The sequence below is a fragment of the Echiichthys vipera genome (assembly GCF_963691815.1).
Source record: "Echiichthys vipera genome assembly, chromosome: 3".
NCBI classification, from domain to species: Eukaryota; Metazoa; Chordata; class Actinopteri; order Perciformes; family Trachinidae; genus Echiichthys; species Echiichthys vipera.
The window spans coordinates 16,566,363-16,710,541 of NC_139828.1; the positions used below are offsets into that span (position 1 = coordinate 16,566,363).

At 40.0% G+C, this 144,179-nt stretch overlaps 4 protein-coding genes across 5 annotated transcripts in view; 2 read left to right on the top strand and 2 right to left on the bottom strand.

Moving 5' to 3' along the window:
* Window positions 1-38,728: 38,728 nt before the first annotated feature.
* LOC310945171 (uncharacterized protein C2orf72 homolog) lies at window positions 38,729-40,703 on the top strand (the record flags this gene model as incomplete). Its single annotated transcript, XM_083911189.1, has 3 exons — window positions 38,729-39,494; window positions 40,024-40,128; window positions 40,550-40,703. 3 exons carry the CDS (start codon window positions 38,729-38,731, stop codon window positions 40,633-40,635), a joined length of 957 nt encoding a protein of 318 aa, XP_083767315.1. The 3' UTR covers window positions 40,636-40,703.
* Window positions 40,704-42,785: 2,082 nt separating this feature from the next.
* On the top strand, window positions 42,786-86,531 carry psmd1 (proteasome 26S subunit, non-ATPase 1). Its single transcript, XM_083939184.1, has 25 exons — window positions 42,786-42,940; window positions 44,533-44,576; window positions 45,115-45,188; window positions 45,618-45,787; window positions 46,077-46,285; window positions 46,580-46,723; window positions 47,671-47,897; window positions 48,800-48,860; window positions 48,995-49,123; window positions 49,260-49,348; window positions 49,459-49,537; window positions 49,636-49,809; window positions 50,120-50,231; window positions 50,353-50,549; window positions 51,009-51,104; window positions 51,730-51,794; window positions 65,550-65,664; window positions 68,540-68,656; window positions 71,813-71,915; window positions 75,702-75,871; window positions 78,424-78,516; window positions 78,863-78,949; window positions 81,517-81,726; window positions 83,514-83,679; window positions 86,331-86,531. Exons 1-24 carry the CDS (start codon window positions 42,925-42,927, stop codon window positions 83,658-83,660), a joined length of 2,928 nt encoding a protein of 975 aa, XP_083795310.1. The 5' UTR covers window positions 42,786-42,924; the 3' UTR covers window positions 83,661-83,679; window positions 86,331-86,531.
* On the bottom strand, window positions 53,952-61,268 carry htr2b (5-hydroxytryptamine (serotonin) receptor 2B, G protein-coupled; the record flags this gene model as incomplete). Its single annotated transcript, XM_083939529.1, has 4 exons — window positions 61,183-61,268; window positions 60,111-60,726; window positions 56,093-56,293; window positions 53,952-54,910 (listed from the first exon to the last, which is right to left on the bottom strand). Exons 2-4 carry the CDS (start codon window positions 60,370-60,372, stop codon window positions 53,952-53,954), a joined length of 1,422 nt encoding a protein of 473 aa, XP_083795655.1. The 5' UTR covers window positions 60,373-60,726; window positions 61,183-61,268.
* Window positions 86,532-98,569: 12,038 nt separating the features above from the next.
* LOC310945334 (arf-GAP with coiled-coil, ANK repeat and PH domain-containing protein 2-like) overlaps window positions 98,570-144,179 on the bottom strand; it is a 53,409-nt gene continuing 7,799 nt past the window's right edge. Inside the window, exons 1-23 of one of the 2 annotated variants that reach the window (XM_083911396.1) lie at window positions 139,003-139,111; window positions 138,442-138,499; window positions 136,261-136,380; window positions 135,542-135,595; window positions 132,791-132,849; window positions 131,421-131,604; window positions 127,097-127,141; window positions 126,920-127,015; window positions 121,995-122,069; window positions 112,914-113,026; window positions 112,362-112,413; window positions 111,629-111,729; window positions 111,348-111,453; window positions 110,893-111,101; window positions 109,938-110,007; window positions 109,721-109,815; window positions 109,293-109,480; window positions 107,076-107,168; window positions 106,017-106,249; window positions 105,608-105,717; window positions 105,373-105,483; window positions 104,844-104,905; window positions 98,570-100,497 (exon numbers count right to left, since the gene is read on the bottom strand). In XM_083911396.1, the coding sequence (XP_083767522.1) occupies window positions 100,394-100,497; window positions 104,844-104,905; window positions 105,373-105,483; window positions 105,608-105,717; window positions 106,017-106,249; window positions 107,076-107,168; window positions 109,293-109,480; window positions 109,721-109,815; window positions 109,938-110,007; window positions 110,893-111,101; window positions 111,348-111,453; window positions 111,629-111,729; window positions 112,362-112,413; window positions 112,914-113,026; window positions 121,995-122,069; window positions 126,920-127,015; window positions 127,097-127,141; window positions 131,421-131,604; window positions 132,791-132,849; window positions 135,542-135,595; window positions 136,261-136,359 (2,259 nt within the window). In that variant the 5' untranslated portion in view covers window positions 136,360-136,380; window positions 138,442-138,499; window positions 139,003-139,111 and the 3' untranslated portion in view covers window positions 98,570-100,393. Of the gene's footprint in view, window positions 100,498-104,843; window positions 104,906-105,372; window positions 105,484-105,607; window positions 105,718-106,016; window positions 106,250-107,075; window positions 107,169-109,292; window positions 109,481-109,720; window positions 109,816-109,937; window positions 110,008-110,892; window positions 111,102-111,347; window positions 111,454-111,628; window positions 111,730-112,361; window positions 112,414-112,913; window positions 113,027-121,994; window positions 122,070-126,919; window positions 127,016-127,096; window positions 127,142-131,420; window positions 131,605-132,790; window positions 132,850-135,541; window positions 135,596-136,260; window positions 136,381-138,441; window positions 138,500-139,002; window positions 139,112-144,179 lie in introns of those variants that run through there. The other variant, XM_083911395.1, reaches the window with a different exon arrangement.

The following is a 144,179-nucleotide window of genomic DNA, read 5'->3' on the forward strand; positions in this document are numbered from 1 at the left end:
GATATGAGGAGCGCTAAAGACCAACAGGAGCCTCCCCTTCCCAGCCCAGGCATTGAGGAGCAGCAAAAAGGACACCAAACAAAGGGCGGCCCCTCTGTGTCTCAATGACTCCTCTCTTTGTTGCCTTCTTGGGCCCCATAAAGGAAGAGGGACGCTCTTGTTTGCCCAGGAGGTGGTTTAATGGCCCCGGGTAGAACAATAACGCCACATTCAAGCCATCCAGAGGGGCTCATTATATGGGACCGTCCCAAAGCGCGGGGTCCCTGGACGTTCCCACCGGAGCTCTGGGTGAATGGTGGCGATGGGCGGGGTGGGCCAGGGAGGGCATACAGGGGCAGGGGGGTTTGGGGGGAAAATAGAGACCATTGAGGTGACAAGCAGGTTCCATCTGCCCCCAGTGCCTCCTCACCTTGCATCACGACAGCTAGGGGCCTCTCCGTGCACAAAGGGCAAATTTAGTGTGTCGGGGTGGCTTAAAACGCTCACTTTAGAGGAGACCATTGAGGGAAATATCAACACTGTAGACCACGGAACAGTGCATTCAGCCTCTCCTGCCCCTTTCCCATTGACAGAGTTCCTTTTCCTTTCAATCCTTTTCTCCTTTTGGCTTCATTCAAGTCCCACTTCTCTCATCTCCCAAACTCTTCAGTCCAGGCCATTTTTCCCATACCTTGCAAAGGGGCGGATGACAAGAATTAAGTTAGTTCTGGCCCAGCCCAAAGGTTTTGTCCTCTCTGAGTTGTGGCAGGTAACTGTGGCCATGATGAGATGGATCATCAATCACCAGCCAATCCTCTCTGGTGATGTGACACAGGCAACAAGGACCCCAGAGGTCAACAGACGTCAGTAATATATGTTTAGTATTAAGTATAGATAGTATATGGTTGATTGGTGACTAACTGCTTCTGGTTCTCAAAAACACTGATTTTCAACCATGAGACCACAGTTTGTGTCCCATGTGAAAACGAAAGTTAGTGTTGTTATTTAACATATAGCATACTTCATCATATTTTGTAACAAACATGCTTATGTTAACCCAAACATAACCATGCATTTGTGTAGCAATTCACAAAGTTTATGAGTTGTTAAAAACAGTGGCTGTTATTCGAGCAGGAAAACATTTCTCTGAAAATGTAATTGAGATTGGTTGTATTGTTGTTTGGTTGTATGGGAACATGCTTTTAGTAGGACACTGGGTTGTTAACTCAAACTGATGTCAGTATCTGCTTCTTATAATGGAGACCGCTTACATCAAGAGGTCACATCATGTGACATAAATAAACTGGCCTTTGATTTTCATCAGGCCAAACCTGCCTTGTGATTAACGTGATGTTTTTCAAACACTGTTTGAAGCAGTTGTATTAATTCAGCTTCCTCTAACAACTTTCACAGATAATTATTTTCAGACCACACAAAATAAATAGGGGTGCTAAATACACATGCCGTGAGCAAATATCTCCCATAAACTAGTCTATAGAGTTTACATATTACAAGAAGTTTGATTTTACACATAAAAAGTTTCTTCTTTACACACATTCATATGTGGAAGCTGCCCAGTAAAATAGCTGTCTTTTTAATAAATCCGCAGCAACTGGGGGTAAGCTACCAAGGCACTTTGCTGAGGATGCCCTGTTGGCAGTTAATGAGGAAGAGTATAGTATAAAGTAAAGCTTACAACCTTCTGGTCACACCTCCACATCTTTTACAGCTGACAATTGCTACTTCTACTGAAAATGACTGAAGACTACTCGAGCATTTGATTTGAATTATCACCTTGAAAGATTCAGGTCAAAGAGACAACTTATTTATAGAGGACCTATACATAAGTATAGGTCCAAAAATATGACTAATTTGTTGAAATTATTCATGTTTATTGCAGATGCCAAACACATAGGTTTTTTGTATGTAAATGTGAATGTCATGTGGCATATCTCCTGGAAGAATCCAACTCGTACAACACTTGCAGCTCACATATTCTCTTAACTTTTTTAAAAACAAAATAATGAGAATTGTCTGATTGCATTTATTGTGAAGATGATGATATTTTAGGTGCCAAAAAATGCCAAAATATAAAACATTTCAAATGAGGTTGACCCTTGCTCCTCATGTTTTTTTGTTGCTGTGAATTGATGAAAAGGATCTAAACTCTCATCAAAGATGACACATCTGTCCAGCAGCAGACACTTTTAAAGTATATTGAATGTTGATTTTTTTATTTTTTTTATGGGCCTTTATTGATGAAAACGATGATTAAGCACTCTGAAATAATTTCTCAGGCCCATTCAGGTTAAGGCCATGGGAATAGGGATTGCAAAGGACTGGACACAATCGTCCATGTCTAAGAGCATATGCCTGGGTCTGAGAAATGTTCTGTCTATACGAACTTTCTGACGGATGAGGCCTCCATGGTCAACACACCACTCCTAGACCAATAGTCTCCCGGACCGCATCTCCAAGACACCCCGCTGTGCAGCTAGCAGCTAGCCCTGGGGCTCCCACTGGGCAAGCCCAGCAGGGGCCATGGGCAGCGGGTGGGCTCCCTGGGGGCCAGATTGCACCCATTTTGAGGCAGGCTTTTGTGTTTACATCTGCATATGTGTGTGCGTTCTAAAACGTACATTTCTGCACACAGTATATATGTGTGTTTGTGGGTATCTGTGTATTTTATTTGGCCCAATGAGTCTGAGTGGGAGGAAGAAGTTTTCCACCAGATGCCTTTTCTCCCAGAACTCTTAGCGGGGTGCCAGTGAAGTCCCGCTGGGCCGCCACAGTAGGAACATACATCTCGCCACAGGGGAAGGCCATCGGCCCTAATGATGAGACACATCAGTCTTCCTCTCAGCCTGGCCTGACATGCCCGAGTGTCTTGTTCATGGTGGCATATCCATATCGAAAGAATGCATATGGTAGGGGTGCTTTATGAAGCCCTGTGGGAACCTGTGTTCACTCTCAGCGGTCGGGAACATTTAAAGGCTGTTCAGCGCTGTTGGTGCAGTTTACTTGGTGGGAGGTTGTGATCTTTTTTCCTTGCGCACGGTTCCTCTCCTGTGTGTGCAATTGTATAATTAAGTACTGTAAATGTCTTATTTACTTCTTAATCATTGTACTCAAATACATTGATTTTGAATTTTATTAATAGGATTTGTGGTTGCTTGCGAAGTATAAATCATTTGTTGTACCTCCGGTGGTTTGAGCAGAACCGAATTTGAGGGTTTTGTAACTTAACCAAAAATACAGATTTACGAAGGCAAAGAGGGATAAAACAGCCTGGAGTATCAGTGTTGAGTTTTGGATTCAGAGAGCCTCGTGAAAAAAACCTCGTGCAAAACAGGGTAGCAGGTGCACTTTGAAATCGCCTACGATTGTGACGCAGTCTTCAGGCCCAGAACAAAACGGCTGTTATTGGTATATTTCAGCAGTGATACCAGCAAGACTCTGCTTCCTTCCAAAAAACAGAGCAGGACATCAGAGGTTTCTCGGTTCTGCCTCGCTAGCACACATCTCCCCCACTTTGCTTTCAACATCTCCATCACTGGGAGCTATCTGCTGCTGCAGATTATATAATGACAGCATTTTACTTCTGGAGCTAAAGCACATCAGAAAAATGAAACAAACGGAGGGGAGAGATGGAGGAGCAGAGGATAGAGCACCGAATAAAAAGGCAGGAGCCCATGCATGGCCATGGAAGACTCCAGAGGTTGTTGTTTTTTCATGAGAAACTGCTTTTCTCTTTCTTTCTTTGTCTCCATCTCACTTTCTCTTTCTTGCTGGCTGTGTGGAGAGCAAGTGGTGCTTCGCTTGCCTGCAGCCAGGAGGTAAAACTGAACTGTGGAGCCTGGCTGCCAAATGATGAAAGACTCTGGCATCCAGGGATGGACCAAGAGCTCAGAGCGAGAGAAAATGCTCGCTTTTCAACTTAACATTTTTTGCTACTACATTTCTTCTCTCCCTTTTTTTTTGGTGTCGGTTTTTCCATCATCAGGGCGAGCAATTTCTTTTATTTTTTTATGAGCGCTTGCACCGCAGCCTTGGAGCAAGGGCTCCTCGTGGGAGACGGGTGGATGGATGGAAGTAGTGAAGAGTAGGAGGAGGGCAAAAAGGATGGGTAGAATTGAGTGTGTGTGTGTGTGGTGTGTGTGTGTTTGTGTGTGTGCAGTCTAAACGTGGGTGTTTAGTTTTTATCTTTTATTGCCGTCAATGTAACGGTTCCATGCCCCTCCACCCCAATTCCATCTTCGAACACAGTGATTTAAATCTGTTTTCACAACTGAAATTAAAGTCTTTGGTTTTCCCCATAATTTTACTACTACATCCTCCCATTCATAATGATAGCTTGTGAATTTATTTTTCCAAAAACACACAAGAAGTACCACGGTTAAATAATGTTTCCTTTCTCTTCTTATTATTATTCTCCTCTTCTCTCCAAAAGGTTTATTTACAGGATTCTGACAAAATGATGTTATTCAGAAGCCCCAACACACTCAATATAACACCATATCTCAGTTGTAATTTTATGTTTTTTGAGAATGTTCCAATGTTGTCTCCCATATGCGCCCACCTGCCTTTCAAAACAGATGATTTCACCCCTGTGGAGCTCTGCTAGATGCCTTGTGTTGCTTTGAAACCTCACATATCACTCTTCAAGACAAATGCCTATATTGTAGCCTAATATGACACATGTTTACAACAATTGACAATAGAATTAAAGTCTTTGAAGTCTAGCTTTGAGTATACAAGTTTTGACATGCATCCCTGTGTTGCCAGGGTCCTCTGTAAGAGATTGCTAAAGGATATTTCAAATGGCAAAAGAACAAAGAGATATGTATGTTTCACATGCAGTTTAAATGGTAAAAATCTGTTCAGACACTGTGTAAATGTCAATGTTTCAATCCAAGAGAACTGTCTTTGAGATTTGAAAACATACATTGAACATTTGCCCTAAAAACTCTTTTTAAAGTCATATTGTGTCATATTAAGAAGATGTTAATTTGGGCAACATAGAACCCTTGGAATAAAGATACACTCCCCTTTAAAGCATGGTTTATTGTCTGTCTTCTCCTTTGCTTTCCCCAACATGGCATGGCATGTCAGTTTTGCTATATGGGGTGGTGAGAATGTTTAGACGTTTCCCCCAATCATGTAAGAGTACTATACATTTACCCCATCTACAGCATAAAAAGCCTTTAATTTTTAGAAAATATTTCACACTTTGTGGAGCCTTTTTCCTGCTCCCCTCCATCTGGTGTGAGCTATTGAGTGACCAGACAAGCAGCAGCAGATAGACTAGCATGTGTTGGTTTGAGAGGTTGAATTCAACCACAAACACAGAAGAATCCTCTGATTCTCAGGTCAGGCTACGAGCACCATGCCAATAATCTGGTTCCCTACCATAATCCTGTCTCAAACAGAGGGGAAATGTGATGCAAGGTGTCTGCAACACCATCAAGATTGTATTTTTCTGTCTTTACAGTAAAGCTACTCCCTTTCTAAAATTTCAGCCAGGGGTGTAATCCTCCATCTTCGTCATTCCCTCTATTCATCACACTTCATTTTTCCTCCCAGTGTGAAGAAGGGAAGGTGAGGAAACTGGAGGAAAGACTTGACTGTGTTTGTATGAAACAAAGGCAATGTCGCCAGCAACACAAACAGAGAGGGACTTAGAGCAGAAAACAGACTCTGTGTGTGTGTGTGTGTGTGTGTCTGTGTCTGTGTGTGTGTCTACATCTGCCAATAGACACACACACACACACAGTCTGTACAGTCTGTGAGTAAGCCTGTCTTCAGATTCATCACTTTACTGTACACTACTGTAAGTAAGCAGAAGTGTGTGTGTGTGTGTGTGTGTGTGTGTGTGTGTGTGTGTGTGCGTGCGTGTGTGCGTGTGTGTGTGTGTGTGGTGTGTTTGTGTGTGTTTCTGATGCAAGCAGAGCAGTGGCCAGAGTCCAGATCTGAAACAAAATCAGTTTAATATGTGGAGGCTGTGTGTGTGTGTGTGTGTGTGTGTGTGGGGGGGGGGGGGGCTGTAACCCATGCCTCTTTATGTACCACACTATGTCGGTGGGGAGGCCTTAAATTGGAGCCATGCTGTAGAGGATTAGGCCTGCACTACAAGAATATCCATTTTAACAGGACTTTAATTCAGGTAACCAGTCTGGAGAACTAATTTAATTATAAGCAAGTCTGTCACTATGAGTGAGCACAGTGTAGCTTCCGATATAGATTAAGTAGTTTCAGAAGTTCACCACAATGTAAGGAATGATTAATTAGTCATGAATTAACTCCTTAAGCAAGTATTTTGCAGTTGAGAAAGTTGAAATCACAGCAGATAAAATCTTAATATACTGAACGTTGTAGACCAGGGCAGGTTCCGATGTGAACTCCTTTTCCTGGATAGAGAATGCTAAGTTAATTATTTCTGGGACAACATGAATGTGATCAGACATTTTTCATTGTATTAATAAAGGGTCATTTAAAGGATATAGGATCATGCTGACGTGCGGTGCAACCCATGTAACCGCAACAACAAAGCTACTTTATGTCACAGGATGTTTTTTTCCATAACTTTCCTTCTGCTCTCAACTTAAACATAAAAAATGCCCTCAAAATGATACGTATTATTTTCAGTGGGTGAGGTCTTGGATGGTTGGGGTCTAGGGGACGTAAGTAGTGGTGTATGGGTCAAATAATGTGTTTGTAGGATTGGGAAACCTTGCCTAGCCAGTCACCCAGCAGAGGCCAAGAAGGATCTGTGCAGTCCTCCATGTGTGGCGGATGTTTTCCACAAGCCGAACAGCCAGCTTGGCCGCAGCTGTCCAAACCGCGGACCCTGGGAGAAGATGAGGAACAGGAGGAGGGAGGACTGGGGAAGGAGGAAGGAGGCTCAGGGGGGGCGGTCGGGAGGGTGGCGGGCTTGGCAAAGGTCAGACAGGCTGAGGCGGCCGAGAGTGTGGGAACTGTCCGGGAAGGCATGTGCGAAATGCTCCGAGACGAGGTATCATTTTACAGCCAGACCGCCTGAGGGAGAGTGCTGTGTGCTGTGTGCCTGCGTGTGTGTGTGTGTGTTTATACTTTCTGCATGCCTCTGTGTGTGTGTACATTTGGGAGGCTAACGTGCCTCTTGGGGAGAAAAAAGGGTAAGCATTTCGATATGAAAAGATAGGGAGTGAGTGAAGGAAAATGGACTGAAGCATGGAGAGGGGAGGAAATAACTCTGAACCCCCCATTGTACACACACACACACACACACACACACACACACACAACTGTGAACATTCTTGCTGTTGAATAGGGTTGTCTTTGAATAAGTCATGAAGTCATGTCAGCACTAAAGACTATGTACATAGGTATGTAGCACATCTGTGTAACATGATTTCATGTCAGGGGAGCACTGACAATCTTAACTGCCCCATCACTGAGAAATTAGCCTGCTGCACCATTAATATTGTTGTGGTTTGGTGGAGTATTGTTGCCGTGTGCTGCCAAACCGTGTGTACGTTATAAATTGCTGTGGAGAGTCTCAGTGAGCTCCTCAAAGCCGCTTCAGTCAGATTCCTCACGTTTTAGGGGAAACCAGTTTCGTAATGATCCGTGTTTGTCTGCAAGCTGAGATACACTGATGGTTTTAATGAAATGCAGACATCCTCAGCTGAACTTTAGTTGCACTCAAAGATGGGATGAGAAGTTTCCATGCACAAATGCACGTGTACACACACCCTGGCAGTGTTTGTCTGGCAAGCGTGGCTTGGCTGAGCATCAGACTCACACAACGAGCAGGTGAGGGGAAGTCTGATCCTGCTGTGTAGATGCCTCAACATGCAATCCTCACACTGTCTCCGTCTTCTTCTTCATGTGCTTGATCCATCTTAGGAAACTCAAAAACAGCCATCAAACCCACACCTCAGCTGGATAAAGTTTCATACACCATCTCAACTTTCTGTGTGTGTGTGTGTGTGTGTGTGTGTGTGTGTGTGTGGGTGCATGTGTGCGTTTGTGTGCGTGTGCATGTGCATGTGTGTCACTAACTCCCACCTTTGTCTGCTCCTCCTGCTCCCATCTTTCACAGGGCCATTCCTTTGAGGAAGCTAATCCGGGTTATTTGCTTTCCCATGCTTGTGTCAGGTCCTGCTCTGAATTGACTGTGGAAAATACACTCTAGTCTGCCGGCCGCTCCCTCTGTCCCTGATTTATCCGAATAGGATGTGGCCGATGGGCGTACATAAAGCAGGCTGAATGGTGGGTAAATATGATCTCACGGCCACTCTTTTTATTCACAAGGCAACACTCTCACTGTTGCTCAAAAACCTTTATGTAGCCTGACATCCATTCAAGGCTTGTTGCATTCAGCCTGGCTCAATGAGAGGTCCCCAAAGAGCGCCGTGCTCACAATGGAGCCCAGTTCATTACAGTAAATAACAGTGGCAGCCGTCGCATTGTTTCTGTAATGCAAGTTGATTTAGCACACTTAAATGGGTAATTGTTTTAAGCCCAGCGGAGCTTCCTCTCTGGGTAGGAAACTAAACACGGACCACAGTGTGCCCCCCACCCCCTACCACCCTTCACCCCCGAGGGAGGAGGAGGAGTAAGGAACAAGCGTGCAGCTTGAGAGGAGGAGGCTTTTACAGGGAGAAAGGTGCGGCCTGATGTTGACTGCTAGGAGAGCAAAAGAGAAAGTTGTGTTGATTACATATGTATATATGTGACCTGTTTGAGAAAGTGTGTGTGTGTGTGTGTGTGGGGGGGGGGGGGGGTGGTAGGGGGGGTCTGTATGTGTTGAATATATCCAAATATATCCAGTGTGCAGATGCAACACGTGGCAGTAAGATGACAACATGCAGATTTACAGTGTACACCACCAGTGTCCTATATTACTGTACAACACATCTCTTTCATGTGTGTGCATGTTTCTAGATGTTCCTCAGACAGCTAATCTCTCCCAGTGTATCTCCCCGGCGTTACACGCGAGTCATCCCTTTCCCACAGTCACGCGATGACCGTCCGTGGGCGCCTGCCAAGGCCTTTGCGGCACTCGCAAAGCTGTGCAGCATTTTCTGTTCCCAGGGGCCCTCCGAGCTCCAGACTGGCCTGTGCACCGTGTTTATGTCCTGTGTAATTGCAGACCTCAGTCTGAGCAGGAGGCCAGCGTCTGTCAAAATAGCCATGTGTTCCCTTCAAGCAAGGCCTAAATCACATCAACTCCCGCAGTCAGACCGCGTTTCCCACAACCCCCTGCCTGACTATACTGGAGGCCCCCAGGCCTGCTGATTGGATAAAAGGGAAATTAAATGGAAATTCCTCTGTGAACCAGACAACTACCTCTCATGCACACCAAACCTATAGCTATAGCAGTCTAATAAGAACACTCTTACTTACACACGCACACACACACACACACACACACACACACACACACACACACACACACACGTTACATGCAAACATCCAAACACATTATTTCTGTTTCACAGCCCCCAACCAGTCATGGGCCCCCGTGGTTGGTCCCACACCTTGAGCAGGCAGCCGTGAAATGGGGCCCTGTCTGGGAACTGTTGGCAGACCTGGTGGAAACAGCAAAAGCGTGGTCCTCGTTAGCTGTGATGACGCGAGCTAGCTCGTCGTCTCTGGGGAGCATGCTTGGCTGCTGCTGCTGCTACTGCCAGGAGGCTGGGAAAGGAGAGGTGAAACATAACCAGCTCTGGGGGCCAAGGACTGAATCAGAGACAGCTCTAAGCCAATTATATCTTCATAAACCATTTATTGAATAGCTAGTTAATAAGTTGATCTGACCCCAGACAGCAACTCATTCTCTTTTTACAGTATCAGCAGCTATGACAACATCCACTAACCTCGAGGTCACCCAACCCACTGACCTATGCTGACCAGGGAGGCCTGACCACATACTTCTCTTGACCTCCAGTGCGTCTTTTCCCTCCCACCCTCTTTCTCTTCCCCCATGTTGGGAAACAGGGGCAGATCAATGGGTGGGTGGGGTGATGGGTGGGATGGTGACAGGAGAGTATAAGAAGAGGGGAAAATTCCTCAGTGCTTAAATCCCCTCACATCCACCCTGGAATCAGAGGATCCAGCTCACATTCTGCCCACACAAACCCAGCCCCTGTGACACTCCTGGAATGCTCAAGCTTTTTTTTTTCTTTTTCACCAATTTAGGTAATTACCACAGCGGTCACGGTGCTGAGAACAGAGACCGTGACCCTGGGCGGTGCACAGTGACAGCCCGTGTAGCTGAGGAGGCGCTCTGCTTTGTGCCGGCGAAAAACAAACCTGCCGACAAATTCATCACTGACTTCTCTGCAACAGCCCATATTTGGTGGCTATAATCCCTGCCAACTGGTGTATTGTGTAGCATCAGGGATACCCAACATTCCCATGGTGTGTGTTTGAATGCATTGTATAATGATGCCGCAACATTGATTGTGTTTCATGTGAAATATTTAAGTTCTTCATTTGTAGTTGCTCACCTTATGTTTCAATTAAAAGCAGGGACATGTCACAGGAAAGTTAGAATTAGTTTATCCCTGTTTTGCAATTCTGGAAGGATTCTTATTTAGGGTGTTGGCTATCAAAGATGTTTTCCACTTAATATCCATTTATGTAAATAGTTCACAGATAAAATAGAGAGCCTACCAAGCTTCTTGTTGACTCTATCAGGACTGCTTTAATTATTTTAAACCTGTCTGATATTTGTACAAAAGTTATCAGACCCGCAGTAGCTAATGAGTGACAAACACACTGAAATGACGACCGTGAAGCCGGTGTAGCAGGTTTTATGAAAATGTGTCCAAAACTGCTGAGGCTTTAACTGTAAAAATTAAGCTGAGTCGGAAAAAACTCACAATATCATGTAGCTGATGATGCAGTATTCATTATATTCCAATGTGTGTTATTACATGTACGATTGTAGCAAAGACTGTGAAATGTTTTTTCATGTGTGTGACGCAAACTAAATTCAAACCCATGTCAGTATTTTAAAATTTGAGTTTCATCCTTGTAGGACTTACTTTTGTGCACAAAGTCATTCAAAAGCAAACACTGTCAGTAGGTGTTTGCAGACCTTGTCTAATCTATACCTATACTGCTAAAGCCTCTGTGGCTGTGCATACTTGTTTTTGCCTCCAGGTATGAACCGCCAGCAGTTCTCTATCGCTCACATCTTTGCTGTGTCATCAAGTACTAAATAAGTAAAGCTTATTTTTGTTTGTGCTTTTGCAGACAGCTGAGGTCTTGTTTATATACCCAGTAAGACCAGTTCATATTCAGATAGAATAAACATAATTTATATCAAATGAATAAGGGAATTTAGCGCATAAATGCAGCATTGACATTACTACATGAAGACAAAATAATTTTAAAAGTTCCATTTTGTAAAAAGTTTGATTTCCACATATTTTTTTAATAAGAAAGCAGGTCAAGGTGCTGTATATAAATACTACGCTTAATCTACAGAGAAATACACACAGCCCATATTCATAAACTGTCTTAAAACAAGCCATCAGGACTTCTGTGATGTCACAACTATACTAAATAGGAGTAGAAAGTGAAAGTGTGGATACAGTCAGTCAATGATACAATGATGGTGCAGAGCCGCCGAGAGTGCAGATGTGGAACACACGGAAACGCTGACCAATCAGAGCAGACTGGGCTTTTTCTGGAGGGGAACATAAAGGGACAGGCGCTAAAATGGAGCGTTTCTGACAGGGTGAATGCAGGTAGATTCGAACAGATAGTATGAGAAGAATAATGTGTTTTTTGAGCATTAAAGCATATAAACATGTTCTTGCAGAAACTCAAAATACATGCATTAGTATGAACTTGAAAACGAGCCGAATATGGGACCTTTAACAGTTTATTGTTTACAACACCAAGACTAGAAAATTAAAGAAATCAGCACATAGATTGGCATGGACCTTACTACACAAAGATTAGATGTAAACCCAGATATTCTGTATTCATAAGCCAGGGTGTACTACAGGGGCAGAGTCAGAGGTTTCATTGCACTCTGATATCACCCGTATATCCAGTGTCACTGATGTAAACCTTATATTAGCCCTGACAACAGCCACCTATAATAATCCTCAAAGGCACTGGTGGTGGTATGTCTGGAGCCTGACACACGCTCATGCCCCCGACCCTGTGGCGTGTCCCACAACCCTCCATCTGTGTGCGGTTCAGGTTGCACCGTGTCCAGTAAAGATCTCATTTCACTGCAGGTGTTCCATCAAAGTGTTGGCTGGTGCACTGCTGGACTCAGACCCTGGCTCTGTTAAACGCCTGACTGGCTGCAAAGAGCCAGCCAGTGATTAGACTGCACGCGTGTGCTGCAGCCCGATGATGGGGCCCACCGCTGAGCCTTGTGGCCAGAGGTGTCATCCAGGGGATTCACACAAACTCCTTGAGGGTCCTGCTCCTTCCTCCTTCCTCTCCCCCTCTTTCTTTTTGTTCCCCAGTGCTTGTAATTGAAAATGTATTTATTGCAGGACCAGAGGCTGGACTGGAAAGAGGGAGGCGCTGCAGCTTATGAAGATGTGGCTGAGGTGAAGGCCGCAGGGTTTGGCTCTTCTTCAGCACCACCAACTCACCCACACAGTCAATTTTTTTTTCTCTCTCTCTCTCTTTTTTTTGGCTGCTCTCTTTGTTTACTGCTCCCTTACGTACTTCTCTTTTCTAACTACTCTCTGTTTGCTCGTCTTCTTCTTTCAGCGTCTTGCCTTTCATTTTTGCCCTTTTATCCTTTGTCTCTCTTTATCGTCCGTGATTGGGCGTGTACAAGGTCCATTTCAAATGCAAATTGATAGAAGTTATGCGCTGCCAACAGCAATTTGTTCAAAGGAAAGTTTTGTCAGTTTTAAATCCAGTTTTGCTTTTTTTTCAGACTTGTTGAGAGTTTCTGAAGTTTGAAATACGTGAACTCTACCCAAACGCAGACAGAATATTGTTTTGTCATCCTTTGCATGATCAACTATAACATTTACTTGTTTCATTTTGGTTATTATTGTTTGTAATTATAAATGACTTAATGTTTGTTCATTACAACAGGAAAGATTTTGTTTGAAAAATGATTGTTATACAAAAGCTATGTCTTTACCTATGGATACCTATCCATTCCAAGAATCCTTCAGTCAAAAAACTTTCTATAATATATACACGTAACAACCCAACAAAGAACCCTTAATAAAGAAGATAAGGTTACTTTCATCAAGGGGTGTAGGAAAAATAGCCCTGCGAGTTGGTGAAAATCTACTCTGTTAATTATTTACAGCTTTTCTAATGTTCAAAAAATTCTGGGGAAGAAGTTTACTCTTTTGGAAATGTTTGGGGGACAGAGTTTTGTCATATTCCTAAAGCCTTCATTAACTTCTATTCAATATTTTTCTGCAAGCAGTAGTTTTGGTTGATGATACTTTTCAAACGTGTTTTTGAAAAACCAACAGGCAGACTGACAGCATGAAAAAAAAGCAAATATTAAGGTTGTTTATGGGGAATAACTTGTTTCTGGTCTCCCCTGTGTAACTCGACTGTGATCTCTGGTAGCTTGAGCACTCTACTCTTCTGCTCCCCATTACACTGGAGGGAAACTGCAAGACAAAAATGGCCTTTCCCTCGGCAGACCTCTTGAGGGGCCCTCGTAAAGCGTGATTATCTTTTACGAGTTCCCCTCTTATTCCCAGGTCTGGCTCATTGGGGAGTACAGTGCAGCCACTGGGCCTCCCCGCTTTATCAGACCTGTGGACAAGGGGGAGGGATGGGAGCGAGAGGTGAGGAGAGGTGAATGAGGTGCTGGGAACTTTCTCCCCCCCCAAATCCTCTTTGTGTTTGTGCAGGCACTAGGTAGAAATACATAACCTGAAACAGATGCCATTTGGGTTTTTTGTTCAGTGTGCATCTTGTAGATTATGCCCACAGCACAGTTTCCTTCCTGCGTTGGATTTTTGCCAGGATGTTAAAGTTTCTCAAACAGTATTTGACATGAGCAGCCTCCTCCTCCTTTTCAAGGTCACGTTACTCTGATTCATAACGTTCCTTCTCTTTTGTAAAATGATTATTAGGATGGTTGAGTTTACTGTTAAGCCTTCTGGAGTTTGCCTGGGCCAAATGAAATAAAGCAACTGTGATAAAAGGTGTCCTCTAAACGCACTAATGCCTTTGTTCTTTTAGCAAAGTGTCTCCTGATGTTACAGTAGAGTTGCAGATATTTCGAATGTTTTTGAAAAGACAATTTGAAAAGTTATCCTCCAGGATTTGCACTTGTGTGTGGTCGGAACCAGGAAAGACCGCAGGGCATCTTTATTATGCACTATTACCTCTCCTCCCTACATCTGTCTGTGCTTTGACCCAATCTTTTAGTAAACCAGTGAAAATCATCAGTGGGTTTGCTTAAGATGGCGCCAAAGTATGTTTTTTTGGCTTTTCTTTAACAAAAGTGTGGAATTGTCTGAGGGAAAGGTTGCAAAATGTGTCCCTTTTGTGGAGAGGCTCTAGGAGGGCGGATGTGCGGGATGGCGTGAGCGTGCCTTGAAATCACCCACAAAAGGATTGAAGCACAGCAGTAGCCTTTGGCTGGGGATGGTTATCACTTACATCCGCTGCCACTGCCTCCAAGACACGCTGGATGAAACACCAGCACTCCTGGAATCTGTCAAACTGTCAGCTGCAACAGGAAAACAAATAGGAGGGAGCGATGGAGTAATAATAAAGAACCTTGAAAGCACAATGGCTAACTGAAAAAAAACATCCTTGCAAATGGCTGATTGGTAGCTGGGCAAGGGTACACATTTTGGCAGGCAGCAGCATGACAATGGCGTTTCTGAAATAAGATAGAGAGCCTGAGCTACGATGAAATGTTGGCCGCTCCCATTGTCTTGGTAGCGATTCTTTGACTTCCCTATGACAAATCCCAGTAACACAGACACTTGGCAGACCAAAGTGGGCCACTTTGTGCAATAGAGGGCCCCTGCACATGAGAAGCCAAAAAGACCGAAGCAAGATGTAATGCAGCTTTTTTATGCTCATTCTGGGCCTGTGATAGCTGCAGTGGCATGGATTTGTATCCCAGCTACACTGAAAGGGCTGCTGAATTGGATGGAGCTTTAAAGTGAAGCAAGAAAGCTCTGGAAAATTGGCCCTCAAAGGCACATTTCAACTGGAAAGCGTTTCTTTAAAGCCGTCAGTCCTTGGTAGTTGACAATCCTATTATGGCACCAACTTAATTTAATTAAGAGGGAAAAGAGATATATGGGCAAAAACACATTCACCGGACCATCGAAGATACAAAGAACTTTGTTGTTGTACTGTGTTTGGGAGCAAACACGGTGCAGAGCAGCCAGATCACCTTTTTGCATTGACATGTGAGTGATGTAAACGGTATCCAGAAGCCAATTTTTCTTTCTCTCTCTCCGTCCCTCCATCCTTTCACTTACGGGCACTATTTTAAAGAGACGTAATGGAAAATAGGTTTTATGGCTTTTCTTCTCTCCCGTTTTTTTAGAGGTCAGAAATGGAGCCTTCAAAAGAAAATCCTGAGGAGGTAATGATCCCTCACCTCATCAACTCTTCTGCTAAAGTCTAAGTACGCTTTGCACTGAAATTGCGCCCAAAGCCCCAATATAAAGTGTCTGGGAAAGGATTGTGAGTGGCGAGTCCTTGCTGCTATTTATTTGCCTGATAATAAGAGGATTGTGTCTCTTTCTTCTTCAACCTTTCTCCACAATGGGCAGCTTTTGAAGGCAGGAAGAGATGATAGAGTGGCATCAGCTACAATATAGTAACTGAGAGATGTCCAAAAAATTTAGGACCGATGACAGTGATGCAAAGCCCCATGTGCATTGTGGGTAAATGGTGTGCACATGTGGTTATTTGGCAAGTGGCTGACTCTTTCGGGGCAGGGAAGCCTGACCTTTGAACTCTCTTTTACTGACATGCTTACACATAGCAATTATTGTGACCATAAGATTCAAAAAAATCATATGAATCAAACCTTTAAATGGAGAAATTGTGCTCGATAATCCTTCTCTGCGTTTTTATTTAACACATACATATAGGGACAGTAAGGTAAGAGGTTAAATGTATCTCCGCATCTGATACTCCCCTTTACCTCTTTGATCTCCATTGTCTGCTCCTTCTCTGTGGACCTGTCTTGTGTTACAAATGAAGGTGCTGAGAGGGTCAAAATATCAAGGGCTAGACTGCCGACATACAAATACGTAAAGATACACCTTTGGTGCTTCTCCACGCCTCCAGCAGCTTTGTTTTAGTGCCGTCACTCATCCTCCGAGAGCTCGTCTATACACAGAATCTGCAGCTGTGTCACAAATCCCCTCAACATCATAATTATTCAGTGGAGAATTGTCCGTGTTATCTTTATTCCGGGGCTTTCACATGTGTTTAAATAACTTCTTGTTTTGTTTTGTTTTTGACAATGACAAACATGTTGGATCTGGTGATTATTCTACTTTTGAATATGTGAAATAATGTTAGTAGACAAAAAGCAACTTGCAGTTTTAATATGTGAAGGAATTTATAAATTGCATCTATGGGGCTGATGTTGCCTTATCCTTTCGGCATTGAGCTACCCTGACTCCTAGAGATAATGTTTCTTTACTAATTTGATTTGCCAGTTAGGTTTTGACAGGTAATCACTTCCATGGATTATGTTTAGTGATAATGCAGGCATTGTGGGAGACATTATATCACAAAAGACTAACTTATCAACAAGCATACCTTGAATCAGTTAGTGAGCAAAGCATGACATTAAGAAAGCTGAAACTAGCAGAATATAAATTCAAAGTAATTTATTGATTCTCAAATGCTCAGCATAAATTCAGCAAATCTTTTTAGTTCTTCTTCTGAGATGACCAAAGGCGTGTTCAGTCGAGGGGCAACAATTACATTTTTAATATGCAAGGCAAAAAAGTCTAGGGTAAATTTCCAAAAGAGGATGGGTTTCCCCCTATCCTGCGTTGGAGGGAGTTTAAGTTACATAGTGAGGCAATTATATATGATTCAGAGAGTCTGTAAGTGATTAGTACGTTTAAAGGCTTATCGGATGCTAAAACACTGAAGAGCGGTTTATAATACTCGCGGGCAGGATTTTCCAACTCTGGAAAGGTATCGCAGGTTTAACTATCTTTTCTTTCATCCTGACAATAGCGAGGTAAACAGAAATATGTTGTTCACATTACAGACTAATCCACCGGGAATGTGCGCCTGCCGGGTGACGTTGCGTTGTACCAAAAGTTGAGCATGGTTCAACTTTTATGCGAGACGACCCCCCTTTGTTTTCCCTGCTTTGGCATCGTGCTGCGCCAACGGACTGACTTCATTTCAAAGGTTGACAATGACAATGAATGGACTGCTGTCGGTCTGAATGTCTACCACATACAAATGTGACCAGCTGATCTGATCTTTTCCTCCTGATGACCTGCAGTATTAGGTTATCAGTAATAGCTTGTAAGGCATACACTGAGACACATACTCTAAACACTTGTCACAGCCCAACCATCTCTGGTCTTATACCCTAACCAACCCTATCAGCCTATAACCCTCAAGTGTCTCAAGTGCGCTGTTGTCTGGAGGCCCAGAATTTCTAGCAGCGCCCCTGCACGTGCACATACGTTAACCCTTAAAAATCAGATTTCTCACCATTAGGCTAGCTGGCTCGGCTCCCCCTCTATGCCTGTGAGTTCGTCCTCACTGATTTGCATTGTGTGTGAAAGAGGGCGGCTGGCTGTGTCTTAATGCAGAGTACCGTGAGGGAGGGAGAAATGGCCCGTAATGAATCGGTGTTAATGAGCTGTTAACTCTGCTCCAGCCCAAAGCACCACAGTAACCCCCCCAAGGCAACACAAATACGTACACTCTCACACCCACACACACCTACACACAGCTGAATGCATACATTTGCTGAGAAAGACATTTTTCAGCGCAAACACCAGTCGTCCAAGTGCACACACAGACGTCACGTCACCCGCAGAATCTCTCACACATACGCTCACTCGTACACATGTTCACTGTCACGGGCGTACATGTACGCGCACACATACTTCCACAAGCACCCACGCACACACACTCTCCATCCCAACACATACTCAGTCAATCAGCCTCGCACTCCCAGGCTAAACGGGCCCCTGGCTCAGAGGCAGTAAATCTTCCTCATGCTGACATGTACTTGTGGATGGCGTACACCCAGCCGAGCTGCTGAGCAGATCAGAGTCAAATAACATTTGCGAATGATTCTCAGTGTTTTTTTTCCCTAATGGAGCGCCAGGTGGACGGGGTTAACCACATTTCACACAAGGTCAAGTGTCAGACACCAGTAGAAAAGCATTTTGACTGTATTTTTAAGTCAATTTCTGTGACTCATAGATATGTTAACGCATGTCTTCCGCTAAACCTGACTCCGCCAGATAGATAGATTCGCATTTGCTCAGCATATCCATCTGGGAACTCTCAGTTGGAAATCTTTTGGAAAGGGGCGAAAATACTGGCTGCTGATTGGATAAACCATCTCTCTATCACCAACATACACCAAATCAAGCGTTCGTATCAACAAAGCGTATCCTGTGCTAACAGCGTCGAGGCAAAGCTCAGAAAGTAAACAACATCTCGGTAAAGGATATTTGCGTTTTTCCGTTTGTCGCTTCTCGTTGCGTCACACTTCGAGCTGCCTCAAAACCAACGCTGATAGGTTTGGTCGCTTGGGCAACCTTCTCCAAATTTTCTTGCCCGCAAGTTACCAGACTGATCTGTGAGTAAAATACGATGGAGCTCACGAGATCTGGATGGTCTCGCGAGGCTATAGATATACTAAAATGCAACAGAATTTGATTTGATTATACTTTGTTTATTGTAGAACAATCACTCTCTCAACTTCTTTATGTGCTGATCATCAGATAACAATAATTGTTGACCTGAAGTTTTTTCAGCTCAGCGTGAGTTTTCATCATCAGGATGACTACTTACACCACATTTTTATTAATTATGTCCTTTAAGGTCCCAAACCTGTCTCCTAAAAAATTCCCATACAACGAATGCATTCTCAAAGACATTTCAAGGGAAGCATACTTATCAGGCTATTGGGCTAAGTTAAGTTACTTCAACCCTTTCTGCCAGAAAGCCCAGACTGATCGGTGCAGTTGCTGTTTTAAAGACTTTATGAACTGAAACAAACCTACTTGGCTAGGTCTAGAAAAAGATTATGGTTTTGGTTAAAATAAGTATATTTGTTACCTAATTTAAGTCACATATGTGAGTTCACTTCTGTATGTTATGTACATGACGTGGGTTAAGAATATTATATGTAAACAGGCCAACTTTGACTTTTGGTTTCATTGGGGACACAAACAATGATCTCCTGGGTGAAAGTCCTGTGTTCGTTTAAACCATCCATCAACCCCAACCTCCTCCATGGACATACTTTCGCATACTTTAATTATATTGTAACAAAATACATTTCCCTCGAAACGCAATTGAGAATGCAGTTTCGTTGTATGCCAATGTAATTTTCGAGTAGACAGGGCTGATCCAAGTCCACTTACATTGTGCTTTTTGGCTTTTTGGTCAGCTGCCTGAGCAGGATAAAACTATACCTTATGCTCTTCTAAAAAACAAAATTTTTTCTTGGTCTGCCTCCAAAAACATCTATGAATAGTTCTCAGAATGGTTTGTTTTTCTGCCCTCCATCAACGTCAATTGTGGTGCTAGTAGCAGTGTGAAAAGGACGTAATGGTGTAATTGAATTCTCTTACCTAGTCAATCTTTGTTGGCCTGGACAAGTGCTTATGAAATTCATAAAGATACCTTATGATGACATGCCATCTCATAAAAACCCGAAACACTTTGGTTCTGCAATCAAGAGCAAACTAATAAAACATTAATCAGCCAGTTTTACTTAGTATATAAATGACTGTGATCCCAGCCTACTGTCTACCAGGAGGACAAAGGCACTCTCTCTGCACATTCACAACACTGTCTAAGAGCAAACCGTCCCAGAGCTGATGCTGAGCTAGATAAGCCTGCTCTACACTTCCTCACACTGTGTGTGTGTGTGTGTGTGTGTGTATGTGTGTGTGTGTGTTTGTGTGTGTGTGTGTGTGTGTGTGTGTGTGTGTGTGTGTGTGTCTCTCTCTCTCTCTCTCTCTCTCTCTCTCTCTCTCACACACACACACACACACACACACACACACACACACACACACACATATACACACATTCTCCCCTGACGCCTTAACTGCTGTGGGAAACCAAATATGGAAAAAAAGATCTCTGTTTGCAGTGTTTGACTCACCTAAGGGTGTATGTGTTTGTGGTTTAATGTGTGTGTGAGAGCATTCAGCTCTTCTGAATGTTCACTTCTAGGTATAAATGTATGCCCCCGCTTTAATCCTGTCTGAGGTAAGAGGCCAATTAACGGAGGATGCTGTTAATTTTGGATGCATCGCTGGGGATTTAGGGGAAGTAAGAAGGATGGCCGCCCGCAAGGTACTTTGATAGTCCCTGACAGCGCTGGTGCTTTATAGTTAACAGCTGGTCCAGGTGTTAGCCTCTGCCTGAGCACACGTACACACATGCACATACACACCGCCTGCCTCATTAAGGTCGGCCCTAACAGGAGGGCTCTTTGCGGTTCAGAACTGAATCAGACGCAGTGTGTATTTTCAGGTCGTGTGAACACGTTAAACTCCTAGCTGCTTGCCTGGAAGGGGAGGAAGAGAGGAAAGGAAGAGGAGATTGGGTTGGTTGTCATGCTCAGGCATTCAAATTGCCATTTGTTGTGGCATATAAAATACCCCCAGAAACAACAGGCACATTTATAGTTTCTCTTCCCAACGCGAGGCAGAGTTTTACAATCTGATGTTTGCAGTCATCACGACCACCAAATTTGTGTTTTTGAGTAAGTGACCTTTTACGGTGCTGTCTTTTTTCTTCTTTCTTCCCAAACCAGGGTGTATTACATTATCATGAGCACTGACCATGATTTTAGACAAGTTTTAACTTATCATTAGGAAGTAAATGTTGATTGTACAATGTAATGGCTTTAGAATGACATCTTCAGCATTTGGATTGGTTCCCTATAAGCCACTTTCACTGTTTGATTTTGGCTGCCACCAGGTACAATCTCCCAGATAAATGAAGGCTCACTTTATGGCACAAAGGGAGCAGAAAGTGCTTGAGTTGCACCTATACAGTACTTATAAAGGGATTAAAATACTAAAACGGAGTCTCCATAGTCTGAACAAGACAGCAAACTCCTCTCAAATGTTGTCAACAGCAGCGCATTACAGCTTCACTACTTCAGTTCTTACCTTTCACAATAAAAGCCCAGTAAAATTATACTGCATCACTACTTACCAGATAGCATCTCAACAAAAAAGCTTACAGAAGCTATCTTCAGTTTGCTAAAAATGGCGGGAGGTGGAAGAACTGGAGTAACTGTGGTTCAAATGTTGCCAGACAAAAAATAGCCCTGTGAGCGGACGATGAAAGCGAGCAATAAAAACGTTGTTTCTACTTTTTACTTCTCTTTACCTTTATCGTAGCACTGTCAAGATCAGTTTCTTGTTTTACTTTGGATTATTACGGTTGTTTCTTGCTTTGGACAGCAGGCTGCTAGCGGTAGTCATTGGCCTACGATATATGAACAAGTAATTGATTACCAGACTGGATCAATCTTCTTATTTATATTGAAATCAACAGATAGCAAATATGTTATTACTGTCTCCGTTTGTTTGGAAACAAGTGCAGTGTGTCCTGTGTTGTAATATTAGCTCTGAGGAAAATGGGAAACCGATCTGGTTGTTCTTAACAGCGGCACCAAGAATAATACCACTTGGAAACACAACGGGGAGGGGGTGTTGTGTCATGCACAATTCTCTGAACTAGACAACAATGAAAAAATCCCAGTGAGACACTTTAATGAAACACTGTTGAAGAAGTTCAATGAATCACTGATTAGATTTGTAAACTCTTTCCCTATGATGGTCGGAAGTGTGTGTACGTGCGTGTGTGTGTGTGTATGTACGTGTGTGTGTGTGTGTGTGTGTGTGTGTGTGCGCGCGTGTGTGTGTGTGTGTGTGCTCGGGGGAGATCTCCACATGCAATAATTGTAATTTGGCAATAAGTAGCTTAACCAACAAGGGGAAGGGGGGGCTGGAAATAAGGAGCACCATGGGGGAAGGAATACAAGAGATTATAAGTTTTGAGGGTGCTGCTTTGCCTCCTTTCCTCGCCCCCCGCTATGGCGCTCTCTTTCCCTCAGCGAGGCCAACATTCACTTCAGGTCAGCCATATCTAATGTTACTGGACCTCTCCTGGCACAGGGTTATAGAACAAAGGTGTATCCTCCATTCATGTCCTCCGTTCTCTCCCCAGGTCTGCTAATGAACATTACAGACCGGTTCACTGAGAAGCTAAAGATGCTCGCCACTGGCATTCACTCCCCCCGTGGTTTCCCAGGAGGACAACCATCCTCAAAGAAAGTGTTTCTTCTACAGGCCTTTCCCTTTTTGGAGTGTCCACCTTCTTATTGCCCATGTAACAGGAAATGGGGGTGCCCCCCCCTTAATGCTACTGTGTGTGTGTGTGTGTGTGTGTGCGTGCATGTGTGCTAGTGTGTGTGTGTTTCTTCTCCCATGTGATCTGATGTTTTTTCAGTGAGAATGCTGATACGTGAATCGTTATAACTAGTACTTGTTGCAAAATCTGATACTAGTAGCAACTTCATTTACTCACCTGAGACTAATGTTACAGTTTGACTCCTTACTTTCTCTCCTCAAACCACACGGTTTTCTTAATGAAGATAACAGTAAGAAGAGGGGACAAGGAAAGAACAATGCTCTTTTTTTCCTATTTTTTGTTATGTTATGTGCTGATGAAGTGAACCACAATTTGTTCAATAGATACACACATTTTTCCTGTTTTTTTATATTTGAAGTTTCCATTATGGTTTTTGAATGAAGCTTCGAATGTCTGATGTCATATTTTATGATGCTATTTGACAGAAACTAAATAAAACAAAACAGTCTTGATTAGTCTTTCCACTGCTCTCTAATAATCACCTGCTCTGGTTTGGTTTAAAAAAAACGTAATTTGTAGGGTTAGATGTGAACATCTGGCTTTCCTCGCTGTAGCCTGGTTCTCAGAGTGAAAGCCACCGCTCAGCTTGTTCTTCAGAGGCCAACCGTTAAAATCAACCGGTGATGCAGTGATCCCAAATGTATTTATCAAGCATCATATATTTGAACTGACATTTACAAGGGTTGTGACACAGATTCTATTTTGAGTGGCATCACCTTACAACAAATTCCTCTGTGTAGCAGGATAATCATTGTCACCGCTTTTATGCACCTTTTCTTGATTTATTGTCTTGTGTGAAGTCAAATAATGAAAGATACACAAACCTCTCTGAAATCTGTCATATGTGTATCATTTAGACTGCGAAAAGTCGTCCGGCACCCCTAAGATGCTGACTGTATGAACCAAACATAAGATCTCTCTGTCTGCCCAGACACCCACAAAACGTTTGCTTTGATCTCAGCATGCATGTGTCTATTTGTGTCACTTCTAAAACTTTTGAAAGGAAGTCTGACCAGGGTTATACATTTGTTGAGGCGGTAAGTTTTCGGGATGTGGTTTTTCTGGAGGATTTAGATCTCAGATGATAGAGTAAGCCACAGACTGTCTTTGTTTGTCATTAGCCCTTTTCCTTTCATGGTTTTTGAATGCTATGTGTTTTTGCATTTAGATGTGAAACTGTATACGTATCCTAGACAAGTTGAAAGTAGTTAATGATATCACAATATTATGATAATCTGAACAAAAACATATGCCATGGAGAGACAGCAGAAGTATGAGACAGTGACATTATGACTTTAGTAGTCCAGATATATTTCAGTTTATATGCTACTGTACATTTTGGCAGGACAAAAGACATTCTGCAGAAGCGTCAACACCGGCATGTCTCCCTATATGTAACTGCATGTGTGGGCGTGTGTGTGTGGATGTAGTGTATAGAGAGGAAGCATGGTTTGGCGAAACCCTCACAGACATGCAGGAACATGACACAGTTCCTCCAGCGTATCCTCACAAACCACAATGAAGCAGCATTAATGATAAGCACCTGGAATCCCACAAGCTCCCAGTTAGGACCAATTGGTGGTAACTGATAAATTGGAACGAGTGGGATTTAGACTGTATGGCCCAGTGAATGAACCCTTTTCACATCAGGATGCAAAAGAGAGCCAAAAGCGAGAGATGAAGAGATCCTTTATACTTGCAGCGTGTTCACATGAGAGGAGACCACACGCTTGAGAGAGAACGAGATAGAAAAAGAAAGAGAGGGACAGTGTCTTTCCCAGACAGCCCATGAGAATCCAATACACTCCCACGCGTCTGAGCTTGTGTGTGGCCACCGCATACACACACACACGCTACACGCCACATGTGTCCATGTTCATCCCCTCCTCACAACATCAACCCTTCGCTCTCTCAATCCGGGCCACACTCCCCGCCGACTTTGATGCATTTTTTACCCGATGTTGTACAACAATAATCTTTTTCACCCCTCCAAAAGAGCGGGCCATGCGAAGAAAGGCCCTGCTCTCGAGGCTTTGCTTCATCTTTTGCCCCGGCTCTCCAGCGAGACAAAATCGCTTCACCAGCACCGCGGTGCGGTTCAACTGCAACTGAAAAGAGACGGGGACCAAATCCCTCTCATACACAACAAAACAACACTGTAGCCTTTTCAGTGTGACTGCCCATAAGGAAAGAGCCCTTTCTGTCTATGGCGGACACAGTGTCTATCTATCTATCCACTCCCCACAGATGTTGACACTGTTTGTTGCGGGTTAAGATGCCCTCTAAAGACCATTGTTCAGCCTTGTATCTTCTCTGTTATTGAGTTTTTCCTCTCTTTCTAGATGAGGGCCGGAGGTAGGGTGGGGAGAAAGCGGTGAAAGACCTCCGGAGGGCAGTCAGCGCTCCAGGGGGCCTTTCTGCCCAGAGAGACCCCGGCAAAGGGCTTCATTGTGGGTAGCAGCAGGCAGCCACCAAGGGCTGTATGCTGGAAGTATTGTGTTGCTGGATAGACTCGAGTCCCTCTCCAGAACAGGGTCAAAGGTGAGCCCCCCAGTGGGCTGCTCCATACCTGCCCTGCCCTTTCTCCCCCTTCCACTCTCATAGGCCCACAGAGACACAGCTACATTAAAAGGGAAACCAGTCAACACACTACTAAGGAGACTCTTAAGATTGAGAGGTAGCAGAGCGGAGAGACTAATTCAGTGCGCTCTCCACTTTTCGATGAATAGCTAATTCGATTAATGGGCTCGTGAGAGGGAATAACGAGCAGGGCAGGCCACTGGCTCTTCTCTGCAGTTTACGAGGCCACGTCTCAGCACTTCAGCACGATAAAAATCTTATCCCAGACTCAAAACAAAAACCTTTTGATGACATCTCAGCTATCTGCATTGTTGATGCGGGTGTGAGTCATTAGGTGGTGTATGTGTGTGTGTGTGTGTGTGCAGGTGACTGTGGCTTTGCATGTGTGGATATGTAAGTAAGTGTTAGAGACAACGGGATGGTGAAAGAGCATGTCAAACATTTGGATCTATGCTGAGCCAGATCCCACCCCTATCACCTTATCTTGATACCCCTGTGCGTCCAGGGAATGCTTGCTCTCATGCCTCCATGCACTGTCAGCATTTCAAACATAAACATACAGCTCTGCTTATTGAACTATCTATGAAGTATGAAACTGAGCGTGTGAAAATGAAGTCTCGATATTGTTTGGGACCTTATGCCTTTTTTTAGGGTATCAGAACAAATAAAGTTAAGTTTCCTAACTTTTAAAAAGACAAGATCCACGGGCTCGGAAGTTCAAACAAGCAATGCTTGTACATGTTAAAATAGAGCTGGGTTACAACTGACACATAGCAGCACAAACAGTCTTCTTCAAGATAAAGAAAGTGTCTATGCTGAAACAATCATCTGAACACAGGCCTTTTAACCTTTTGCAAGAAGAGTGCCTTGGACCTTTCTTCCTTCTTGAAAGTGGCGTTTATGTTTTTTGTTTAGTTTTGTCCCCCATCCACCCTTTGTGCCAGTCTGCAACATCATTGTCAATACAAAACCATTCCTCAGCAATGCAACCCCAACAGCTATTCACTTGCCATGTATTTGTTTAGGCTGTTATTTATGCTCATATACTAATGTACCTGTTAATATACCTATTTGTCAGCCCCCCCAAGGGCCCCCGCCAAAGAATAAGCGGCTTTAGCTAATAGTTAGATATAACTATTTAACTCCTTTAACCCTAGCTGTGAAATTCCTATTCATGAAAATACAACAAAACCCTTCTCGCCCATTTAATGTGGGACCGTATTAAACTTTTATGACAGGTTATATTGCTGCTAGAATTATGAAACGCTGTATAACACCTTAATTAGTCCCCTGGTGATCACTTTCATTCAAGGTTTTCTTTTACCCATTTCTTCACAGCAGTTCAATTCTTTTTTGTTTACAGTTTTATCAGTTAACACACTTGAGTGGCTCCGCCGGATGAGAAGAGCTGCAGACAGAGAAAGGGCTTTTTTTCTGGACACTGAGAGTCATTTAGCTATAGTGCAATGTTTATGACAGAGAAGTCATGCCGGTAGTCATCCCTGATTGGTGCTGTCAGTGGTGATGTATGAGTGTGAAGGGGCATCTCTGACCTCAGATTAACAGTACATTAACCCTCTCCCTAGGCAAGGCCACCGTGCCTCTTAAACCCTGACCCCCTGTCCCCTCTCACCACCACAGGGGGTCCGCAGCTACCGCTCTCCCCTCCAAACTCTGCAAGATGCCACATTGTGTTCCTCCTGGACTATTGTGTGCAGCGCTAAATTATGTGCTTTCTAGGTCCCCCAGTTCTCATGCCTACTTCCAGGGAATGTCAATGGCTGCAGGGCTGGACTTGTAGTGTCCAGTTTGAGTGTCATCCCACAGGGGAGCTTAACCACAAGCTGCAGGTAGCTTTCATGGCTGCCTGGCGGGCTGGCTCCTTCCCCCAGTGTCCTGCTGCTAAAAATTTGTTGTCCCCCTCTGGGTGTCTTTTTTGGAGTGTCAACCACGGGGCCCCTGATGGGAGATTTGTTGATATGATAACTCGATTAGGCTCCAGGATGGATGACATTTTGGCAGAGGGCCAGTCAGAAGCACCCAGGGAGGCACTGACTCGTCTCCTTAACCTCTCCTCAGGAGGCAACAATTAGTGGTAGTAATTGTTGAATTAGCAGTGTTGCTACATGCATTCTCTACTTAACTTCCCTCTCTCTCTCTTTGGGATGTGAGTGACTAGAAGCAGAGCAGCTGAAGACGTGTGCAATCAGCACCTTCTGTACTCAATAGTTCTCCCTCAGTACAATCATGTCTTTCTCCCACTGTGCACCTCTGAAAACACAAAGTGACTGTCCAAATATTTTGTTGCCAAAGGGAAGGTTGGCCACGGGGACTGCCTTTTCTTATTTCTTACTGACGCCATTCTTTATGTGTCTCCCGGCCTGCAATTCAGAAGAGATAATTCAATTAATGCAGCCAAGGCCTGCATTTCAAAACCTGGCCTTTTTGTCTGAGAGATTTGCATCATAAAACTCTGCCACACAGCCGAAGGACCTCTTAGGTTTTTATGCTTTCAAAATGTTAAGATGGCAAAATGAAATATTTGTTCACTTTCAAACGAGGCCGTTACCTCGACAACAAGACGTCTTCATTGTTATTTCATGGAAACCCCATAACTGCACAATGTCAGTTCATTAGAAAATACAAAAGCAGAGTCTGTTGAGATTTTTAGAAGTGAATAAAGTTTTTTGCCTTGAAATTACAGTGAATGATGCCTTTTACTTTTAAGGTCTGATAGAAACATAAATAATGTCTCCCAGTCATGCAGCTGATAGAATTTCACCTTTGGCTAAAGAAAAGCTGCCAAATTGAACATGAACATTCAACATTCAACAAAAAACGTGAAAGTCGCTTTGGCAATGTTTTTTTGTGTGCCATTCCCAGATTGCAATCAGAAATAACTAACTGCAATATTTAATTTAAATGTTTTGCTTCATTCAGGAAAACCCTCAGCTTAGTTACTCCAGAGTCAAGACTCTTATCTTGATTGTAATACAATGATTAAACTACAATAGATATGAAATTCTGACATTTTGCGTGGGACCTGGTAGATCATTTAATTTCTTTTTTATTACATTAACTTTTACAGATCTGTGAGGATGCAGAGAAGTAAATACTTCTAAATCCTCAAACAAGAGTACAGACACAAGTGTAGTAACTGAAATCTAGTATGTACAATTATACTAAAATTTGTGATTAGTTGTTCCTCATCCTTGATGAAAGATCTTACAGGCCCGTTCCAATTTAATTACCTCGCCTCATCATCTTCCACTCAGCTGTGGAGTTTGTCGACTCCAGTGACCTCTGACCTGTCATGCACTGTGGGTTTAGCCTGACGTATTCAAGGTGTTACCATCTGTGCCGTCCCCCCCTATCCATCGTCTCTCTCTGAGGACAAGTCCTCTGTGTCCAGGCTCACTGGGCTGGAAAAGTTGCTTACAGTGGACTGTTTGTTTGGCTTTGTAAACGTCTCAGCCCTGGAGAAAGGATGAAATAGAGGAGTAACAGGGCTCCTGGAGGACGCTAGTGCTGTGTTTTCCCTCTTTTATTTCTTCTTTTTTGTTAACAGTGCTCCAGAGGGCTGTGATTCTCTGCACCTACGAGTTAACTTGTAACCCAGTGACCTCTGACTCTGTGTAGCTAAATAGAACAATATCTCTGTATATATAATAAATATATCTGTTTCCAAACTATACATGTGTGCACATGCTTCTGTGTGAACTGCCTGAAGCCACCAATATATTTCACAAATGAAAACATATTATGAATTCATAAAAATCTAAAAACTCAGGTTTTTGTGCTTTAGTCATATTTTTTTACCACATAAGAAAACCCATATGCCAGATCAGTAGTTCATGCAGCTTCAGCTTCAGTTCAGCTTACTCTTTATCCATCTAACTCTTTGTAAACTGTTAATGTGCAGATACAGGAGCATGAACATGGATAAGCAGAGTGATAAAACACAAGCAGGATAATGAAAATCATTTTAAATTATTCAATGTAAAAACAAGTTAAATCAAAAAAGGAAATCTATATGATTTCCTTTTTTGTTTTCATGTATTTATTACATCTAATAAAGTTTTTCCAAGATAAGAAAAGAGAGAAAAACAAACTTTCTTGGAAAAACTTTAAGACAAATGAATGATGACGCATATGTTGCATTACAGCCTTGTATTAAGTACGTAAAAAACTTTGCTTTGCTTTTTTGAGGTAATAATGGTATTAAAACATGTTTCAGAAAGCCAAGTGAGGTAGAATTTTCTAAACCCGTAGAGAAGTGTAAAACTTCTGACTGACAATGACATTTCTTTTTTAGAGTAAAGTATGGAAATCATTAACATTTGATGGCAACATCTTGTAACGAAAAAGTTACAAGAGGTTGCAACACATATTCGCAATGATGAGGACAGCTCTGTCTGCACAATGAGTGTTTAGCTCATTTTAGCACCTGCAGATCTTATTCTTGAAGGGGAACTACACCCCAAAAACTAAGAGTGCTAAAACTCTAATTGTGATATCATCAAATATAAAGTGTGGAACTGCTCCGTAGACATGAAGTGGGAGAGATGTTAGCTACATTTTCTGTTTCAGAACATGAGAACACTACAATAGAATAAAGCTAATTTGTAAAGAAAAAAAGAAAACAAACAAAATGAGTCCCCCATTCATTATGCATGGAACTGCTCCAGACTTTATACTTCCTCATAAGTCTGAGACTTGAGTAAAAGTAGCAATACCACACCATAAAAATATTCCATTGCATGTAAAAGTCCTGAAATGTACTGTAAAGTATCAAAAGTAAAATATACTCGTAAAGCAGAGGCATTCTAAACAAATATTAAATATTTAGCATGATATTATCGCATTAATATTAGAATAGATTAGAATTCCTTTATTGATGCAACATTGTACAACAAAATGAAGTAGCAATGTTGTTGGTACATTCAAACATATCAAACTGTAATAAAAAAGAGTGCTGGTCACAGATGTATTAATGTGTAAACAGCATATTGATGTAATGTTGTAGCTTGTTGGAGAGGTGCAATTTTGAAGTTTTGAAGTAGTACTTGAATAAATGTACTTACTCACTTTCTACCACTGGGCGGCAGCCTCTACATAGCTCATTCTCCAAGTTAGCAGGGGCTGTAAGCACAGGGCCCTCAGGTGACTGTACTGGGCTAACTGCGCCTGATGATAAGTTAATCTTGTCCAAAGGTCGCAGCATTTAGAGCAGCACCACCAGCAACTGTACAAGTGCAAATCCACCACTGCCATTCATTTCGCCAGCTATTTTCATGCCTGAAGTTTCTTCAAGCAACCGCAGCATTCACTGTCAGCCTGCTGATGTGTGACTGACGCCCCGGGTCGACTGTTAAATTGAGAACCATCTTTTACAGGAATTTCCATGACCTCTGTGTGGTTTGAATCATTTCTGACGCTCAGTGTACAAATCAACAGCTTAACCAGCTAAACCATGTCCCAAAGCTTTAACAGATGGCCCTGTGGTGTCCACAGACACCCAGGACGTTCTCTGTGAGTGATGTGTCATCCTGCAGTAATGACACCACAAGTTGGCCCAGACACTGAGCGTGCATCCAACGTACTCATGTTCATCGTATTCATCCTTCCTTCTCCCAGAGGAACTTGTTGTGTTTTGACATGTTGATAGTGAGTGAATATTTTGTTCCTCTCTGGCATCCACTGAGTCCTACAGTGCACTGTATTGTCAATGTATTTCACAACATGCAGTGCATGATGCTTCTTGGGTGGCAGTACCAGGGACTTGGCAAGGTTTGATTTAGAGTAAAAGAGGAGAGTTAAGCATACCACTCTCAGTAGGAAGACACTGCCACCTAGAGGACAAAAGTCTGAACAAGCTTTCACTGCTGACAAGTAATTATTATACAGGAATTATGATAAAAACCCTGCCATCTTAAGGTTATTTAACTACTCTTGGCATTGATGAGAGAGAATGGGTAACAGCTGTTTGGCTGTATAATATTTGATTAGAGATATTTATATGTAAATGTAATATTTATAGAAGCCATTAATATGATAATGTGTAATCAGGGTAATGAAAAAAAATCTCCCTTTACATAAACAATTGTAGATATATGTATGTTGCATAAATGTATACAGAAACCATGTTTTTAAATGGGAAAACCAGATGGGTGTTGTAGGTTATTAAAGTGAATGGATGAAGTACATTACACACAAAAGATCTTAATCTTGTAAAATTATCGACCACAGTGAGTTGTGGTTTTGACTGAGCTTGCAAAGTAAAATAAAACATTACTTAATGCCATTACTTTTTGAGTAATACAATTTATCTGTGTAGGCTACACACACATACTGTAGTCAACACGGGCGCAGGGGCAAACTTCTTCTACTTTAACTGTGTTACCTCTCCAACAAAATGGCAAATGCACACAAGCCTTAAACGCTACACCAAAGTTTGGAGAGACAGTGATTTAAATTCAGTGTGATTTGTAATAAATGTTCTAAAGCATGAAAATATTTTGTGTTGTAACGTCTTAGATATTTCATGATAGGATTGCAGTAACATGAACCTTTGAGGTTTTTACTGGAAGCAACTGTGAAACTGTAAACACTGTACTGGACAACACATTAAATGATAGTTAGCATTCAACTGCTACTTGTTGCTTTAGGAACACACTAGCAGACGATAACAGTCACTGTCAAAAGGTCATCAAAGGTACGGACTCTCCATAATTAATCTTATTCTGAAGTGCCATCTTGTAGAAGAGCTCAATAACTGCATTCATGTGCAATCATCCACTCATACGTTAAGTGGTTCTCAACCTTTTTTGTGTTAGGGACCCCCAGACTGACACACATTAGCTGACACCGGACCCCCATTCGATACGATTTATTTTCAGGGTCCTCCATCTGAATATATTTTGGTAGTTAGATTACAATGAGCTCTAGTGATGATGAGACGAGTCACTCTTATGACTCTTACTCACGTTGGGCTCACAAATAAATGATTCTTCATTTTTCTGGGGACCCACCTAGAACTCCCTCAAGGATCTATGGGTGAGAACCACTGCTTTGGCTATAAATTGAGGTATGATGCAGTGCATATTACTCAAGGCAGTAATAATTATCATCTTAAACAATATATCCACTACATGGATTTTTTTCATGTTGCCTGCTGATAATGACTGCATTCCTTCAAATTGATAAAATAGAAGAGAGGCAATTTTTTTAAAAGTCCATATCAGTGCACACTTTGTCTTTATTTAGGTGCGGCAGATGTTTGCTCTTTTGATCATCGTGCATTGTTGACGTGTAAATACAAATGTACAAACATACTAACAACATAACAGAAATACTTTTATATGCAGGATCAAAGAATTGCCGCGATTATATCAAGGAATTTGATATAAACAGAGGGGTTTTTTGAGATATTTTCCTTATCTGAAATGAGGGTGAAAGGACAGAGGGTGTCGTATGTTGTACTGATGTAAATTCCCTTGGGATAAGTGTTTGATTACTGATTTGGCTACATAGATAAAGCTAACTATGTCGTAATTTTTGTGGTTTTGTTAGACTCATCAAGCTTAGCTAATAGTCACGTCAGCATGATGAAAAAAATTGAAACCCAGACACGCTGATCCGTACGCGCTGGTGTTCTCATTTTCAGGGATTTCCCAGTTTTAGTCATGACACTCCAGAAACCTGATCTGTTGCCTCACTTTGGCAAATGCATACTTCATGCTTCAGCTGTCCCAGTGAACTCAACTCAGCTCACCTCCACTGCATATATCCATCTAATAAAATTACTACATTTTATTTTGTGTCTAGTTTTTATATGTGTAATGCATTAAGTCCCTATTATCCTTCATATCAGAGACATGAATCTTAGCTGGTGTAGATTTTTGTTTATTTTCAATGTTGTTGCTCGTTTTCACTTTATCTTGATCTATGTTTTTCATTTCCATGCCAATTTATATGTTACAAGTACGTTTTAGTATTTTTCCCCACTTTTGAGCACCACTCCCACAATGCCACAGCCTTTGTGAAGAGACGAAACCAATACTACTGAAATGCAATACCCATTATCCCAGGTCAGATCTCTTGTGTGTTGTTTAAAACTGGGGCATTATAATGTTTCTTCCCAGAGACACCTTTTCCAGTGCTACATGTGCCTTTATACTCACTATGACAAAGAGGATAGCTCGTTTTGGGGCTCTGCAGTCAAAAAGGTGGACCGTAGGTGGTTTTGGGCGCTTGTTTTGCTTACTGCTTCTTGGAACTGTACTTGTTGGTAAGTAATTTACATTTCGATAAAAAATAGTTTTGTGATAACACCAATGCCGGTATTGTTCTTGTAAGAATATCTATTACATAAATGTTATTTGCACTGTTATTCATGATGTTCGACGATAATGAGAAAATCCACTCAACAATACATAACAGCCATTTATAATTTGTATATATAATTTCTATGTAAAAAAAAAAGAAAAGTTGTGTCTTGTGAAAGCGAGCATAGTGGTAGTTATCATCACATCCCATTTACTGTCGCTATCTTTGGCCAAACCCAGCTTTGACTGATATGGAACGAGTTAACGTCTCTCTTCTTTGAGAAGGTTCTTGGAAAAGGAAATTAAAAAATTGTTGAAGCACACAAGTTAGGATATAGAAAAGTGGGACAAGTAAATACTGCATTTGAATAATAATAATAATAATAATAATAATAATAATAGTAATAATAATAATATAAACATAGCACTTTTTTTTTATAAAAATACACATAAATACAAGTACAAGTCTGTAATTTCCCAGCTTGGGATCAATAAAGTATATCTATCTATCTATCTATCTATCTATCTATCTATCTATCTATCTATCTATCTATCTATCTATCTTAGTATACATACACATGAACATGTGCGTGATCCATAACACACGACCAAATGAAACCAAACTAAACTTTAAAAGAGGCTAACCTATCAAAGTGAGTTTTAAAAGTATGTTTCCTTGTTTTTTTATCTGTAGTATTTCTTGATTGGAAATTGTATGCTCCACTTTCTTTAAGATATTTCAAAAAATATCTATGTTCATTTGTAAATTGCCGGCAAGCATGCAGGTGTCTGTAATTGTAATGTTCAGGGTTATTCTCATCCCACCTGTGCATTTACTTAAGGTATGTATATTGTGTCTTTCTTTATTTTTTTTATTTTTTTATATACCCGATTAAAGAACTAAAGAAGCCGCTGAACATCATGATGTCCAAGAGTGTATCTGTATGACAGGCTTTGTTCTTTCACGAAGCTTCTATCTGTCATAGAAAAATAGATTATAACATCAAATACCTTCACTGTTATATTCTTTTTCAGTTTGTAGCCTTTTTCTCACCTGAAGTTTCAAAATTCGAATGTCTAATGTTTCAAGCATGCCAGTTTACAATGAACAATGAAAATCCATACAATCAGGATTAGGGGTACTATTTTGCAGTGGTGCTCTATTGGTTTAAACTTCACCAAACAAATGTCTCAGGTTCTTCGGGGGAGTCTCCGTCGGGGAGAGGAACTGCCTCCAGCTCATCGGAGGATCAACCACTCCTACAGCATTCCTTCACTACAGGTTATCTTTCTTTGCATTTCCCTAAAGAAAGATGGCTGGGTTAATATTAATGTGTTCCATCCGCACAAACATTATACCAGAAAACCAGGAAATCCTATTTAAATGTCCTGTCTTTCTCTTAATGTGTCTACAGTCTTGCCAAAGCCACTGCAGACTCCACATGACACCAATATGACAGAAAACAATGTCAGCAGAAGAAGAAGAAGAAGAAGCTCTTCCTCCGCTGACACTGAAGACACAGTTTTGCCTCCAAACTTTATAAAAGTCTCTCATCTTTCTTTTCTCAGAGATCTGGTGTCAGACAAGAAAATCACAGGTTGTGACATTTTACCACTCTCTCAACTCAACACAGCGTGATGAAATCAATAAATGTTATTTGTCAACTGAAGATAAGGTGACCTGGACCAAGTACTATTTGCAAATACCTTTTTCACGTTTTGTTTCACTAGTGTCAGAGCCCTTTTTGGCATTTGAAAAAAGGTCAAACTGCACTAGTCCTTTAGTTATTTAAAAATGTTTTGTCAGTTGAGAAGGGCAATCTGAGTCGTATCAGCTTAGTTATTGAATAACTTGTCTGCTGCACTTGTTGGGAAAACTCACTGAATCAAAGGCATTGTATAGGTCCAGTCACTGCTCTATAACTTTTGGTGGCGGGGACAGACAGACAAAATATTTAACCACAAGATGGCACCAAACGAATGTATTTCAATGTGTGTGCTACTTTTTAAACCTGATTATTTCTATGCCAAAACTACTAAAAGTGTTCAGTTACACATAAGATTATACTGCCTGTGGCACTGTGTCAGCAAAGGAGTAAAGAAAAAAAATTGTGTTTGAGTGATTAAACAAGAAACAATCAGGTTGAGAGAAAAATAAAAATGTGGCCTTAAGCAGTGTTTGTAGTCAGCCATTGGGATGTTTACCACAGCCACTCATCCCTCCACCGTGGGTTAAAAACCATTGAAATGATCATGTGTGTTTCTTTTTTTAGATATATTCTAAAGATTTAGTCTTTAAGGAAAGGACATTGTGCTGCTGTGAGTTATGAACTTGTCTGACTTGACTCCATTAGGCAGAGTGAAGAACTCTGGGATAGGCTAACAGTAGGCAACGTCTATTGCCAAGTTGAAAGATTCATTTAGTTATAAAGATATTACTGGCGTACAGTATATGTATAATACTGAACATCCTCCGGCATACTGTGCCCGAAGACAAAATGAAAGGTTGATACCTGATATTTAATAAAAGACCAAAATCCCCAAGTCCAATATGTAAGCACTTATAACAGCAACCCTTACTGAAACCATTACAGGTAATGTTACTGATCAAAGATAATAATGCACCCAGGGCTTGTTTTTACATTATCACTATAATGCAATTCAAATGAGAACTTCACCTTTTTTTGCAGTTCGCTTAGGTCTCCGTGTCTCTCTCACTGGTCCGGGTGAGCTTCTTGACTCCCAGTTCCTCCTTTCCCTGAACAAAGAGGTCAGTAAGTTATCCAACACATATAATAACTTTAAAGCCTTAGAAGTGTGTCGTGTACGGAAGCCCTGAGAGGCAAATAAGAAAAAGAAATCTTGTGGTTAAGTTTCTAAGTCTGATATAAGTTGTGTTTATGAATTAAGGACATTTTTTTGTTTTGGCAGGATAATTTTTCTAAGTCACTTTTTTCCATCTACGGGGGATTTTTGTTTGTCAAGAGTTTGCTGTAATACTCTTTTCAGCCACAAGAGGCCGAGGTGCACCACTACCTTTAATTCCTCCATGCTCTCTAAACACAAGGTATTGTGAGTTAACAAGTTATGTAACATTAGTGCCATGTCTTTCTTTTGACTCAAAATTAATCGGTGCTAGAATGTGGGGTAATGGTACACTTCACTTAAGCCTCTTCTGGCAAACACTTAAAAAAAGGATCCTGGCAAAAAAATGTACTTGCCAATACTTTTTTTTCACCTGTTTTCACCGTCAAAACCTTTTTTTACTTGTTTTAAGTGATAAACACGGATGTATATCAGACTTATAAATTGGATGATAAAAGAAATAAATTCTCAGCTGCCTCTTGTAGCTTCAACTGTTAAGAATGTAAAAAGTATTATGATTTCAGTGAGAGCTGCTACAGTGTTACCATGTGATGAAGTTGCTGCATGTAGTTTGTAGGGATTATAGATGATAATAGACTCCAAAATTATTGGTTGAAAAAAAAGATTCAGGGGCAGTCGTGGCTTAGTGGTTAGAGCAGTCACCCCATGTAAAGAGGCTGAAGGTCCTTGAGGCAGCAGTCGCGGGTTTGACTCCCACTTGCAGCCCTTTGCTGCATGCAGGCCCCTCCCCCTCACCCTATTTCCTGTCTGTCCTATATAATAAAGGCTTCAAAAAAAAATCTTTCAAAAAGAAAAAAAAAGATTTCAATGAATATCACATTCAGTCAGGGGATGATGACGACCCAGAGGAAACCGCTTGTTCAAAACAACAATGTCGACTCCTATAGAGGTTATCTTAGATGCTGCAATGGCATCAGTTTTATCATAACTGGACAGTTTGGACATAACTGGACAGAGAACAGCATTGAAGGCTTGTTGGAAATGTGTTTTTTCTCTTCTCTTGATTGACTTTGGCGAGAGTTTGATAGACGGATGGTTCATCCAATCACCTGCCAGGTATGCTGTGAAGGAGCCTACCCTTTCGCAATCAGTTTCTAATGAGGCCTTTTCAGATGGTTTTATGTAAAGAGTCAGGTTATTTAAAAATGGTCATGCTTGTTTTTCCCTCACCAAAACTTTGCAGCGTCGTTTAGCTCACTCCTGACTAGCTAGCATGACAAGCTAGTGTGTCATGGTATGTACCAATGGATTCTTTAGATTTTCTAGTTTCCGATGATACCATAGCTTCCAAATTGAGTCCATTAGTTTCCTTAAACATGCATAAGACATGTTAGTCATGACATACCCAGAGAAGCAGTTACTCAGTAGCATGATGAAGCAAGTGCATGGAGATTTTGTTTGAAGAAAAGCCAAACAACAAACACAAAGCCTGGCTAATCAAAGTTCAGCCAGTCCGAAGGTCAAAGGGTGAAACCTCTGTGTTGGCTTTGATCAGACTTTACAGTTTAACATTTATTCATCAGTAAACAATGAGCCAAACCCACGCAGACTAAGTACCTGAAGGTATTTCATTTTGAAGTTATTACATTTCAATTCATGAACTCGGTGGCATTTCAGAATAGCAGCACCTTTTTAATTAAAGAACAGGCATAGGTGGATTAAAGGATTAGAGTCTCAAGAACTCAACAGAGTGCTGATGTAGTGCGGGGTTTAAGGGTGAAAGGCATTTTTGATCTTACAAAGAAGTCAAGCACAGCTGAAACCATTTAACAATTATGTCGAAAAAAAAAGCATGTTGGTCAAGTGAAGCTCTTGTGTTGAAGTTGGTGCTTATGAATGTCCTTTCTTTGTCTCTTCTTTTCTTTGAGAAGACAGGAATCTACAACATTGGAGGGAAGGCAGGACTCTTTTCAATGAGAGTAGTGGGAATAAAGAGAGTGACCTCCGCACCCTGATTTCATCATCCACAGATGGACTGTGACTGTGGATCCCTCAATCTCTTGGATTATTTATGGGAAATTAATTTAAAAATAACTATTCATGTTACTCTTGCTATGTGATCATGTTTAGTGTCAGTTTAAATCAAATCAAATCACTTGTTTCAATTTTGTGTTCAGTCATCCATTAAACTTTAACTTCACTATCTTGAAACAAGCGTGTGTGCGTGTTGCATGCGGTCATGACAGTTGGCGCCGCCCACTAAGATGATCCGCCAATAGAAATCGGCCTCTTAGACTTTATCCCACCCTCCTCACTGGTGTTCGTGATGACCGTGAGTAAGTTTTTCAGGGAGATTGTATGACGGGTCATTGTAAATAAAACGAATCCGCGCAAACGTAATTTGCGGAAGTATGGCAGACTCCCTGGAGGACACACTGTCTGGGGAGGAGAGGGAGTTTCAGAAGATGATAGCTTCGATCGGAGGTAAAGAGAGGATTCATTTGGTAAGTGATGCTTGTAAAAGTAAAGAGGTGGACGGGATTGACGCTGGGATTCTGCAGGAGTTCATCGGTGACATGTTTCACAACAGCAGCCCGGCGAACAGCAACGGGCAGCCCCAAACCTCTCCGCCAGACAGCCGTGGCCATGCTGCAAAGGCAAGCCCCGTTTGCGGAAAGACTGTCAAAAGCAATGACATACCTCTAATAGCGAGGCCCGAGGTTTTGGATTTGAGCGCTTGTCCGGTCGGAGAGTATGGAGAGATGGAGAAGGGGCCAACACGCAATGGAAAGGTTCAAAGAATAGCAACGAGGAGGGCAAACATTTACAGCCTAAAGCGAACCATAGACTCTCCTATCATCATATTCATCTTCAGACAGACGTTCCTCAGCAAAACTTCCAACGAACTGTGCTTAAAAGAGACGTTGAAAGACGTGAAGGCGCGCACGAAACGTGCCAGAACCGCCCGACCAGCTCTGATTGGATTAATACGCACCAAACAGGAGAACGCCGATACGCATCAGTGTGCGCAACTCCTGGAGCGCCTGATCCGCTCAGTGTTCCACAAACAGGCACCAGAGACAATATGGGTCGGCTGTTTCATCCCGAAGACAGAAGACAACATGCTCAGCATCAAGAAAAACGCATGCAGGGTTATATACTCATCTCAAACAGCAGGTGTAATAACATACATTGTCCATGTTCTTTTAGTAGATCTACACGTTTCAATCGTATCGATCTGTTTTTTCTCGTTTGCTCAAATATACATACATTTGATGATGAATAAAATATCAAAATGCCAAATGAAGCATGCAGATACACTTTAAAAACACGTTAAATATCACGGCAACCTACAACTCTTACATTATTATTATTGCTGATAGGGAAACAGTGATATACTTGGAAATTAAACTAATAGGCCTAAAATATCATCATTATTATCGTAATATATCAAGGTTAATAGACTACCTTTACCTATAAGATCATTGTCAACTAATTAATGAGGAATGGGACAGTATATGTTCCTGTATTTGGAAAACACAGTGATTTGAGTTCCCTATGTAGGTCAACCCACAATAATCACAAGACCACACATTTTCCTTCCCAGGCATGGCTGCAAAGGCCCTGGAACAATAGGAGCATTCATAAAACAATCGGGCCCTTAGATAAGCTGCCAAATTGTTAAACGCTTATTATTGCCTTTCAGATAATACCAGGGATAGAGGGAACCCGCTTCTCTGGCCATTCCAATGTTTGTTCTGGGCTCAGAGACGAGGCCAGGCCAACAACTCTACAACCGGCAGGCAAAGAGGTAGCAGCATCGTCCCAAATTTACGTTTGACCGAGCTGTACATTTCTACTCCCACAATATTCTTTCAACTCTTTTTTTTCTTTTCTTCATCCATCCACACTTCATAAACTTGTCTTTAGGTCAGACTTTACAGCAAATGTCAGAAAAAGTAAAAACAGAAGAAGCTAAAGAGACCAGTTTAGCCTCGGAATACAAGAATATAATGTGGCCACAAAGTATTTTGCATTTTGATAAAATAGTGACTTTTTTTTCAGAAATTTAAGAAATAATTTTGCTCTTACTACTAAGTGGTAATGTACATTTTTTTTTAAAAAACAAACAGAAAAGTTAATTCACGAAATCATTGACTAAGAGGAGCGGATAAAGCAGGTTGAAAGAAAATGGATGCAACAAAAATGAGATTTTGTGTTTTCTTTTTCAGGTGTCACTGGAAGTAAAGAGGAAGGCATCCCTCTGAAAACCTACTCCTTGTCTGCTGGACCACGCGTGGATCAGGGAGACAGCTGATGTCATGACACATGACCTGTGGCTGCAGGCATATCACTGCAGATAATTGTGTTTTTACTGTGAAGGAAATCTGGCCTTGTGGTGCTACAGAGCTTTGGTACATGTTACATTGTTTCTTCATAGTGTTCAGTATCCCCACTGCTGAGCCAACATAATTATTGTCACTCAATAGTTGAATCAGATGCCATCTTGCTGATTTACACATTGTATTAGATTTACAGTGATTCATAAAGGGATTTTCCTTGTTTGTTTGGCAGAGATTCAACTAAATCAATTAGTTGTATGAACTAATGGCAACAACTTTTTTTGAAATTGATCCAGCATTGAGCATGAGCACTGCAGCCTGGCTGCTGTGAAGCGGGCTACAATGTAATCAAATGGGGCACGTGTGCACAGACAATATGTCAACTAAAAGTATTTAGTTTTGCCACTGACAGGCTCAGATAAGTGTCTGACTACATTATGGAAAGATGGAGAAGTTGCCGTCATACTGCCATGCTTCTGTGTGTAGCTACTGATGCAGGTCAACATAGTAACATTAGCTAATAGCATCTGCCTACCTCTGCTCTGTCTGTAGTGTCTTTACTCAGAACAGAATTTTTCTTCTGGAAAATGTACTTTGGTAGGATGTCTTCTCCTCTTTGGCAGGCAGTAGTGTTCCGGTCAAACTGCAGACCTGATGGTCTGCAAGATGCAGTGTACCCGGTTTTATTAGGAGCCATTTGTAGCACAACTAGCCACAATGTCTGCATGTCTGCATCCTGAGTGAACATTAAGTCTATGAAAGCTGCGTGAAGTGTAGATTTGGAAATGTGAAAAAAATGAACCATTGTTTTTATTAAAAAATCTTTAAAATAAATCACAGTACTCCCCCTCTCTGAATTTGGTGTCTTCCGGCAACATCCTGTGAGATTTTCACAACAAGACCATCTTTCCATAATACGCTCTGACACTTATGATAACAATCTGAGCCTCATTGGCGAAAACAAATACACTTAGTTGACATGCATTTCTTTAGGCCTATATAAAGACATGTCTATTAAAGTACACGTTGAAACTGTAGTATGGCTAGGCTAAAGGCTCTGAAACAGATGTAATAGCAGCCTTAACTAGGGTCCTGCTTCATTAATAGAGGCCCAACAGCTTCATCTTTTTTCCCCTGAGACATCCCAGCAGGTTATTCTGGCTATGGTCAAGCAATGTGCATCTTTTTTTATTTCACCTTCATTTATTAGAAGTGCCTTAGATGAGTGCTATAGGCAATAGCATTGTCTGCAACAGAAACTGATGAAACAGCTATTCACTTTATGTCTGTACATTCTTAAGAATATGTAAATAAACACATTTAAACTTGTGTCATTGTGACATTCACTTCTACTCTTTCAGACTAATAGTAGAATATTGGGACATTTGGCGGGAAAATAAGTACACATGCCTTAATAAACAATGAATTGTCATATTTATTTATATTACTGGCAAGACAGCCACATTGGACCAAACTGTGAGATACACTCCACACACAGTCATACTCCCCCCATGCCCACAACTTACATTTGCATATACCACGTATATATAAGTGGTATATGCAAATGTATATAACGTGGATGTAGCAGTGAACTTTCAACATACATTTTTTTATCATATTTGCACTAGGTATCAATCTACCTCACTGACCATTTGCGCCTGTTTAACATGTATTGCTGTCTTTTTGTTTGTTATTCTGTTAGGTTCATAACTTATTTATCTATTTATTCTTAGTCACTCTTTTCTTCCTTGTTGTCATTGTGCAATGTCTACTCTACGTGCCTTACCTTTAATTACGCCCTGGTAAAAGAAGATATATAAATAAAGTTCTTGAATCTTGGACAGAAAGGCAAAATAACTGATTCATAATAGAGACCTCTAGAAACAGCCTGTACATAAATCGGGTACTTTTGACTTTTTTTAACAACTATATCCCCATAATTGCTTTCAAGTGCTATGCGCGTTTGTAGTAGAGTATTTGATATCCTTGAGTTACTACGAATTTATTGGAACGAGGGTACAATATGATATGTTGTTGTTTATTAATCAGGCATAAATAAGGCAGCTAACACCGAGGTCCTTCAGAAGGGGACTTGCGGCTTTGACAAAAAAAAAAGACGATAGCAGCGGCTGCGATTGTTCCCACTGTTGTGCATTTTCACATACTACAAATATTTTGCTCTCTTTACCTCCCTTAAAAATCGCACCGGAATCCCACCGTCAAAACCAGGATCGTGGGGCCGAGGAGGGAATAAAGAGCCAATCATGATAACATCAGCCGGTAAGTCGTAAAGCGTGTTTTTATGAAGCTGCCATTGATTTAGCTGAGTCACATAGCTAATGTTAATGTAGCAGTTATCAGTCAGCCGTTAATCGGCCATAACTCGTAATTCCAAAAAGAATGTTGTGAACGGTCGAACGCTTTGTATCTACGCAACGATTTTAATCATCGCGAGGCTGTAATATGTAGGAATTCATAATTGGTTGATGTAACGTCAATGCTAACAGTCAAGTCATCATCAGTGGTCTTACAGTGCCTATAGAAAGCCATGATGCCCTTTTGAAATAGTCGCTTTTTTGTTTTACAGCCTGAGATGATAATGCATAAAACATATATTTTTCCTTCAGCGTGATTTACACATTTTGCCTTACAACATTTCAGTGAATTTTTTTTCAAAATTTCCGAAAAGTAATACAAAGTGTAATGGCAGGGTATGTCTCTACCAGCTTTGTGCACCTAGATTGGGGACTGAGAATGTTTATAATGGTTATTCTAAAGGGACTCCTCTTTCTTCCAACACTGCCACTTTAGTTTTTCATTTTTTTGTTTTTTATGTATTATCATTTCAGGCTGTAAAACAAAAAAAGTGACCATTTTAAAGGGTATCATGGCTTTCTATAGGCACTGTATAGAGGAATGGTTTTTTTTATCTTTGAAATAATTCCCAAAGATACACATTACAAATTACAAATACAAATTATTACATCCTATATAATAGTTTGTCCCTTTTTTTTAAACCGGTGTGAGTGTATCTGTGTAAAACAGCCTCAGATTTCACAAGGACCCTATCAGCTGTTGATGATTTTAAAAAGACTCACTTGTTTAAAATGGCTTTTGTCTCATGTTTGTAATTCTAGGTTTTTAAGTATTTTAAATTTGATTTCCAGTGGTTTATTGGTTTATTTATTTTTGTTTGCTCATTTTACGATTTTGGTCTTATTTTAACAATTTTATCATGTGTAACACTTTGTGAATTTTTCTGTAAAAGGAGCTAAATTAAATACACCTATTATTATTGTTATTATTATTATTATTATTATTATATAATCTGCTGTAACATGAAATATAGTTGGTGTCCTATTGTTTTTAATATTTCCTCTTTAATATTTAAAAAAAACTTATTTTCGTATTGATCAACTTTTAATTAAGCACCTAACATCTTGTGTTCTTTAAGAATTAATTGTTATAAACAAATACTGTGATATTTGAACGTGTGATACCAAAAGTACTTAACATTCATAATGTATGTGTAACATGCTAATCTTTTGTAATTCCCATATGGCTGATAGGGTGGCTTGTTTTGTCTATATTTTTTCTTTTTATTTAGTAGGGACTATGGATGCAAATTAGCAGCTTGGCTATGATCTGGCATGTTTACAGAGATATGGAAATAATTAATTAATGTGAATATGGATTAATGTGCACTGTCCCTATCCAATAATAATAATAATTATTATTATTATTATTAATAATACTAATAATAACATTAATACAAAAATCACATATACTGTAAATTCTGTGCTTGGGTGAAGGTTTAGAAACTCTTGTAATTGAAGCAACCACTCAGTCAGTTTTGTTTCTTTATATTTCAGCTGGAATTATTTCACTCCTTGATGAGGAGGAGCCACAGCTCAAGGTAAGGACTGGTTGCCTGAAGATGTCAATCAAACTCTATTATAGAGATGTTGTAATGTCATATCATCTCTTGTCAAATGCTATTTAGAAGGACAGAGATGACATGAGTGTGTTTTTTTTAAACTTTTTTTTAAAAAAGCGCACACACTTATTAATGCACTGTATGTCAGATTGAGAAGTTGCTCCTGGAGGTTTCCTTAGAGGGTGGTATGATGCTCCGTGTTCGTGGCTAGTAAAGGTGTTTTCTCGATCAGCCTGTCCTCCATGTGAATTCATTGGTTTGACTTCCAATGCATGATGGGCCCTGTTTACAAGAGGCCATAACCTCAGACTTTATAATCCTAATTGCGTTGTGAAGAATATTTCGACAATGTAAGACTTGAGTAATGATGATCACACCAAGTTGAAGCTCAATACTGACTGCACCTTGAAATTTGAAAGATACTGAATAAAGGGAGCTGGATTGCATATAATGACAAAAGTTAACACAGAAATGGTATGTAAATGATGTGTCTGCAACATCTCTGTTTCACTTGCAGGAGTTTGCTCTGCAGAAGCTTGATGCTATTGTCAATGACTTCTGGGCTGAGATTTCAGGATCAGTAGATAAAATGTAAGTACTTTACTTTTTGTTTCTATTTGTATTTTTGTTCTGTTTTTTTGTCTGTCTGCAATGGTGCAATTATTTTGCTTTTTGTTGTTGTTATACCGTAATTTTTTTTCTTTTTAATTGTTTTATTTTTAGTTTACATGTTCAAAATAAACATTTCAATCATTCAAAAAGTTATATTAAGTCATAATATTGACATACTAGATACAAATGAAATAAAGCAGGGCAGTCGAATAATCTGCCTCGTAATCATGTACTGAATATTCTTCCAGTGTGTATGATCTCTGCATCCTTATTTTTTTCAGAGTTTGCTGCTCAAAAAACATTCTGTGGGTTTCTGAGCCAGAAAATTTTAGAGAGAAAAAAATTAGATGTTATGTATTTGAGGTCAAATGTTTCAGTCTTATCTAAACATCTGTTGTCTACTCACAGCGAGGTCCTGTATGAGGATGAGACGTTTCGGAGCAGAGCATTTGCTGCCCTGGTGGCCTCTAAGGTTTTCTACCACCTTGGCGCCTTCGAGGAATCTCTGAACTATGCCCTCGGTGCCGGAGATCTCTTCAATGTCTCTGATGACTCAGAATATGTGGAGACCATCATTGGTGAGTAGTATTGGTGAACACTCACCCTCCTCTTTAGTTATAATGTGACATTTCTGTTGTTTGTATACAGCTGTCACTGTGATACTCTTGGCAGTGTGAAGTAAATGACTTACCGGAAATGGAAAAAACATATGTCTTACTTCTAGCTTGCAAACCTGCCAGGGCTTTCTGGTAGTAAAAGCCAATAGATGGCATGGAATAAGTAAGATTTTGATTTGAACTCAATGATTGAATTTGCAAGTAAAATAGAGCCCCTCTTTTCATTCTTTTTTTTTGTGTTTTTTGCTAGCCAAATGCATCGATCACTACACCAAGCTGCGGGTGGAGAATGCTGAGCTGCCAGAGGACGAGGAGAAGAAAAGCATCGACCCCCGCCTTGAGGGCATTGTCAACAAGATGTTCCTGCGTTGCCTGGACGATCACAAGTACAAACAGGCCATTGGCATCGCCCTGGAGACCAGGCGGCTTGACATGTTTGAAACAACCATCTTGGAATCGGTTAGGCACTATTTTCATTTACAGCTGATTTCAGATTAGTTTGGAATATCAACTGCTTTCTTTAATATTTACCAGAATCGCCCCAAGTCTTGTACAAGAGTCTAGCATACTGTGCAGATAATGGCCCAACATTTGAACAGATTATAAGAATCACTTCATTCAAATACAGTAAAAGTTTGTCTTGGTGACAATGACTATGTCTTGGACAAAGTCCAGATTTTGATTATTAACTTTTCTTCCTTATCATAATACATATTATCAATTGTTCCTTTTTTTGTTTCTTCTCTTGTGCAGAATGATGTGAGTGGCCTCCTTGCCTACAGCCTGAAGGTGTGCATGTCCCTGATGCAGAACAAAAAGTTCCGTAACGAGGTGCTGCGGGTGCTGGTCAAGCTCTACATGAACTTAGACAAGCCTGATTTCATCAACGTCTGTCAGGTAACAATCCGATCCTCAAAACCTCTTTATGCGGCATCTCCCTCTCAAACCCTCAGTGTAATAAATGTATTGTTTTTGAAACCAATTGGTTCTTATAAGTTCTGTTCAGTCACTATTTAGTAAATTATTTTTGATTGGCTGAGTTTAAATTTTCTCCTAACACAAACACTTAATTGAATGGATACTTTTAGGACACAGCTTCATGTGTTTTAGAATTAGTAGTTATGAATATTTTGATGTTTTGTTCTTTCCACTTAATGAGGTTCACCTAGCTAAAACTAATGCAGTGTAATAAAAGAGCTATGCAATAATTCCTAATAAATTGGCAGCTGAGTGTAGTTTAGTTGGTTTAGCATGAGTTCATCAGCTTTATACTTAAGATGATGTCTCATCAGGAATCTTGGTGATTGGAAAACACTGGAATTTTAATGTGGGGTTTTCAAGGTTTGAAGTGCTTGGATTTTGAATAAAGTGTTTGAAATTGCTTGAAATTGAAATTTATGTTATATAGGATACCAAGTCTACTTAAAAACAGGTTTGACACATTTAAATTAAACATTCAATTCAAAACATTCAAATTAAACATTCAATTTAATTTAATTTGTTGCTCTTCTGTAGAGTGCTGTCACGGAACATAATTTTGGTTTATAGTACAATTACATCAAATTGAATGTGATGAAGTGCAATAACCAGTATATATAATGCATTGTATATAGATATATAATTTACCACAACTGTAAGCTTGAAAATGCACCTTGAAATGTTGGAAGTGCTTGAATTTGACCTTGGATAAGGTTTAGTAAGCTTACAGTATAATCTCTGAGCCACACATACAACTATTGGTGTGCTCCATGTACTACAGAACAGCAATGTCACATACTGTGAAATGTGATTTCTCTTCTTAAAATCAGTCTCTAATATCTAATTTTTTCTCCTCACCACACTAGTGCCTGATATTCCTGGATGACCCACAGGCTGTGAGTGACATCCTGGAGAAGCTAGTGAAGGAAGACAACCTGCTGATGGCCTATCAGATCTGCTTTGATCTGTATGAGAGTGCCAGTCAGCAGTTCCTGTCCTCTGTCATCCAGAACTTGCGCACTGTTGGAACACCTATCCCTGCGGTCCCTGGCTCTACAAACACAGGCACTGTGCCCACACCAGACAAAGACAGGTGGGCAGGGAAGAACACACTAAAACCTACGCTGAGGCACTGTGTCTTGGCTCATATTCACTCATTGATCTGTAACCCTGTGTCTTGACCGCGGACATCACGTTAGCAACACACTCGAGAGCCGACAGTGTTTAATCGACACTAAAGCAAGTGTCTTAACCGGTTCCGACTTTCGCAAATTTCAAAGCGTCCAGCAGCAGAGCAGACGATGAAACAGTAAAATTGTTAGTAAAGGTAGTGTAGGTTACATTTTGCCGGTAAGCAAACACTGCAGCTCCTCAGTGTCTTGCCTCCCACTTGGGGGGCAAAGGTGAAGGGAGAGACTGTGATTAGTCTGTGAGTGTGCGGCGGTTGCTGGAGCCATAGACTAGCACCCTCTGCTCTGGTTTAATCACACAGACTCTCCCATGTTTCAAAATGTAAATAAATATATTTATTTGGTAATATTTACCGCTTAGTCACGAGCCTGGCGGAGCTGATGCAGGCAGCTGGATAGATACAAATGAGAGTGTATCTGTGGAGTGAGAAAGACAAATGGGGAAAAGAGCTTGTTGGTAGCCTGTGGCCTAGACAACCGGTAATTCCTCAGGCACTATGCAGGCCATTGAACTTAACAGTAGGAGGGTTTAGTACACAAGTTCAGAGCCAGAATGTTATCGAGCTTTGTTCGTTGATGTGTATGTTTTTAAACAATTGCTTATACCTGCTGAAAATAATCTGATTAAAGAAGTTCACATAAGAGCTTGAATAAGCTTTCCATATAGATAATATGGCCCTTCAGGCCAAGTACAGTGAATATGAGACGTGAGGCGACCAACAGAAACTATACATAGGCTCATTTGAGTTACTTTTGATGAAATAATTAAACGTTGATGAAACTGATATTTTTTTGTGTTTTACAGTGATGCAATGGAGACAGATGACAAGGCGGGCAGCTCTCCTGCTGGAAAGCTGTCAGAAACAGTATGCTCTTTGTATTTTTTTTTGTTCTATAGCACTTTATTTCTTACCATGTGCTTGTAATTTTTTCGTTGCCCCTATAGTGCAACTTTGATTTGATTGACAGATAACCGTATTGCTTCTCTGTGTTTTTGTAGAAAGATGAGCCCAAAGACCAGAATTCCAAGATGATCAAAATCCTTAGCGGGGAAATGGCCATTGAGTTGCACTTGCAGTTCCTAATCCGAAATAACAACACAGATCTAATGATCCTCAAAAACACAAAGGTACAACAAGATGAATGACTTAGAGAACACAAGTGGATTAACTAGTGTTTATGTCAGATGCAGGTTGTGCAAAATTACCCAATTTGCTGTGAAAGCTTCCTCCTTCGAGCATTTTAGTTTTTCTCTGTTACCACAGGATGCAGTCCGAAATTCGGTGTGCCACACAGCCACAGTAATAGCCAACTCTTTTATGCACACGGGAACCACAAGCGACCAGTTCCTCAGGTAATTGTGCTGGCAGAACAGAAACGTATTTTTCATAAATTGCACAGAGATATAGAGAAACATACCTACTTTAAGTGACTTTTGACTCAAGTTTTTGTCCGACTTTGTAGAGAAAACTTGGAATGGCTTGCAAGAGCCACCAACTGGGCAAAGTTCACAGCCACAGCAAGTTTGGGTGTCATCCACAAGGTACATTTATGTCACTATGATGATAATACAAAGCAAAAAATGCATAATAAATTTGATTCCAGATTTAATTCTGAACGTAAGATACTTTTGTTTTTTAGGGTCACGAGAAGGAGGCTCTCCAGTTAATGGCCACCTACTTGCCCAAAGACACCTCCCCTGGCTCGGCTTACCAGGAGGGAGGAGGCTTGTATGCTCTGGGACTCATTCATGCCAATCATGGCGGTGACATCATTGACTACCTGCTCAGTCAACTCAAGAATGCCAGCAATGATGTAAGTTTGTTTGGCATTTACTTTGAATGCTGGTTCTTTTTCAGTTATATACTAACGTGACTCACAAAAATGATTGCTGAAAGAAGTGCATCATCTGTTTTGAACTAAGTCATCAAATTAGACAATTTGTCTGTGAAAAGTGTTGAGCTTTAGGTATTGGGCCGAGGCTTTTAGTTAAAAGCTTTTTATGCACACTTCAGGCTTTTAGTTAAAAGTTTTAGCAAGAAGTTTGTAGCCAAGACCAGCAGCTAGTTTAAGTCACTTTGTTAGTTTTACAGTTGCATCTCTGTTTTCTTCTTCTGTTTCACAGATTGTCCGTCATGGTGGCGCCCTTGGGCTTGGCTTGGCAGCATTGGGCACAGCCAGACAGGACGTTTACGACCTCCTCAAGTCCAACCTGTACCAGGATGATGCTGTTACTGGTGTGTAGGCCTTGGACAAAATAAGTTTCTGAATTTCAGTGTGGTGAACAAGTTTTTGACCACAATGTCTCTTCTTACTTCTTACAACAAGCAATGCTAACCATATCATGTTTCCCCTTAGGTGAAGCTGCGGGCCTGGCCCTGGGTCTGGTCATGCTGGGCTCCAAGTCAGCCCAGGCCATCGAGGACATGGTAGGCTATGCTCAGGAGACGCAGCACGAGAAGATATTGCGTGGTCTGGCAGTGGGAATTGCGCTTGTCATGTATGGACGCATGGAAGAGGCTGACACCCTCATTGAAAGCCTCTGCAGAGACAAGGTAAGTCTAAAAAGCCACCAGTAAGCAATGCATGTAAACCATGAGGGCAGAGTTGTTTCATTTTCTTACAACAATAAAAGTTGCAGTTCTTTGTTTCTGAGGGATTGATGTAGTTCATGCATAAAGTTAACAAAACGCATATGGAATAACATGAGCTTGAGAGAAGGAAGTTGGGAGATTATAAACAAATCTCTGCATTTTACAACCAGGTCATTGCTCTCCATAAACTTGCTCTAGCCTGCAGTTCCAATGTTTGATGTATTGGGTCCTGTGTGTACTCTTACAACCCCTGGGTTATGGGTCTATTTCATGTCAAACACAAGGCTCTTCTTTTTTACTTTGTGCCAAGAATCCTTCACTAAGAGCAAGATGTGGAAAATGACTCAAACTATTCTGATTGAAGTAGTGCTTTCAGACACAAAGTCTCAAAGCTCTGCTTTCCTTCACTGTCTATGATAGGACCCCATCCTGCGGCGCTCTGGTATGTACACAGTGGGCATGGCCTACTGCGGATCTGGGAACAACAAGGCCATCCGACGTCTGCTACATGTCGCTGTAAGTGGTTTCTGTTTGGCCTTCTTCACAACACATTATTTCACTCAAGGGAAGACAGTTTTATCATTCTGGCAGTGAAGAGATGCCAGCAATCGGTGCTGCACAACTGTGGCTGGCATCATTATTAGTTTAATGCTGCGATTACAGTTGTTTAAAGAAATCTAGGGCTGTCCTGAATACTGTTTTTTTTTTTAGCTTCGGATATACAGTACTAATCAACAATGAATATTTAGATATTTGTTGCTCGTGAGTCGAAGCATGTATCGGGAAGGAGCCATGCTTAAACCATAAGATGCAGCTTTAACGTAGATCAGATCAGTGCGTGCGTGCGTGCGTGCGTGCGTGCGTGCGTGCGTGCGTGCGTGCGTGCGTGCGTGCGTGCGTGCGTGCGTGCGTGTGTGTGTGTGATTCAGATTCATTGTGCTTTTAGTGTAAATGCAACATACTTCAAAGGTGTGAACAACTTGTTGTCCTGTAGGTGGCACCTTTTACAAGCTAAAATTATTAGATGGTGTGATAGTAGAGCATATTCCTCACTCCTACTACATCTTTTAAAGTCAATTGCGGGATTTGATTTGTCTCAATATCAGCTTTGGTTATTTTGTGCTTTGTTCTCTTGATTAAGGTGAGTGACGTGAATGATGACGTCAGAAGGGCTGCTGTCGAGTCCATTGGCTTCATCTTGTTCAGGTAAGGACCAGACTAAATTACTTGAGCTCTGAACACTTTGTTTAGTTTCCTGACAACATGCATGAGGTCTTTCTCTGGAGCCTCACAGTCTTGGCCAAAATTCCAGTTATTTATCTCACCGCACTCTACAAACTTCTTCTGTGCTCAAAAATTAAAATAGATATGCAACATGCAGTTGTGAGGGTCATTTTATTGAATATGAAATAAACAGTTCTGTAGAAAATATATTTCATATATTTGAAGCTCAGGTGTACTGACACCAGCATTGAAAAACTTAGCCATCCCTACAGAGAACTGTTATTTGACATTACCTCTGAAATAGACTCCAATGTTCGATATTCACTGTAATCTCCTACTTTGTCTCATGTGTTTATTGCAAACATGACTCTAAATATTGTACAAATAATATTTGTTAAAGACAATCAAAAATGACTGAATTTTTGAAAACAATTGGTAATGATACATAATGTTCTGCACAATGTGAACACGGCACGTTTTTTGTGAACCATTGCAATTCCCTTGTTATTTTCTAAAAATGAATCCTTTGCTCTTATTCTTGCTTCTGTTGCTCTGGGTCACCTTAGGGTTTAGTTAGTTTGGTACTGCTGACGAGTTGTAGTTGACATTTAACACCTTCTCTATGGTGTGAGATCAAATTTAGATGCACTGTTATCTGGAATTTAAAATTACTTCCTGGTCTACGTGGAATGTATTCCTGTGTCAGAGGAAGCTTGACATACTTCTCGCTGTCACTCATAGGTTTTATTCCCCGGCTTTCTATGAGGATTAATCACTCTTAGACCGACATGACTTTACTCATCAGAGACCAGAGCAGTCTTGAACAGAGCCTCTAGCCAGTACACTCATATCAAGGTGTACATTTTAAGCCCAAAAAAGGCTATGTGATATTCTGCGTGATCAATTGGCCGCTAGATAAACTTTCTGTTAATCTTCACTGTGTCTAGAAAGAATTCTGAACCAGAACAATTCAGTAGCCTTCTATTCTCCAACTTCTTAATGGCTCAAGGATAACTCTGTAGCCCAGCATGTACAAAGGACCGTTTTTAAGTTCAGATGTCCTAAGTATCTGCTATTCTTAAAAAATCTATGTTAACATTGAGACAGGGTCGTTCTCGTTTGACAGTGCTGTTGTGCTTTGGTCAATGTTGGTTCATGAAAAAAACATTTTTACTTGGTGATGAAATAATGTAGTACAGTGTTAACCGTAAAAGAACATGGATGCTCAGAATTTGTGCAGTTTTCTTTCAGTTCAGCAACACAGAAAATAATTTATTGAACACATGTAGGTTTCTATTTAATCTGGATTTTGTTCTTTATTATATACAGTCTTTTATGAGGAAGCCTCCATGCATGCCAAAAAATCAGGCTGCAATACACATACGAGTGCTTCTCAAAGTTCCAGCAAATACAGTTTGTATCATTTCAGGAGTGCAATGTATTTTATGTCTGTTGCAGAAAAGATTTGAAAGGTAGAGTTGTTTTTCTTAATAAAATATAAGCATGTGATCTGAGATGGTTTATAGCGTATTCAGATAGACCAAGTTGAAAAGATCAGCATAGGAATTTATTGTATACTTCATTCAGAGTTTCCAGGTTAACATTTTGTCTTCATTCCTTGCATTTTTGTCTGGTGGCTTTAACAATGTTGGACCTTTCATTGAGGACATCCCCCTGTTTTTGTAGTTTACCTGTTACAGGTCATCTCAAGGTTTTATCACGTTTGAAAACTCAAACTCTCTTTTGGTATGCGATGACCTGCCTTGCTGTTTTTAAGCTTTCACAATATGAATCTGTCTTAAAGGCCCAGTGACAAATATGACAGAGGGGTTTAACTTATAGATGAAATGTGTTTTTGTAGTGATCATAATTAAAAATATTGCCCTTTTAGTTGCTTTTGTTAAAACATTACTGATGTAATCAAACATCAGCAAACATAGATTTTGTTGTGTAATGTTCAACAAGCACTTGTCAAAAATTATTTTGACAATCAAATTGAGAGTAACAGCAGATTCAGAATCATGCATTTTAGAAATCTTTTTTGTGCGGTTAGCCTTTATCTTTAAGAGACAAAAAGCACCATAAATTTGATCCATTTCAAGTGCTCCCTTTTGTAATTTGATTATTTATCTGGTATCTCTATACACAGCTAACATGTTCCTCCTGCTTACCGCCTTCATTTTCAGTCAGAAGCATTGTGTCTAACACAACACCACTAGATGACTGCACAGGTGCTTGCCTGCACCTCAGTGGACTTTGATAGCCAACTGCTCCAATGCCATTCTTCATTCCCCGCTTCATGAACAGTTTAGAGTTTTCTGCCATGGAAGATCTGAATGAAATCCTTGTAAGAGTCCGATCTGCATTTGATGCCCTTGGGTGCCTTCCAGGCCCATGATTAGCAGGGTTTTTGTAATTACAGGTAATGTAACGTGCAAACGCTTGTCTGAAAGTTTTGTTGAATAGGGTGTAAACCAACGGGTTGATGCCTGATGATACATAACCCACCCAGACAAAGATCTCCATGAGTCGGGCGATTACATGGACATCACAGCTGGTGCATAGCACAGAGGTGATATTAGTGATGAAGAAAGGGCACCACATGACTACAAACAGGAGGAAGACGATGCCTAGCACCTTTGATGCGCGCTGCTCATTGCTCAGAGTCTGCATTGACTTCTTGCCCATTGTTGACATTCTCCGAAAGGAAATTTCATCTCTTGTCGGAGAGTTTGTCGTGACTGCATATGTTTTTTCTTGCATCCTAGGAATTCTGATGTCCAGCATGTTAACTTGCTCAGTTTGAGGTGGAGTCACAGTCGGTTCTCTTTGAAAAACTGTGGAGACTGTTGGGTAGCTAAAGCGCTGAGACACCCTTGACCTGAGCAAATACACTTTTTTGCGCAACACCTGGACAGTTAGTAGGTAGATGACCATCATTATGGTCAGAGGGATAAAGAATGCTGCCAAGGAGCCAAACATGATAAACTCCCGGAAGGTGTCTGTTTTCAGCAGGCATGTGTGGTTACTGTTGAAGGTGATGTTGTTGGGAAGATGGTAGTTCTTAAGCCCCTTAATTGGAATCGGGATTGCGATACCTGGAAAATGACAAGAACAGATATTGTAACATTAGCAATTATCTCGTTTTTTTTTTTTGCAATATTGATAACTTATTTTGCTGTTTTCAACACCAACACATTCCTGTGTTTTAAGTTTTCATTTCATGTGTAACAAGCCAAAGGATTTGTGTTTTATTTAAAGATGTCAGGGCACATTCTGATTGGTGGATTCCATGGCTTGCCATTATCCCTCTTAACACTGTTAACAGCAGAATAGTTTCTACCCTGACTGTATACTAGTGCTCAGTTTAAGTGCTGCTCTCTTCATTCCATCTGATCTTCTGGCTTTGGTCATGAAATGAAGCCCAAATCAAATCCAACCCATCAGCCAAACCGAGTGCTTTTAGTGGTCTGAGTACAGGGCATCGAGCATTGAGAAGTAATGCCTCGGTGAATTTGGCCACATTTTTACCCTCAAGTGTTTTAAACGGCTTCCTTTTAGTTTATTACTGTAAAGCTGAAATTATTAGCAGATCTTGAACAAGGAGCCTCAAAACTCCTACAAGATCTGTTGGAGGAGAAATGCAGAAAGATGATTCTTAAAACTGCAGTGGTGACAACATGGTTATAATCCTTTCATCAAAAAGACTAGCAAGCAGCTAAACCAACATCTCTGCCTCTTTTTATTTCTAAAACATACATTACTGAAACAGTAAAGCACCTAGGGACCCATTTCATTAGCTGTTCAAATTGCATATAATTAGCCACAGCTATAATTCACGAAGCACAGGCCACATTGCCCTTTGGACAACCTCCAGTTTCTCATAAATATTGACTGGGTTTTCCCCTTGGGACATTGTAGGTAACATTGTTAAGATTCACTGTAGCTGAGTAAGTGTGATACTACTGTTCAAGCCCCTCAACCACCCATCTGGTTCCCATATACACTGCAGCTGACAGGATGCTGCTTATATGATCTGTAAGTAAGTAAAATGTATTTGTATAGCACTTTTGACAGACATTAGGCACAAACTGATTTACAAGGGCATCATTGAAGGAACAAAACAAAACAAAAAAAACAGTACCTGCTGTTATTGTATCCTGCAAATATTTCTGGCATGGATATTATGTCAAGAGATGAGACTGAGAAATATCATATCTAATATCAAAAGATGACTGCAGAGTTGGAAAAGTCAAGGAAATCTGAATTGATATGCTTACAAATGGATATGATCCACACCAGTGCAATCTTGACCATCGCTTTGGCTCTGGATTTGTACTGGCTGTGTTGGATTGGCTTCTTGATGGCAATGTAGCGATCCAGTGAAATGGCGCATAGGTGCATGATGGATGCGGTAGAAAACAGAACATCAAGGAATAGCCAAATTGGGCAGAGGGCCTCTGGAAGAGGCCAGTCAGAATCTAAAGAGAAGATGAGAAGGAAATTAATTAGGTCAGTGAGATAATAAGCTGTTGTTGTTTTATTATTTGTACATCACTTATCTGTGGTAGTGGCAATCAGTAATTTCCAGCAATTTACTTGTGTGGTATAACCCATTTTCATTCCAAAAATAATTTGGTCCTGTGCACCACCAGTTATGGGAGATATACCACAATGGCAAGGGATTAGAAGTAGCACTCATGCAAAAGATTGGTGTTTGTTTATCTCTGTGAGGAATGACTTTACTGGAAAAAAGGAGGGTTCACTGACTGTTTATGGAGCTAAAAGCTCTTTATGTAGATGTGCTGGAGACCATGCTCAACAGTAGTGTTTATTTTCGGTTCCAGGCATAAAATTGGCAAGTAATTGTTCTGGCTTTTGTCCTGTCACCCATTAACATTGCAAAGACTGTTGTTGGAAATATGCCTTACATAATTTTCTTTTGTTATGCCACCCATTTTCCTTGCACCACTTTCTTGTCACACTTCTTGGAATTTTTGAGTCATAGTTTTGATTTGGATTTTGTCTGGAAGGCTTTTTCATTGACAAATAACTTCCCTCGTTCTCAAAGTAGATCCCCTGTACGTGTTTTATGAAGTGTTTAGTCCCATGCCAAACTCAATAAACAGAGTAGCTTGCAAGGTCCAAGTAGCTGTAAAAGGGATTTTTTTTTTTAAACTTTCTTTGTTTTTTGATTAAGAAACTTTGAATGCGTAAACTTTGGTGAGCCCTCTGTAATTTCAAATGTCTAGTTCACATACAAATATAACTTCTTCCGCATCGGAGCAACTTAATTTGTATCACTTCAATAGTCTTGTAGTAAAGGGATACTGTTACTAAAACCCTCCTCTATCCATATACACGGCTCTTTTGAATTAAACCCTTGTAATTGCAGCAGATAAGAAACCACTGGACTAGGTATTTGTGTTTACATCTTGTATTTGAACACATACAGTACAGAATTAAATACAGTGCCTTTTTTTTTTTTTTAGGGTTAGCTTTTGAAAATGTCCTTGTTCAAATGGCAGCCTTTTTCAATTGTTTCACCATGGGTACTGGAAGTCCAGCAGTTTCTGGTTACTCAAGGCTGTGGCCAGTAAGAATAGGTATTCATCTTATTGCATTGTTTTTGTTACATTTGTTGATTTTTAAGATTTACACAACTCATCCTCAACATAGTTTCAATTTTAATTCAATTGTTTACATCACATAGCGCTGTTTTAGGTGGATGCAAGTCAAATGAGTATTTAACAGATGGTGCGACCTTTTTGAAAAGGAATTGGCTTAAGTTAATTATCAAACAAAAACAGTGTGTTCATTAGCTGTTTCGTATCCTCCCCAGAGATGTCTGTCTGCTAAAAACATTTTGTATGTTATATTCTTATTCTGTTTGTAGTATAACATATTTACTTTTTTGTGTTTAATCAATCAAAACTCGTACGCCACACGTAGCATACATCACATTACACATTACATCAAATTAGGGCTGGGCGATAATTCAATGGGATAATTTATAAGCTTTTAAGGACATTGTGTCATGATAAAATCCTATATTGATACATAAACATACATAATAAGACCATCTAAATTGATAATAGTACGCACCTACTAACTCAAATTCCACATAAAATCTGATGCAAAATATTTTGAGGGAATATCATTGGAAGATGCAGTTTTGTTTTTACATCACATTGTACATCATCACTCTTATGTTCATTTTGCACTAAAGTTCTTAAAATGAGAAAATACTCAGCACTTTTCGTTTGTCAAGTATTCAATTCACACAGCAGTGTACAAAATGGACTTTGCCATGTAGTAATTTCTTAGTGACTATTTATTAAATTACCTGAAAACATGCTGTATTTTGATAAATATCATTATCAAGATATATAATTATCAGGATAGAAGATTTTGGCCATATAACACAGCTGTACAACAAATCCTCTTACCCACATCTTTTTAAAGAAAAAATAATCTGCGGAGTGATGATGCCCTGCAGATGCAACACCAAATAATCTGTCAAAAAAAATCTTGGATGTATTTTTGTCACGCAGTGCTATCTTTTCAATTTACAACCATGTTTGTTCACACAGGTCAAATTTTAAACTACCAGATCTCTTACATTTGTCAAGGTGTTCCCAGTATGCTTTGACTTCATCGGCCAAGCAGATGCAGACAATAACAGACAGTACTTAAAGGTGTATCTGTAATCCAATGCTCTGTGGCCTTGCACTTGGCTTGATATTTTATTCAAACCCATATCTCTGCCAACATTTGCTGCTGCACTGTTGAGCACCGATGTTCTGCTGGTAACAGTATTGAAAGTATAATAGTCTTCTACTGTGTGTCCACCATCTGGCAGTTTGACTCACAGCGTTGATAGCCCTGCGATGCCTCACATCAGCCTTTCACACTGTATGTGCATGTTTATGTCCCCATGATTCCTCCATTCTCATCTCACTATTGAGCTTCATCTCCCTTGAAAGAAAAAGCCAAAAGCAGCTGCCTGGGTCTGAAAAAAACAATTTGACAATTGGCCTACATTGATCTCGTGTTTTATTTGTAAGCCCCATGTTTGAATGCCTTTGTTAACCATCTGTGATGTTAGGATATAAGATTTCCACACAGAGAAAGTAAATGTGTGCTCTCCTGGATATTGTCTAGTTAAGACCTAGCACATCACAGAGCGTTTCTCTCGCTGGGTTGCTGCTGCTGCTGCTGCTGCTCTCAGGTGCCAAGGAGTCAGTCAAGCTGGACAGCAGTAGTGTAGGTTATACAAGCAACTGGTTCAAAAGTGGAGTAGACACGAGTCACACTGCCATGCCTTGTGGCGTTGTGCCGTCCCCCATTTCCATCAGCCTTTTTCTATTTTCACCAGTTAGTTTTGTGGTTCAGTCATTTTTATTCAAGATTCGCTTTGTGAAGTTTACAGCCTGCCATGCTGTTGCTTCTGCTTGGCTCAGTTTATAGTGACGCAGCTAAACAAAAGTTCCAAGTGACCAATTCAACTTGAGCAGGCCTTCACGTGCAAATCATCCAGTTCTCAAACAAAATGATTTTTAAAGCAGGACCACAGATAGCCCTACTGTATGTCACATTATACACCACTTTTATGTGTGTGGTCTGGCTGATTATCCTCCAGTTGAATTAATGGAGAATAATAGCTTAGCCATAGCTCTGTATTTTGCAGTTGCATTGCAACATAGAGTATAGATGTGTAAATTGGTTCCCGTGCAGCTGTGAACAGCACTGTCACTGGAACTAAAAGAAAACTGTTTCTTTTGTTGCTATGGGTAATGCTCTCTTAGACCAATAGTTCTGCTGTGCAACTACTACCATAGCACTGCCAGAGGAAGTAGCATGTTTATTGTTCACTATCGCTTGTTATATTTCATCTAAAATAATTTGTTTAATGATACTCAAGATTGTATCTAGTGTCGCTCAGAAGCTATTTTTATCCTCCTTTGCTACCCGTAAGTATGCTGGCCTGTTTTCCTTTGTAGTTTGTCATGGCTAAGAAAGGTAAAAGAAATTGCAGACTTTCTTTGTACAATGTCTGAAGCTGATTATGCCCCCAACCCCATACACACAGGCTGTTTTGAACATTTGTTAGTAATACTTTATTGGGTTTTATAGCTCTTTTAGTTTAATACCATCTATCATTTAGGTGAACATTTCATCAGACTGTCATCAAGGACTCGATCTAGACATTGAGAAAGGACACGTTTCTCTAAATTGCACAGGTTTATTTCAAAGATAAGACCGGTAATCCAACTCAAGGTCCCATGCTAAACTTACTGTAGAGAACAGTGACGAGGGCAATGGGCATGACTAGAAGTCCCACCAACAGATCAGCCACAGCAAGCGACATCAGAAAGTAGTTGGTGACGTTCTGCAGCTTTCTTTCGAGTGACACAGCAAGAATGACCAGGATGTTTCCTCCAATAGTGGGGATGATGACCATAACAATAAGCAGGGCAGCCCATTTCAGCGGAACCTCAGACACTTCTCCCGCATGTGAGCCGCTTGCTTCAAGTGGAGCCGCGACTGCTTGAGACATGGTGCTGCGGAGGTTACAGCAGGCCTTAGCGTGGGTCGGGGCTCTGATCTTTCCGGTGTTGGACACTCGGTCAGCATGGTCACCGTGTCCCACAGGGAAGGACACAGGGTAGGGCAGGACCGCTCACGGTAGATGCATAGGATGCATCACCCCTTGTGCACTGTACAAACCAAAAGGAGCAGCTCGAAATCAGTAGAGGATCCACTGCTTGGAGGGGACCAGAAAAAAACAGGTCCACACTACGAATTCCAATGCTGGCAATAATCCCAACACGACTAGTACTCCCGCAGTGAAATGTCAGCAGGGGTCCTCACTTTCCAGGGCGTTTGATACTCCTGTCATCCACTGCGGCCACTTAAATGAACAAACAGGTATATTAAAGGAACAGCAATAACTTGTTACCCACTTGCTTTAATCTGTCTAAATGATGGTATAATGAGACGACAAATGAGGAAGGTCTTTAACATAATGTGGAAACAGTAATCGTCACCACAATGGAAAGTGATTTTACATTACGTGGAAACAAGTTGGAAAACATCAGGAGAGATTCTTTTCATGCGTTACTATGTAGTTTACTTTAACTATAAAACTAATTTATAAAAGGTTCAAGTGTTCATTTCCTTATTCTTTCCTTATTCATTAAATTGTGACAAAGGTTTTTTTTTCCAATGTGTCCGCCGTGAGGCTTTAGAAAAAAGATGGATAACTTGCTCTGTACTTAATTCTGTACACAATTGGATGTGGAATGGATTACACAAAATTAAAAAAAAAAAAAAATGGTACTTTCATGATTTTGCTTAAGTCTCTTACCTGCTCCTGAAGGTGACATCTGTTGTACATTTAAGTTCCTTGACGTTTCAACTCCTTGAGAATACTTCCACGCCGCTACGTCTTTCATAAACACTAACGCTTGGAGAACAGCGCAGCTTAACGCCCAAATGCATTTCAATCTTTGCACACCTCCTTTGGTAAATGTTTCTTAAAGTCCCCTATCTCTTCTTTATATGTCCACCCTCCTCAAATAAGAATGTGACAGAGAATGCCCTCCCTCAGCAGTAAGACCTAAATCTGTCTCTGTCTGAAGCAGTCCATGATGTGGAATTTGTTTTGCTTCCACATGTTGGAGGAACCCCCAGTCTTGCTTCGCATCACCTACCGCGATCACAGGTTTAAAACTTTCAGATGTTGTGGCTCCTCTGCCTCTTTCCCATTCCTCCCTGCCTCTTGTTCAGTCTGTGATCAGTCCGCACTCTCCCGTCTTGTTGCTCTCTAACTCTTCCTCTCCCTCCCCTCTGTCTTGCCCGTGAGTCAGACTCCGTACAGAACAGATGAATGTCTTCGTGCTGGCAGTATGCCAGTGGTTCTGGGAGGTAATTTCCCTCAACACAGCCGTCCCAATGTTTATATTTGTCACTTTCTGTTCTCTCCTCCATTCGAGGCGAGCAGTGGTGGGGGATGTTGTAGTGGTGCATGGCGAGAAGCCCTCTGTGCGGTAAGGTGCTCGAAAATTGTACCCCATTGCATTTTTTCTAATTTCATCCTCAGTGAGTTCCCATTTTCAGGATAGGAAAGTATTTTAAATGATGATTACTTCTGAAATTTAAACCATATTTGTTTTTATTTCCCTTTTGATCTTTCTGCCTTAACAAGTCAAAATGTGTTTTCTCTCAGGGCACACTCATTGTTCTGCTTTAAAAAGCAGATGTAAGATGTAGAAATTAAATATCCCTGGAGTTTACAGTAACCAGATGAGATTTCTTTACAAGAAAATGTGTGAAATACAGCCAGTACACACACACACACACACACACACACACACACACACACACACACACACACACACACACACACACACACACACACACACACACACTCTTTGATCTGTGTAGCCTTAGGTCTCCCAGTAAAGAGCAGTCACTAGACCAAATGTTTTAGCTGAATCATGCATCCTACTTCGCTTTCTAATTTTCTACAAAATACTTTTTGACATATATATATTTTTGTAATGTAAGGAACAGCTGCTAGCAGTATGCTGACTTCTGCTCACTCCACATTAAATGCATGCCGCACAGGCACATTTTTGAATGATGTCCATTCAAATCGTGCTGCCTCAGATTTCAACCCTAGTTGTTAGATCTACACATTTTGCACACTTTTAAACTGCTGTAGCAATCAGCAGTTATTGTACTTATTGAAGCTTTTATTAGTGTCTTATTGTTTTATGTTGCATTATGTTCTTCTGGAAATTTGCATAATTGAAAAGAGTTCTCCTGTTGCCACCTTCTCTCTTGTTTCCCCTTTGCCACGTACTGGTTGATTTTTCTTTTTTCTTTTTTTTTTTTAAATTGCATTTAAGTGTTGACTCTTAGAACTATGCAGCCTCTTGGCTTGTTTAATACAACATTGTCCAGGTACTTTCACAACATGTTTGGGTGACAGGTTGTAACAGGAAACAAGCTAATGAGATCTGCTCTTGCACAACTAGTAACTTCCACAATCACATTTCATGTGGCAAAATCAATCTATAATTTGTTTAGCCAAGCTGTATGCCTGCTTCGTTTGCTGACCTTTCAATGTGTGTGTGTGTGTGTGTGTGTTACATCCCAGGACAGAAGGAGTTATTAAGTTGCAGCTGTATCAGCCTCTGTCACTCACCATAATAAATGTGAGGCATGCACATACAGTATAATCATACAGTCCATTAACCAGTTGAGTGAAAGCCTTGTGCATTTTTGTAACCTTTTAAGAAAATATTTCTAGTTTGGCCCATCTGACCAGTAAAATCTTGAGGCATATATCTTGTACAAGGGTTTGAGTACAGGAGCGACGCTGTGCACTGCTGAAGGGTTCATTGAAATGGTTATTCATTTCCAAAGAATAAATTATTGGATTTTGTTCATTTTAAATGTCCACAGCAGACTGAATATGTTTTCAGTCCTTTGCAAGGGTTACATGTAGTCTGTTTCTTTTTATAATCTTTTCTCTTCTCATCTCTTCGATTTTCAAAAGTGTTTCAGTTTATTGTGAGTTTAAGTCCATTGCATATTATGAGGATAGTTAAGTTAGGCTTGAATTACACACATCATTGCTTCACAGCCTTGTCAGACTAAACAATTGCTGGATATCGATTTCTTCTTTCCATCTGAGTTCTTCCATTTTGCCGGTTGTTGAAGGTAATTAGCCTATCTTTACTTTGAAAAGGTTGAAAAAGGCTTGAGATGAAACTATTTGAAAGTTTTCTAAAATAGTGCCTCTTTCTGCTGTAGTCTATTGATTTCAAGACGTATCATGAATTAGACCTCGATGTCTAGCTATTATTAAAAAGAAAAACTTTTTCTTGGCCTGGTTTGTTACTTTTTTATCCTATAATGCTAGACAGAATGCACAGTATCACAATGGACACACGGATTGAAGGTCAACATCCGACTACCAGAATAGAATGAAATATTTCTCTGTAGGTGAAATAGAAATATTGTCTACATCTCTCAATGATTACCATTTGTGATCTTGATAATCCTCCTAATTCCAAACAGAGCAGTGGAGATTGCCACTACAGTATATTGATGCACAGGACTTAACTTAAAACCCAGAGACACATATATTTATTAGACATAATTTTCCATTTTCGGCTGTTTATTCATTCACATCAGATAGAGGCTTATCCCAGATCTTAGTATTTTCTGTTTTCCCTCCTTGTCGTACATTGTGAACATTAAGGCAGTACTATTAATGTTGTGTTGAATGGAGACGGAGGGATTCTGAAATCTTGGCCACCTTCTATACTTTCATGCACTATTGAGGGTTCAATAAAATGTATCTGTAGCTCCCACAATAATGCATTTTTTTTTTTACTGTCCTACCTTGTTGCGTTTGAGCTTTTATTTGGTTCAGTCCAATAAAAACTATAGTAGCAATAAAAGCAGTTGTCTTTGCTAAAGCTGTCATGCTAAAACGCTTTAAATTTTGCATATGAACGGACAATTGGATTAAGCATGTTATTGTTGCCATTTACTTTAGTATTAGTTTTTTTTGTATCTATTATTATTCATTAATCACTTTCTGTTTGTTGTATCATTATAGACACACACACAAACTGAAACCATCTGTTTCAGAAGCTGAGGGCCAAGGTGATTAAGCCTTCCCTTTTCTCTTTCTTTTATCGGATCAGTGAACTTTTAGTTCTGTGAAGAACTACAGCAGGGAAGTGTTGTTGGGCCAGTTGAATGTGATATTTTAGTGAGGTCGGGGAAAGTTGGGCTGCTGATTCGTATCTATATTTTTTTTGATAATAGCTTGCAATTACAACCTGACTGATTCACTCCCAACGGCTGTTTGAGGCAGGCCGAACCCTCCTTGTGAATTTCAAAGGCACAGCGTATCAACAATCAGCTCATCTGTCAGGTCCAGGCAGCGCTTGTGTTATCGACACCACTGTTGAAAAAGCAAATTGTCAGATATCATTCTTAGTTTTAAATCCCTTTATGCAAGTTTTTTCTCTCATTTTTATTTCAAATTAAATACCTCTTTTGGACAATTCAATATTAACCACAAAACTAAACTTGGCTATTAAAAATTGCAAATCTTTTTGTTGAAATGAGGATACCATACACCATATAATTAACCTGCTGACCTAAATCGAATGTGACAAGACTTTACATTAGTGTTTGTTACAAAGAATATGTTTGTTTGTGGCTTGCACTGATTGAGAGTATCTCATTGTGACTGGGGAGCAAACATCTGTTCAATGTGGCATAGTGTTTTCTGCTACTAAAGGCCTTTAAATTCATTTCAGGGAAAAAAAACAATTATGAAAAAAAAAATTCAAAAGGTAAACGTACTGTATTACTAGCATTCTAAATCTGAAAAGAAATTATGCAGAGACAGCATTTTCAATTATACTTATTATTTTTTATTATTTATAGGTAAATAATGGTTTAGCTCAGTGGTTTCCTTCCACGTCAGCACAGCCAAACAATAGTTGTGATTTATCAAAAATTGATCTTAGCACCTAAACTAGTTGGTGACATTTATCCTGCACACTGCTATAATATTTCATTTTTAAAAAAACACGTTTTTTTGTTTATGATCACAATGGGTAATATGAAGTCTCAGTCATTTAATGGTTAACTTCAGGTGCCTCTTCTTCACTCTTAATTTCTTTCTGTGTCTCTCTTCAGGACCCCTGAGCAGTGTCCCAGTGTGGTGTCTCTTTTGTCAGAAAGCTACAACCCTCATGTGCGGTGTGGGGCCGCCATGGCCCTGGGCATCTGCTGTGCTGGGACAGGCAACAAGGTAAGCGCCCTCCCCCCCCCTTTTTAATTTTTTTCTTTTTTTGTCATAGTGTTGAGCTGCTGATAATGGAACACAGTGTTTCAAAAAATAAGTCCACCAGATTACGGGCTTTTAATGTGAAACATGCAACGATATTTGGCACTGATATATTGAAAGGCTGTTGTCTATAATAACAGATGTTTCAAAATAAAAACACGGGTCTCTCTCTGCTTGAGGAAAATACCAACACCTTATCTACCAGCTCAGGGTGAACCGATTGACTAAACCTTGCATTCAATTTCCACACAATTTGTTTTTTGCTAGTAATCCTAGCTCCAAGATGTAAATAATGACTTATTATTTAATGAGAAGAAGTGCAAAATGCATACGATTATACTCCTGTTGGAGTTTTGCTTATAACTGGAAGTAATATTCCTCAAAAAGCTGCGTACAAGAAAAGCTTAAATGGCATTTTTTTTCCCATCACAAAGGCAGCGTTGGCCCTGCTGTCCTCATTTATCCTACATGCTTTTTTTTGTGCCTTGGCGTAACATGTGCGTCACTGATGCAAAGACTATCTATGCTGCACAAAGGTTTTTCCTTAAAGCAGCCAAATGATGGCTCCTTTTGTAAGGCTTGTCTTAGATGAGCGAGTACAGGCTCACTTTCTGTAGCCACAGCAGTTGCTGAGAAAAGGTTACTTTTCAGATTTAATGATGCCACCAGAACAAATGTTTCTTTAGTGAATCTAATTGTGTGTTATACTCTACTTCTGAACCTCATCTGCTTCAAAACAGTTTTCAAATCATGCCACAGTTTGAACTCTAAGGCCTCTAAGTGCTTCAACCATTATCTTAATTACTGTATACAGTGATTAAAACATAAAGTAAATAGCTATTTTACTTATCATCTATTGACATTTGCTTTATTTTCATGGATAGTCAGCACTGTGGAGCTCATAAATTGTGGAAAGTTCTTGGTAGATCTGCTGATAAAATGGTCCAAATTGGCTCACAGTCACCAGGCTGTACCCTGTCATCGCGTTTGGGTTCATTGAAGTCCAAACAGGAGAGTGAATAAGACAGAACTCGGGGGTGCTGCCAGTTCCCGAGTTGTCTAACTATGTGGGCTGATCAGTCTCAGGTGGCATAGCCGGAGCAGAGTCATGGCTCATTGCACCCTGAGCCCTGAAGCACTAAAGTGAATGTTTTGGACGAGATCAGGCTGAGGCATGCTACAGCGCTGATCAGCTCCAAAGACCCACTGCTTGGTTTTTCCAGATTAAGACCTCGAGCACATTAGGTTTTTAGTGAGAATAATGATGTTGTGGCAAGAGAAGTGGGTCACCTATTTAGAGGGAGTGAATACATTTGCCATAATTTATACACCTTGGGCTTTGGATATTTTTACTTTATATGAAGAAGGGAAAAAAATGCACAGGAAAGCAGTTTTTACCTTTTTCTTTAGTCTGGTTTGTTTATGTTGATTTTGTGCCATAGTGAAAATCTTAAACACTGTTCAGCTTTTTTAGTAAATTGGGTTGGAGCATTGTTCACCAAAAACCAAACCCCATTTTATAATACAGTCATTTGATACACTTTTGTATGAAAATGGATATTATGTTGTGGTAACGTGTGTTCTGCGCTGCTTCATTTATTTACACAAGCTTCTAGCCAGATTGTAGCAGCACTGAATTTAATCTAATTTAAAGTTCAACTCACGCTGAGGCACAAGCCTGAAGAAAACAGTCCACCACTGTATGTGGATTAAGAGGATCTTAAGTAACCACATTATGTGTCGTCCTGCTCTGCTGATTGGGCCTGACAGTAAACACCCTTAATTAAACCCCTCGACAACCTATCGGGAACAGGATGTGGTCGGCTGGTGTTGGCATTACACTTATCATCCCAGCACACTGTCTCAGCTAGCTGAGCCGAGAGCACGGATGAAACATGGTTTATTTTACCTCCACTGTCATCATCCTAGTTTGTTTCTTTTTCCTCTGCGGAGCTGACACCTCCCTCTGAGTCTGGTGGTGTGGGTTACAGCCTTTACTGCTCAGCTGAGGGCAGGGGACGGTTCAGAAAGAAAGGGAGGAAAGACGTGGTCCTCCCTCATTTTAACATCTACAGTGATAATGGGAGGAAACTAAAGAAGGCATGGCTTGTCACAACTGTTTCTCAGTTTCCCCGGGCAACCAGATATGGATGACACTAATATAATTAATGTGCAGTCTGGTTGCCTCTGATAATCCCCTTTCCTGTATCAAACCAGATGAAAAGTGTCTCTGCTTGCATTCATCTGCTCTGTTGGAAATGGCAGAAATAAAATGTGTTTAGAGAGGAAAAACATCAGTTGTCAGTTTCATGTCCACTTTTGCAGAATTAAGAGGTAATTATTTGCTCTTTTGTGAAGCTATACCAAACAAATATCCTTTTTTTGCTGCAGAACCATCAACAAAGATCTATAGTTATTTCTTAAAGTGGCTTAAAGTAAAATACAAAATGAATTACCTTAAGTAATATACACCTGTCCAGGGGTATTGGGGCTAATGTAAAATTACTTTATCCGTCTTGTGCCACGTGCATAGCTCTCTTTCTCGCGTTTTTGGTCCTAATTTTCATCAAAGATACAAGCTAAACACTGCAGGGAGTGAGCAGTCATGAAACATCCATTTCTCTTTTCCATTTTACCTTCGAGGAGCTGGTCCTTACTCGTTCTTGAGAAGTGTTCAAAGGAAAATAATTTGATTAAATTTTGGTTTATTTATATCTAAGAGCAACTTTTCCTACTCCAAATCAATTTAATATCATTAGCTAAGATATGATTAGAAAGGACCCTTCATTTGAAGGACCCTTCATTTTAAATGTTATCTGTTATGCCTTTATCTCCACAGGAGGCCATCAATCTGCTTGAGCCCATGACCAATGACCCAGTGAATTATGTGAGACAGGGCGCCCTCATTGCCTCTGCCCTCATCATGATCCAGCAGTCTGAAGTCACCTGTCCCAAGGTAAGATGACAGATGTTTGTCTTTTTTGCTTTTTTATCCGTCATTTCGCCTCTCAGTTATCATTAATGAAATGGGTTTATAGCCAGCATCTATACCAGCCTGGATTAAACTTGTAGTCTAGAGACCTCATTCATAGGTGTAGCAGACCCTTAAAACAGCGGAGATGTTTTCCAGGCCAGTGCTTTTGCTGAGTAAAGAGTGAGAAAAGGGGAAAGTGGAGAACTTGACCAAAAGCAGAAAGCATCAGAACTGTTAAGACAGAGGGAAACAAGTCCGTGTCATAGAAGACTGGAGAGTGACTAGTCCAGGCATAACTGCACGCACTCACCCTTGGAGCACCTCATACTTTGTCATACACAGTTAAGATTTGCCAGACACATTTTCAAAGACTCCTCATTTGTACTGGAACCATCCTTAAAGCTCAAGACGGTATGCAGGATTGTGCAAGAGGCAGTTTTTTTCTTCGAGTGGAATGTCAAGGGGTATTACATCCACGACTGTTTATTTCAAAGTCCCACTCTTTGTAATTTTCAGCTCTGCTTTACAGTTTAGAGACAGAAATTGGCTCAAATTGTCTGGCTACCCGGCCTAGTGTTTTCTCAAGGTTGCACTGTGGTTATCGAGATATGCTGGTAGTGCTGGGACTCCCACAGGTACCACACCATTGTAATGGGCGTGACGATGCAGGTGTGGCTTTGTTATGCAAAAAACACTCTTGCAAACCGATTCTTTCTTAAGTGGCTTGTATGAGTGATTTAGCAGAACTTGCTGCATTCACCAATTTTCTCATATTTATATTTTTTCTTAGGTCTTGACCAATAAATAAATTGTGTTCGTATCTGTCGTGCAGTTTTCTGCTGTTGTCCAAACCTCAGTTTTTCACTAATGGATTTCTGTAAAATCAAATTATAATATATTTCTACAGATAGCCTGTTATCAATTTAAATTGGCATAACTTAAACTCACCGGGCACTTTATAAGGTACACCTTGCTAGTACCGGGTTGGACCCCCTTTTGCCTTCAGAACTGCTTTAATCCTTCATGGCATAGACAATTAAGTAATGGAAACATTCCTTGGAGAGTTTGGTCCATATTGACATGATGGCATCACGCAGTTGCTGCAGATTTGTCGGCTGCACAACCATGATGTGAATCTCCCGTTCCACCACATCCCAAAGGTGCTCTATTGGATTGAGATCTGGTAACTGTGGAGGCCATTTGAGTACAGTGAACTCATGGTCATGTTCAAGAAACCAGTCTAAGATGATTCACGCTTTACGACATGGCAGAAGATGGGTACACTGTGGTCATAAACGGATGGGCATGGTCAGCAACAATACTCAGGTAGGCTGTGGCGTTGACAAGATGCTCAATTGGTACTAAGTGTGCCAAGAAAATATCCCCCACACCATAACATCACCACCACCAGCCTGAACCGTTGATACAAGGCAGGATGGATCCATGCTTTCATGTTGTTGACATCAAATTCTTAGACTCATCAGACCAGGCAACGTTTTTACAATCTTCTATTGTCCAATTTTGGTGAGCCTGTGCGAATTGTAGCCTCAGTTTCATGTTCTTAGCTGACAGGAGTGGCACCCGGTGTGGTCTTCTGATGCCTCAAGGTTTGACATGTTGTGTGTTCACAGATGCTCTTCTGCATTCCTCGGTTCTAACGAGTGGTTATTTGAGTTAGTGTTGCCTTTCTTTCAGCTTGAACCAGTCTGGCCATTCTCTTCTGACCTCTGGCATCAACAAGGCATTTGCCCCCACGGAACTGCCGCTCACTGGATATTTTCTCTTTTTCGGAACATTCTCTGTAAACCCTAGAGATGGTTGTGCGTAAAAATCCCAGTAGATCAACAGTTTCTGAAATACTCAGACCAGCCCGTCTGGCACCAACAACAATGCCACGTTCAAAGTCATTTAAATCACCTTTCTTCCCCATTCTGATGCTCGGTTTGAACTGCAGCAGACAGTCTTGACCATGTCTACATGCCTAAATGCATTGAGTTGCTGCCATGTGCTTGGCTGTTTAGAAATTTGCATTACAGGCAGTTGGACAGGTGTACCTAATAAAGTGGCTGGTGAGTGTACATTCACAATATCTGTACGAAGGAGAATAAAAGAGTGGGATCAGGTGGAGATAAATCTGATCTTTTACGCTGGTGACATTTATCAACTTAAAACATGAGAAACTGTTTTATATACCATTACTGTCAGACCTATTGGGCGTATATTCACATGCAGGTTTACGCAAGTCGCTGTTAAGTGGAACATCCAGCATTGCAATGTCTGATGGTGCAATATCACCTATTATGGCACATATCAGGTATTCTCGCATCCCTGTCTGTGACAGACTTTTTCTTGACCCCCCTACTTTTTAAAGCCCTTTTCACATGAAACCATTTATTTTTTATTTCAGTGACAGTATGACCCTCTGGTGAGATTAACACCACTTGTTATTTTCTCCCATTCCTCATCTTTAGCAGGCACTTCAATTCCACCACTGACTGTAGAAAAATATGGACTTCCCTTTGTGGATCTCTGAAAGCCGAATTTCAATCTCTGAGCTTCTAAAATTCTGTTTTTTACTCTTTGGACAATGCATATGGTCAACTGCTTATTTTTTAATTTGGAGAGCCCCTAACAAGAAATCACACACTTGCACCATCCCTGCAGTACTTAAAAGCATCAGGGGATTCTTCTCATTAATTGCCTTCAAAATACAAAGTCACAATGAAGTGAGTTTGAAGTGAGTTTGCTGAAAGGCATATTTGCACAGTTTTGTTGCATAGTGTTCCCCAGTCAAGTTTTAAACTCAGTAGTTTTTGTTTAAATTAAAATGATGCTTGGTAGCAGTAATATAGGGCTTTTTTATTATTATGTAGTTGTTTAGAACATGTGCTTCACAAACTCCAGCATGGAGTTGCAATATTTTTGTTTGAGTTGAGACCCCTGGTCAAAATGAATGTCATACAAAATGTTAAATTTCAGATTGTGACAGTTTAATGTTGAGAAAAATAAGAAACAAAAATAGACCTGTTGTTGATCCAAAGTGTCATTACATAAACTACATTTTTCAATTGACTGTTGGTGTCAAACTATCACTCATGTGTTGTACATTAACATGTTTTCCTCTCCTCACTATTACAGGTCAACCAGTTCAGGCAGCTTTATGCAAAGGTGATCAATGACAAGCATGATGACGTAATGGCCAAGTTCGGAGCCATCCTGGCCCAGGGGATCCTAGATGCAGGTCAGTCAATATACATTAGGGGTGTCACGATTTCAATTCTAAATCAAAAACTGATGAAATGAGCTTTCAATTTCGATAATCGAAATCAAATGCAGGATCGATGATTCTGCCAGTATCTCAGTATTTCTCCCACTTCACTTGAAAAATACATAAAAGACAACATGGCCTACTGGGAACTGGAAAGACACCAGCCTGAGCTCATCAGCAGGCAGTGGGTTTATCCAAGTCTGTCACTTAACAAGAGATCAGACTGGTATGTGGTCCAACCTGTCTCTGTGCCCTCACCCCTCAGGGGGATACCAAAAGACCCACATTCGTAATTATACTTTAAAAAAAGTGAACTGCTCTCACTGTAATGTGGGTTTGTGGTTTTGTGTGCATGTCGTAACTTGAGTTCTCTTTACGCTCAAGCAAATGAGTAACCCTCTACGGTTGACCACCCGTGCACTGTGTCTCTGGAACAGATCATGCTAAGGTGCATTAGCGCCTGGCGTTCCTACCTCAGCTCTGCTCTGCTCTGAGCCATATGGCCTGTTGATCTCCCCACAGTGATTACTGTTTGTCTCTGTGTTTGTGTGTCCGTGCGGGTGTTTGTGGACACAAGCATGCAGCATGTGTCTGTGTGTGTGAGGTCCCAGAGAGCTGCACATCATCACATGGCGAACTACACACTCGCGTACACACAGAGCACACCCATATTCACATATATACACAAACCCTCAATGCAGGCAGGAGCAGAAATCCATTTTCTAGCACTAACATAAAACCCTGTGTGCTAAGCCAGAAAGAAACCAGCTCTGTTTACACACTGCTGTCTAAATACACGATCAGGTGTTGCAACTTACACAAAGTGAAGCCTATCTCAAGTATTTGCACCGTTACTTGAAAGAATACGTGCAGCGTATGTGTTTTTGAGATGTTGTGACTGAGTGTTTTACCACTTGATTACCTCCACCCCTCCTGCCACTATTTTGTTTTGGGCAGATTAGATATCTTTATGACAGACAGGACCTCAATCATAATCATATCAAATCAGCCACATTAACCGTAATAAACTCAGCAAACATTGCCAAGATGACCCTGCGTGCGTGAGACCATCCAGACAAAATCCTGACCACAGGTTTCGTTTTTCACACAGCAGACGCACTCTCCACTCTCCCTCCTGCACTTCATGCCAAAGTCTCAGTGTTTAACCCATATTTTCAGTATTATTCAGTGTGTAGCTTACAGTTTAAACACATTCATGCAGGAAACTTACCACTCCTGTTTGAGTGTAAGACATGTTCAAGCTGTGTTGTGAATGTTTAAGTGTTCTGGTTCTTCTAGGGGGTTAGGCGTTTTTGAGGTGCAGAGGTAATTGTATTTAATTTGACGGGCGGAAGCGATTAAAGCTCAGTTTCATGATCACTGGTGCTCATTACCCAGGAAATGTCAGTCTCCTATGCTCTTCTCCCCCCCCTATGTTTAGCCTGTTACAGCTTCTCTATTAATTAATGTAACGAAACAAGTCCCGACTTTCTGCTTTTACTGTATTCAGTTGTTTCATCTTTTTTTAAAGGGACCACAGCAAGCAGGTTGGTTGTTGATGTTGTCATATAACACCTTTTTAAGGGAAATACTACAATCCCAGCGCCTCCCTCACCGACTCGATGGAATGAAAATTGGCCCACCAAGTAAAAAGTTGGCAAAAACAGCGGGTGGGTGGTGTGGGGGACCCGCTAGTCAAGTGCTCTCAACCTCTTCTCAAGTTTTTAAGAGACTCTTAAGCATGCAGTTGTGGTGCAGCGAGCAAACCTCGTGACTCATTTTGGCCAACATTTAGTCTGTGGGACTGGAATGGTTTCAACACTGGTTCAGATGTCAAGATAAGGCCCCATTGTTAAATCTGGCCTCAGGAAACAGTGAAACAGCAGATGATTTAACTGGTATTGTTTAGGCAGATCTCATTTTTGGTTGGAAAGGCTACTCCCTAGTAATCTACCCATTTTTTAAAGGAAAATTCTTCATCAGTATAGAAATGCCAGATTCATCCTGGTTGCCTCCTGCTGTCTCTTCCTCCCCTTCTCCTCGTCTTCCTTTCTGCAGTCCCTCCCTACTGTTTGTCCCAGAAAGGCCAAACAAGGTCTGTTACTCTGTGGTACTGCTCCAAGGTCTACCCTTGACCCCTGATTAACATTTTCTTTTGGTCAGCTCTGCAGACAATTACTCAAAGTTTTAATGGCACCAGTGAGGATTAAACCTTTAACATTTAACCGCAATGCAATCTAGAACTACTTCAACTAGGTTTTAAAAATAGATTTTCCGATTTAAAATTTAACTTTTGATATCGATTCATAAAAAGAAAACTAAACTAGAAGACTAGAAGAAGGGGGTTAAATTGCACTCCAAAGTTAGGCAACATTTTTGCAAGGGAAAAACTGGCATGGCCATTTTCAAAGGTGTCCCTTGACCTCTGACCTCAAGACATCTGAATGAAAATGTCACCAGATACTCACTAGAGTCTGCAGAGTTGCACCTTATTGTGCTGACTGCTGTAGTGTGTTCATGTTAAATAAAAAGTACATTTATGTAACTACTGTGGGATAAATTCTCGATGTAAATATTATTTTTCCTTTGGGGTTTGGGTTCCTTTGTACAATTATCAGGATTAGTTCTCTGAGAATATTTTTCATGTCCTAGCAAAAGTGTTTTTTTTTTAACTGAAACATCCCTAATCAATATTGAATCGACTCAAATCGGGAACTTCAGAATCGATTCAGGAAATATGTGGTGATACCCAACCTAAACTTCAACGCAGCTGGGAAAGGCATCTGTTATTTTTGAGGACAGCTGACACACCCTTTGTGATGTAGATAATTATTTCCTGTGGACCTCACATCTAATAATAATGATTTTTTTGTTTTCAAATGCAGGATGCAATAGACAATGCATTCCTGGCTTTAATTGGCTCGCCAGTTTGTCCCTGTAATATAAATCTTTGCTGTGGGTGTAACAGGTCAGACAGTTTGAAATCAAAAGACGACCTCCTCAGGGTGGTGACCACCCTGTCCTGTACCCTCATTAACCTCCACTCCTTCATTTTACTATTATTGTGCCAAGTTGACAACTGTTTTAAAAATTACATTCCATTTTATTGTTCAAAGAGTAGATAGTTTCAACCTTTTTGCATCTGCTCACAATTATCTGTAAACTGACATATGTCAAGTGTCATTGGTGCTAATCATGGGTTCTCACAGCAGTGGTTTCAGCCCCAGCTCTTATGTGACCAAACCACATTTTTTACCTCTTGCAGTATATATTTTGAAATTATTATTTATCAGCGGATATGAAAGGCTTACTTGAGGTTTGCTCAGCATCCATGTTCAGCACTCTGCTGTTTTGCTGAGAAAGCATGTTCTTTTTCAACCCTGTCCTGATTCACGTTTTATAAGAAACCTGCTATTTAAAATCAAAATCACATCATCAGCAATTGGTACATGTTATGTGAAAGAGATGTGACACATAGCGGTTATCTCAAGCGTTATGGCTTCTAGTATCTCACATCTGCTGGTTCATATAGAAAAAAATGAAAGTTTGTTCAACTAAAACAAGCATGGGATGGGAGCTGTAGCTGTGAATTATATACTAGTTTTATCTATGTTAAGAATCCTGTTTTCAAATTGTGTTATAATGCGTAAACAATAGATATAGTATTGCTCTGTCAATTTTAGTTTTTAACTGGTGTGTCATCTGGTGAGACATTATCATGTAGATAAAACACTGAAATTCTATACCTCTTTTGTTCAGGTGGACGTAATGTGACCATCTCTCTGCAGTCCAGGACGGGTCACACTCACATGCCGTCATTGGTCGGCCTGCTGGTCTTCACCCAGTTCTGGTTCTGGTTCCCCCTCTCCCACTTCCTGTCATTGGCCTTCACACCAACCGCTATAATCGGCCTCAACAAGGACCTCAAGGTACTGAAGTGGCTAGACTTGCGTGTGCGTGTGTGTGGGTTGATTTTTAAAAAGTCCTTTCATGTCCTAATGTCAAGCAAGATTGGTATAAAATGCAGAACTGACTGCCTTTGCTGAGTCCTTGTCACAGGTTAATTCCAGTGATTCAAATGTATTATTTAAGCATATTGTACAAAAAGAACTTTGTTGTGTAATATAATTAATCTTGAGGGAGAAGGTATGGCTCCTGAATTTGTATTTAGCACCTCGTTTGGTTTGAAAAATATTCTGCATCTTTCCTCGGTAACAACTGTCACCAGCAGTCTATCCATAACGAGACCCTCCTGATTATGGGCCTGTTCTCACACACTGCCAAGGGATTACTGTGAAATAAACTTAAACATACATTAGCTGGGCATTATCTCTTCATTGCTACCTGATCGACAACACCTGACACCAGGGATGTTTGCACACTTTTGTATATTGTGCATCCCTAGTTTTACAAGGCACTGGAAAATATAGTGGAGGTGTAAAGCCCCAAATGGTACACCAGAGATGGAGAGCAGACATCAGGGTTTAACAGATATTGTGCTGCACTTTGCCAAGACTCGTCAGCACCTGTTTAACTACTCAGCACGAGTCTTCACAGACTTTGCCTCTCTCTTTTTGAAAGAGTACATCCTCTTCATTTACAAGTTCTTTTTTAGCGACAAATCGGTAAGCTAGCTTCAAAGAGAATACTAGTAAACTCACTGCCTTTCTATCTGCATCCACACTGCAGTGAAACGGCTGAATTATGAGGTGTTAACAAATACCAAGTCCCCCCTGGCCGCATCTTGGTCTGCTCTGTAGTGGGTGTTTAGTCATTTAGTTTCAGAACACTGTTATAATTTGAAGGCTCACATTGAACAGAAGGCACCTGGTGCTGCTCTGGCTGGAGATCTTCTTTTATGTTTGTCTCTGTAAAGATGACAGAGTACTTTTTCACTTTTACATAAGGTGAAGCCTGCAGCTAATAGGTGAAGGAAGAATAGGTGTTGTAATAAGTGTTTCTTCTTTTGTTTAACCACATAAATACCTAACTTCACCATGCTGTTACCAGCATCATTTCATTCATTCATTCATTCATTCACCTGCAGTGACATTAAAGGCCAATAAACACCAGCTCCGATGAACCCAAACTGAAAAAATATGAAAGTGTAAAACAGTTTTATTGGTACCTACTTTTTCATATTTAACCAAAATTAAACTGGGCGACCCCATGGTCAATAGAAATCAGTCATTTAAGATGACATGAAGCTGCCAAATTGTAGAGAGAGTTTTAATGGGACAAACACTGTTTTCTCTCTGTGTTTGCCTTTTTCTTATCCTCAACTGACTTTAGTTCACTGTTCAGTCTGAACCTGTCTTCTTATAATAAAGAGCTCAGGAGATTTAGTCTGGCTTACCGGATATACAGTGCTTTTGGTACCTCTGGTGTTGAGCTTAGTGCCGCCCAAAACGATTGTAATTGGTCTAAAGAAATAGAAAGAAGCCAGAGCATTTTTCTCACCTATCCCAGAATGATAAGCCGGTGTATCAAGACTACAATAGATTTAACTAAAGAGTCAAGTCGTCAGTCCTTCTATAAAACATCTTTACGTTTTCTGTGCTTATCCCTTTATAAACAATGTTTTTAACAATTTTTTTATTTATTTTTTTTGCTTAGGAAACGGAAAAAGTTAAAAATGTCAGTGGAATCAATGTAAGCTAGGAGAAGAGGCAGTACTTCAGCTCGCCGCCGCATAAAGTATTTTTTAGGTTCAGCAAACACGTCTTTCTGGTATTTTCTTGACATTGGAAAGCTGACAGTTGACAACATCCCAGGTTGCCTCCAGCACACAGGTTCATTATGATCATGGTTATTCCCTTCATAGGTCAGCAAGAAAACCTTGAATATGTTAAGAAAAGCTGATTTTGAATCCAGCAAATTGTCAGATTGATTTTAATGTACACAAAACTAAGAATACAGTTCTAGCTCTGATTAATTGACGTATTAAAGTAACCTAACAATCAAGGCAATAGATAGGAGAGTAATCTCCAACTGTTTCCAAAGTTGATCAACTGTTTTAGAATTTTTTTTTAACTGTATGGATTTTTAGTTTTTTCTGTCTCATGATGGTAAACTGTACAGCCGAGCAATATATGAATAGTGTATTGATTTTGTGACACATCGTCTTATAAACATAAGTGCCATTTCTTTTCCTGGTTTTAAAGGCTGCATTACAGTCATGCCATTTTCTGAATTTACCAGACTATTCAAGTTGTTTATTGTTTGCCTTTACCCACCTGGTCATTATATCCATATTACTGATGATTATCAAACATCTCAGTGTAAATATTTTACGAAAGCACCAATAGTCAATTGTTCAGGAAATTGCGGATGGATTGGTATAGCAAACACCGCTGCTTGCATGGCTCAAAATCACCACCACACAAAGTGATACTGACAGGTCCGCCATGGATCCGACGGGTAGATCAGAATGAGGTTACATCAAGTTATTAAACATCTCTCCTTCCTTTTTCCCGTTCAGATGCCCAAGGTGCAGTACCGCTCCAACTGTAAGCCCTCCACCTTCGCCTACCCACCAGCTCTGGAGGTTCCCAAAGAGAAGGAGAAGGAGAAGGTGAGGCCCTCAGCGCCAAGACAAATCAGCTTGTTTTGCTTTCCTTTTTCTGAAATTATTAGTTAAGAAAAGCGGAACTCGCATCATATTGATTTGTGAATAATTTTGAACCCTCCCTTTCAGATTTGTACCCGTTATATTTATTATTTCAGCATCTCTAGCCTATTATTCTCAGTTGCTTCATTTCACAATCCTAGATGCTCTTGGAGAATATAATGAAAGCAGCGATTATTTTGTGGTTGACTAGTTTTGTACGTTTTGAGCCATGTTTGTAGAATGCCTGAGTGTCTATGGTATTGTCTTACACTGTGGAAATGTCTGTGTTCTTTCTCTCCCTGCATGGCAGGTATCCACTGCCGTTCTCTCCATCACAGCCAAAGCCAAGAAGAAGGAGAAGGAAAAGAAAGAAAAGGAGGAGGAGAAGATGGAAGTGGTGAGTGGAAATGCAAAACCCCCTCACAAGTCACAACAACATATCTACATTGCAAAGGGATTTAATTAATTTGTTTCATTTATTCTGAATGAAAAGCTGGAGGTAGGGATTTAGATGTTCTGCCTAAATTAAAACAAATGTTGACCTTTGCAATGTATTTGAAGTAAAGGATTCATGGATTTATTACATTATTGGACTCCCAGACTGCTTTGAAGATGGGGAGAAGCCATATATTATTTAGGTGCTTTCTCTGCAGTGCACTGAACTGAACTACAACAGAACATTCTTTCAAGCAGACCACCTGCCATTTCAGCCACAGCTTGTGTCCTGGGTTTTTTAGTTTATATACCACGTGCACATTTTTGTGACTGCAAAACGTTGAGATAAGATAACCCTTGAATAAAGTGCAACAAGCCAAGTCAGTCACAGTTGGAGTTAAGTCTCCGTCACCCTAGCTTTTGGCCGTCATCAGCCCTCGTTGTTTTTTTTTTTTGTTTTTTTTTTGGTCGATTCAGCGGAGAATGGATGTGGGAGATATCATTCTGATTGGTAGAAGAGAAAGTAAACAAATGTCTAAAGTCAAGAGGGTGTGAGACAGAAAACAAGATTATTATTTTTTTCAGCCATAAATCTCTCTAGCAGAAACTAATTGTAATCGCTTAAGTTGTCCTTTCAACGTTGGACTAATTTGGCAATCGAAAATCTTGAGCCGTCCTGTCAGTGTTCCCGTTTCCCTTTTTCAATTACAAATGCAGACTACCACCGCCTGCTGGTATGGAGAGTAACTTGCTCTCACACAGGCACACGGCATAGTGTTCGTGTTTGTTGGCTGTGGTCTTTGCGGTGCGTTCAAGTGCCACTTTTTGGGCGAGACATGGGCCACGTGAGGAGTTTGTCGCCACTAGTTCTTTGATGTCCTGTTTGTGTTTCTGGGCCTTTAGTCCCAAAGCGGGGAGATTTGCAACGCAAGTACACATGACTGAATATCTTCTGGTATGCGGGTAAAATTACAAATGAACAGATACTTAATTTGGTATCTGAGGCAGATCCATTCACCCAGTTATACACTCTCTTTTGTTCTTTGACACCCCACATACACAGCTACGTGTATTTCTTTTCTCAAAGTTGGTCTTAATCTTTTCACTCACCCACACCCAGTGTTCACAGACAGACTCTGTCAGTCCGGAGCCAGTAGAAGTTTCACTTGGATTTTCTCTGGGCATTAGCAGCAAGTTTGATCTGCTCTGCCACGCTACATCTCCGCTCTGGTGCTGAGAGACGAGCTTGGAAATGTGACAGCTTGCTCACATCTCTGGTTTTTGATTTTATTTGGCCTAACTTATTCAGAAAGGCGGCGGTGGAAGGCATGGGTGTATCCGCTAAAAGACGGGTTCAGACGGTTCAGAATTCACTGGTTGTCATTTTCTGGACAGTTTTATGGAGCTGACTTTGGTTTTGACTACTTTGTTTACGTTTAGCTCATTCATTTTCCCTTAAAAGCTTTACTGTGGTATCTTTTTATTTCCACACTAAATATATCAACACTAAAAAGGTTGAGTAGAATAGTTGAAATGGAAATAAATACGGCAGGGAAAGTAAACAGATTATCTCTTTGCCAATTGATGAATTGACCAATCATTTACACTGTATTCATCAATACCCTAAGTATCATTTAAGTCATGTTTCTAATAAAAATGACCGCTGGTACCAGCAATTAAAATGTGAGGAGGTCCTTTTTGATTTAGATTTAAATATATATTGAATATCTTTGGACTTTAATTGTTGGTTGGACAAAAAAAAGTATTTGAAGACGTCATCAAAATTTGATTGTGTACATTTAATGGTTGCAAGGCTGAGGATAAGAATATTCAAATAAAATCGGTTAGCGTGAAACAGACTTCTGGTGGTGTTAATAAAAGGCTGGACAGGCCTGTGGAAACACAGATTTCATCAGTAAAGTATTTGTATTTGATTATCTACAGTTCACACCTGAAGCCTCCTTTTTAGAAACTGAGCCAGGGGGGAAAAGGACGGCCTCAATATTTCAGAACATCTGCAGGAGATAATGTAGATTGGTCTTGAAATACAAAACTTGTTGTTTTTATTACCAGCTCCCTTGGCACCTTCCCCTTCTTCATTGTCTTGTTTATGGGTCTCTACAGCCCAACAAATCACTGGCCATCAAGGGCGCCAGAGCAGGGAAGAACTCAATCACAACAGAAAGAAGAAAAAAATAAAATGTATTACTCATAACTCCTCCGAACTGTCAAATAATGTCAAATGTATACTGGAAAAATAGATTCTGATTGTTGTGTGATTATGGTGATTATTATTATGGTAAAGTTATAATTGTGGATAATCAGCAATTATTTCCAAAGAAATAATTGAATTAAATGTATGTGTAGTTTTTGTTTTTTTTAATACATGAAAGACAAATTCTATTTCCCTCTCTCTTTGCATGAGACCATTTTATAAACTGTGAAACTGGGACAAGAACAGTACAAGGACATTAAGACAATTAATCACAATAGTCCTGATGCCGATGGAAAACTTTGCTTCTGTCACAGGAGGTCCAGGAGGGGGAGAAGGAAAAGGAGAAGGAGAAGGAAAAGGAAAAGGAGAAGGAGAAGGAGAAGAAGGATGAAGAAAAGGAGAAAGAGAAAAAGAAAGAGGCAGAGCCAAACTTCCACATCCTGGAGAACCCGGCCAGAGTGATGCCGGCTCAGCTCAAAGTCCTCAACATGCCCGAGACCTGCCGCTACCTGCCCTTCAAACCGGTAACAACTCACCTCTGTCTGAATATATATTTGTCTGTCTGCTGCATTATTCAAAAAGCTTTAACAAAAAACATCTTACCACAAGTTCTAAAAAGAAGACATTGCAATCAACACCAGAGTTTACTTGGAAGCAGACTGAACTCTACCTATTTTAATTTGTCTCAGTTCGATTCACAGCTTTCACAGAAGTAAAAAAAAAACGAACCAAACAAGTTGGGTGTGTGTCTATTACTATCATTAATATCTGGTTCCATTTTGTTGCTACATCATGTCAAAATACTATTTCCAGGTACAACTACAAGATATTTTCCAGCTGTTATCTACAGCAAATTTCAGTAAGTGAAATAAAAAGTTAAATAATCCCAGGGGGAAATTATTTTTTGCTACGAAATGCCAGATATACAAACAACAAATTTTATACAGCCAAAAACATATATTATAAAAAAAAAACGTTTAAGAAATATAAACAAGTGTTGTCAGTTCATCTGCATCTAAGAGCGAAGCTTCTTATAATAATCGCCATGTGACTATGACACCTGGGGATAATCGATGGAGAAATTGCCACAGAAACTGTCGCCATGATACACCAAATAAGGCAGTAATTCTTGTGTTCGTAACAGACTTCAACATCGATTTAATTATATTTGACAATGAAAAAGAATCTGAGAGGATTTCTTTCCTTTTTAAAATAAATCGTTCAATCAGGATCCAACCTGTTGGTTGATTTTGGCCTCAGTCAAAGTCCAGAAACCCCCCTCTCTTTTCAGGCCTATAAACCAGGCGACCGCGGCCGTGCTGTAAATGTTGACAGTTTTCCGCAGTAAATGGCAGGACAACGTGCAGTCACCCAATGAGCCCAACTGTCCTGTAAAGAGGAAGTGCTGTTTGATTATGTGTCTCGCAGGCTAAGCTGGGAGTATTCCATTGTAAGACGTCTTGTATCAAGTGCCAAAATGGTGTCTTTGCTTGTCTAAAGTTTTGTAATGCTGCTTTCCTTTTAAGGGTTTGTTTTTAAATTCAAAGACGGGTTTAGGAAGTGAAGAGGTTTTACAGACTTCTCTTGAAATCTGCTCAGTGTTGGGAGGTTTATTGAAACCCTATTATGTGGCTCAACTTGCATTAATATGACGTTTCCTGTCTTTGATTCTTAACTGGAGCTGAATGATTCCACTAGTTGATTATTTAAACCCCACTTTGTAGTTTCAAAATCAAAAACCATGCGGTACAAATATATCTGTGATCTTTACTATCGAACAAATTAACCCTCCCAAATCCTATTTTTTCCCTGAGAATTACACTTTTTAAATTTTTTTACTTTATTTATGGTTGCACCACTACGTCAACTGAAATATTGTGTGTGTACTGTGCATCTTGACAGGGATTTAAAATACATTTGTCTTGGACCCCAGACCCTCAGAGGTCCTGGAGGCTCCAGTTTTACCACAAGGTGTTTGTGGTAATGTGGCTAATTCCATATATTTTTGACAGAATTGATTCGTTCTTAGTTTATATTTACCCTCTTTCCTGAACCATAAAATCTAGCTGTAAATAATTGTTATCTTGTCCTCTTCAACAAATCTGTGCTTAATCAAGACACCCCAAAGAGAGTGGGAGAAAGGGTGTGTTTAATGAGTTAATCTGTCCCTGGTAAATAAACATTGTTTGGTGGTTCCAGCAGGATTAGAGTACTTAAACAGGAAATTCTTATGGTTATGAGAAATTCCCACTGTACCTTTTTTCTGTCACTATCGATTTCTTTTTTTAAATAATTTTTTTCCTTTCACCAGCTCCATACAGGTGGGATCATCATCATGAGGGACACGAGTGCGGAGGAGGAGGAGCTGGTCGAGCCTGTTTCAGCTCACGGCCCCAAAATCGAGGAGGAAGAGCAGGAACCAGAGCCACCAGAGCCCTTTGAGTACATCGACGAGTAGAGATGCTCTCACAGCAAAGGTATGCATTCCTGCACCTTGTTGTTCAGTCATAGCTTAAAGCAAACATGAGGTGTCCGCTGACGTTCAACACTCCGCTCTCGATTCTCGTCTGCTGTCGAGGGTCGTCCACACCCAGAACTGTAACTGTAACGATGTGGGCTTCTGATTAATGTTAGTTCTCTGTAAACTGCGGCGCCAAGCACGGGTGCTGTACATGTTCCTCACTTTTCTGCATTGTTTTTCCTTAAAGCCATGCTTTAGCTTACATAAAGAGAGATACAACATTTACATATCACTTGATTCAGCCTTCTTTTGTCATTATTCTTATTAATATGAATAAGAAGACAAAGAGAACAGTTGAAAATAGCCGCAGCTGTGGCACCCGTCAGTAGTGTCTTTCAACACTACAGCAAAGAATGAAACAGAGATATTATATAGAGTTTGAACTTGTCACCATGTATCACGTTCAACTAGCTGTTGGTGTTTCTATGGTTCATCAATTCACTCTGATCCAAACGATATCGTTACACGTTCGTTGTAGTTATAGTTGTGGTATGGACCCCACTCGAGTTAGAGCGATTTTTAAAACTATATATTTATAGTTATGGTTATATGCAGGGCTGTGCTGTTGTTTCCAATCCTAACCCAGTTTCCTCCGTCACTGACTGAGGAATGTAAACACGGCTGCCATCTCCAAACACCAGCTCAGAGGGCAAACCCTCACTATCCTCGCCAATGAAGCTGGATGCTTAATGATTCCTGGCTGCTTGTTGTGTTTGTGTTGGATAGGCTGCAGCCTCCCTCCCATGTAGCAGCTCGCTGTTGCGTGTGATGAGACCGATGAGGTGTCAATGACCAAATTAGGCCCTCTGTACATACTAAGTCATCTCTTAATGAGGTTCAAGTGCTGTGTGACAGAGAAAACACTGCAGGGATCATTGTCAGGCCGACTTCAAGGCAGAGCTGTGTTTGCCAGAGACAGCGACCAAGCCGTTAGAGTGACCGAGTCCTTATAAAAGGTCACATGTCTGATGCCCAGAAAATAAATGTTTGTGCATTTAAGCAAATCTGCTTCACTGACTGTATGTTTCCAGTCCTTAAGGCCCTACACAGCCCTGCTCCACCCACGCAGGTGTTTCCACTTCATCTACCTGATAAGAGGTCCTGTCAGCACTGTTTTGGTGTGTAAAGCTTCTCCTGTTGGCTTTGCTGCAGCAGTGCTGGGCAGTATGACCAAATATTTGTATCGCGGTATTGTGTATATATTTATTTCTTTTTTTCTTGCAGGACTGACCCTTATGGTTTATAGTGGCTTAATCTGCTGTCAGGAGGAGTACATAGTAATTTAGTAAATTACTCTCTTAAACAGAGTTCAATGTGGGTTATTAATTGTTGTATTAAAAGTTGCTGTTAGTACTGTATTTTATGAAAAGTAGCTTTTATTGGATGTATTATCTCGGGTAAAAATCACCCGGCGTTAATGATGGTGTTTTGAATTTGTGTTCTAGGGTTAAAATGTTCCTAAAAGCAGGACTCTGCTCAAGAAATATCTGCGTCCACACGAAACCACTGAAACCGGCTAAAACGCTGTAATACACATGCCAGGCCCTGATGTGGAGCTGTAACTGCCACAGAAATACACCAACAAAGGATAAGAAGAGAGGGAGCTCCGCTGTTGTGTAGAATCATAATACAAACACCAGAGACTTTCTCATCAAATCTGGCGACTTCCCAAATCCTCATCCACCCTAGAGAGAAATCTGTCAACTGTTTCTGGTGTTATTGGAGACTTTTGTGGTGTTTTGGACTCTGATGCATGAACCACTCTGTAGTTAGTGTCCTCATTGAGCAGCAGGTGCTGCTTTGAGCCCCTTCCCCGTCCCAAAGCATTCACAGGCGGTCACTGTCTCGCTACTTTTTGCTTGGCAACTTTATTTATAAAAAGCTACTAGTGACCAATTTAGCGACTTATTCAGACCATCAGGGAAAAGGGAGAAATATTTGGTCGGCCTAATTCATTCCCATGCGGGAATGTGGGTCCGTGTCTCTCCTCACGCAGCAGCACTGTTGTTGTTATCTGACGCCGCAGGGGTTAGAGGCCAGAGGTGGGGCGATGACGGCATCATTTAACAAAGTATGCGGTCTCGCCGTCCAGACCACAAGTCCGCTGGGGGCCTTCTCAAATATTCCCACCCTGGGACCTGGTTAGAAAAAATACCGTTTTCAGGCTCTGATAACGGCAGCTGCGTGTGGAAGGTCGACCAAAACGATACTAAAGTTGTGCGGTTACAGGAAAATGCGTCTTTATGTGGACGGGCCCTAAATTGCAGCATCGTCTTGAGTGTAAATTCCTTTAAATCTGTCTGGAGTGTACATAAGGTACATTGTACACACACAACTTTTTGTTTTGTGATGAGATTGTAACGGTCTCTGGCTTCAGCACATCAAAATACAAATCCTCTACATTTTCTTTAGACTTATAAGTAGATTGTGTACTACAGTGAATGGGAGCTCACCACTTAAACTGATCAACAATCCCGTTAACCCAGCAGATGTAATAATTATTCTGTTCAGCAGCAGCATTCAAATGTGGCAGAATAATTTTTCAGGTTTGGATTATTAAAGTTAAGTAAATGACATCTAACAGACGTGTTTTCTGTCTCTCCTCAGGCATCAGAAGAAGTGAGATGTCAGCATGTTGGTCCAGCGTCTCCCCTCGGTGCATCCATCTATTCACCCGCCTCCCCCCTTCACTTCCTCTTTTACACGTTTCTTTCCTGTCCTGCCTCCTAATTTGCCAGACAGGGATTGTTTTACATCCTCAAATTGTATAATTTTCTGTCCGTACAATAAAAAAAATTATATATATTGGAGGCTGGAGAGTGTGTGTTTATTTGAGTGAATATTTCACCAAGCGTACATTGAGGGAATTTCTCTAATCCCGTACATTTAGACTGGTTTACATTTTCTGCACTCAGCAGCAGCTGCTACAGTCTTCCCCCTCTGTACAGTGAGCCGAGTTCACTGTATACACACTAAGCAACTCAGAGTAGAGGAGAGTGAATAACCTTCTGGGTGTCTTGATGGTCAAAAGTCAGGAAAACTAGAACAATCCTGCCCTGTGATGCTGAACAATCAATTTGGTCGAGACAGTTTCTCTTTGATCACTTTAACTTTATCTTTTCTTGTTTACTTCTCCTTCAGACTGATTCAGTGACAGTTATGAGACTGTGTCCACTGAATTAAACATTTATTTATGCAGTTTTGAGACTAAGAATACAATGTTAGTTGTGTGTTTGAGACCCTTTTTATAATCACTTAACACTTCAGAATAAATGTATTTTCTGCAGCACCACAACACAGTTTAGTTTGTAAACTTGCAAGGTGCACGATGCCAGAATACTCTTAAGACCCCATCTTGTAGAGGAATGCTGAGTTAAGTAGTCCATCCAGCCATCATTTTCAACGCTTGTCCCCAAGGGGGTTGCAGGGAGAACATGCAAACTCCACACAGAAGCCCAGATTCAAACCAGGAACCCTCTTGCTGTGAGCTGCAGTGCTAACCACCACACTTCCGTGCCACCCTCAAGAACTAGTGTTAATTTTTAATGTTTAATTTAGGTTTTTTTGTATTTGTTATGTTTATATATGTATGTATGGCCTTTTATTATCATTCACTGAAATGGTCCATGTTCCTAAATACTAGAAATGCAGATTCAGTGACAGTTCCTGAAATAACACTTGTCTATGTAGTTCTGATTCTAAAAATGCAATAATGTTTTGTGGCCATTAACACTTTGGAATAACTTTCTTTTTTTATCAATTGTTTTTATTTTAAAAAAGTAGAACAATAACCCAAAGTATCAAAGTAAAAACCCCAACTAGGACTAAAAGAGGTCAACCCCAATGTAGCGACAAGCTCTCTCCCATGATGGTGCTACATTGGTGGTACATAGATTCATAGCAAAGTTCACTTGAGCACATTATAAGGCTGTATATATTCAAGCCAGCAGCTGTTGGCCCTCTGCAGCAGCAGATGTTTGTGTCTGGACAGTCCTTTCTGCAGCCATGTGTTCTACCTTTAGACTGTTCCACGTGTAGTGTGTTCAGAAATCCATCAGCCTGTCTGTGTACGGCTGAGTGAACGAGGAGGATTTCAGCTTCTTGCTGCAGAGACCTGCAGAGACATTAACAAGAGAATTGGAGGCAGATGGGTCCAGTGGTGAGGTGGCAACATCACCTGACAACAGGATACATTCACACCGAGTAAATCTGATGAGTCAGGAGATCCTGCTTTCCAGAATTATTTTTCTAATGCATGCTAAACAATGAACGCTTTAATGACTTTAGTAAATACTATACGATGACTTTTTAGTATAAACTATTATGACTTTTTAGAACATATTCAACAATGAATTTTTTATGACATACTAGGCTTTGAATTTTTTGAACTTTAGTACATACTAAACCATTTTTTTATGACTATAGTATGACTTTTTTGTACGTAGGGGGAACCGAGATACAACATGAACACAAGCCTCCACCTTTCCCAAGTCCCAAGCAGTCATGGACACTTAATTGAATACATTCAATCAAATTTATTCACAAGGTGTGTGATTTGAATAATTTAATATTAAATTAAACAATCTAACTTATCAAAACAAAAGAAACCAAAAAAAAAATCACGTCCCTCCCTGAATAACAAACTATGACTTTTTTACAACGCGCTAAACAATTAGGTTTTTTACAACATTCTAAACAATAACTTTATTTACAATATACTATACTATCACTGTTTTACAACATACTATTCTATGACTTTATTTTACAATATACTGTACTATGACTTTTTTTAACGACAATCTAAACTGACTTTTTTATGACATACTATACTATGACTTTTTTTTTAAAACATTAAACTATTATTTTTTTCCGACATAATAAACTATAATTTTTTTCCGACATAATAAACTGTTGTTTATTTCCGACATACTATACTATGACTTTTTTTTCTACTCTGAGTATGTTTCTGTGAAACTCTTTTAGACATTTTCATGACACTATACCAGAGGTTCCAAAGTTTTGTTGACTGAAATTGTCAATTTAGAGAGTCAGCATATGATCGAGGGCCACATAAGAAAAGTGCACACATAAAACAAAACATCTTTTCCTGGTTACTTCGACATTACACTGTAGAAATTGCTAATTGCTAAGCACTAGCATTGATAAGGTAACATAATTCCTGTGACACTCACAAGGTGCTGCTATGTAACCAGCAGCTTGCTACAAGTTTCATTTTGTCAGCATTTTGTGTGTGTGTGTGTTTTTGGCCTACAACCCCAAAATCGAGTTCTTCATCTTCAAGTGGCCAGTTTTCCCAAACCTAAGTGTGATTTTATTTGGTAAATGAAGCTTCATGTGGAGAAGTGGGTTTGGGAAACATTTAGGCAATGATAACACAGGCAGGCAAGAAATGTGTTGGAATGCCGCTAGTTTGATTTTTAATGCGTAAGAGTGGTGGAAAAATGTATTTGCTGTGAAATCAGTGGCTATCAGAGATGATTTGCTGCTCTTCCGCTCCCATCAGTGAACCAGTGTATGTTCATTTTGGCCAGACATGTAGTCTAATCAACTCCTCCCTTCACATTCTCAGATACTTTGTCACGGATGGCTGTTTAACAACTTTATCGACTCCTGTCTCGGTCATCTAGGAGTGGGAACACACACACACACACACACACGCACACACACACCTCCGAGGTCCTTCTGACTTTGACCTTAACGACCAAATCCATCATCATTATTATCACTCAGCATGGGATCCTGTGAGGTGGAGGACGAGGAGGTTTCACTGATGCAGAACTCCACGTCTGATTCGACACATCCTAAATATAGAGGCTGTTGAGTCCACAGCTGAGGGATGAACTCTCTATAACAGGATCACATTCCTGGAGATGCTGTAACACCATGTAGTCTCCACAGGAGGGAATGTTTAGTCACACTGCAACCCTCCTCCCCCTCCTCTCTCTGCTCCTCATCCCCTTGTTTCCATGCTCTTTTCCAGATAAGATGGGAAGAGGGCTGCTGCAGCCTCCACTTCCCGGTGAAGTGCGGGTGGGATGTAGAAGTATTTGTCAGCCCGTGTGTGGAAAGTCTGCCTCTGTTCTTAGCCACGTCTCATACTTCAGACTTTTCAAACATTCATACATTTTTCTGTGATGGGGTGGATTTCCTCCTCATACCTCTGTTTCCATGCCTTGTAAATCAGTTATCAACCAGGAGAATCTCTCGAAACTCGAAGTAGTTTTCACACTTTTTTTACGGCAAAGTATAGTTTTTGCAGCTTTGTCTTGTCCATACTGTACTTCTACATTTCACATGGCGGTCCTGGATGTTTTCGTGTCATAGGCGAACTGTTTTATCCACGTTCGCTGCGTAGCTTTATTTGTGGTAACATCAATCTGTCAGTTGGTGCACCACTTTGGTGGTCCGAACTGAAATATCTCAACAGTTGTAGGAATTAGCCTTTGTAGGAATTGAACTTGTGACCGTTTGCTCACAAATCCATGACTCTAATCTCTGATCTTGGCCTTGTGCTTTTTAGGAAGTGTGAAAGATTGCGGCTCTAAATGCCCTAATGACTACAACTGTGGAGCACCATAGAAGGCTAAAAGGATCCCTTGGTTACTATCCAAGACATGCAGGCCAAGTGGAGAGGAGATGGAGGCAGGCGGCCAACCAGCAGCGACTAATGTCTGTCAGTAGACTGACAAAACCAAATATCAAGAAATGGAGAAGGAAGAGGAGAAGGGTGATGGTTTGTGCGAGCCGACGAAGCATGTAGTCACCGTCTGTGGATGCAGCGGTGGTGACTGTGTCGATGAAAGGACGGAGGGATCAGCAGCTCTGTTAAAGCAAACAAGCAGGCCCACCGGAGAGCTCATTGGTCAGGTCAGCGAGTGTGTGGCCTGCGGATAGGGTCGAGGTCTCAGAGTTTTTTGGCTGGACTTGAGGACCAGCGAGTGATGCGCCGCTGGTCCATTATAGAGCCGTGGACTGAGCAGACTGTTGTGTCTCCTCTGGATGAAGGTTCACTTCGACTCTTGACTGTGAAGGGATTGAGACCTTCTTTAAAGAAGCATCAGACTTTGAAGCAGCGTGGAGGAGAGTTGATATAAACAGTTCCTTCAGGCAGAGTTCATGTGACACAAGTTCACTTTTTGTGCACAAAAAGCTGGAATTCCCCACTGAGCTGGAATTCCCTACACAGTTACTGCACCTGCACAGGGTACTGAACTAGTGCTGGCACAATTAGTCGATTAATGGGATACTTGATCAACAGCACTATTTATGAAGATTTTTCAGTCATTTATAAGGTTAAAAAAAAGCCAAAAATGTTCCTGTAACATACCGCGATTTCAAAACCGAGGTACGTACCTAACCGTGCCTTTAGTGTACCGTTACACCCCGTCTACCACTAAGAATGATAAAGGTGTATTTTGTCCCGCCTTAACAGGTGAAACAAAGCTAACAGGAGACTTGAGAAGACTTCAATCAATCCCAGTAGACACTGAAAACACCTGTGTGGGTGTTCAGGGGCTTTTAAGTTTAATGAAATTTGTGCCAAAGTTTAGGAGAATTACTGTATAATTAGTAAAGTTGGTGAAAGGTTGCTTCAGTATTAATTATGTGTGATTGAAACAGGCAGACTAAGTAGCTTCAGTGGCACTGAAGAGTTCATGATGCACCACCAGCTTCAGGAAGTTCACCGTCTCTCTGCCTGTTTACTCAAACCCTGCCCTGCCCCGGTGACTAAAGTTTACTGTGTTGACATTCACCCGGCCCCTCTGCACCCAGATAGGGCGACTGATGTCAAAACAGTCTGAAGAGTTATATAATGCCCTCTGTCGTTGCTGGCATCCGTCAGCAGCAGCTGGACAGGACAAGTGGCAGGTCTGAGCCCAGCGTTTCATCCCCAAACAACACTTAACTGATTAATTACCTTCTTGAAGCCTCTGAGCTCTTGCACTTGAATTCCACAGCTGATGAGAGTTGTGTGGACACTTTCTGTTGGCTGTTGGACTCGAGGAACTATCCTGAGACTTCAAAGTTTAAAGATGGGACTCCCCCACCAGCATTAGCAAAGACTGCGTAGAAAAGAAAAATGAATTAATGTCAGAGAAGCTGGCATACCAGTGAAACAAACTTGTATATAAGAGTTCATTTCAGATCAAAATGAAACACATTCATAGCTTTGCCATAGGCCTGCATACTTCATCACTACTCATAATAATGTGATTTATCAAAAAAACTGACAATCAATTTTTCAATCGAAAGAAAATCTATCTGCAACGATTTTTTAAAAAGATAAATCATTCGCCATTTCTTGTTTGTAAAAATGACAAGATTTCACTGGTTGCAGCTTCTTAAGTGAATATTTGCTTTCTATTAGCATGATAACAAAGTACATATCGCTGGGCTCTTCTTCAGACAAAATGAGCAATTTGAATACATCAACTGCAGGTTTTTCCGAAATTGTCACGGGCCACGGTGCCATTAATGATTAGTTTGAACCCTGAGTACAACCACAGTCTTGTGTTTAGAGGAGAGAGCGTTGGTAATTTACTCATCTCACCTATTCTTCGCTGGTCTGGGGATTTTAACCTGCAGCTGTCTGCTTACAAAACCGTTTGACCCTTACACTGCTACTGTCCAAATATTTTTAGGTTAAAAAATAAGGCTGCTATTATTTAGATTTTCTTATTGTAAACAAGTCCTATAAATGAAAAAAACAACAACATATATCTTTATCCATCGCTGAATATATTCAGACTGCATGACCCTGTTCGTTTCCCTCAGCCACATGAAACAAGGTTCCTATTGAAGAGAAAAAAAACTAACAAAAGCAGGGAACCAACGCATAGTTACACCTTTTAAAAAAAGGCTCAGTTATTTCCTCAGCCAGCTGGGAACTGTAGTTTTAAGCAAACACTGAGCTAACAGCCTTACTTTTGAAGAATTTAATGAATTAACTTTAAATCATTTTATTGATTTTCTTTTCTTTTCTTATCTTGACTGAATTAATTTGTTACATTTCCCTTAAAACCCCTGAACTCCCACACAGGTGTTTCCAGTTAATCCGGTTGATTAGACCTTTAATCAGGACTGTATGGGTGTGTCTACTTTGAATGATTGACACCTTCCCGAGTCTCCCGTTAGCTTTGTTTCACCTGTTAAGGCGGGACAAAGTACACCTTTATCATTCTTAGTGGTAGACGGATATTTATGACCTCATAAATTCCTATCAAAGCCCAGACCACCTTCAACCCAAGCAGAGGTCTTATCAGCCAGAGTAACTGAAAACACCTGTATGGGTGTTCAGGGGCTTTATGCGCCTTACTCAAATGTCTCATCACATTAGGGGTTTTTAGGAAGAATAGTGTTGGTAAGTTTGGGAAACGGATCTGGTCACCAAGGTCGTTTATCTGACCTTTGGGTTCTCACTGTCCAAATACTAAATTCGAGGAGCGCTGGCTGAACACTCCTTCAGTCTGAGAGGAGGTTTCCATCCTCTGGTTGTCAGAACAGCTGGACACCAGACCTCCACAGCTGGGGAGACCTGTTGGAAAGACTGATGGGCTGACAGCTCACCGTGGCGTGGAGCACTGCTCTCCGGGGGAGGCTTCGCTCAGAAGTAAACTCTCCACAAAATGGAAGAATTAAAAAAAATGTAGCCCGGTCTGCCCATTCTGGGAAGGCAGGCTGGAAACAAACTAAACAAGAACTAGTTCTGGAGAACGAAGCGTAGATCTGCGGCCTGGTGAAGGTGGTGCATGGTACAACACGTTACTGCAGTCTCACACCTCAGCCACCACCAACCTTTTTCCCCTCCTTGTCAGTGTGAGTGTGGTGAAGGATATTGTGGTATGAAAGTCTGCTCATAACACTGCGCCTATTCATGCTGCCTGTCCATTCATCATTAGCGTTTGGAGAATAAAAGCAGAACCGTTTGGATTCCCAACACAAGGCCGAAATATGAAACCTGAAAAATAAATATAAATATTAGAACTCACGACTGAAGATTTGGAGGCAAAGACAGTGCTGTTGAGCATAAATGATGAAGCTCTGACTCACTTCACCCTGCCATGTTTTTAAATCGTCCAACTGTGGACAGTGATGGAAGGTACCTTGAAACTATGTTTATTCAAATATTGTACTACTTTATATACTTTGACTCACGAATCATTGGTAAATACTGTACTTTTTACTCCACTACATTTATTTGACAGCTGGAGTTGGTTTTCATATTAGTCGGATTACGGTAATAATAAAATGCTACTTACACATTAATACATCAGCAATAATAGTAATCAAATATATATTTTATAATAGTAAGACTCACAGCGTGCATTGTTTTGCACTGAGTACTTTTACTCACACATTTTTCTAATAATACATAGGTTGCAAGACTCTTGTTCCTTTACTGAGGTATTATTACTTTAATTTTACTTAGACATTGTTTTCTTTTGAGACTCAGGTTTGTTGTCCATTACTTTTACACGTTAAATTATCCGACTTAATGAGAAAGTTGGAAGCAAAAACATCTACAGTACCCTGCTGTTCAAAAATGTAGATTCATCAGTTACAGTTTTGCTTTTCCTCTTTCCTCTAATAATGACTACTTTAACAGAGAGATTAAAAAAACAAACATATAATACTGAGACCAAATGTATTATTTACATTTGAAATAGTTTTGGTCCAGAAATGTAGAAGAATTGAATTATTAAAACTTCCATTTACTCTTCGTCCCCACAGTGTTACATGACGGGAGAATATGACTTCCTCTCCAAATACTTTTGATGTTTTTTTTTCCAGACCAGAAAAATTGATCATTAAACACGAAGTTGGGCTCCTAATATTCTTGGAATTTATTTTTCTCAGTGGTGAGATTGATTCTTCAGTGCAGTATGTTTAGCTGATGTTCTGATCCAATTACAAAAGTGTTAATAATAGTACAACTTCTATGTCTATGGTGAAGTTTGAAGAAAAGCTTTGCTAAAGCAACACGTTGCCCGTTAATTCTAGCTTATCGACATTATTGTATATAAGGGGAGTCTGCTGATTTAAATCTGCACACCTTGTTGATGCAAAGCTTCCACTTTATTTTACCAGTGGCTGCTGATTTCTGATCTTCTTATTGAACTGTTGCTCAGAGGGAACTTTGTTTCTTTCTCTGGCCCTTCAGTCTGGTTGAGCCATTGTGCAGCATTTTGTTCTCCATGTACAAAACAAACTCTTCATACAAAATAATATCTCTTTGTAAAGAGGACTTTCATGCATTCATGCTTTGAGGTTGCACAAACATAACGTAAATTGGAGTAAAACAACACCTGAAGCTTTAAGATTCTGATTTTAAGACGTAAATTCACATTTGAAATCTGGCGCTGACATAACGTATGAATGCCTTGATTTTGAAATCCTTTGTACCACATAACAACTACAACGCTTAAAACTGACCTGCAGAGTCCAGAAGAAGAAGATCAGCTGTTTCCTGTTCTCACAATTCTGCAGCTGGTTTTGTCTGCACCTTTCACTGATCAACACAGTTCACCCCCATCACTATTCCTTACTTAAGAATCTTGATCAAACTGCAGCGATCGGCCAGAAACAAGAAGCTCCCCCCCCATCTGCTACTCATGGGGGAATTGTTGGGTCTCTGTCAATCATAAATAAGTCATAGAGTGTGGTCTTTACCTATTCCATATGTAAAGTATCCTGAGATAACTTTTGCTATGAATTAGCACTGTAAAGAAAATTGAATTGAATCAGGTCTGGACAGGAATCCTGCAAAAAAGTCCACAGGTTAGTCAAGTCAACAGTGACCTAACTTGCAGTAGGCCTAAACTATTGAGTCAGTATATTAAAGTGAAGCAAATCAAACAGTTGTCTCTTTATTCAAGAATATTGAGTCTTTTCCACTGGAAGTAACTGCAATGATCTCATCCCACTGGCGTTTTTTTTATTTGTTTGAAGAAAATAAGACTTCAGTCACCACTGGACTCAGTGAGTTGTTAACATGAATACGTTCTGCAGTCCTGTCCCTGGCAGTGCGAGCGGCATTAATGGGCCTTGGCCCTCTCAACGTTTGTTCACATGGCGTTTTTATGGAGGGAAACGTCTCCAGCGGCGGCCCTTCATTTCTCCACAGGCGAGCAGACCGCAGACTTCCTGGAAAAGGCCTGTTGGCCGATTCACAGAGCCGGGCACAGCGACTGGACCAGACGGGCAACGGATGACCTTTAAACTCAGATCATATATAATCTGGCATTTCATTTAATTGGTTAGTATCTTGTAGAGAAAATGCATGATGCTGTAATCTGAAAAGTCCCAAATTTTTTATTATAAAGCAGGTCGAATTGCTATAAATAATGTAAAAGCATGCAAACACTCAATCGATATAGAAATGCACTCAGCCCGTATTCAGAAAGTGTGTCTTTAAACGAGCCGTCAGGACTGTTGTGATGTCACAACTAAACTATATATGGGTAGAAAGTGTCACTGCAGTGCTGTTACAGTCATTACCCGGCTGCAATGCAGAAGACAGAAATGCTGACAAATCAAAGTAGACTGGGCTTTTTCAGAAGGGCGTCTTAAAGAGACAGTCGTAAAAACTGAGCATTTCTGACTGAAAGTGAAGAAAGGTAAATTCAGATAGAAAAAATGTGTTTTTTGAACATTGAAGAACATGTTCAAGTAGAAACCCAAAAAAGGAGTATGAACCTGTATGAAATAAGCAGAATATCGGGACCTTAGAAGTATTTCATTTTATTTGATAATTATTTAATAATCTACTAAAAGGAAGATAGCTTTTCATATTTATGTATTATCTCTTCCACTTAGAACTGGCATGTATGTACCGTATGACATGTTTTTGCACGTGTTGATTTATTTTCTTACGACTGCGCAGTGCCTAAAAAATCCCCTGAGGTTTTAATACAAGTACCAAGCGTGTGATAGAACTTCCAATGAAATTAATTTTTTTGTGCTTCAAAACTGCAGAGACTTTGATTTTCTTCCTGAAAGTTAAATGCAATTTCCAAAATGGGGAATAAAATGAGTTCCTGCACCCACTTACTGTAAACCCACAGCTTTACTGCAAACTTTGTCACATCACAGTTCACATACACACACGCCATTTTTGAGATGTGAGAAGTAGAAAACCATGCAGACACTTCTCCCTATTTCACAAGGCTGTTCTGTATGTTTAACATGGCACGTCCTGTAGTATTGAGATGAATTATGATCGTGCTATCATTGTTGAAAAAGCAATGCGTTTTCAGGAACATTAGTTTGAAGCAGACTAAACACACACGCTGGCCTGCTGTACATACACACACACACATACATACACACATATACACACACACACACACTGGTGTCTATAAGTCATCTGAAGTGGTGGGCACTACTGGCTCACATTCCTCTCATTGAAACAGCAGCTATAATAAACACGCTGTAATTATTAAAGGTGGAATGGGGTTGGGTAATATATCCACGGACGTGTATCAAGATTAGCACAGGGAGAAATTCATGACCTCACCAGTGTACATTCATGAATGAAGCTTCTTTGTATTAAAAACAGAGCGAGAGTTTCCATCTCAGGGTTAAACATAAAGTCTCTAAGGAGTTTAACATCAGAGATTTGTAGGTTTAGATTATTTGTAGTGACTCAACAGGTGGAGTGATTAAAAATGATAAACTGCTCTAAACTATAAACACACATTCACAGTAGGATTTACTTGAGGCTTAAAACCAACTTCTCAGGTGAAAACAAATAAAGTGAATACACTCAGAATCCTGAGCAAACCCAGACTTACATAAAGTTGACTTCCTCAGCTGTGTTTTTCAGGCTGTACAGGGCAAGATTTTTTTTCTACGAATATGAAAGACTGAAAGCAGACTCATCACATCCGGGGATGGTTTCATTTAAAATATTACAACATTTTTGGTTTACATGAGTGATTGTGTAGATGGTGGAGACCACATTTTTCAAGGAGCATATCCAAAGTCATGCATTTACCTAACATTGAAAACACACCAGTTAAAGTAAAGTTTTCCAAACTCCCAAGACGTTATCTGCCTGTGGGACACCTGCGCTGTTCCTCTGCATATTAAATTCTTGTTTCAGTACTTTGAAACACTGTTAAATTATGACAAAAAAAAACACAACTAGAATCCTGTTTGAAAAATCATCAAGATCCTGATTCTTGGTGTTTGTCTTTTTCCTTTAAGAGTAGTCTTTGACTGACGCCCTCATTCAGCGTGACGTACAAAAAGTAAAATTAGCTGAAAATTACACATCATGAGCAACAAACACAGAGAAGTGACAGAGCCTCCAGCTGAAAACAAGTATTTTTAGCCTCTTCATTGTGTTTTGGTGCCTTATTACCTTAAATTGGATAATTATCTTGTTTATAAAAAAGCAACACATAATAGGCCAAATAGACCAAGTGCACAATGGCTGACTGATAAATTACTGCTCTGCCTTGAATAACTCTTGATGATTGAAGAGGAAATGTTCTGCTTTTGAGAGGATGTGGAACTCTTTTATGCGCTTTTTGAAAATGGAAAAACTTTAAGAAACTGTTTTGTTTTAAATTATTTTGTGCGATTGATCGTATTAACACTATTTATTTTCTTAATCCCTTCTTGGATATCATTTTAATGCCCTTACATTAGCTAAATGCACATAAAAGTGATGTTTGACTGGGTTTAGATGTGAATATACTTCAGGATTTGAATGAATATTTGAAAACAAACTGTGGTTGGAATTAAACCTTGATACGAAGCAAATCAAAACAAACAAAAAAAGAATCAGCATTCGGCGATGAATCCTTAGTCCATATGTATTGAAGTTCTTACATATTACAGGTAGAATTACAGTACATGTATACTGGTATACAGACAGGCAATATAAAATGGGCTAAAAATTACCAAAGAATAAAAAGAACAGCATATACAAAAGCTTATTTAATGATTCAAGTACCACTAACTTCATACTTCAGTTCTCTGGAGAATTCAAAAGCATCTGTACAAAATGTACAAGAATTGTATCCCATGTTGCATATGCTAAAGGTTTCCTCTGCGCTTCATATAATTATCTTACTATATACTGTTCACGTCTAAGACAACTAAAATTGCCGATCCTACAGTACAGTAAACACATCACGTCTATCAGGAAAATGGCAGAATTCATTTCTGGATTTATAATTTTCAGTGCAGTCTAAATGAAACACACTTTAGGTGGAAATGTTTCTTTAACAACTCATCACATGAAATGACTGTGGCTCTACAACTCGTCATACATCTTTTCCAGAGTGTAATACTTCCAAACATATCTGAACACTTGCAGACTGTATGTACAGTATTTATGTAACACTTTACAGTCTGTAATTTCCAAAATCATTTCCTGGATAGTCAATTTAGTCTGTGTAATTTGCTGCTATTACTGGAAACAGTGTGTTTAATCAGTGCACATCCAATTAATTAATTTCAATTATCTGCCTGCACAACAGAGTATTTTACTAAGTGCACAGCAGGTCAGCTGAACATGCAACATTTAAAATGTGTCAACAGGCATACATTTCATGTATGCATGGAGAACTGAAGTGAAGATTTTCATGATATCAACTTCAATTTTTAATGTTATTTATGCTCAGCTTATTTTGAGCAAGCTGGGATTGGCTCCATATGAATTATATGAATTCATTCATATAATCTTAGAGGTTTTTAATTCTACATCTTAACTTTTTTAAATCAGCATGAGACTGAATCTTCAAATTAATCATCTCAATGACCGAAGTGATATTATTCCACAAAAATCAGGATGCTGAAGGGCTGATTGCCTCACTGGTACGTACTGCAGGTACTGACGTGGTGACACGGAAAATTTAAACTGTTTAAAAATAACTAGCATTTAAAAAAAAAAAAAGTATTTTACATGATCACAGATGCATCAATAACATGTTTACTTTTGTAATCACTGTACATTGTTTAACATGTCACAACAAGTAAACATCAGTGGCGATTAAAGACAAAGGGATTTGTGCAAAAAAGTAAAAGCATATTGTCGTGTATACGCTGCGGAGAGATCACAAAAGCAAAAACTTTGATATAAAAAAGATGCCTATTATCATAAGAGAATCCTATTAAAAAGAGGAAGCACTTTAAAGTGTAAATGGAGTACTGCACTTACCTCTTTGCAACTATGACGCAGCACACCTCTTTTTTAATAAAGTAAAAAAAAAATTGTCTCTGAATTTCTTCTGTCAGGACAGAAAAGATTAAAATAACTGAGAGCTAAGATAGCAGCTCTACATTCAGTCCGAGTTCAATTATCATTCTGATTTTTTATAATTTGCAAAATCCTTTCAAAGGCTTTAACACTGTACCATTCACTTACTCTAATAGGTCCTATTGGGAAGCACAGTTAAAACAAAACAAAACGTGAGGTTTGATGTTCACAGAGGTTATCCTTCCCTTGAGTGAAGTGCCTCGACAAGGGCTGTAAACACAGCTGCAAAAATACAATTTGATCAAAGGGAGCTTCGGCCACGCCAGATATGGAGTCCAGCTGTGGCAGCACTAACCAGCCTAATGCTGAACGTCTTTCCTTGTTTAATCTCTCTTGGGTTGAGCAGACAGTGTCTCTAACGGATGGTGTTTGTGTCTTGTCAGGGTCGTTGCGGGTCGTACTGCTGGTAGCGGTTCAGCTTGTCCGGGTCATTGGAGGCCATGTGGGTGAAATCCTGGAAAATGTCCTGATAGGTTTCATCTCCTGCAAGAGAAACAAGGACAAGAGATCAAAAACCACAAGGTGAAAAAAATTAAAGAGAAGAAGAAACATTTGTTACACACATTATCTTTTCTGACTTGCCTCTAATTGTTTGTTTTTTTTGTGAATCAATTGACACTTTTACCTTTTCAGGCCTGTAAAAAGCTTTCTTATTACACAATCTGAGAAGGAAAAACCCCGTCTAACCTGTGGTGAGTGGTCACATATGTCAGATGTTAATTCAGGTTCAAAGAGCCACAAAAAGGAATCACTGCAGAGCTGCGTGATCCTAACAACAGTAACTATGCCTCAGAACAGGGGAAACACTTCAAAGTGTATCTCCTTCCACAGCACAAGAGCATTACATGAGTGTTTTCTGCACAGGAGACAATGCATCAAGTATGAAACACAACACAAACAAGTATGAAATTTGTTACTAAAACTGTAGCTTCTGTCAAAAAAAAACAACAAGAAAATAGTGCTGCATTTTGTGGCACTGTGGCTAAGAAAAGGTAAGATGCTGATGGAATAACAATAAACCCTGCCTGAGTTTGTCTCCCTCCTCGTTACTCCTCATTAAGACTACACTGTGTTAAAAATAATGCAGAGAGTGCCTCATCATGCAGGTGTACAGCAGAATAAAATATCAACAGTGTTTTGCAGAGTGGAGGGTTCATGCAAAATGACGGTATCATCAGAACAAGAAAAGGAAGAAGTCAGCCATACCTGTCAGTGTCGGCGCGGCTCAAAATATGAAACAGAACGAGAAAGAGGCAGAAAAAGATTTGGGAAGAACAGAAGAAGCAAAAAGGCAAATGTTTGCAGAAAAAAACAGCCAGAAAGCTTTTCAATAAGAGACTGGAGATTCATTCACAAAGAAAAGACAACCCACAGAGATTCATTTTTGTTAACAACTGTATTGTGTTTAAAGTGCAGGAGTTTATGTACAAAAATACAGTCGTTTTGGCCTCAGCACCCCAAAGAAAAGAAGGGAACAGAAAAAAAAAGGCACACAACTCTGGGGAAGAGAGTGAGAAAAGAAAAGCAAAATACAGAAGCGAGAGTGAATTTAAAGAGAGAAGTGGAATAAAGAAGAGTGTGTTACAGAAGAGAGAGAGCCTGCTCTTACACCAGAGCGGCGGTTCTCAATCAGAGTAGTATCTTGAGTACATTTTCCCTTTTCAGGTTTTTCAGAAAGGAGGGAAATATTGATCAGAGATAGATACTAATGAAATATATTCAAATAATTATCAGTACCATTAAAAAATATATACATACTTTGCTTCCCGGATTTTGTAAATCAATATTTAAATACCCGTCAAAGAGCAACTCACACGATGAGAACCACCGCTCTGAACTTCTTCCACACACTCAATCAGGTAGAAACACTTGAGTTGAGGGAACGGTAATTTTAATAAAAAGGGGGATGGTGGATTGATGAGGTTAGTCCTCCCACACATTCATTACCCCTAAACATCCCTCATCAACTGATTGGAGGCGCTGATGAAGAGGCCCTCGGCTACCAAAGAGGACGCTGAGTTGATGCCACAACAAGGCAAATCCTCTCGGAAATCAAAACAACTTGAGGATTCAGTGACTGGAAGCACATACTTTAGACTCTACTCTGCTCCTGTTCCTCTCAGTCTTTGCTGCTGTTAACCTGTAAGGCAACAAACGCCAGCAAAAGTTTCTATAAAATTCCCTATCCACAAGCACTGCACACACTAAAGAATTAAGAAAAGAAAACATAATATATTCTTTGTCATTCAGGTCCAAAACATTCCTGACTTGTTTTTAATTGCCACAAAATATATTCCAATTTAAAACAAAAAAGCCGCATTCTGTCTAATAACAGTCTGGCTACACATCTAGCCCTCAATATTAGATTCTAGGACAAATAAACGATGAAGACAGTTGCGAGCATAGACCCCCCTCCTGTGGTCAACCCACATAAATGCACAAGTCCCTTTAGCCTACAATCTAAGAGCTCTCAAAAAATCCTCAACATCTACGAGAACTTCATTTACCTGTGAACACAATCACGACACAATCAGTAATCTCTATTCTATGTCCGAACACATCTCCACACTCGTCAGCTATTTAAAACATCACATACTGTTCTGTCAGCACCAGGGCGCGCTGCTCTGAATGTGAATTAGCAGAAATGATAATCAAAGTGCTTCGGTGCCCTACCAGGATTTGGGGCTGCATGGAGTGGAGACGAGGGATAACTATCAAAAAAGCTCAAGTGAGCTTTGCGCTTGTGACTATTCACACTTTTATCTTTTGTAAAGCTCACATATGATAAAGATATATATAAGCTAGGTCCATCAGATAAGAATATATACAAGGTTACATGTGGATATTTTACTACACTATTGCACTTGTTGCTTGATGATTGAGCTGCAATGATGTTTCAAAAAATAGTTACAGTAATTTTTCATGCAAAAATGGCAGAAAATGCTGTTTTTAACCCCTCAAATATGGAGATATCCTGCAATTATGTGTTTTATATCATATTAAACTGAATATCTTTGGATTCTGGACAAACAAAACTTGACACTTAAAGACATCACCTTGGATTTTGAACTTGGAACTTGGATGGATATGTCTCACTATTTTCTGACATTTTATAGACCAAACGATTCATTGATCAATATAGAAAATAATTGTCAGATTAATCAATAATGAAAATAATCTTTAGTTGCAGCCCTATTTGACGATAAATTGTCCTCAGATGGTTTGTCTACTGTATATCTGAGTAAAAACCCACTAACATTCGATACAATCAATGCCATGGCACCAAAAGGCCTTCGTCATCTTACAATTCTGGATTTCCTGTGATTACGGGCAATGAGCAAGCACACTTTAAAGAGATATTTTGCTGATTTAAATTCAGCTCTGAATATTGGCAATGTGTGCAGATGAACGCTGTTTGGCTCGTAGAATTGGAGGTCCACCTAGAGTTTGCCAGTTTATCATAGAGGGAAGGTCAACACCGTTCATCTGCACAGTGCACACACTGCCATGATACAGAGCCGGACTTAAAATCAGGAAAGTATCCCTTTAACCGACTAATAACCAAGACACAATACTGTCATAACAGGAAGTAAATATAGTACAATCAATAAACAAAAGGATGTGAACACAGAGCCCCTCAGGGCACTCACCCGTGTGCAACTAGAGTCAATCTCAACTTTGCTTATTCTGTCAGACTATGAAGAAACGTGCGTATGCACATCATTTACAACATGTACAGTAAGAATACTTATTATACGGTTCCTAGAGTTATCGTTATAAAAGAAAACTGTTGTAAAATAGACTTTTTTTTTGACCAGGCATATCACAACAGCAAGATGCATTATGTTTAGACAACAAACAGTTAAAATAAGTAAACAGGCCTTGAAAATGGTTAAGACTTCAAATGGGACACGGTACAGTAGATGCATAACCATTAATAGGAATGTGCATAAATAACTTTTGACAATTAGGTCAATTTAAAATAAAACTTAACGATTTATAGACACAAACCTCACCAGACTGGTCAGATTATAAAAAAGTATCATTCAAAAGTCACGATTATTGCCAGATAGTAGAAACTGCCGTTAATTTGAGGTCACTGGATACTGGTGGCAGTTAGTGGGTAGGAAGTTATATTGCAAAGAGACTATTTAAAAAATGAAAATTATTTAAGCCAAAAACATGTGTCTCATTATCTGCTATAAAACACCTCTTAAACTGAGGGAATCAGCAAAAGTTATATACTTTAAATGCAAAGGGAGGAGGTACAGACGATCTAGTAAAAAGTGACACAGTTTCTTTTACTTTTGTGCTATCAATAATTTTACATTAGTAACAGTCACTTAATGGTTAGCTGTCCAGAGTCGATAGCTTTAACCCTGTCACATTGATAAAATATAGCACCTGACGTTACACCACACCAAGGAGCAGCTGGCCCAGCAACTGGCAGGAGTTGGGACGTTAAGATGATAGTTGCACTCACATTACAACAGGACACAGGAGCACTGTAGGAGTTGGGCTCAGTTCACTCTAATCTGTGGATCAAATATTTCCCCTCACCTGGAGGTCACTGAATAAAAACGCTGCCTTCAAATTGTAATCAAACCGCTTACAATGAATCGTCTGGGTTATCTTGCAGTTAAGTCAACTGATCCCAACTCTGAAACCTGGGCTTTACATTTCCTCTCATAAGCCTGGTTTTACAGTATGATGCCTCTGTGTCATAACAAGAGCGGACAGTTATTAAGTTTCATCCAGCTGCAGGCTAATAAACTCCTGCATGCACTTCCTGTACTGCATCTCGGTGGGGCTGTTGGTGTTATATTGACCTGACTGGCTGTAGGGCCCCTCTGCCTCTCGCATCTCCTCGTTCATCTTGGCCAGTCGCAACCTGGGGAGCAGGTTAACAAACAGAAAGTGACAGTTTAGTCGCAGTTAAGGGATACAGCTGATAACCAAACTCTTAAAATGTCACTATTGTGACAGAATAGAAATTCTCTGATACTATGTTACATGTAGACGTAAAAAAATGTCCAGTGCAATATGTTGATCTGTAAACTGGTTAAGTAGAGACACCTTGTGGAGAAAGTTGTTACTCTGTGGTAAGCAGATGCAATCAATTCATGCCATTAAAATACTTATGGCATCAATTACTACTATCTTCACTTTTCAAACCAATACAGGTGTCTTAAACATGAAACATCACAATGGGTGGTCAGTAGATGATCATGTAGATGATAGTTGTGCTGGTTAACGCTGTGTTTAACAGTGTCGACGCTCTCACAGAATAAATATTGGTTAAAACAAGAATATAAAAATAATAATACCAATAGTATCGATAACAAGAATAGCACTCACAGTGTGACGATGTCTGCGTTGGCCGCATCCACCGCTATTGTCAGTGGTGTTTTCTCGTCAATGTCTGCAGCATTTTGATTCGCTCCTCTCTTTAAGAATAAACACACTTGCCTAAAACAGAGAGAAAACAGAGGTCACACATAACCTGGGTTGCATCACACTCTTCAAAAATGCCTAATCAATATTCTCTGAGTAAGTTTGATGAAGTAAAGATGATGAGACGTGTAACACAAACCCTGTGTGTCCCAGCATGGTGGCGTGGTGGAGGGGTGCTCGACCCTGAGCGTCCTGCTGGTTCACATTAGCTGCATTTTGGAGCAGAAACTCACAGGTGACCAGCGAACCCTGAAAGGAACCATTGATGGAACACATTATATTACTTTTCAAGTGGGTGAGAAGACTTACTGAGATTGTACGTGCCATTATTATCTAAAGATCAGTTGTTCTATTCCACTGGCCATCATTTGGCTGAAACGTCATCAGAGATCAGAGATATGCAGCATATGATTACCAATAATGTAAACTAAATTTACAAAATCTAAATTAACTTAATTATTAAATCAGTGACTAGCTTTCAGTATAGTTATATTAATATACTAAACAACTGGTACTGAGCTGACTGGATCATCTGTCGTTATGCTCACCCCCTGCACCGCCATGATAAGTGGCGTCCTCTTGTCTTCCTCTGTGTTGACCCAGTTGACCTCGCCTCCGTGGGCCAGTGCTTCCGCCATGTCCGGCAGGCTGCGGGCACATGCGGCCCAGTAGAGCTGCAGCCCTGAGCTGTACTCCTTAGGCTCGTAGAAAACCATCTCCTTAGAGGGTGACGGAGGAGGCAGTGTGGCAGGCATGGGCATGGGCGGAGACTCAGCAGCATCTGAAAAATGGGAAGAAAGGGATGTGAGAAATCTTTTCTCATCATCTTTCCGATTATTCTGACGCCACATGATTGCAGCACAAATACTGTATCTTGCAATGAGAACGAAAGTGAAAAACAAGTCGTGTATCTGCCCTGTGAGTCAGATCTGCTCGAAAATGTAATGGTGTCTTTTCTTGAACCACGCTAAACCTTTCCACCAAGTATCATGAAAATCGGGTCAGTAGTTTTTCCTGTAATCCTTCTGACAAACAAACGAACGAATGAACAAACCAACCAACCAACCAAACTGAAGACATAACAGCCATGGCGGAAATAAACAACTAGATGAAATGCCAATTCATCGTTGATTGTAAATGCAACACCAATTTCCCTCCTATAGATATTCGGCTGTTTGCACAAATTCAAAACTTTTCCAGGCTTGGAGAATCAGAATTTTCCTTTATAAGGTTTTAATTCCAGTAGGAAACGTCCTGAACTGTCCTGTAACTCTCCAAAATAGTGCTACATTACAAAAAGACAAGGACATTTTTGCCATGTACAACAACTGAGGGTGTGTATTAGCTCATGTGCTGTTAAATCCAAGTGGTAGCTTGCCACTACGCTGACACATCCTTCTCCTTTAATCTTGGCACACGAAGGCATCACTTATGATTATGTGCTTTGAACTTTTGTGTAGCTTTCAAATGTCCTTCTTGATGCTTATACAAGATACTGTTTTTTAACTAACTTGTCTAATATGGTTGTCGCTTTAGATTTAAATAGGCAGAGGTGTCTCTGTAATGACAGAGGTGTGTTGTTGTGTATGTATGTGATTGTGTCTTACCTGCATCTGTCAGGCTGTTATTGGAGGGGGTGGTGGCCAGCATCTCCCTGCTCCCATCAGCGCTGTTCTGGATGCCACTGTCTTTACTTTTAACTGTAAAACAAAGACTCTGAATCACAACTTTTGTAAAAACTTGTGGTCATTCACTGAGTGTATCAAATAAAAGGAACACCTTTCTGCTGATTGTTTTCAGATCTCCTAATGTAATTCCTAGGACACCTTTTGATGAATATGTTTGTTTTGTCTTAACTGAACAACTGTAAATCTTTCTCCAGTATGATTACCAGAAACAGCAGGTGGTCCTTATATTTTCTACAGTAAGTGTACATAAACAAGCCCTCAGCTGAAATCAAGGGAAAGTGAACTGGAGGACAGATTCCCACCATCACCTTTAAATAGCAAAAATTTGTTGACAGATACATACAGGACACTGACCAAAACCATGTGTGAGAGAAAAACCACCCCCATGAAAAACAAACAATGGCCCGTTATGCAATGCTCTTAACATGACAGGATGGTCCATTAAGAAGGTCTGGATGGCGGAGGAACAGAGGTGTGAATGAAGGGTTGTTAGTCCACAGCCCCAAAGCGGTGAGAACAAATGGACAGAGGGGATGGAGAAGCAAGCGAAACACTGAGCATTTAGTACTTACTGCTCCTGAGCTTGGCAGAGTTGTCAAAGTAGGAGAAGAGCGAGTCAAGCTCGTCAGGACAGAAGAGAGAGTCGCGGCGGGCCTCCGCGCCGCTGGCAACAGCTACGTTAGGGATAATGGGAGTTTGGAAATTGGAAGGCGGAGGGTGTAAATTGGTGGCAAGGTGGGGAGTTATAGGGTAGGCAGTGAGAGCAGGGGTTAGTCCAGATGCACAGAACAGGAAAGGAGCAAAGAAAGAGAGCAGGGTGAAAGCAGAGACAGTTAGACTACCAGCCCAGTCCACACTGGAGGAGACAGACTACAAGAAGCAATGGGAGGCAGAGAGGACTTAGGCATATGCTGTTCTCAGAGAACGTACATTATGCCGACGGATGAACACTTCTCCATGGCAGTGCAAAAAAAAAAAAATGTCATTTGTGATTTATGTGCATAAATCCCAAATGACACTGGCTTTGCCCTCTGGACGGAGTGGGATTTTGTTTCTGAAGAGACACTTAAAGTTCTGTGTAACAGAAACATCCAAACTCTAATGTATTAGTTAAGTAACCTGGTAATTTGTGTTTGGGAAATTAGAAAAAAATTAAACCAGATTTAAAAGGGAAAAAAAGGTAATCATGGTGAAAACTTCCAAATTAAATTTGGAAGTTCGTGTAACACTGCTCCTCATCCCAGTAGCCGATCATTGGCATTAGGGCAAGACATCCAACAAGGTACCGATACAGAAGCCCTGATAAGCAAGTGAGATGGTGATTTATTTTTTCTAAGGTCCTGGCCACACATAAAGCATTTTCCTGTAACCGCACATCTTTAGTATTGTTTTGGCCGACTATCCACATGTATCCGGTGTTATCAGAGCCTGAAAACGGTATTTTTTGAAAGCAGGTCCCAGAGTGGGAAGATTTGAAAGCAGCCCCTGTGGCGTTGTTGTCTGGATGGCAAAACCGCATACTTTGTTAAATGATGGCGTCATCGCCCCACCTCTGGCCTCTAACCCCTGCGGTGTCACATAACAACAACAGTGCTGCTGTGTGAGAGGAGGGAGAAAGACCCATGGACTATATACTGAACTATACTCTGATGGTAAAATAGTCGCTAGTTGCTTTTTATAAATAAAGTTGCTAAGAAGGTGTGAAAAGTTTCTAAATCTAGCGTGAAAATGACCGCTTGTGAGTGAATTGGTACGCCAGGGCTCACAGCAGCACTCGCTGCTCATTAAGGACAGTAACTACAAAGTGATTCGCCTGTCAGTGTTTCTGTAGTCAATGAATCATCAACTGACCTTTAATCAGTTCATCAGTTTTAAGAAGCACCATGACATCATCCCAGACTACTAGGAATGTTGTTTCTTTAAATTGTTACAGGTAAATACTGTATTTAGTCCTGACAGCTTGGTGGACTGAGCAGTCTTAAAATCAATAAACTTCATTGATTCATTTGTACGATTGCCAGACATCATCCAGGTCAGGATCCGTACCTTTGAATCAGTTCATTCAGAGTCGAGGGAAAGGTTAAAGAAAGCACTCTTGGATCGAAAGGCGTGTTATGTGTTCATTTTTCTACTGACCTGACTGACCGGAACGTAGTTTTGGGGTGGGCGGTGGCGGTCTTGGGGGCAGATGCTCAGAGCTACTGCTCAGCCTCTTCTCCTGTTTGCTCAGAGAAACCACTTTGTTGCGAAGCTCCTCGTCTGACGGCCGGCGTACAAACCGGCGGTCCACGTATTTTGCTTTGATGTAGGCCTCTACCTCATGTCTATAAGGAACAAGAAGGGCTTTGTATGTGAATATGGTGAGAATTTATTAGTTTACCCACTCAAATGAAGCCCAATTTGATGCAAAAACAAATGTTGATTGCTGATTTGATTTATTGTAATGAGACCAAAGTCGGATTTTCTGTACATTAAGATGGTATTTGCCTCTACTCTAATGAATTATTTTAATGCATCAATACTTTTCAGTCAGATACAGAAAAGGGGGGAAAGTAAATCTGTACCTTGGATCTCCTGGCTGTGGTTTTCTGTGTCCCAGCTCCTCTCGTCGAGCCTCGTAGATCTGGTTGATCACTCCGTTTCCCAGTTCACACATCAACTGTGGAAGTGTAATAAAAATAATTAATTCATTTCAAATTCAAGTAATTTGTTATCACACTTTTAAAGTAACATCTTCAATTTGAACCGGATGTTCATGTACATCAGTTTTTCCTCCCTCACCTTTAGAAGTTCTGGCTCCCATGTATCCAAAGTCAAAGACCGAACCTTAGAGAAATGCACTCCCAGACTCCTGCAGGTAAAACAAGCATTAAAAAAAGCACAATTACTCATTATGCTTTAAAAAAAAAAAAAAAGGCTAAAAAGGCTCCACGGTAGAAAGTCTTGAAGACCATTATACTTTTTAACACACAAGTGTAGTTTAGGTTTCAGCCACAAGGTGGAAATTGGGGTCAGCAGATTCATGGGCGAGAGAATGTAGTTAAATGTAGTTAAAAATGCAGTACGCTGACTGCTCTAAGCCTTAGTTAATATATGTATATTCAAATGTACCTTCTACTGCCACAAAAGGGTTTGTTTAAGGAAATATAATTTGCAAGCATTAATTTCTAAGTGCAACCCATTACATTTCTGAACCTTCTCTTGTTAGAAAATCACAATGAAGATCCATTTCTTCTTAAGGCTGTAGTGAGGAAGATAGCCTGAATCCCTGGACACTAATATGTTAATTAGAATTTGGCCTGAAGGATGATTAAATATTTTACCCTGGTAATTAAATTAAAGATCCTCACAACATCCCAAGCAGACTGGGTGTTCATAACAGTGAGTTTACATTTCATAAATCCCTGAAGACCAAGAGTTTGTACAAAGCACTGAATATGGCCCTGGTGAAAAAGATTTTCCATCACTAAACAAACATGCAATGACTGCTTTTAATGCAGAACCAAAATTAACTCACAATGAACTGCAGGCCTGCTAACTGGTAGACAAATAAATAAAATGTGCTGATATTAGTTTCCTTAGTTTATTAATTTCCCTGAGCTTCTCCTTTCCGGAATAAACTGCTTTCAGTTATCATAGCACTTACATGTATGAGCTGGTTATTTATGCCTTTGTATTCTTTATATTAAAAGACCTATTACAGGGCTTAATTTAAAGACAAAACAAACTTCTTTACCTGTGGATACCAGAGCACTGTATACAGAGGGTGATGCCCAGATTGATGCTGGCCCAGCGGGGGTCTGGCTGGCCACAGTCGCAGCAGCAGGTGTTGCCAGGGATGGCCAGGACTTTCTGCAGGGCGCTTTCTCCTTTCAGTGATTTCTCCTTCGGCTCCCCACCAGAGTCCAGGCTCCCTGTCGACGTGGACGACTTCCTATCCAGTTTCTTATACGAATGCACAGACATCCAGAAGGATGTTAAAGATTTATTAAGATTTCATAGGATGAAACTTTATCCCTGTGGTGTTATTGTAGCAGCAAACACTAACAGTCTATACAAAATAAATTGGTGTTGCATACATAAATACAGGTTCATTTCTTAACACATGATTTATTTATTCATTTATTTATCTGAAGTATATGAGAATCCCTTCAACTAGCCATTCAGTATGTTGTGTTTTTTGTTTTTTACCTCGCCTTCATCTCCCTTGTCACGGAAGGCGGTGGCGATGCTGTTCTGGACCGCTTTGATCCAAGCCTGTCGCAGCTTCTCTGAGTCTGCCTGCATCATACAGCTCCTGTTGGGACAGACAAGCATCACACAGCTGCTGTCTGCTGAGCATGTTTGTGTGTTTATGTGTGTGTGTGTCTGCGTGTGCATACATGGGAGGAGGTGGGTATACTGCTACTCCACCTCCCCACCTTCAGTAAAGTATTCCAGTGCTCATTAGACTGATAGTGACTCAAACCTACTTGGTCGGTGACACCACTTCGAAACAGAAGCGACGCTCTATGTCCTCACAGTGTTTGACGGTACATAGCCTCAGATCTTCCACCACCACTGTAGGGTTGTCCTGAGGGGACAGCATAGCAGCTTTGGTTAAAAACAATACACACACACACATATATACACACTGACAGTGCTTAACACCTAAGATTTTCCATACAACATAGTAAAAGGTGTTGCTCACTTATCTTAAAACGGTAGTTATTTCTCCCTTGCAATAATCAAAATAGAACAAATAAAGCACAAAATAATAAACAAATCTAAATGTGTGCCAATATTTTAATCAATCAGGTAGTGTCAAAATACAATATTGACTTTCCTACTTGAATCTATTAATCTAATAGCATAATAGTAACAGTATTAGTGTAGGCTTTATCTTATCTACAACTGTGCAGAAATACCAGGTTTAAACAGAATGAATAGACACTGAAAAAAGGCTTAAAATTCAAATGTCAACATTTTTAATGAAGCTTTGAACCTTCTAACTATTCACTACGGCCCAAACAATGACTGCATCTAATGAAACAATTGCACAAATACACCTTAACACACAGCTGTGGTGGTGTTTTGAACTGATTACTACACCTCTTAAAATAAGCAACGGCATCCTTTTAAAAATACATGGGAGGTTATTTGTGCTGGAAGTCAAACACATGCATATTTGATGGTGGTTGGTCTGCAGGGAGTCACTTGACATACCTTAAATTTCTTCTGGTAAACTAGCTGATTGTTCTGGATGGAGAACCAACGCCTGAAAGGAGAAAAAGAAGTCACATGCAGTTGACAATGCTGCTACTAAAATAACACACTGGCATAATTCTAGGATGAGAGTGATGGCAACGCCTAGATAGACAGCTGAAGATTACGCATTTATACAGAGGGTGTATCTAAATACTGTAAAACTACAGTATTCTAAAAAAACTATATATACTGTACATTTTGGAAAAAAAGTCCAGAGGTTTAAATACAAGCAATCAACTTCAAAGGGAAAAGGTGACAGTGATAAGATTGACAGAAATGTTCAGTGTTAACATCTTCCTTCTACAACCAAACCAATTATAATCTTGTGGCTGTGATAACTAAATCCATATCTTGCTGAGGCATTAAAATGTAAACCCTTTAATATTCTACATTTTGATAACAGAGCTTAACCTCCAAAATCTAGAATCAGCCCACTATAACAATTCCTTATCATAAAATTGAGTTTTATATGTATTCATAAAGACGCTAATTGAACTGTGTGCGTCATACCTATTCCACGTCTTGAAGGCATTACTGGCCCTCTTAAACAGATAACCCTCCATTGCGATGCCGTTATCTGCATCCACATTGTACTCCAGCTTGGTGTCGTCATTCGAAAAGTCCTGAACAAAAAGTGTCAGAAAAGAAAGAGAGCAAAGACAGCAAAAGTGAGAAAACATAAAATATACATTTCATTCATGTAAATGTTGATAATTTCCTTTGGTCCTAGTGATCTCATTTTTTTTCTTTCTGGGGCTAAGCAGTGATTCAGCCCTTTTCCCAAAGTCACAAATGAGGGCAATCAGCCATCAGCTCAGCTGCCTCTCACACTGACCAAAATGATGTTTAGCTCCAAAAACCAGACAAGATGGAAACACGCACGCACAGCTGACAGCTTTGACTAGTGGAACTAAAAAGCAGTGGCTAGGGAAGTATTCAGATGCCTTATTTCATTCAAAGTACTAATACCATTATCTATCTATCTATCTATCTATCAATCTATCTATATATCTATATCTATATCTATATATATATATCTATATATATATATCTATATATATATATATTTATATATATATATATATATATATATATATATATATATATATATATATATATATATATATCTATATATATATATATATATATATATATATATATATATATATATATAAAAACTTACAAAGTGCAATGCCCCCTGTGACTGTTATACCATTATATATTATATCTTTAGATCATTATTACGTATGCATTTAAAAGTAAGATTCTACTGCTGTAGTTGATTGAGGTGGAGCTCGTTCTGAACTCTTCTGTATCATACTGCAACTATTGATTATGACATTATGGATTAATCTGCATATTGTTTTATCCATTAGTAGATTCATTGTTTGGTTTGTGAAAATTGTGGACATAGTGAGAAATGCCATCACAATTACCCAAAACCCAAGTTTTGTCCAGCCGACCTTAACGTTATTACTAATACATTACAATGTAGTGTGGTCTATACAGTACCTACTCTGTAAAGTGTCCTGAGATAACTTTTGTTATGATTTGGCACTATAAATAAAATTGAATTGAATTGAAATGTTAAAAGGAAAAATTAACATTTGTTATTTGAGAAGCTGGAACCATAAAATGTTTTAATGTGAAAAATGATTTCAACAATCCCAATTTGAGTGGAAAAATCTTAATTTGTAAAGTAACTTAAGCTGTCAGATAAATGAAGTAAAAAGTACATTACTTCTGTCTGAAACGTAACAGAGTACAAGTAGAAAGTGACAGGAAAAGAAAAGACTCAAGTAAAGTATCTAAAATTTGTACTTAAGTACAGTATTTGAGTAAATGCATTTAGTTTCATTCCACCACTAGTAATAAGGTGGGAAAACATCCCGTTTGATTTTTCCAAATAACAAATAGTATGCAAAGAATTCTCTGTGCATTAAGTTAAGACTTTCATTTGCAAGGACCAAATGTCCAGTCATCCCATGACTGGATATAGACTATACCATAAACAAAAGACAAATTATAATAGTAGTTAGAGAGTAAGTTATTGTCCTCCAAGGAGTAAAGTTGCAGTTAGCTTTCATGCATCCTTCGTCTCACCGACTGTGCTGCTGCTGAAACCCAATCTGGTGTGTTGTCATGGGACTGTCCCTGTGGCCAGGCAAGCTTTAACTACCTGAGCTGCTGCCACACTTTCCTAACACTCACAGTTTTCTTAGCTTCAACTGAAATTGTACACCATGATGTATGTGTGTGTGTGTGTGTGTGTGTGTGTGTGTGTGTGTGTGTGTGTGTGTGTGTGTGTGTGTGTGTGTGTGTGTGTGTGTGTGTGTGTGTGTGTGTGTGTGTGTGTGTGTGTGTGTGTGTGTGTGTGTGTGTGTGTGTGTGTGTGTGTGTGTGTGTGTGTGTGTCCTTCCGTCCTTGTACAGTCATTTTACACCGAGTGTCAGCGTCCACGCAACCAATTACAGCTCTAAGTCTGTCACTGTAGTGAGCGGTGGAATCACCTCCTTCTAGAAACATCCAGTGTCTTTTTCTGACACAGAAATAAATTCACCTTTTCCTCCACTATGAAATTGATCATGTGGCGCTTTGATTTAAAAGTATAACCCTGACAAATGAGCTAAAAAATTGAGAGCATTATTTACTGTATAGAGTGAGAGTTGAACTCACAGCCTGTTTACATACATGTACTCATCATCATCTTGTCAGTTGTTAGATATTAGTTAATGACAAACTTTAAAATGTTCATTGACAATGCAGTTAAAACAGAATAAATTAAAATATCAAAGGTAAACCTAGTACAGTCAACTTTAAGTATAACATGTAAACGCTGATAATTCTGTTTGCTGAGCGGAAATGACCTCAGTCATTCAGCAGGTGGTAACAATGACTACGGTACTATTTCCTGTTTACTTCCTGGAAAGCAACCATGCTAAACATGCAGGTGACGAGGGGACAAATACATAAAGATTCTACACATTTCTATTCTCAGTGGAGGAAACTAAAAGGGTTGGACTGCATTCTGTCGATCTAGATGTTTCTTTTGATGATGTGATAGTATCTTGAGGATCACAGGAGTCACTCTACAATAAAATGCACTCAGACATTTATACTAATCTATACAGTATGTTTTATAAATGTTCAGTCTGGCAAGTGATCATATCCAACAACAACAAACTAAAATCTTCATGTTGCAGATGAAGAGTTCTACCAGACACTATGGATTAGAAGCGAGATAGTTCAACTCATTTCATTGCCATTTCCTGTATCGTGTGTATTGATTTCAATGGGAGAAGTGAACATGAACACAGATTATGACCTCTACGGTAACCACCCATTTTCACAAGCCACATATCTACAGAACATTCTGACAGTAAATTTTCTTTGAGACCTGTATCCGTCTCAGCAGCAAAGTCTTGCCAGATCAGGGAACACGGCAAAACTATACTTGTGAACGCCTCAGATAAATACTTTTTGTAATGCTAAATATGGCTGTTCGTTGTGTAAATATCTAATGTTAGTAAAATTAAATGTACTAATAAATTATGCTCATGCTCTTTTCATCCACCCAATAAACTTTCAAACAAGGCCACACCCACTTAGGAGACAGGAAGTTTATACCATTTCAATCCATTGGTGCTGCCTGACGTGTGGTATCCTTTGTATAGACAATCTTTGGTTCCGCCTACGGAGACACTCAGCAGTCTACAGATTTATACACATACATATTTAGTATGTGTGTTAATGTAGTGCATTACTTTCTGTGTTTGTGCATGTGTGTTGTCTCATTGCTTGGATCTGTAAATGTAACCTGAGCAAAAGCTTCAGTCAATCCCCTCTGCCCTATGATACCATGGAGAAATGCGCACACACACAAAAATTTTCCAGCATGACATACAGCGGGACAACAGAGGTTATTTTGGGTGCACAAGGGGAACAAACTGTGTCTGTATCAGTTCATCTGTATCAAAGTCTTTTGCAATGTGTTTATAGCACAAGCTGACAAGGGGGGGAACCATAAAATATATATATATATAGTGCAAAAATATATATATAATAATCACACACACACACACACACACACACACACACACACACACACACACACACACACACACACACACACACACACACACACACACACACACACACACACACACACACACACACACACACACACACACACACACACACACACACACACACACACACACACACACACACACACACACACACACACACACACACACACACACACACACACACACACACACACACACACACACACACAAGTTGTACTCCATAAGATTTGAGATACGTTCTTTCTAGCGACCTTTGTGGTGGTAAGATGTGATTGCAGGCGAGCCTGTTCTTTCAGAGCCTCCACCTTGTCACGTTCACAGTCACTATGTGTTATGACAATTTTTTATTTTTTGGATCTTTTATAAACATGTAAACTCTTCTTCTAGTCCGTCCCCTATATGTTACCCTCTTAAATCCATACATACACACACGTTTCTATTACACTTCTGCCCTTACTACAAGCCTGACTCAGAAGTTGGAATTTCCGATTACAAGTGAACGCATAGCCGTTGGCGACAATCTAGGCCGGCAGACCAACCGCTGTCAGCAGCATCACTAACATGGCTATTTATTTACATCTAGCCTGCAAATGTAGAAGTGCTTTCAATAGTAAGTAATATGATCAGTCACCATTGTTTTTACTCACTCTTTGATAGATAGTAACTTGAAAGATAATTAAATAGATGGGAATCTTACGGAGTACAACTTTAAGACTGAGGCCAAAGAATGACATACATAAAGTGCAACACTCTTGCTGTCATGTGAAAACATTTGTGGTTCTCTCGTTTCAACTATAGATGGAGAAACTTTTTTGACTGCTTTGGCCTGGGAAACCCTGTTACATATATTTAAAAACAGGTCACTACCTTTACAGATGCAAAGTTTTCGCCTGACAGAGATATGTTCATTTATTATCCAATGAAGAAAAAAGTGACACTGCAAACAACAAAACACTCGCTGACATCAAACCAGCAAACTGAGTTCACTGTCGCAGACACCAACAGCACCAACAATGAGACATGCTAGATCATCAACACGAATGCATGTGTAGCACTCTCAAATGAGAAAACAGACGAACATCTACACAAACACTGCAATGCAGTCTCTTAGCATGTGAAGGAGATGAGTTGAAAGATAGGGGCAGGTAGGGTTACAAAGCAGAAGTCAAGTGGAAATCGATGCGGGGACTCTACGTACGGAGGTCGACCTCCAAGCGGAAAAGTTGCGGCAGTCTGGTAAAGACTCGAGCTCAGTCACCTCCTAAAATGTCACACAGCAAGAGAACGGCACACAGAGAAAAGAAATGTGTATTTCTTATGCTACCACAGGAATATTGGAAATCATGGATTTGTCAAAATGAAAAACACAAGAGAAAACAATAAAAACATACACAGACTGTTGCTATAAATAGCCAGTGGCACAAAGACACTGTCACATGCATGGACACACAGATACTCTAACGCAATCTCCCTCTTTTAGGTGCACTCACCAGATACCAAACGTAGTGAAAACGGTTGAAAATCTTCATTTCTTTTTTTTACAGATTTTTTTTTACAGAGTGTGAGACCCCTTTTTCTCTGTGAGTGTTCCCCTGTGATGCCAACGAATCTCCGCTATCTCAAAGACTCCCTGTGTAGCATCTCATTGGCAGTGTATCACTCTAAGCAGTGTGGCCTGTCTCTTCAACAAACCCTCACCTCCTCCTCTTCTGTGGTTGTGCTTGTCTATCAAAACGCTCTTCACTGCCTTTGCTCCTCCTCCTGAGGCCTAAGCGAAGGTCACCTGTGTGTATGTGTGTGTGTGTGATGCTGGTGTGCCTGATAGTTAGAATAATCAAGTAGACTGTGTAGAGGAGCTCATGCATTAAACATTTATACTGACTTTAATTTAACAGACGTGCACTCGGCCTTTCTCTTTCCTCTCTCATCTTCCTAATGTGTGTTTATAAAGTAGCTAGTTCTTTTATCACACTGTTTGAGCCTTAAGATGACTTGAGAAAAGCATTTAGTGCTAACTGACTCTGGATTATTCTTGCAGAAAGACAATCAGGCCATATTAATATCATAGCTATTTCAAAACCAATGACACATAATTTCTTGTTTTATGAGACAAGTAAGGAAAATCTTTAAGTCAGCAGCCCGTCTCTTTCTCTCTCTCAGTCTCTCTTTCTGTTAGCACCATTGTGACGCTGTCACAGTGCTGCTGCTGCACAGAGGCTGATAGAAGGCATACTAAGCACAACCACAGGACCCTTTTGAGGATGGAAGGTTTCATCAATATAATGATAATGGGAAGGGTTTGTGTGCAAGCACAAAGAGAGTGGACAGTGTACATAGGATTTAAAAAGAAAGAAAAATATCTAAAATTTGGCAATAAGTAAAGGTTTAAGTGTCAAATTGCATAGATAAAAAAATTATAGGGGGCAAATATAGTTATTCATCAATAATAACAATTCATCAATTACTTTACAAGACTTCTGGCATTCAAAACTCACTTTATGGCCCATACTCGAGGTAAAAAAAGAAACATTCTCTGCCCAGATGGAGTTTCACAACACTGCCAGTATACCCAACCTTCACACATTATTCAACCAGTAAGTGATGAGGAGACGAGTAAACAACCTGCATCTCTGTTTTGTTTATGTTAGTGAAAATGACTTTAAACACCAAGGCTGGTACAAATCATTAGATAATTTCATAGTAATCATACTACGAAATATAAAATCAGCATTTTATGTTCAATTGCAAGATGGTAAAATAGCTCAGGCCACAGATACAGTCGCTGCCACAGCGAGTGAATGTCTATGTACATACCCAACCTGCTGAAGTTTCTTTGAAAATCATGCAAAACTACAACCTAGTGTCAGCCTAATATTATAGTAAGTGACACATCGACTTTGACCTGCAACACTGGGGAAATATTAATGTGATATATCATTAAATAATGCAGCACTGTTTGTAAGCACAGGTTAATAAAGCCACTGTAAATTGTAAACGAATCATCTAAATAAATGTTGTGTTTTCTAATTTCCAAGGTAAATATGCCGGTGTAACACATTCATTTTCCACTGCACCTGTAGAACGTCATACCCATACTGAGTACTATGAGCATGAGCATGCTTCACTTTATTCCATTGGAAACCTTTGAGAGATAATCCAAAATAAATTGCCATTACCAAAATACCAAATACCAATTTGCTGGTTTAACATCTGTAAATAACTGAACAGAACAAAGCACTAGACAAGCAGCATGAGACAGTGTGGAAAGTCATGTGCAATAAGGCAAAATGGTGTGTGTGTGTGTGTGTGTGTGTGTGTATATATATATATTTTTTTTTTTTAAGACTGCAAAAGTCACAAGGACAGAAATCTATTCAATGGCATCATATCATGCATCATGTTGCCAGTAGAATCTTGTGATGAACCGGCTCACTTGTCTCGCTACAAATTATGTGAGCTGCAGAGGTGAAATCCAAGCAGTTACAGCAATGTGTACAGTATCTATCCAGCCATGCAGACATGACACAGAAATGATAGTGAGGAAAAAAAGGAAGATAGACACATCTTACCTGCAGAGCAGCCTGAAGTGAGCAGGAGAAGAAGAGATGGGGAAAAAGAGCACAAGTAGAAGAAAAGAAGAGACAGTTGGTCAGGAGTGTCTCTGTATAAAAAGACAGACGAGAGAGCAAGAGAGGGAGCGGTGGGAGCGAGACGATATATAAATAGCATCTAGATAAATTGAGGAAGGGGAGGTGGAGGATAGGTGCTCAAGGACAGGCGGAAGTTGGCACGTGTACCATCACCAGCTGAGCAAGAGGGAAGAGAGAGAGGGAGAGAGGACAAAAAGCAAAATAAAAACTCAGATGGAAAAGGCAGACAAAATGACAAAGCAATAGAAGGAAAGAATACCAGAGTGGGTGAAAAAAGAAAGACATTTCAGAAGATGTACTACTTGCACACAGTCAGAGACTGAAATGAACATCACTGACAAACAGACAAATGAACGGAAGCCCAGCAGTCAACAGCTGGTGAAGAGCTGGCAGAAGGCGCCTGAAGTTAATGATGCTGTGTGATGTACAATTAAAGTGAAGGACAATTTACCACCATCACATACTGTAGCTTAAGATAACACAACATAACATATCAAACATGGTAACACCACACATCCTGCTTAACCTTTATTCTCAAAAGAGAACAGTGTCCAAAATTAACACAAGTTTTTAAATAACTAGTAAAGACTTTTTAGAGAATTTTGACGTTTAAGGACAAAAATGCTATATACATTTAATTTCTTGTCAAAACTTTGGCAGACAATATATCAACAAGTGTGAGTCAGCAGGGATATTAGGGTTGGTGTGGGTGTTGACCGGGAGGGTACTGACACTCAGCCTTGTTTGTTTGGAATTGGGTTTCCGTCAGTCTTAAATAATGGATGGGTGTGTGGCTGAAATCATCCTCAGGGTTTACCTTACACCTAAGAGCGAAGCACTACCTCCATTCACTCATTTGACAAATGTACAGTGAATGGCTGAAATTGATAGCTTTGGTATATGAATGCTCCCGCAGGAAAATTATTTTATATGCAACATTTTTTTCAATTGCAAATAATTGATTTGTCCTTAGAATAAGGGGTGCTAACAAATAAATCATCTTGTCAATACTGAGTTCAGGATTATTTGACACTTTGAAAACATTATGCATTTATTGAAGTTGGAATTTTTTTACAAATTTTTAATAGTGGATTTTCTTGAACTTTAAATATTGTTCAACTTAAATACAAATTAAAAAATGTATGTATATGCAATTAGAATAATATGTAAAAATACATTTAAATTAATATTATAAAAATATTAAATACAAATAAATAAGATCAAATATGTTATAATATCTTTGCACTCCCACAATATATATTTAATACGTAGAAATACTAACTAAAAATAAAATTTTACCAAAATAAATTTGATCAGATATGTTGTGGTTCACTGCCACAGCCTACTGAAAAAACCCACAGTAATATTGAACATCTTGAATGCTTTCATTCAGGGTGCTTTACTGGCGCACATATACACCAATATTTAAGCACGGTTTCCCCAACTCTGGCAGCATAGTGTTCAGAGAGAGTTTAGCGCAGATGAGCAGCAAGGGGGGGTTGTGATCAGAGAGCTACGAGCGCAAGAGGCCGTGGGGTAAAAGGTTAGTCCTGGAAGAGCAAAGAACATTGCTGTGGGTTTACTTTTAATTGGAGTTGGCCTGAGCGCAATGAGAACGGATTTGTGGGATCTAACAGCCATAAAGTCACTACACATGTAAGAAATCCAGGCTCAGACACACGCACACACAGAGTGAGTGAGCGTGTGTTTATGTTTCTGGGTTTTTCGGGTTGCTGGGCAGAGGAGGAGGCTAAAGTAATTGTGTGTGTTTTGTGCGCAAAGTGTGAATGCTGTTTAGTTTCCATGTGCTGTATGTTTAAATGTAAGAGAAGATGGGACCATATTGGGTGTACCTTTTGCTGGATGGTGGAGTGTTTCTGCTCCATGTCCCTCTTCTCTTTGGCAGCATCCACCACCAGCTGGTCCAACTGCAAGAGACAGAACAACTTATTAGTCAAGCTTACCAACCCACATGGTCACGAGTTCTTATTTCAAAATAGCATACACAAACGTTTCAGACTCATTCCTTGAGTTGTTGTTGGGTAAATTCAAATGACTGAAAAACAAATACAACTAAAAGCATATTCTCACATGGCCAGGAGGTTTTGCTTTGATGCCTTCATGTTAACCTTCTAATTCAAGGCCAAACACGACTTTCCTTTGATGTATCTCACCATACAATTATAGATAAAGCAACGAGTAAGTGTGAACGTCATAACACCGGGCCATCCATTGAATGAAAACCTTCTCTTTGACTGCACCCGAAAGGTGAAACGTAAGCGTGTGTGCAAAGAAGCCTTCCTTTCTATTCTTGAGAACATAAATGATTCTAGCAAATAAAAAACTTTTCCACAGGCCACATGAGACAAGCAAGCCGTCTCCTCTAAATAAAATGGGCCGTGCTGTGGAGGCTTCATCATGTGTGAAATTGGATGGGGGATGATTGATTCTCCTAGTCCCGGCGAGTAACCATCGCTTGGCGAGAGGAAAACAACAGATCTTTTGAGCAGAGAAGAAAGCAACAAATTAAACATAAAGTGCTGGAGGTCACAGGGTGATGTGAAAATGTGCCATTTTGTCTTACAGCAGTGGAATTCTACTGTGTGCCTCTTGATAGTGTGTGATCGCAATTTGACCTAAATCCTCGTGTGTCGGCCCTCAAACATGAAAGGATCAGTATCTGCACATTAAACATGAGTGTTGCACGTTCACTTTGCATGAGCTGTTTTTGTCATATGCTTTTAATGCCTGCTGTGGCTTTACACACTTGATACTACTGTATACCGCAATTTCAAGCTAAAAGGCAATTCAGACTAATGTGTTATAGAGAAGTCAGTGTGCCAAATGAGATAGAAGAGGGTGGAACCAACATTTTACTTCCCTTCTCATGGTAATAAAGCTTTTTGCAGATTTTAACATTTTTTTCTTAATTGCTTAAATGTTTTTGGCTCATTTTCTCTCAGTGTCTTTGCATAATTACGGAATAACTACTGAGCTGATTTTCATGAAACTTGGTGGAAGGATGGAGCAGAACCCATTTAAGGAGCTGTACTAGACATTCAGAAAATTAATATAACAGCAAACAAATATTTTCTATGTAAAGATATAGTGGAGTAATGGCGCGCTGACAAGCAAATTAAGTCACTCTCCCTTTGTGTGTTTTGTAATCAGAGTTTCTCCGTCTGTTTTGTTAATCGGCCGCGTGCATGTTGGTGTACGTCTGGATTTGATGAGTTGGAGATTAAACAGTATTTTTGAGTACAGCAACTTTAAATTTTAGAGTGGATCTGAATCACAGGACAACTACACAAATTGTTTTTCATTTCTGTTAGCATTGCAAAACGTCCAAAGTTCCCTTCTAATTCACTTTGATTTCTTCCATAAAATACGCTACTTTTGAGGGAATGTGACAAACATTCTGAGAGTCGACACTTTTGGAGAAGACACTATTTGAGGGAGCCGGATCTTTTGTTTTGTTTGGAGAGGAAATGGGTGGACGGCAGAGCGGCAGGCTGATAACATCAGATGGGAAATGTTCTCCCCTGTCGCACCATAACAACTAGTCCAGTCCAGTCCATGACGTCTTGCTGCTTCTATCTGTATCTGCAAAGGCAGGTGTGTGTTTGTATCTCTACATATTTTGTGACAGATTCACCTTACCTTTAACATCTCATCTATCTTATTATTCAGCCCCACGGCGTCAGTAGAGACAATCACCCTTTTATGATTCATTTTTCTCCGTTTGTTTGCTACTGACCACAGCACCACACTGCTCAGGCTTCTGCTCAGACCTGTCTTGATGTGTAACACTATGATGACAAACAACATGTTTCATGGAAAAGATACAAAACTTCCTTTTGAATGAATGTATTCACACAACACGTCCCTCACCCCTGAGGGTTTGTGTCATGTGAAGATGCGATCAGCAGAATATCTTATATTTAGAAACAGTCCCGCTGTTTCCAAAGACAAGGGTGGAAGAGTCATATAGTGGTCATTCAAACTTAGTTCATGTGGGTTGATTCAGATTCTGATTCATTCCCAAACAACCATAGGAACATCACTGTAACAGTTCCTTGGTTTTTTACTACTACTGTATGCAACTTTACCAACTTCCTTTAACGGCTGGGCTATATGGTCAAAATCTTTGATCTTAATAAAAGTAATTTCATCTCTTGACAGTAACGAAATATATTACAAAAAAACGCTTTGGGGTCAATTAACTACTTGAGTGAGTATTGAGTGTAATCTCAATTTATTAAGATCGCAGTTTGGCCGATGGTTTTTCAACATTGCGATAGGAACAATATACAAAAATATTTATGATATTGTTGCAATAGTATGAAGCCTTTACAATAACAGTCTCAGAAAATATCAGTTTGTTGGTATAAGTTATTAAACTATTCACTATTATTAAATTATTATTTGCCTACCGAAACTTTGCTATTTGCTAAACTATTTTTACAAGTAAGCCAGTGCGCCGGATTTCAACTTTTTTCGGACTAATTTCTTCAGATTTGGTCTGTGTAAAAAGTCTACATTTTTAATGAAAAACATGTATTTTTTTCATTATTGTAGCTAAGTATTTTTATATCATCATATCACCCAGCCATACTTCTTGTTCCGCAAACTTTATAGAATAGATGAAGACCAAGATGTACGAGCATTTTTGTTGGTCTTTAGTGTTAATTTTCCCACCCTCTCTGGGATCTCTTTCTCACTGGCTACAGGAATCTAAGTCATATTATCAGACCTGTTGACAGCTCCTCCACACCTCCCTGCACAGTCTCTCCACCTTCTTCAGCTTCATGACGGAGAGGAGAAAAGAAATAATCCACAATCCTCTTGTCACTTCGTCCCACAGCCTGGCCTCTGATCTTCCTCTTCTTTCGGTTTTGCACCGCTCCAAATTCAGTTTGACAGGCTTACAGTCCACACAACCCAGTTATGCTTCTCTATCTCGGTTCCCTTCTCTCTCCAGGATCTGGTTTCTAAAACAGTCCTTGAAGTCTTTTTAGTGTTGAAGGCTTACAGTCCATGCGTTTCCATTCTACTTCAATCACTCTTTCCTTTGAGTAGATTATATCCTGCCTCTAATCCCTTCCTAAAATCTGCGTTTCAAAGTGGGTCCTGTCTTCCCCCTCTTCTATTCCTGGCACTTTTTGGTTCTGTCTGTCAGTTTCTTGATAGCACCAACATCAGATCGTTCTTACTTCAGAGCACGAGGGTTAGAAACCACAACTCTTCTCTCCAATCCAATTTTAGAGGACCACTGTCCAAACTCTTCAGATCTGGCTTTGAAAATTGTCTTTTTTGTGTGTTTTTCAAATAAAAAACACTCTTTGGTTTGTTGGTTCATACATCAGGAAAAACATGTTAACAAGCTACACTTTTCTCTAACAGAGTGCCCTCTATTCTTCTGCTCCTCTTCAGCTCCCCACTGTGCGGCTAGATTAATGGTCTTGCATCCAATTTTCAAAAATGATGTCCTCTCATCCGGCTCTTCTACTGCTTCAGCCTTTATATTCCACAACCCTCCGCATCAATCTCAGGTTTCTTTGCTGTGTCTGCTCAGCTGACTGCCAAGGAGTCTGACGGTGGGAAAACCCTTTTCCAGGCCTCTAGCTGCTTTCTTCCTCATTCCTGCTCACTATAACAGCAGTTCCACTGTGATAATCATCTTAAAGTCAAAATCGAGCCACCCTCCTGCTCAGAGGGAAGGCTCTGTTTATCAGAGGATGCACACAGACACACACACAGAGAATATCAGTTGACGAAAAGATAGCAGTACACACACACTGAGAGGATAAGAACACAAACACAATGAGGTCGTGTGGAGGTGAAGGCAGAAGGTCGAAGTGCAGTTGTACTGATCCCTAATGATGCAAAAACCCACCACCACCCATACCACTCACACTAAGAGGATGGCCAGAAGTTACATTGCAGGTCGCACCTGAAACACCAAGCTCTGAGCCCCCTGAACAGGAATGCTCTTTAGGTAATCAAACAATATTGTTCTTCTCTACATAGTAAAACGTGTTTACTCATGACAGTGCACTGGTATGTAAACTTAGCTTAACATTTATTCCGCTACTCAGCTCAAAATAAACTCATGTTTGCTTATGTTGCAAGGATTTAAACTGTATGCTATGATAACATTGTGTGTCCAGTGGTAGCTTAGCATTTATTTTTACAAGTACAAAGTACTTATTTAAAATTAAAAGGAAAGAGGATAACAAATTTTGAGCCAACCATCTCTTGGCTAACAGATTATAAAGAATACCGTCTGACGACAAATGAATGTATTGGTATACAAGACATACAGTTGAACCTTAAGAAAAGATTATGTTCAATCTCACTACTTTTTGATAAACTCTAGCGAGGCTTTGTGAGCATTTTTCAAACTACTGAAAGTCTGGGTAAACCATGACATTATGTAACAAAATATTGTATGCATTTTTCCTTTATTTCTTTCTATCTCTTACACATACTTTTTCTTTTTTCCTCTTTCTTTTTTTATTTTCAGTTTTGCTATTGGATTTATGTTTAATGTCATTTCTATTACCCCTTGTACTTATTTTAACATTATGGACATTTCGGAAGGGGGAGGATATTACTGATGTCCATAAGTTCAATTACAGCATTTCTGTGTAAATTTCCACTGAGAAAACCACACTGTATACCTGCTGCAGATGCTTTGTGTTTTGGTGACTGTCAAACATATTGATGCACACAGATGCATCGGTGTGTCAGTTTCTGTGCAAACTGTAACTTGTACCTGTCCTCCAAGCTGTTTCATTAGAGGTTGTAGTTCACTGAAGAGGTCATATCCTTGATGGAAGAACGTCAGGTGGGCGTACATGAAGGACAACATCTGTGGAGAAGACGGTGAATATTCAGAGAGCCAGTAGAGCTGCTGCACAGACCATTTGATGTGTCAGAAAAGTCTACTCACTGATTTAAGGATTTCCGATCTTCTCTTTGATTGTAGCACATTGATCTGTAATGAACAAAAACAGTGACATGTAGGAAGCTTTTAGAATTTATGTTTTAAGGAAATTCTGAAATAAAAGAAAACGATAAGGAAAAACTGAACACATACAAGAGAAACCACCAGACTAAAAAACAAAACAAAATATACAGCAACAAGATAAAGCTGTGAAAAAGAAATAAATAACATAAGGCAGGAGGGGAAACAAGGTAAGATGCTGGAGAACAAAGAAAAAAACTTTTTAAGAAAAGGACAAAAAAAAGACAGCAGACAAGCGTGAAATGACTCGAAATGAAGCAGAAAAATCGCCCCAAGCATTACTCCTCACCGTAGTTCCTCGTACTGACACTAGGAGGAGCTCTGTGTCTCATGTTTAACCCAGGCATGGGATTGAAGCCTTTCTCACCTATCATCTATATTGCCTTGCTGCATTAATTGTAGCCTTCTGTCTCTCTCCCTCTCTCCCTCTCTGCCTCTCTGCTTGTGTGTGTGTATGTGTTTGTAGCAACCTCCTCTCATCTAAAGCAAATTACCACGCCGCTCATCTGGCCCGAGAGGTTACGTTAATGTTGCAGAGTAGAGATAAACTATGACAGGTTGTAAATACAGACGCTCATTGGCTTCATTGGCACTGACAGGAACAAATTACAACTAATGACTGCTGCGTGAAAGCGGAGTCACTGATTAGGCATGCTGGATGCATTTGGCTACTAGATCAATTTTAACCATCTGCTTTTTTGTGGTTGAGAAAGCAGGGACATCATAAAGTTCGAACAACTGAAGAATAAAAGTTAAAATACTTAATGTGGCCAGCAATATTTTATTTGGCTGTAGGGTGCAGGTTGTGAGGCTCTTTTCCTTGGCAACATTAACCACACTTGTGTTTATACACAGATGTTAACTCCCACCCAGCGGAGGAAGCTTCAATTTCCGTCCCCAAGCCACAGTGGCTGATGCATCACAACTTTTACAAGTCACCTCCTTTTCTCGATTGCAGTCAATTAGTAGTTTTAAATGGAGTAGCACCTCTAACCGATGGTTGTTTAACTGGCAAAGTGCATTATGGTGTCAACTACCACAAGTTTAAATTATGAGCAATTTGCTGGTAAGTTGTGGTAATTACATACGCAAAGTTTGAACTAGATTTATGCTTAAATTAGTCACCATTAAATTGGGGAGATTTCAGGTTTGTTAAGTTTTACAGACATATAACTGCCATTTATCTCTGTTAAGTTTTGACTCCTTGACTTTAATGAATCCATTTGTACCAACCACAACATGCTAGCTTGTCGTGGAAGAGGGCTAAATAAAGTTCTAAAGTTAGGAAAGATTTTGGCGAAGGATATCAAATCAAGATATCAAGATATCTGCATGAAAAAATATCTTCCCTTTATAGACATGCACACTTTTTGTAAATCCAAGACAGTTTGGGGCTAGAAACATGCAACATGCATGTAAAAAAAATGGTTAAATTTAGCACCAAGTCTGTATAACAAATTGTCTCAACCCCAAAATTGCTGGAGCAACGTTTGAAACATTAAAGAGCATGGGGATGGCTTTCATATAATATTTATTCATTTATTCTAATTTATGACTAGAAAACCTTGACACACCATGCTGAACTACATCTCAAATAAATCTTCAGGTTCCAAGCTTTCAGATAATGTACATCACTTCCATATGGCCTCTACTCTTGACCTGCTATCTCCCTCTGAACATCCCGTCTCACATCCTTAAAAAATGTGGTGGCCATGAAAGGGTTAACTGTGCTTTTGTCATTCTGATTTGTGTGCATTTCAAATATTAGGCATTTTTGTATGTCATCTGAAGTCAGATGGCTGTATTATTTTAATGCATGTGTTTTCAATATCATGTATTACATTTACATGTTGCTTGCCCAACTGTCAATGAAGCAAACCCAAAGTTCAAAGTTTAAAGTATTTTATGATCTCTACGTGGCACAGCAGGGTAAAAGTGAAACACTCCATTCTTAAACTGTCATGAATGCAAGTCTGGCTTACAGTCTCTCTCCCTCTACCATCTTGCATGTCACTGTAAACTCTGCACTGTATAATTAAGCAAAACTGCCACAAAAACAATCTTAAAAGAACAAAAAAATAAAGCTAAAATCTGTCTGAAATGTTTCTGGCAGACACAGCTGCAGTAGTTAGCATTTCTAAAGTGCTGACAGCAGAAAGGTGAAACTTTAAAGAGGCCCATTTAAATCAGCTGTGCTTGCTGCTGGGCTTATAGATTTCCTATAAGCAGACTAACAGGCAAGATTAAAAAAAAAAAACCTAATTTCTCACAGCCAGGCTACATTTTATGAGAGTGATTACGCAGTACTGGAGCAGACTGCCAAACCTATTTTGAAACCTGCTTTTGGGTTTCTTTTCAAAATCTAATTTTGGAGCAAACTGTGTCCAGAGAGCATTGTTTGTTTCTTCAGAGCGAGATTCAAAACAGGGCTGGCAGCTGCCTTATCAGAAAGCATGAAACATTCTTCAGTTCTACGGTGGCCACGAGGGGAGACCGAGGGCTCAGCTGATGTACTTAATGATATACATGGAGAGAGGACAAAACATATTTTTGGCTTTGACCGAAAGATCTTAACAAATTTAATCACGAGAAGGAACATGTTTGGACAAAAACAGACATGCAGTATTTGATTTAAAAACACAATATTTAGTCATTTCCTACTACACAGATGATTCAACCTCTAAATGGCCTCCGTTTTGCAAGTGTCTTACTGTATTTCATTAATGTAATTATAAATCCTGACTTATTTTGAAGTTATTCCTTGTTATTTATTGTCATTTATCCAAAAGTGAAATATAATGTAGCAGCCTTCTTTCAGTAAATGTTAGACCTGAGAGTTTTTTTTACCCTGAATAAAAAAAAGATTTTAAGCAGTTTTTCTCATATACTTCGTCCTTCTTTCTTCTTCTTCTTCTACTTGTTCTCAAATTATCTTGACTAAATGATGAATTATTTTCCCACCATAATGCTTCATCAAACATGAAGGCTCATCATTGTGTTACAGACCACAACTTGTCAAACTTGGGTTTTTCTCACTTTTCCTTCATTCATTTTACATCAGTCTAGGGGCTGTTATCATGTGTTTATTTATTAATGTGTTGATGCAATTGTTGCATTCAAAAACAATATTTATCTTACAGTTTATCAATCAATCTTTGAAAGTGCATACATATGTACCATGCCACTATGAAGAAGTAAAAACTACTACTACTACATTCTTCTTCTTCTTCTGCTAGTCCACCTAATTCAACTGCTGCTTACTGTGTCCTGCTGATGCATCGGCTACGCATTTTTTTATTTAAGCCAAAATGGACTTGGATGTGGTAAAGTGGAACAGGTGGATGATCCTGGGTGTTTCACTTTTGATGTAACAGAATCAAGGACAGCTGTGGTTTATTCCCCTCTGTGCCACGTCAGCACTATCAACCTGACTCAGCATGTTAAGTTCCACATGCATATCCATGCTGGCTAGGGTGCACAGAGAAATCTCTTGCCATATCACTTTAGAGAACCCAATATATTGTTTCATGCATTAAAATGTTGACTGAAAGGAGGCTCAACATGAAAGGAATTCAACAGTTACAGCATGTTCTCTGCTTTTCAGTATGATTACTATCTACTGTATATTATGAAGTTTTTTTTACAATGGGGTTTGTTCATATATCATTTATAGCCTGGTTTATAGAACATTTTATTCTGGAAAAATGGTGAATACAATTTTTTTTATTCATAGAGTGATAAACTGATATTCAAAAGTCCTGCTGTATAAATCTTTCACTAGAATATTTCAACAAAATGAAACAAGAAGTTTGTGTGCATATTAGCACGTATTTGATTGGATAATGCCTAATTTGCATATTAAACATATATTTTCAGTACCCTTTAATACAAAAAATAATTATCTTGATTGTCAGTCATCAAGTGGGGAAGAGTCATGATAAAACCTAAAATGTTTACTCTATTCATCTGTAGTCTTAAAAAACAATTTGTTGGTTATTGTGACCTTGTCTAACGTGGGTTGTTGGGATAGCGGGATTCATGTTGGAGTTTTTCTGTTTTTGTCCTTTTTTTCACCTTAAAGCAGACACACTGTACAATTATTATACTTTTTCTTGTGTACCCGTCAATATATTAAATAAAAATATTGTTAAAAAAATAACATTTTGATCTCTCTTGCGATGTTGATGTTTGTTTTGTTCATGTCTTTTAAAGAGTATTACAATTTAAATCCTCAAGTGAGTTGTTGTACCTGTAGAACGTAGTCGAGGACGATGTGTCGGAAGCACTTGCGTGTGGCAGTGAGGATGTTGGTGGCCTCCTCCACCTCATGCTGCTTGTTGCGGGGAGCCTGGGCGTTCTTGATGAGCGCTGCCTCCTTTTCCTCGCTTACTTTGTCAAATTGCTTCTTGGCTTCTTTAAACTTACGTATGTCACTGACAAAGGAAGGGATGGGACATACGTTTATTGAGACAAACACATTAAATTCAGTGTGTATTGACATGTACTAGTATGTAGGAGTACAAACAGGTAAATCAAGTTTAGAAAAAATAATCTGCTGCAAATTAAATACAAGATACTAAAGCTATTAATTCAAATGTGAGAATAAAGGCTTTACAAATTTTTTTTTTGCTGTTCACTAATATTGAGCACTAAAAATATATTTTTACCTGAGCTGGGGGAAATACCCCTATAAATATTTAAAGACATTTTAACACAATTTAGGAATAAATCTTAAGGGGTGTGAAAAATTCTATGACCAAGGTCAAATAGAACATGTCCCTTTGTTGTCAACAATCATGTGTGTGGAAAGGTCAAATGTTAAAAGGAAGCAAAGTTATCTCTGGATATGAAGCAACTCAACCATGGTCGGGCAACAGGAACAACAACAAGTTAAAGGTCATTTAATAAATCTTGGTTGGCTACAAGAAGGTTAAAACAAACAAAATCATTTCATAAGACTATTTTCCCCATGTCTTGTACTGTGTCTGTGCGAGTACCACTTGTCTTGAAGAGGAGGACACACTAGTCAAACTCTGTGCTCCACATCTTTGGTGTCTTTTGCTCATGTGAGATTAATGTTTGAGTGCTGCAAGGTGAGAAATTATGATGAAAATGTTTCCCAGCTTTCTCTGAGAAGCACTGGTGCTGCTGATGTGGTTGTTAATCCAAAGTGTGCCAGGGGCAAAAGCTGCTAATCCTTATAATGAAATAAACCAGAAGGGCCCATTGCCTTCTGTACTTACACAAGCAGTCTGGAATTCAGCGCGGTATTATGAGCCTTTAAACAGGCAGATATGAATTACAAATATTGTTATACCAATATAACTTGCAGTCCTTACATGCACTGTCTGGATCATCTGCCCATCAGATGTGCAATATCCCTGCAGCTTAATATACTTTTACTTCCACAGAAGTGCATGTATATTAAATTGACCTCAGACAGTCCAGTGTTCCTCATTTTGAATTTATCTGGGTAAAAGCATGAGTAAAAATATAAATATGCTGTAGCTTGTTCTCACAGATAAATAAGACAAAAAGTAAAATGATACCATTCTTCAAAAGCTCATTTTGCTCAGAGATATAACCAGCTTTATCCATTTTTATTCAATAAATACTCACTCTTTGACAAATGTTTGAAGTTGGATCTTGATTGATCTCTGGGCCTGATCGAATAATATCTGGAAAGAAAGACAAAATTAAAAGATCAAGCATTTATCATCTTAGGGACCTTCGCTAAGAAAACAGCAAAATGCTGATAAATGTATAATCTTTCCAGACCCCGTGGTGTTTTGTAGTCTATGTTAGCAAGTCAGCGTTTCTCTCTGCACCCGTTTAGGAGGTTTTTTTGTTAACATCACAAAGAGCAATTAGGCAGCTATATTTACAAAAACACGCTGACTTTGTTAACTCCCCTCATAAAGTCATAAACACAAGAAATGATGTGATTTTCTTATTCTTGGTAGTGAGTCAAACCCTCATTGACCGGCAGGCTTCCTTAAAAACAAGCTACCAAGCAAAATCCCCAGCAAACAGTTCTCCCTAAACAGGGCTTTAGTGCAATTTCATGGGCAGACGGGACAATATGAGCAGTGTGGATGGAAGAGGCAACCAGTGACAAACAGATTGAGCACTGTGTTTGAGTGAATCATGTGCTCAAAGATCGCTGAGTAGCAAAAACCTATCTGACTGTCAGCTGACGGACCACAGTTTCCACTGTTGAGTCACAGTGGGCAGGCCCGCACTGGGTCTAGTCAAGGAAGCTAATAAGAGCATTTGGTGAAGACAGCTTCCACTGTTGAGTCATGGTAGACTGCCCACCCTGCAGCTTTCTGAGATACTAGTTAAGAAGACATGTACAGTATTTAATTTACTGAGGATTCAGTCTACAACTAAGATAAAGTCTGTAGAACCCAATTCAACCAAACCGAAACAAAATGATCCAGATCCTCTCAGCGAAATAATACATGTGTAATGTTTTGATGAAATGTGAGATTTAGTGCTTTTTAAATTGTTTCCCACTTCATCCCATGGAAAAATGTAATAATGCATTCAGCTTTAACGGCTACATGAAAAATGTTAAATCAGTTTCAAAAAATGCGGTTCATGACCACAATTTCCTAGCTTCAATTTCCTAGCTTCCAAGTTTACGTCTTCACATTACTTTATTGGATTTGTCTGATGAACAGCTCGAAAGCCAAAAGACATTCAGTTTACTATATTGTAGGATTCTTCTGAATTCAGTCAAGAAGCTGATGAATTTTCAGTCAATTTGCTAATCTAATCATAAAATAAATACATCTCAATAAAATGATATGTAGTTGCAACAATAGTATGAATTAAGGATGTGCAGATTCAGAACAGGTCTTTTTAACATTTAAATGTAGTGGCAGCTTAAATAATGTTAAATCAAATCAATCAATTGGTCATGTCAAATTGTCTTGTTTGAAAAAAGCATGTTCATTTATTTTGTTAAAGTTTATGATATATATTATATTTTAAATTAAATATAAACAGAAATTTGCCCTGTTCTATATTAAGTTTTACATTTTTGGGACGAGATGCAATAACTGCTATCTATGAATATCTGCACAGTTGTGAATATAGCAAAAATGACAGATAACATTCAACACTTTTTTAACAGAATATCCTTAAGTTAGATTTTTTTTCCTCAATAATAATATAATATAATAATTGAATGTGAGTTCTCGAATATGGAAATTACTTAAAATACCCATCCCTACTGTAAGTTTCCCATACACAACCTCAAAGATCCCAGTAGCTGCACCCCTGGCTTGGGTATTTGTTCTAACAAACATGTCACTGGCTGGGAACTCACTCTGAACATGTGATGCAGAACTAAAAGAAACAAGATATGACAGGGGGGATCAAGCAAAAAACTTGTACTGTGGAACAAAGGCCTCTAGCTCGCCCTGTTCATGGGATTCTTAATGAGAGTACAAACAGAGGAAAGTTGTGTCTCAATCTCCGAATGTCAGTGTCATGCCTACCAGAGACTGACAACTGAGAAGACTAACAAGGTGACCCAGGGTAAGAACAGCCACATAATCTGTCCTACTTGGCTCCTTGGGGAGTTTGGTGAGAGACGAGAGGATAAAACAATAGGCCTCTTGTTTATTTATTGTCCAAGATCTAGTGGTTGGAAGTTGAGTGCAATAGATGACCATGCTGTAAAAACGCTTTTACTCAGACTGAAGCCGAGAATAATGGTTCTTCTTGTAGTTCAGCTGTCTCCAGGATGACAACCACATCGTAAAAAAAGAAAAGAAAAAAAAGACCATGACCATGTTTACCTCAGTAATGCATGATTTATTCCAACAGACACCACAACATGGGAGTCAGAACACATTTTATTAGACAGGGAAATCCTGTCTATACCATGGACTTTATATACTGGGTGCAGAAGTAACTTGGTTTTTGTGACAAGAATCTGACCCAACAGGTTTCAATTCAATCACTTGTTTTTATTCCACTACTATGAAATCCCATGTGAAAGTTGCATGTTATAGCCACTTTCTTCTACTTCTGTATAACCCCATGAGAGCAGTTGAAGGTTAAATTTCTTGCTCAAGGACACCCTATCATTTTGCATATTGCTAATCCTCTATAAAGCATTTCTTTTACACTTTAGGCTTCCCTTTCTCAAACCAAACACCACCCACTCACAGACCAAACTCTCTGTCTTGTAGTCTGCTGCTGTCCTTTCCAGCAGTAAATACAAACTCTCACAGATAAAGAGCTGTTCCAGACTGTCAGCCCAGCTGAGTTTTGTCATCACCTAGCTGTAAAGGGGGGGGGGGGGGGGGGTAATACATCCGGTTTCAAAAGGCAGTGAAATATAACTGTGCATACCGTGTGATAGTTGATCATCTCCTGCAGGCTTTCAGCAAACTTTGTGAGACTGGACTGTGGAGAGAAATGGACAGCACTTAAGGCAGGCAAAGAGAGCATCACCATGTATTCCTTTAGCAAAACACACATTGGGCAAACAATAAAAACAAGATCTGTATTAACACATAATAAGATGCATATTTTCTCCTGCATGCAACATCCCAGACAAGTCTAGCGTGACAGAAACTCTTCTGTCAGAAAGGTATGGCTACATGGAAACCGTGGTCTAAGTTACTCCCTCGAAATGCATGCAGTGGCTGAACTTCAAACCTCAGAGAGAGGCATTGAGGGAAATAAGCAAAGAGGAAGTGCATGCCTTGCCATGCAAAGTTCATGTGAGAAAACAAAACATCTGACCTCGACAAGACCCAGTGGACAATACAAGGTTTTACTAGGCCTATTTTTTTTTAAACTTGACTTAATCTGGTAATGTCATTAAAGATTAAAACACTGGACTCAAGAGAGACAAGAAGGTAGTGCGAGCAAACAGAGACGCACAAGACTCTTTATTGCTGGGAACTAGGAAGAAGTCAGCCATGATATTTTATTTTACTATTATCTGATAAATGATAGTAAATACTTAATAATTTCATACAATCTAAAAAGAGGCCTGCCCCACACATGCAAAAAAAAGAAGAACTCTAATAGTGTAATGTATAATAATTTTTTTTTTTGTTTACCTCGATGACCTCATCTTTGGTGGACTGCTGGGCTAGCTCCCGGATCCCGCTGACAAACTGCTTGTTAGCTGCATTGTAGGCTTTTCCAGCATCAATCATCCCAATACACAACTTCACCAACTAGAGCGAGAAAGGGAAAGACAAATGCTTAAGGGGGGAAAAAAAGAGTGGAATTAAGAAATGCAGTAATAGACACAAGTGGAGGGAAGATAACACTTGAGTGAAGAGAAACTAGAAACAGTGCTGGTCAAGTCTTCAGGGTTTTCTCTCTTATTAAAAACATTTGAAGTTTGCTGCTAGAAATGGATTCAGGAATTATAGATTTTCTTTGGAACGTGGTGCTGCAGAGCAAAAGACTAACACTGATGCTTAAGCAGTTTCTTGGTAATTAACAACAGGCACTTCTTTCCCTTCTGACTCATTGGGGGCAAAGATAATTCAGGTTATGTAAACTCACAACAAACGCTGGCTGTTTTCCATCCACTCCCACACAGGAGATGACACAGAGCCTGAATGTGGCTCTGCATCCAAAGCAGCTAAATAACTCAACTAAAAATGCTAATTTTAAGCAACTGCTTTCACACATTAGTAAGTTATCGACAGTCAATTAATACATAAAAGCTGTTAAAATATGAAATGCTTGATTTTTTTCTCCGGGAGAGCCTTGGATGATAATCTCTCATGCAGTCTTATAAAAAAACAACTTATTATGTCCACTGCATTCATACAAATGACAGTAGGCTAAATGGCACCTGTCGATACAGTTCAACAGCACCACAAACTGCAGGCTCTAAAATGACCTTTGCTTTCTTGATTAGTAGTCAATAAAATGTAGTTTTATGTAGCAGAAATATTTCAGGTTAACATGCAGCACTTTGATTTTTCTCTTTGATGAGTTTAAATGAAAAGGAACTGCGAACAATAGAGTTCTTTGAAATGAAAACATCCCTCAGTTCAATCAAATCTGACCTAATCTTAAAGAACATCCAAAGCCTCATAATAAGACATCAGGTTGAAAGTCTGTTAGGAAAATAGTCCTTTTATGAGCAGATTTAATATGGGCTCACACACACACACACACACTCACACACAAACTATCACAAGCATACTCATGCACACAAACACACCCATTCTCCAGCAGATCCTTCCTCTCCAGAGCAAAAGGGGAAGTAAGTAAGGCCGGGGCTGAGTCACTGAGGTGGGGTGAGAAGGAGGGTGGGACTCTGCACGACTGTAAGTCCAGAAACAATGAACTGGGATCTTCCAAGCTCGAGGTCTCGCCGTCAACTAGTGAACATACTCTTAGCTCTGCAGGGATCCATTGGGAAGAGGAATTGATTTGCTATCAGGGCTATCACTAGCTTGTTTGTTTAGTCTAATTAATGAGTAATTGAGATGAAGTGTGATGCATTTCACTAGGAGAAAGAACGTAATCTGACCCAGCTACAGGAAACAATACCAAAAGGCAGGAATTTATTGAGGGTTCCCATGTGAGAGTTGACCATTACTTAAAAGACTGTATGGTGTTCATGTTCAGCAAATTACACTATAGATAGCAACCTGTCCTTATCTTACTATACCTTAATAAGACTGTTGTTTTGACACCAACTGCAACCTATAATCTCTAACCTTGTTTTTCATAGTTGACCAAAAACAACACAAATTATATGAAGTATTATGGCACCCAAAAGGTTTACATTCCCCCGTCTCCATTTTTATGATAATGATAAACAAAATGGGATTGTCAGAATAAAAGATAATTAAGGGCTCATAGAGTGAATTAATCAGGCACAGGTAAACTGCCATTTGGCTGGCAGCTAGTGTTAATTTACCACTGTGTTGGCAATGAACAGGGATCTGATCTGCTCCAACACTAGAGTCACTGGTACATCTTAAACACTGGAGTCATGATTTTGAGGAATCATGGAAGTTAATTGTCCAATTACAACACATTGTAATGGTTGTATTTTTTCATATACCTCATACACACCCACATATTCTATCAAAGTGCAAGCCAGGTGCACAGTGTCTATATTTAAGGCAATATTCTAGGGGATATACTAGGGACAAGGCCAGGGACAAACCTGCAACTTCCCAATTATAGGATGGCCTCTGTAGCTAACAGTTCACACAGCAGAACAAATGAACAATTAAGCAATGTTTTTCATGGGTGGTACTCACTTTGTCCAGCTTGGATTCCAACTCACACACATCCCCCTCCACTTCCTCTATGGTTGCTCTGTGAGGAAAGAAGAAAAAAAAGCTTTTGAAATAAAGTGTAACCATGTCTCAATACTATCAACTTCATTATTACCGTTTTCCCATTTACTTTATGTCCTGGGATCACTGCATACAGACTAATGATGTAAGAATGTTTTAAATAAAACTTGTGCACATGTAATTTATTGTTCTACTATACTCTATATCTTAATTAGAAGGGAAGCAATAAACCCCACATGCATACAAAGCATTAGAAGAGCACAATTATCCCTGACATCATATCTTCATTACTTCACCACATTTTTGTCATCACGCTCTACGATTATGGAATAAATATTTATTTTACATTTTATATCATCATCTTGGTAATTCTTAAATACATGGGGTACTTAAAGTCAATCATAACAATTGAATTTCACCAACAAGCCCACATTCTACAATTATAACCTCCGAAAACTGCAATTGTAATACATGATATTATACACTTCTACAGAACTGACAACCACGCGCAGTAACACACACCATTAGAGGCAGCCAAACTGAGAGCTGCCATTTTGGGTAATGCCACAGGGCTGGAATCAGGTCTGGCAGTCTGCCCCTTAAAATGTGACAAAGCACAGCTTGGTTCTCCACAGGATCAACAGCCTACGATGCAAGTGCCACGACAGGGGAAGAAGAAACTCAAAGACCCTTCTCAGCACAGGCTTAGTGAATTAATCAGCACTTTTTTATTTTACTAATCTATGCAGTGTAACATGTTACTGTGCACACAATATATGTTTCAGTTCACTCTATACAAGGATATACCAGGTTGCCAAACGTCACAACTGCCAAAACAAAAACAAGATATGACGGTATATCACGCCTTTGGCTTCACCAATACAACTGTCGGTAATTAAGAGAGGCAGGGCTTGAAAATATTTTTTTTTTATCTACAAGGGTGGCCCTGCAGGAACCACTACTTTAAAGTATCGACAGAAATAACTCAGTACCAAGTGGTATAAAAACTTCTCCAGTCAGACGATACCTGAATTTGATCCTTTTTGTACCTAGCAATAGAAAAAAATTACTATTTGTAGTTTTGCTTGCAGCAATTCACTGCGATTTTATCTGACGTCATTATCCCACTACAGCTACAACTAATACATTCTGTGGGCGGGGTGGTGAAGTTGAGTGCAATGATACGGCCTAAAATGCTGGTAACGGTTTCGGCGAGCATGCAAGTCTGCATCGATCCGATAACACGTAATTTATCCCTGAAAATAATCTAAAGTAGTTTATTCATATTCTTTTTCAGTTATTACTGACAAACTGAATGATAAAAGAAAGCTCTATGGCATTCATTATTTGCATTTGTTCATGTTCATGTTATACCATATGTTATATGGTAAAGTGTGAATGGTTAGATCAGAGGGTATGTAGTCCAATGCCATCAGAGTGAATGTCTATGTACTCACACTGTCCTTCCGCACCGGGCCAAAACAGGTGTTGCGGGTATAGCCTAGTGCGTTTGACCAGTGTGAGTGCAACCGCCCCGCACCTTGCTGCAGCCAGCTGGCCATCCACAGCCTGTTTGACAGAGGTGGTCTTTTGTAGAGCGCGTTGGCACATGTACAAGCACGAGCGTGCGCACGTGTACGAGCATGACGACTACGGCGGCTCTCACGTCATTTATGTGCGCCTGTTCGGACATAGAAAAAAAAAAAAAGACGGACCATGCGCGGACATTTAACAACAACAATAATGGCGGCGAAAGGTTCACATTGGTGTGAGACGGAGGTGGAGTGTTTGGTCGGATGAAAATATGAGTGCGCCCTGAATGGGTAAATGTGAGTAGTGTGAAAGTGTTTTGAGTAGACTACAAAGGCGCTATATAAGTACAAGTCAATATACCATTTACCATACAAACCTGAGCCAGGACATTCAACATTGAGAGCAATCATATCACATAAATAATGACAAAATATCAACAAAAAAATCCCTTTCTATTCATTTCTTGTAAAACTGATTGTCGATCTCAGACTTGTGCTGCTTACAAGCGGTAAGAACATTTATTTAATGCTTGAATGTAAATGTCATTGTTTCAATCCAAGGGGAAACTCACAAGATGTCATGTATGTTAAGAGTGTGCTGTGTGTCTTGTGTCAGTATAAGGCAAAGGGATTATGAGTGACACCCTGCAGTAGCAGTGGCAGGCATTCCCCAAATACCCTCCAGCTGTTTATTCTTCCATTTCGTGAACACTGACAGCTGCCAACATCTGGTCACTGTCAGGGGAAAAACAAAAGGCTGACTGAGGCTTTGACAATAACAAGTGCTACTACAATAGTTAATAATTTTCTATATTTATACCTAGATAAATGTCAGGCATGCTGATATTGATGAAAACCCAACATCTGGTCTCAATGTTACACAAATTCACACAAAGTCCATGAACAAAACACCAAGCCCCACTATCTTCAGGAATGGCGCACCATTTCTGAACTGAAGCTCAAGCCATACCATGTTTAAAATAAATATGATGATCACTTGTTGGCTATGATACCAGGAGAAGGTAATAACTTGGTGTTGAAGCTTTAGTGCAATTAATCAGAAAAACATGCACAGGCAGCAACTCACTCAGCAAGTTCAAATGTGGGCATGCCAAAACCAAACCTGCAGAAACTTACATGAGTCCAATTCGGTCAAATATGTTTCATGTCGGTCCCTAAGGTGCTAATTTTATACTGCATAAAGGGTGTACTGTATAGCAAAATAACTTTACTCTTCTTGTGTACTTTGATTAATACATATAAACGTTAACTTAAATGGAATGAACTGACATCAGTTTGATCAATGTGAGAACAGTGTCAAAGAGCATCATCAGAGGCTTTTTAATGACATGTTGTCAACCCAAACAGTGGAATGAACTAAGGGCTTAAGTAGACCAGGAGGGCAAATAGGGTCAAAAGCAATAAAGAACTTGCTTCTTTCACAGAGACATTAATCCTGGTCAAAAGCTAAAGAGCATGTTACAGGCCATGTTTGCCTTTGTTAGTTGCTAAAGGCAAAGTCCATTTCTTTGATACATCACCCAGATGATGAGTGTTCTGCTCACAGGCTCTAGTATCTGACTTCAAGAGGATTTTGGCCTTTTCATATATATTTTTTTATATTTAGACACTGGGCATATTGCTCGTACAAAAGCAGTGAATACAACAGTAGAGACAACAAGCTACAGCCCTTGGCTCGCCAATAGTACCAACAACAAATGACAGGGCCAAAGCTTTCAAGGAGCAGCATGTCCCAGATCTGTCTTCCCTTTAGGAAAATTTAGGTGTGATCTTAAGAAAACCCAAAAGGGTATAATAACACTGATATAATCCCCACCCAAAAGCCCCCACAGTAATACCTTCACTAATCAATCCAGAGAGATCTTCAACTCACACCTTCGGCGGAGCTGTGGCCTCAAGGTCTTAGGTGCCTCAAGGGGCAGTAACCCTCGAAGACCGATGTGGACACCGGTGGTCAGGGAAGCTGTCCTTCCGGGATATGTTATCCCAGAAGACTCTGGAGGCAGTTGCAAGGTACCGATGGGCCAGAAGGGCTGCAGCTTCTGCCGTGAAAGAGGCAAAGCAGCGGGTGTGGGAGAAGTTTGGAGAAGTCATGGAGAAGGACTTTTGGGCGGCACCAAGGTGCTTCTGAAAAACCATTCAACATTTCAGGAGGGGGAAACGGGGAACCGTCCAAGCTGTTTACAGTAAGGACGGGACACTGGTGACCTCAGCTGTTGAGGTAATGTTGAGCGACCAGAGGGTGTGTGCCAACTACAGGGGTATCACACTACTCAGCCTCCCTGGTAAAGTCTCCTCCAAGGTGCTGGAAAAGAGGGTTCGTCCTGTAGTGGAACCTCAGATTTAAGAAGAACAATGCGGATCCCGTCCTGGACGTGAAACAACGGACCAGCTCTTCACTCTCACAGCGGGGGCGGTATTGCAGTCGCTCTACAGCACCGTTGTGACGAAAGGAGAGCTGAGTCGGAAGGCAAAACTGCCGGTCAATCTACATGCCTACACTCACCTATGGTCATGAAAGCTGGGTCGTGACCGAAAGAACGAGGTCGCGGGTACAAGCGGCCAAAATGGGTTTTCTCAGGAGGGTGGCTGGAGTCTCCCTTAGAGATAAGGTGAGAAGTTCAGCCATCCGTGAGGAACTCGGAGTAGAGACGCTGCTCCTTTGCGTTGAAGGAGCCAGTTGAGGTGGTTCGGGCATCTAGTAAGGATGCCCCCTGTCCAGCTGGAAGGAGGCCTCAGGGAAGACCCAGGAAGAGGTGGAAAGATTATATTTCAACACTGGCCTGGGAACTCCTGGGAATCCCTCAGTTAGTGCTGGTTAATGTGGCCCGGGAAAGGGAAGTTTGGGGTCCCCTGCTAGAGCTGCTGACCCCGCAACCCGACCCCGGATAAGCAGTTTAAGATGAGTGAGTAATCAATCAAATACATACTCACTGATTGAAGCATGGGCCTGCAAATTCTTATGGTATTATCAATTAAAATTTCTAAATACATGTCATACGCAAAATTTTTAATTTAAGAATACTCTCTATTCTCCCAACAAAGCCTGTCGCTTTGTCCTTGATAAAAGCACTTGACCTTATTTTCTCAGGTGTAGCTGCTCATTGGCATACAGGACACCTTTGAAGGGTAGCTATGAATGTGTGAAACTGAGTGAATCAGGATGAGTCAGGATGGCCTGGAAAAGGTCTGGCACACTTCACTGGAAATAAATAATGGTTTAGACAAATCAGAATCAGAAATACTTTAAATCAAATTAACCTAGGAAATGTAACTCAATCCTTTGTCAGTCAGTCGCTCTCTAGCTTCCTATATATCCACGATAACATGACTATTTTGCTTCTAATCTTGTAACTTGAGCCTGCAGGGTGAAGTTGTGAAAGTGCTGACAGAGGATAAGAAAAGGAGGGGCCCTCGCAAAATGAAAATCTGGGCCATTGCCTCACAGCTCTGACCTTGGAGCAAGTCCAGCGTGAGTCTGGATAATGAGCAGCAGAAGAAAGCCTGAGAGACTCAGAGACACAGACTTCAAATTCTAACTAACTAACTCTTAGACACACACACACACACACGCACGCACAAAGAGTGAACATTTAGACAGACTTCACCTGTTATCTCAAAACTACATTATGGCGCCAATAAGCTTGCTTCTCTCAACAGCACTCATTGTGTGATAAAGTAGACTGGGTGATAACAGGTAGAGGGGCCAGATGATGCACGTACTTTGCTCTCTGTGCAAAGAGATTCTGGCCAAACGTCTGATATCTGATTCCTGCAAAAGTAGCAAATGTCATCTCTTTAAAGAAGTAAAAGCTCCAGTTTATGTGAGCAGCTGCAATGACTACATAGTGTCTGGTTTTACACATTCATAACCAAAGATAAATATTATATCTACCACATTTGTTGACCTTTACAACTATGAGACGTTTCTCCCTCTGCAAAGGGAAACAGCAGCATATGATTATTAGCTTTTTCACCGAATGGAATGACAAATTAGGGAACTAAGACATTCTGGTTTAAGTATTGTTTGGGTGTGAGGGTGAAGCCGGGGCTAAATAAAGAGACTTGTGGTATGAAGTAGACTTCAGCGCATGAAAAGAAGAAGAAAAGTCTGCCTTGTAAACCACATCAGTGAGAAAGAGGCCA

What these genes read in the sequence shown, in the direction of transcription:
- psmd1 (XM_083939184.1), top strand. An exon ending in CTGGAAAGCTGTCAGAAACA is followed by an intron (nt 48,861 to 48,994) that starts GTATGCTCTTTG and finishes GTGTTTTTGTAG; the next exon opens with AAAGATGAGCCCAAAGACCA. An exon ending in TGATCCTCAAAAACACAAAG is followed by an intron (nt 49,124 to 49,259) that starts GTACAACAAGAT and finishes CTGTTACCACAG; the next exon opens with GATGCAGTCCGAAATTCGGT.